Source organism: Vicia villosa, linkage group LG7, assembly GCF_029867415.1.
Source record: "Vicia villosa cultivar HV-30 ecotype Madison, WI linkage group LG7, Vvil1.0, whole genome shotgun sequence".
Taxonomy (NCBI): domain Eukaryota; kingdom Viridiplantae; phylum Streptophyta; class Magnoliopsida; order Fabales; family Fabaceae; genus Vicia; species Vicia villosa.
Genome location: NC_081186.1, coordinates 90,409,370 through 90,553,548, shown reverse-complemented (window position 1 = coordinate 90,553,548; position 144,179 = coordinate 90,409,370). Strand labels below are relative to the sequence as shown.

Below are 144,179 nucleotides of genomic sequence, written 5' to 3'. Positions count from 1 at the left end.
TATTTATAATTTTCTCTGTAATTGATGGTGTAATATTTATAATTTGGATTAATATGAATTTGACATTTTCAATCACCTATTTACACATTTTTAACTTTACAGTTCACTTTAAAAAAATTAGCTTTGCCGACTGGATAAAAATTATTAATCAATCTTTTTAATAAATATTATATTATTTAATTATTATATTTTAAATATTTTTTCTTAGAATACATTCTTATTTAGTAATTTTAATTAATATATTTTTTCCACGTCTCACTAGATAATTGGACGTCACAACTCACAAGTCCTCGGTCATATCAATCCGCTCAAATAATTTGGCTTGCGTGTTTATGCTTGATTAACCCATGTAAAATTTAGGGTTAAATGGTTTTCACCCCCCTGCAATAGTAGCGAGATTTGGTTTACCCCCTTTTAAAAAAAAATGGATTATCCCCCTATAATATTAAAATTGTAAGTCTTTTGCCCCCTAAGAGGGAAAATTACCCCCTGTAAAATATATTTTTTTGATTTTCCCCCCTGGTTTTTACACGTTTAGGAGGGTGCCCAAATATTACAGGGGGTAATCCAAAATTTTATTTTAAAAGAGGGTAAACCGAATCTCGCTACTATTGCAAGGGGGTAAAAGCGATTTAACCCTAAAATTTATAAAAACAATTGACATGGGACTCAAAAGACAAAGTTTTATAATATACAATAAATCACAATTTTTCTTTTTGTTTCATGGAAAGAGAAGAGAAAGTCACAATTTTTCTCTATTTATTTATTTATATAAATTAATATTTAAGATTATTTGTTGAAAATGAAAAAAAAATATATAAATAAAATAAAATAAAAGTATATATGTTATAGCTAAAATATATGTTAGAAAGAAAGACAAAATATATTTTGTTTGGAGACCTTCTTTGAAAAAAAGATTATAAAAAAAAACAATAAAAGAAAAGATAAACTACAAAGAGTAGAACAAAGTTTTTTTTTTTTAAAAAAACAGACTCAAACACACCACTTCGATTAATTGGGGCCAGTATCAACCACTGCACTGCACTTGATATATTGATATAGTTTTCAATATATGTTATTTATACAAATTTCACTTTTAATGTTTTAATAATTTGAAGCCCCATTTTATGACAAAATACAATACGTACTATATGAATGTCTGACTTGTCGAAGTTGAAGTGAAATGATTATAGTAACTTCAGTTGGAGATTTTTAAGATGTTTACTAAAGATACTACTGCTAGTACAAAGTCTAGCCCCCTTTTTTTTTCTGAGACTACATATTTTATCTTATACATCAGTCATAAATGGAGTTCAACATATTTACCTTTACTCCATTTTTTCTGAGACTACTTATTTTTACACTCACTAAAAAATAAAAATAAACTTAAGCTCTTGGAAGAAAAATAGCATTAAGATGAAAAGGACAATTTCTTCCATCGTCAAATTCAAAACTTTAAATTGGAATAATTTGCACTTTAATTATAAATTGATCATATTACTTATTGCCAAACTTAAAAACAATGGGTTGAGACTTTTTTTTATTATGTGAACATGAACTACTTTTTTTTTGAAAAGCAAATGGAATTAATAACAGGGCATAAACCAAGTACATCAGTTCAGAGTACTATCAGTTCAGAGACCATTCATACTATCATTAGTTGTTCCTTAATGACCAGCCACCAACATTTCCCATCAATTTTCCATCTCTGCCTTGCCAACTGTTGCACGCCACCCAGGCACCCACAAATAATCATTCTTTTCTTTTTCATTACCTCCTTTTTATCAAACACAAACAACACGTTAAATAATAACAAAAATAGAAAAAACTAAACAAAACTAAATAGTAGAAACAAATACAAAGTCTTCCACCACTAAATTAAAAAACTATACTTAAATCAAAGTTAATTACTATTCTACCCATTCCTTTATTACCACCTACCTTCATTACTCTTTGTTCTACTTCTAAATCTCTTTATATATCAATCTCCATCCCACTTTCTCAAACTACACTTTGACCTTCTCATTTTCTTCTCTTCTTTCTCTCATCTCCAAGAAAAAGTTCACAATGGATATTCAAAACAGTGTTCAACCTTCTTCCACAACGAAGAAGAAGTTGAACGATTTAATTGTTATCAATGTCTTGGTTGCTGGTTCATGTTTCCTCTGACTTGCTATAGCTGTTGTGGATCAGTGCAGTTTGAAGAAAATAACAAAATGCAATCTTACACCAGACGCTATGGAGAAACTCGTAATGTATGAAATTTTCTCATATACTTTTGTTTTGCTTTCTTCCCTCGTAGCTTACTCCCTTAAAACTAGGAGTCTCAATACACTTATCAAAGAGCCCCTATATAGATGTGCCGCCATGCTTCCCTTATCAATATTTATTGTGGCGCTGGTATTCATGATGCTTTCGTTTGTGGAGATTGCGGTGATCAAGTTGGGAAACTTCACTTGTGGAAAAAACTCTAAAATAACTTTTGGTGTTGTGTTCGCTGTTGGTAGCCTAGGAGGTATTATATATGCTTGTGATTTTGTTTATTATTTTTGGGTTTACACTTTGGTGTAATATGTATTTTTATTTATAATTTAACAATATTTGTAACATTTATAATTTTCTCTGTAATTGATGGTGTAATATTTATAATTTGGATTAATATGAAGAATTAATGGTCAAGATATGGAGTAAGTTATTATAACTTACTCTTGGAGTCAATATAACCCTCCTCATATATATATATATATATATATATATATATATATATATATATATATATATATATATATATATATGTTTGTGTGTGTCTGTGTATGTGTGTGTTTTATTTGTGTGTGCGTGCGTGTGCGTACGTGCACACACTTATTTTGGTGACTGAATACATTAAATGTTATGATATTTTCTTATAATAAGCAATTTAGTATCCACAAGACAGACAAAATAAACAAGAAAGGGGGTAAGAATAAACCTTACAAATGTTAGCAGTGAAAATACTTAAATCAAAGTTAATTACTATTCTACCCATTCCTTTATTACCACCTACCTTCATTACTCTTTGTTCTACTTCTAAATCTCTTTATATATCAATCTCCATCCCACTTTCTCAAACTACACTTTGCCCTTCTCATTTTCTTCTCTTCTTTCTCTCATCTCCAAGAAAAAGTTCACAATGGATATTCAAAACAGTGTTCAACCTTCTTCCACAACGAAGAAGAAGTTGAACGATTTAATTGTTATCAATGTCTTGGTTGTTGGTTCATGTTTCCTCTGACTTGCTATAGCTGTTGTGGATCAGTGCAGTTTGAAGAAAATAACAAAATGCAATCTTACACCAGACGCTATGGAGAAACTCGTAATGTATGAAATTTTCTCATATACTTTTGTTTTGCTTTCTACCCTCGTAGCTTACTCCCTTAAAACTAGGAGTCTCAATACACTTATCAAAGAGCCCCTATATAGATGTGCCGCCATGCTTCCCTTATCAATATTTATTGTGGCGCTGGTATTCATGATGCTTTCGTTTGTGGAGATTGCGGTGATCAAGTTGGGAAACTTCACTTGTGGAAAAAACTCTAAAATAACTTCTGGTGTTGTGTTCGTTGTTGGTAGCCTAAGAGGTATTATATATGCTTGTGATTTTGTTTATTATTTTTGGGTTTACACTTTGGTGTAATATGTATTTTTATTTATAATTTAACAATATTTGTAACATTTATAATTGGGAAAAGCTAACATGTGCCCTAAAGGCACAAGTTAATGAGATATTTATAAATTTTTTTTCTTGGAACGCGTGCATTCAATGTATCGAAATTTTAAATACGACTTTATTGCATTTAATTATATCTAATTTTTTTCTAATTATAGTATCCTTAACATGTGCCCTAAGGACACATGTTAACATGACCCTTTATAATTTTCTCTGTAATTGATGGTGTAAAATTTATAATTTAGTTTAATATGAATTTGACTTATTTATAATTTTCTCTGTAATTGATGGTGTAATATTTATAATTTGGATTAATATGAATTTGACATTTTCAATCACCTATTTACACATTTTTAACTTTACAGTTCACTTTAAAAAAATTAGCTTTGCCGACTGGATAAAAATTATTAATCAATCTTTTTAATAAATATTATATTATTTAATTATTATATTTTAAATATTTTTTCTTAGAATACATTCTTATTTAGTAATTTTAATTAATATATTTTTTCCACGTCTCACTAGATAATTGGACGTCACAACTCACAAGTCCTCGGTCATATCAATCCGCTCAAATAATTTGGCTTGCGTGTTTATGCTTGATTAACCCATGTAAAATTTAGGGTTAAATGGTTTTCACCCCCCTGCAATAGTAGCGAGATTTGGTTTACCCCCTTTTAAAAAAAAATGGATTACCCCCCTATAATATTAAAATTGTAAGTCTTTTGCCCCCTAAGAGGGAAAATTACCCCCTGTAAAATATATTTTTTTGATTTTCCCCCCTGGTTTTTACACGTTTAGGAGGGTGCCCAAATATTACAGGGGGTAATCCAAAATTTTATTTTAAAAGAGGGTAAACCGAATCTCGCTACTATTGCAAGGGGGTAAAAGCGATTTAACCCTAAAATTTATAAAAACAATTGACATGGGACTCAAAAGACAAAGTTTTATAATATACAATAAATCACAATTTTTCTTTTTGTTTCATGGAAAGAGAAGAGAAAGTCACAATTTTTCTCTATTTATTTATTTATATAAATTAATATTTAAGATTATTTGTTGAAAATGAAAAAAAAATATATAAATAAAATAAAATAAAAGTATATATGTTATAGCTAAAATATATGTTAGAAAGAAAGACAAAATATATGTTGTTTGGAGACCTTCTTTGAAAAAAAGATTATAAAAAAAAACAATAAAAGAAAAGATAAACTACAAAGAGTAGAACAAAGTTTTTTTTTTTTTAAAAAAACAGACTCAAACACACCACTTCGATTAATTGGGGCCAGTATCAACCACTGCACTGCACTTGATATATTGATATAGTTTTCAATATATGTTATTTATACAAATTTCACTTTTAATGTTTTAGTAATTTGAAGCCCCATTTTATGACAAAATACAATACGTACTATATGAATGTCTGACTTGTCGAAGTTGAAGTGAAATGATTATAGTAACTTCAGTTGGAGATTTTTAAGATGTTTACTAAAGATACTACTGCTAGTACAAAGTCTAGCCCCCTTTTTTTTTTCTGAGACTACATATTTTATCTTATACATCAGTCATAAATGGAGTTCAACATATTTACCTTTACTCCATTTTTTCTGAGACTACTTATTTTTACACTCACTAAAAAATAAAAATAAACTTAAGCTCTTGGAAGAAAAATAGCATTAAGATGAAAAGGACAATTTCTTCCATCGTCAAATTCAAAACTTTAAATTGGAATAATTTGCACTTTAATTATAAATTGATCATATTACTTATTGCCAAACTTAAAAACAATGGGTTGAGACTTTTTTTTATTATGTGAACATGAACTACTTTTTTTTTGAAAAGCAAATGGAATTAATAACAGGGCATAAACCAAGTACATCAGTTCAGAGTACTATCAGTTCAGAGACCATTCATACTATCATTAGTTGTTCCTTAATGACCAGCCACCAACATTTCCCATCAATTTTCCATCTCTGCCTTGCCAACTGTTGCACGCCACCCAGGCACCCACAAATAATCATTCTTTTCTTTTTCATTACCTCCTTTTTATCAAACACAAACAACACGTTAAATAATAACAAAAATAGAAAAAACTAAACAAAACTAAATAGTAGAAACAAATACAAAGTCTTCCACCACTAAATTAAAAAACTATACTTAAATCAAAGTTAATTACTATTCTACCCATTCCTTTATTACCACCTACCTTCATTACTCTTTGTTCTACTTCTAAATCTCTTTATATATCAATCTCCATCCCACTTTCTCAAACTACACTTTGCCCTTCTCATTTTCTTCTCTTCTTTCTCTCATCTCCAAGAAAAAGTTCACAATGGATATTCAAAACAGTGTTCAACCTTCTTCCACAACGAAGAAGAAGTTGAACGATTTAATTGTTATCAATGTCTTGGTTGTTGGTTCATGTTTCCTCTGACTTGCTATAGCTGTTGTGGATCAGTGCAGTTTGAAGAAAATAACAAAATGCAATCTTACACCAGACGCTATGGAGAAACTCGTAATGTATGAAATTTTCTCATATACTTTTGTTTTGCTTTCTACCCTCGTAGCTTACTCCCTTAAAACTAGGAGTCTCAATACACTTATCAAAGAGCCCCTATATAGATGTGCCGCCATGCTTCCCTTATCAATATTTATTGTGGCGCTGGTATTCATGATGCTTTCGTTTGTGGAGATTGCGGTGATCAAGTTGGGAAACTTCACTTGTGGAAAAAACTCTAAAATAACTTCTGGTGTTGTGTTCGTTGTTGGTAGCCTAAGAGGTATTATATATGCTTGTGATTTTGTTTATTATTTTTGGGTTTACACTTTGGTGTAATATGTATTTTTATTTATAATTTAACAATATTTGTAACATTTATAATTGGGAAAAGCTAACATGTGCCCTAAAGGCACAAGTTAATGAGATATTTATAAATTTTTTTTCTTGGAACGCGTGCATTCAATGTATCGAAATTTTAAATACGACTTTATTGCATTTAATTATATCTAATTTTTTTCTAATTATAGTATCCTTAACATGTGCCCTAAGGACACATGTTAACATGACCCTTTATAATTTTCTCTGTAATTGATGGTGTAAAATTTATAATTTAGTTTAATATGAATTTGACTTATTTATAATTTTCTCTGTAATTGATGGTGTAATATTTATAATTTGGATTAATATGAATTTGACATTTTCAATCACCTATTTACACATTTTTAACTTTACAGTTCACTTTAAAAAAATTAGCTTTGCCGACTGGATAAAAATTATTAATCAATCTTTTTAATAAATATTATATTATTTAATTATTATATTTTAAATATTTTTTCTTAGAATACATTCTTATTTAGTAATTTTAATTAATATATTTTTTCCACGTCTCACTAGATAATTGGACGTCACAACTCACAAGTCCTCGGTCATATCAATCCGCTCAAATAATTTGGCTTGCGTGTTTATGCTTGATTAACCCATGTAAAATTTAGGGTTAAATGGTTTTCACCCCCCTGCAATAGTAGCGAGATTTGGTTTACCCCCTTTTAAAAAAAAATGGATTACCCCCCTATAATATTAAAATTGTAAGTCTTTTGCCCCCTAAGAGGGAAAATTACCCCCTGTAAAATATATTTTTTTGATTTTCCCCCCTGGTTTTTACACGTTTAGGAGGGTGCCCAAATATTACAGGGGGTAATCCAAAATTTTATTTTAAAAGAGGGTAAACCGAATCTCGCTACTATTGCAAGGGGGTAAAAGCGATTTAACCCTAAAATTTATAAAAACAATTGACATGGGACTCAAAAGACAAAGTTTTATAATATACAATAAATCACAATTTTTCTTTTTGTTTCATGGAAAGAGAAGAGAAAGTCACAATTTTTCTCTATTTATTTATTTATATAAATTAATATTTAAGATTATTTGTTGAAAATGAAAAAAAAATATATAAATAAAATAAAATAAAAGTATATATGTTATAGCTAAAATATATGTTAGAAAGAAAGACAAAATATATGTTGTTTGGAGACCTTCTTTGAAAAAAAGATTATAAAAAAAAACAATAAAAGAAAAGATAAACTACAAAGAGTAGAACAAAGTTTTTTTTTTTTAAAAAAAACAGACTCAAACACACCACTTCGATTAATTGCGGCCAGTATCAACCACTGCACTGCACTTGATATATTGATATAGTTTTCAATATATGTTATTTATACAAATTTCACTTTTAATGTTTTAATAATTTGAAGCCCCATTTTATGACAAAATACAATACGTACTATATGAATGTCTGACTTGTCGAAGTTGAAGTGAAATGATTATAGTAACTTCAGTTGGAGATTTTTAAGATGTTTACTAAAGATACTACTGCTAGTACAAAGTCTAGCCCCCTTTTTTTTTTCTGAGACTACATATTTTATCTTATACATCAGTCATAAATGGAGTTCAACATATTTACCTTTACTCCATTTTTTCTGAGACTACTTATTTTTACACTCACTAAAAAATAAAAATAAACTTAAGCTCTTGGAAGAAAAATAGCATTAAGATGAAAAGGACAATTTCTTCCATCGTCAAATTCAAAACTTTAAATTGGAATAATTTGCACTTTAATTATAAATTGATCATATTACTTATTGCCAAACTTAAAAACAATGGGTTGAGACTTTTTTTTATTATGTGAGCATGAACTACTTTTTTTTTGAAAAGCAAATGGAATTAATAACAGGGCATAAACCAAGTACATCAGTTCAGAGTACTATCAGTTCAGAGACCATTCATACTATCATTAGTTGTTCCTTAATGACCAGCCACCAACATTTCCCATCAATTTTCCATCTCTGCCTTGCCAACTGTTGCACGCCACCCAGGCACCCACAAATAATCATTCTTTTCTTTTTCATTACCTCCTTTTTATCAAACACAAACAACACGTTAAATAATAACAAAAATAGAAAAAACTAAACAAAACTAAATAGTAGAAACAAATACAAAGTCTTCCACCACTAAATTAAAAAACTATACTTAAATCAAAGTTAATTACTATTCTACCCATTCCTTTATTACCACCTACCTTCATTACTCTTTGTTCTACTTCTAAATCTCTTTATATATCAATCTCCATCCCACTTTCTCAAACTACACTTTGCCCTTCTCATTTTCTTCTCTTCTTTCTCTCATCTCCAAGAAAAAGTTCACAATGGATATTCAAAACAGTGTTCAACCTTCTTCCACAACGAAGAAGAAGTTGAACGATTTAATTGTTATCAATGTCTTGGTTGCTGGTTCATGTTTCCTCTGACTTGCTATAGCTGTTGTGGATCAGTGCAGTTTGAAGAAAATAACAAAATGCAATCTTACACCAGACGCTATGGAGAAACTCGTAATGTATGAAATTTTCTCATATACTTTTGTTTTGCTTTCTTCCCTCGTAGCTTACTCCCTTAAAACTAGGAGTCTCAATACACTTATCAAAGAGCCCCTATATAGATGTGCCGCCATGCTTCCCTTATCAATATTTATTGTGGCGCTGGTATTCATGATGCTTTCGTTTGTGGAGATTGCGGTGATCAAGTTGGGAAACTTCACTTGTGGAAAAAACTCTAAAATAACTTTTGGTGTTGTGTTCGCTGTTGGTAGCCTAGGAGGTATTATATATGCTTGTGATTTTGTTTATTATTTTTGGGTTTACACTTTGGTGTAATATGTATTTTTATTTATAATTTAACAATATTTGTAACATTTATAATTTTCTCTGTAATTGATGGTGTAATATTTATAATTTGGATTAATATGAAGAATTAATGGTCAAGATATGGAGTAAGTTATTATAACTTACTCTTGGAGTCAATATAACCCTCCTCATATATATATATATATATATATATATATATATATATATATATATATATATATATGTTTGTGTGTGTCTGTGTATGTGTGTGTTTTATTTGTGTGTGCGTGCGTGTGCGTACGTGCACACACTTATTTTGGTGACTGAATACATTAAATGTTATGATATTTTCTTATAATAAGCAATTTAGTATCCACAAGACAGACAAAATAAACAAGAAAGGGGGTAAGAATAAACCTTACAAATGTTAGCAGTGAAAATAGACAACAAGATAATAATTAATTACACAGATCATTCTAACACAACGACAATCAATGCGAATATGAATGCAACAACTACTCCTCAAAGTATGTATGTAGTACCAGGTTTTTGAGATACGAGATATGTTAATGATTGTACCTGTCTTTGGTTCCTCACGATTTCTGTCCCTCTTTGAACATGAGACTGTCATGGTTCCTCTTTAAACCTGACCTCACTGGACTGAAATCCTACCTAATTTTCACCAAAATTGATATAAATGTATCATAGATATTGGTGGATTTCCAACAAAAATTGCATTAAATGCAAAAAAAAAAATCTATTTTGAAACGTTAAGTATATGTTTAAGCTATCTACTTTATATAATAACAAATAGATATATCTGCAGATGGAAAACAACAAATGCTATTTTGAAAATTGCATTAGAAACAAATTAAAAGCCAAGAAATACTTGAAGCTGACATGCAAAAATACTAAAATTATCTCGTGGCTATATTTGATCTCTTAACCTCTCTTCAATTAAAGTCACCATCTTTTCCCATCTTTTATTCTCTTCAAATCATCATACTCCGCCATATTTTTCTTCTTCACTTCTCCCCCGATCAATACACCATGGTCCTCTTTTTTCTCTTCCTTCTCACTCAAGTCAGTTCCTTAACGTTACCAGACAATAACTTTACTGATGTGGAAGATCACTTGCACCATTTCAACCGCTTCCAATTAAAATTTGTCAAAAATTATTCATTCGAAGCAGAACACCGCTTTAGATTCGGTGTCTTTAAGGAACCAAGAGCTTGATCCTTATGTTGTTCGCAGAGTGACAACGTTCTCCGATCTAACAGAAGACGAGCTCCATGGGCAGCTTCTCGGGACTAAAGAAAGTTTCAGCTTTCCACCTAACGCTCGAAACGCTTCAATCCTTCCTACTAACTATCTTCCAGAGAATTTCGATTGGCATGACAATGGAGCTGTCACTCCTGCTAAAGATCAGGTATCTCATATAATTAAATCATTTATTTATCGTAATCATTAAAATTGTATTGTTAATTTAATTTATTTATTTATTAAGGATACCATAGTGGTTCTTGCTGGGCTTTTGGTGCGACGGAAGTTTTGGAAGGAGCTCACTATCGAACAAATAAAAAGCTTCTGACACTTAGCGAGCAACAGCTTCTGAACTGTGATCTGGTTTGTATAATCATATACATTTTCTTCATCGCATAGCTTATATTTGTTTCCTTTTTACTGTGTTTTTTTTAAAATTACATGCTATATTAAATTTAATGTTTTGGATATATATATATATATATATATATATATATATATATATATATATATATATATATATATATATATATATATATATATATATATATATATATATATATATATATATATATATATATATATATATATATATATATATATATATATATAGGGCGACTCAAGTGAGAACACTGGGTTATAATGAGAAATGAGAACAATCACTAATAGTCCTTAGATTTTATTAAATGAAATTTGTGGTATACATTATATCTTACTTAAAATAAACAGGCGACTAAAGTTTACACACAATTATTTTTCTCAAATCTCAATATTAATTAGAGAATATCTTATGAATAAAATTAAATATTTCTTTCTCTAGGATATTTATATTTAGTATTTTTTTAAACATTATTTGACTTTGCAACTCTTTTCTTACCATCATCTTCTTGATCTCTCTTAGTTCTTGATGCCTCCGCGTGTTGATCACATTGCTCGGATCACGAATGGTGATCTTGACTTTGTTTATTATGTTCATCCAAGTGAAGGACCACACTCTGTCAACATCTCACCTTAACTCAATGGATCTAATTACATTTCTTGGTCAACATCAATGGAGCGTGCCTTAAGTGCCAAGAACAAGATCACATTCATCAATGGTTTTATTCGAGTTCCAAACATTTTTTATCTCAATCGTTCTGCATGGGAACGGTGTAATTGTCTTGTGCACTCATGGATTATGAACTCGGTGAATCCTCCTATTTTTCAAACCACCATGTTCTTGGAAAACACTCTTGATGTGAGGAATGATCTCAAGGAACGTTGTGCCAAAACCGATCGTGTTTGTGTATCCAATTCCCATCGTGTAAGCAAGGTTCTAAGTTTGTTCTTGATTACTTCACTGAGTTGCATGGATTATGGGAGGAACTCAATTCCCATCGACCTATCCCTAGTTGCACTTGTCCTCAACAATGCAGATGCGAAGCTATGAGGAATGCTCGTGAATTTCGTCTCGAAGATCAAATCATTCAATTCCTAACAGGTTTGAATGACAAGTTTTCTGTAATTAAAACTCAAGTTCTATTAATGGATCCTCTTCCTTCCATAAATAGAGTTTATTATATGGTGGTACAAGAAGAGAGTAACACTATCTCTTTGCAACCTAAAGCTAAAACTACACTAGTTCTTGATGAAGCTAACACACTGGTTAATGCATATGACTCGAGAAAATCTGTTAATCATGGCAAACAACCTAATTCCTATGGCAGTTCTTCTAACACCAAGAGAGATGGCAGAGTTTGTACCTTCTGCTATAGGACTGTTCACACCATTGAGGTTTGATATCGCAAGCATGGATTTCCTCCTAATTTTGCTAAGAAACAAGCTTTAGCTAATGCCTCGAATATTACAACTAGTGATGCACAATCTATAGTTCATAGTGGTGAGGAATCTTATGCAGTTAGTCATGGTGCTAGTATAACTCAGGAGCAACTTGCTCAACTGATTGGCTTATTACAACAGACAAATTTGTTGCCTCTTACTCAAACCAATACATCCAATACCAATCACATTTCCACTCGTCCTAACCTTAGCCTCAATAACACCTCAAGTAATACATGTATCTCTACAACTATCTGCTCTAGCCACATTAAATATGATATTTGGATCCTTGATTCTGGAGCTAATGACCATGTATGTTCTTCCCTACATTGGTTCAATTCTTACCATGAAATTCAACCTGTCAATGTGTGTTTGCCTAATGGTTCTGTAGTTGTTGCCAAACATGTAGGAACAATCAAGTTTTCCTCTCAATTATATGTCACAAATGTGTTATACACTCTTGCTTTTTCTTTAAATCTTCTATCTGTTTCTAAACTTTGTCAATCTTTAAATTGCTTATGTCAATTCTCTTACAATGAGTGTATTACATAGGATGTGAAAACCAGGAAGATGATTGGTTTGGATAAACAATTTGAAGGCTTGTACAGACTTATCAATGATGATAGTTGTCTTGTTGCAAAAGTCACATACTCACCACACATCCTTTGCAGTACCATTCCATCTCAATCCATTTTTCTTCTACTTCTATACACAATTGTAAAGTGATTCCTAAGCAAGCCATTTGGCATTTTCGATTTGATCATTTATCTCATGATAGATTGTCAAAAATGACTCAAATGTACTCTGAAATTTTGAATGATAATAAAGCAGTGTGTGATATTTGTCATTTTGCTAAACATAAGAGAAATCTTACATCATCAGTTTTTCCAAGGCTACTCAGCCATTTGAACTCATTCATTTTTACATATGGGGTCCTGTGTCCATTAGTTCCATCCATAATCATAGATACTTTTTGACTGTTATGGATGACTTTAGTAGGTTTGTTTGGATTATCTTACTTAAGTCTAAGGCAGAAGTATCCAATCTTGTCATACAATTCATTACTCTTATAGAGAATCAACATAACACTTGCCCTAAGTTTGTAAGGACTAATAATGGTCCAAAATTCCTTATCCCTGAGTTTTATGCATCCAAAGGCATAATACATCAAAGATCTTGTGTAGAGTCTCCTCAACAAAATGCTAGGGTTGAGAGAAAGCATCAGCATTTATTAAATGTAGGCAAGGCTTTGCTTTTCCAATCCAATCTTCCAAAGTCTTTTTGGTCATATGCTGTTAATTATGGAGCTTTCATTATTAATAGAGTTAACACTCCCCTACTTAATAACAAGCCTCCTTATCATTGTCTTCATAACTCCCCACCTGATATCACTTAAGTCAAAGTTTTTGGTTCTCTTTGTTATGCATCCACATTGTCCAATCAAAGAACCAAACTTGACCATCGAGCCAGAAAAGTTGTGTTCCTTGGTTATGCCGTTGGTTACAAAGGTTCTATTTTGCTTGACCTACAAACACATAGAATTTTCATATTTAGGAATGTCACTCATCATGATCATATCATACGTTATACTTGTAATTCTCAGCCTATTGTTGCACCCAAAAAATTTGCCCACATATTTATTCCTAACTGGATTAGACTTCTCGTTTCATATGCATCATCTTTCCACTAGGTCATCTAACACATCATGCATCATTAATCAATAAATCTGGCATGTGATCAGGGACCTTGGAAATTAGAGCTTCTGCTTCACTAAAGCTTGATTCCTTTGGTTCTTCTTCGAGTATCAGATTGTGGAGTTAAAGTCTTGAAATATGGGCAATGTGGACTTCTTTCTCATCAAGCTACAAGGGCTACTTTTCACCAGAATTCATCAAGAACAAGGATTAGGGTTTCATCATGAAGATATCCTAAACATATTTCTCTCCATATCGTCGGTCTCACATGAAGATTCCTCTTAGGCTGGGTTCATTTATTGGGTCTAGAGTTTACTTCCCTTTGTATGTGATGATCATATGATCTTTGGCTTGAAGCTTATGGGGCATTATATGGATTTTATTCTCAATGTGGATGAAGGTATTGTTTGATTGTTCTCAAGATTGGGACCATTATCATTAAGTCATCATAAGTAAAGGAATTAAAAATGTTCACACAAGTTGACTTTTGGTCAACATAGTCAACCTCAGAAGGTTGACTTTTGATTAACCAACTATTATTGTTTTACTAATTTTGTGGTGATTGGCTTATGATGTAGATCTCATTCAAAAGGGAAGGAAAAGAAGACTTTGAAATTCAAATTGTTGTAACAAAGAGGAAATTTCACTTTTGAGTTACAAGTCCAGGTATATAATATTTTGTCTCAAAATCAGTACAGGATCCACCCAAGCATAAGTTACAAATCACTACCAAGGATTACAAAAATGAAATTCCAAGAAAAATCAGCAGTTGACTTTGGTCAGCTGTTGACCACTGTCCCTGTTGACCAAACAATGATCAATTAACTTCTTGACTTCTAAGTCACCTATTCCTAAACTTCTCTCCCTGAGCTTGTTTTCCAAGACATATCCATTTCTTCTTGAGCACCTTCATGCTAAGTTGTTATTTATATGTTCCAAGCTAAATATCAGTTGTTACCTGCATCAGTACAAAGGCGACAAACAATCATTACCATCCATATCAACCAGTGTTAATGCATTTCCAGCTCACCACTATGCTACAATGTCAGATCAAACTAACCTGAATGATGGAACTTCAGTTTCTAGACAATATATTAAAGAATAAAAATGTTTGGTTCAGTTGCTCCTGGTATTAATAGTGGATTGAATATGGAGAACTTGCAGCAAGTGAATTCTGAGAAAAGAGATGTACTAATGAAAGACTTGTTGCTACCAGTCCAACACTTGCAAACTTGCATCATACCATCCCATTATCACAATTCAATACATCCACCATAATTCAAATCCAAACATTAAATCACCATTATTATACCAGTCACACAAATAATCCTTCGAGCCAAACCGCGACGAAGCCAACACCCATTCAAACAATTCAATGCACAATTTCAAACAGCCAAGCAAAATCAACATAACACGTGAAAATCAGCCCAAGAAATTAATAGTGTCAACATCAAGCTCCATTTGAACACTATAACAAGTTCAACCTGCTGCACATATAACAGGCCCTATACACCCTACCTGCAAGCATTCATAGGTTATGTTTCACCCCAAAATACACATGTATACATTGGCTACACATTGACTGCAAAAAGGTAAAGAGCCCTACACATGTTCATAAGCAAAAGATTCATGCCGACATCAGATATGCGACATATGCGAGAACAAAAATGATAAAGGGTTATTCAATCCATATGATCGGTAAAATAGCAAGTGTACTATTTTGCCTCTGTAGTAATAATAGGGAAATTCCCCGAATATCGATCTCAAGGACTGTGTAGTAATATCGAGTTCAAATTATAGATCAATTAAACAAAAACTAATATTGGGGTTTTGTTTGCAAATTGTCACTAAACAATAATTAAAATAAGCAGAAAAGTAAATTGGCTTTTTGACAAATATGAGTATTATGCTAGGGGTATAGTGTGTGATTGTTCCTGTAATAACCTTGGATTTAGATCTCTTCAACAAGTTCATAACCTTTAATTACCGCCCTTTAGATTAATTTCCCCTAAGTCCTTAGTGGGAAAACCTTTGAACATTCATCCTAACTCCTAAGTCCTTAGAGAATTATGATGAAATCAAGCCTTTATGTTATCAAGAGTTAACCGGTAACTATAGGGTATCCCTAGTCCTAGGTGATATCTACTATAGTTTAATCGTACAAAAACCTTAACAACCGCTGTCCAGCTAGTTGTTAACCGTAAATCAATCTTGTTGGTCCGACAAAGAAAGCATAAAAACCTTGTACAAATAAATTAAATAAGAAAACAAATCTATTGATGAACTCAGGAATTCAAAATCATTACATAGTCAAATCAGGGACACCCCCTAGCAATAGGGTTTAGTTACTCATATTGTTCAAAGAAAACAAATTACAAAATAGATACATTACAAGAATTGAGATGAAAGTTGATCTTCAATCGCTTCCGTTCATGAAGACCTTCTTCTCTCCCAAACCCTTGTTTTCTCCAATCTTCAATCGTGTCTTCTCCTAGCCAAAAAGTCCCCTCTCTCTTGCCCTAAAGTTGTTTTTATAATCAATCTTCCCTTCCGGTTGAAACCAAATGCCAAGAATACCCTTAATGATCCCATTTGAGTAAGGAAGCTTATAAACACATATTCAGCCCACGCTCATCAACACGGGTCGTGTTCCTGCACACGGGCGCCCGTGTTGATCCTCTGACTTTGGTTCAAACTCGCATTTCCAGCCACATTTCAACACGGGTGGCCGTGTTGATTAACACGGTCCGTGTGAGACCTTAACTTCATAATTTGGCTTTGTGTTCTTCATGAAAGTTGTAGCCCTTTTCGTTAGCGAAATTTTGCCACCGGAACCGCGTCAATTGGAGTTACGAAGCTCTAGTTATGATCAAAATACTACACACCTGTCACGATGAGAAACATGCTGAAAATTTCCAGATCTCACACTTGCTAACACGAGTCGTGTCAGCCCCGTGACTTTCATCTCTTTTGCATTTTCTTGGCCACGCTTCATCCTAACACGGCCAGTTTCAGGTGACACAGGTGATCGTGTCAGACCTCATGTAGCTTGACTTTTCACTTCCTTCGAAACTCCCCTTTTTGTACTTTTTGGCATTGATTTGTCTCGATTTATTCCTTTAAGCCTGCAAACAGTAAAATACACAACCAAATCATAAAATGACGAATAAAGAAATAAAACACTCAATAACATAACTTAAACGTACTTAAAAACAACGGTAAATATATGTGTGAAAACCACTGATCACCATAATAGAAGCCTCAAACGGAAATTGGAAACAGGGCATACAAAAAAATCAAACCAAATATAACATTCCTACAAAAGGATATAATCATAGCTCAAAACCTTTAATAGAGCCACACTTCTAACTGCCATCTAACTAACATTTAATCTAACTACTAACAGAAATCCTTCACTGTTTTTAGTGTACTAACTAACCTATCCAAACAAAATAAGCTTAGCATGGAAAAAGAAGCTCTTGTCCTGACGACGCCAGTATCCACTCAAGGCTATGGCACCAATTCTCAAACAACCATGAGCATCCCACTGCGGCTCTACATCACGTTCCATCCCTGAAACAAAATAAAAACGACTCAGTTAGCAAAGAAGTAATCAAAATCAGAGGTGATTAGAACAAGAGCAGCTTGCATCAGTCAACGAAAAGTAGCAGAGTAAAAATGCTAACAGAGGGAGAGGGCCGGAGAATGAGAATTCAAGAGTCGCAACATATATCCCTAATTTATTCTTTTTATTTCTTTTAATTCTTTTTTTTATTGAATGGAATAAACAAATCTGATGGTATTTGAATCCCTTGGGCCTGCACAACAGTTCCAAACGCTGCACCTCTAAGCCCAATCACACTCCCTCTTTTTTTGGTGCTGAATTGAAAACTATAACAAAAAAACAATGTTGGGCCATTTCCTTTGGGCCTGTGCACCCTTGTTTTTCCTGCACCACGAATTTCGCATTAACACCCCATGACTCACATCTACAATTGGTAGATTTTAGGTTTCTTTACTTAGCTTTTTTTTTACATTCTTTTAGGTAATAAGAGACATAAAAATCAATAATAAAATTTGTTAGTTTTAATAAGGTGATTTTAGGATTAATTTTAGCTTTAGATTTCTTTCATGTAAGAAAGGGAACTAATATAAAATACTTAGTTTTTATAGTTTTAATTCATAAAAAATAGTTTAGGCTTAGTAAAAATTGTCAATATGCTTGTGAATTTTTCTTTGTTAGTTTAGAATTTATTTCTTCATTTTTTTTGTGTGAATATTTTACATGCTTTATGAAATACCCAAAATATCCCTGGATGTTAAAGTTGACTTTGGTAAACTTAAATAACTTTTTCCATCCTTTCTACTTAGTCTTTTTCTTTAGGATATTAGATCTATATTGATTAGGTTTTAGACTTCCCTTTTTCATGAAGCAATAATCATTAGGTTAGTATGATAGGATATTCCCTCTTATTCATCTCTTTTTCTTTTTCAATCTTTAAAAAACCTAATAAATACCGACGAGGATCATGCTACTATTTCTTTTAGAGTGGGAAAGAAATGATTGGGGCGTAGGCCCTGGTGTATTTATTTTCTACTTAGTGGAAGAGAAATGATTGAGGTGTAGACCTTGGTCTATTTCTTAACTACTACTTAAGGAAATGATTGGGGTGTAGACCCTGATCTATTTCTCTAAATACTTAAACTTTTTGGTATGATTCAAGCCACAAATAAATTCCCTTTAAAAAATAACCAATCAAAAACATTCAAAATACTTAATAAAGGTTCAAATTCAAACAAAGTAAGGAAATGATGCGAAGCCTTGTAGTGGGTTTTGTTCATCATAGAATTACATTAAAAAACACAAACCCATGCTCTTTATCTTCTAAGAACAAGTCAAGTCCATTCCATATTTAGGCGTGTAAGTCTCCAAAGGTCGAGCATCATGGATTGTAACCTTAACCCCTCTTCACCTAAAAAACACAAAACAAATGGAAACTATTGAGCCGAACTACGGTAGCTCTGATTCTTGGTAAGGGAGACGTAGGCATTAGGTTGTGGGGCCTAAGCAAGCACAATTGTAAATAATTCCTTCTTTTCCCCATGTTTATTTTGCATTCATTCGCATTTAGGTTTAGACATAGATTATACCCTTTAGATAGAAACAAACATAGGTGGATACCGTCGAGTACGACGGACGTGAGGGGTGCTAGAACCTTCCCCTTACGTAACCGACTCTCATACCCTGTTTTCTAGTTGTAAGACCTTGTTCTTATTCTTTGCCATGTTTTCTGATATTCATTTCCCTCAATGGGATAAATATATTAGTGGCGACTCTGGTTCCATTTTTCGTGGTAGTGACACCTATCACAAAGGATTGGGAATATTTCAGTTTTATAACTACTCCATCCATACATGCATCTTCTCAGTCTTATGATTCTCTTACACTCATCCTTGATGATGAACTTATTCTTTCTTCTCATACACATGAATCTGTCCTTAACCCTCCTACACCTGACATTATCCTTACTTCTTCTACATCTAACCAACAACATTCTATAATTCATTCTCCTACATCTAACCAACAACATTCTACAATTCCTTCTCCTGATTCCTTGTCTTCTCACTCTGATTCTTTACCTGATCATAGTCCACACATAAATCTGCCCACACGTGTTTCTTCACGAGCAAGACATCCACCACTTCATTTCAAAGATTATGTATGCGATACCTTTAATGATTCACAAATCTAATCATCTTTAGGTACACTCTATTTTATTTTAAACTTTTTTCCATACTCAAATTTATCTCCTTTCCATTCTCGTTTCATATTTTCTATCTCCACTAACCAAGAACAAAAAACCTATAAAGAGGCATGTTTGAGCTTGATGCACTTGAAAAAACTGGAACCTGGCAAATTGTTGACCTTCCTCTCAATGTGAAACCGATTGGTTGTCGTTGGGTTTATAAAATTAAATATGGGTCTGATGGCAGCATTGAACGATTCAAGGAACGACTTGTTGCTAAAGGATATAATCAGATTGAATGTCTTAATTACACCGATACCTTCTCACCAGTTGCCAAACTTACAACCGTTCGACTTGTGTTGGCTTTGGCTTCCACACATAACTGGATTCTTCAACAATTAGATGTTAATAACGCTTTCTTGCATGGAGATCTGCATGAAGATGTCTATATGATCATTCCTCCTGGAATTAAGACAACAAATCCTAACCAAGTATGTAAGTTGATTAAATCCCTCTACGGTTTAAAACAGACGAGCCGACAATGGTTTGAGAAGTTAACTTCCATTCTTTCTCTCCATGGTAACACACAAGCACCATCGGGTCATTCAATATTTGTCAAGAATAAATTATCCTCATTTACAATACTTCTTGTTTATGTTAATGATGTAATCCTTGCTGGTGACTCTATGCACGATTTCCAATTCATGAAAGATGCCTTACATCAAGCCTTCAAGATAAAAGATCTTGGTATCCCCAAATACTTCCCGGGTTTAGAGGTTTCTCATTCCATCCAAGGCATCTCCATTTGTCAGTGTAAATACTGCCTTGATCTCCTTAATGACTCAGGATTCCTATGATCTAAGCCAACCAGCACACCTTCTGATGCATCTATCAAGTTGTGTCATGATACAAGTCCTCCTTATGATGATGTTTCATCCTATCGAAGGCTTATTGGGAGACTAATCTATCTTAACACTACCATGCCCGACATCACATTCATCACCCAACATCTAACTCAATTTCTTTCCAAACCTTCCATGACACATTACCAAGCTGTCTGTCGAGTGTTAAGGTATTTGAAGAATTGTCCTGGCCAAGGATTGTTCTTCTCACGCAATTTACCTCTTAAAGTTACTGGATTTTCTGATGCAGATTGGGCCACATGTACTTACACGCACAGATCTATTGCTGGCTCATGTTTTTACATTGGACACTCTCTCATCTCCTGGCGCAACAAGAAACAAAATATAGTCTCACGCTCCTCTTCTGAAGCAGAATATCGTGCTCTATCTACCGCAACATGTGAGCTTCAATGGCTTTTTTATTTGCTCAGAGATCTCCATGTAGAATGTAATAAGGTTCCGATTCTTTTTTGTGACAGTCAAAGTGCCCTTCACATTGCTGCCAATCTCGTCTTTCATTAGAGGACTAAACATCTCGATATTGACTGCCATATTGTCCGTGAGAAATTCTTGGCTGGTGTTATGAAGTTGCTTCCTGTATCTTCTTCCAATCAGCTTGCAGATTTTTTCACGAAGCCCCTTCTTCCAAAGCCTTTCCATTTCTTTATGACCAAGCTGAACCTACTGAATATCTATTCCAGTTCAGCTTGTGGGGGGCTAACAACTAATAACACTTCAGTTAGTTAGTTAGATGTTAAATAGTTAAGTTAGTCAGGGTTTCCTCTAGAAGCTTCTCTAACTAACTTTGTATATATACTTGACACTATCTCTTTCCATGAATAAGATGAGTGTTATTCTCTTAACTTCTTCTTCAATTTCTGTTGCATGATCTTTCTATCTTCTTCTTCATTTGACCTTAATCATCTTTGGTATTCATCAATGGTGTAATCGATAATACTGATTGTTCTTATTTCTCATTATAACCAAGTGTTCTCACTTGAGTCTCCCCATATATATATATATATATATATATATATATATATATATATATATATATATATATATATATATATATATATATATATATATATATATATATATATATATATATATATATATATATTCTTCACAATTATTTCTTCGATTCATAGTACTAGAATCCGTTATTTTTAAAATGGTCTCGATTGTATAAAGGTTTTTACGCCTTTGATCGGCACAGCTCCCGTAATATTAATTGCAATTCTCAATGTGTGAATTAATTATAATTTTTTAATATAATTTTTTTGATAATAGTATGAATATCGAGACATGTCAAAATCATTTTATCACGTCCGTTTTCTTCCGTAAAACCCAACTTGTTGAGATTTATACTTTCATCTACATAATAATCTTTAGTAAATTCATCCATAAAATAGGAATTATTACTTAATTTATTTTCTCAATTGTTTAGATTATTATTATTCTTTTGGATATCATTTAAAAAACTTTTAATTATTAAATATTTTTTTTAAATTGTATTTTTTATAAAAGAGTTGAATGTATTGTTAGAGTCTCCAATTTGGCATTATATTAATAGTTAATTATACTAATTGAATTTTGATAATTTTATAGATAATTGTAATGCTACTGTATTTTCTTGTTTTTAAATTTATTTGGGTTTCCTTGTATTTTCGTGTGTTGTTGATATATACACTTAACAATTAAAGGTTAAACAATTTGCAGTGTGATCAAGACATATTTAGAGTATGTGACACCGGGTGCATTGGTGGATTGACCATCAATGCAATTGAATATTTATTACATTCTGGAGCAGCAATGCGAGAAAAGGATTATCTTTACATGGAAAGAAATGTCTCATGTAAATTTGACAAAACCAAAATTGCAGCTTCTATTTCTAATTTTAGTATGATTTCCACCGATGAAAGCCAAATAGTTGTAAATCTAGTTAAAAATGGCCCTCTCTCAGATAATTAATTATTTTTGACAAAAATAATTTTAATATGTCGTATATATTTGTATGATCATCATTCATTATTTCTTATTTAGATTGAATGGAATTTTTCTAATTTATGTTTTGTTTCGTAAAGTTTCTATCAGTGCTGAAATGTTGCAAACATACACTAGCAGTATCTCTTGCCCAAACATATGCGATAAAGACGATTTAAATCTTGAAGTTCTCCTAATTGGTTTTGAGATATGCATGAATTCTTAAGAATTTATGGGGAGCGGATTGGGTTGAGGAAGGATTCTTCCAACTTTGTTGTGGTAAAAATATATGTGATTATGATACATCCCTTATCTCCTTCAATGTGATCAGCAGTTTCTTGTATCTATAAAAAGGCAATACTAAAAGAGTTATTATAAAGAAAATACGGAAGAGCCAAGCTAGTGAGATCTTAAATCTTCAAAAGCGCCGACGAAAAACAATTAGTATTTTAATAATAAAAAAAGTTTATGTTTGTTTAATAATAACAGTTGAAATATCTTTATCTACTACGAATTTCAATTGCTCAATCAAAAGCCACTATACTAACATTTTATCAAACAATGAGAATAATCACAATAAGTTAGAAGATGTGACACTGCTTTTTTTAGATTGTGATGTTCTTTATCCAAAAGTGTCAATAGAATTCCTACATACCACTAGCTGCTTCTATCCCACCATAGTTGCTCCTAACTTTTCCGGCATTCATAGGGACTGAAAATTAATTAACTAACCTTGAGAAGATTGAAGAAATTAAAATGCAGAATTCATGTATTGGAGTAGAAAATTGAAATCCATTGTGTACGATGCATTCTCGAGTGGGAAGGCCTCAACCTAGGCCTCTTTGAGATGTTGAAAAAAAATTGTAAAACAACCATCGTGACATGAACAATAAGGCCCCTAATGATAAAGATCCATTTAACAGAGTGACAGGTCTAGGCATGCTAACACTTTAACATTTGTTTGTGCAGACTATTTTGAAGTTCATTAAGAAGTGTTGGTGGTATTCTAGAGGTGGTATGTGATAAATTATGGTGTTGCAGTATTCTGCAGAGGAAAATTGAATTTAGTCACTTTTTGCACTATACTTCCACTGGTGAAAGATATGCTTTAAAACTGCACAAGACACTTTTCTTACTATACTTCCACTGGTGGAAGATATGCTTTAAAACTGCTATTTTATTGAATTCACCACCAACTGCTATATCTTTCTTAGCATTACAAAGCCTTTATATAGGCTTGAATCAAAACTGACATAGAATACAATAAGATGATAATTAAGATGAAGACTCTTGGTTCTCTCAATCTTAATGTTACAACTCTAACATAACTCTAAATAAAGACAATAATTAGAATTTGATGGTTGCAATTCTCTCATAATTCTTACTAAAGTCAGTGGTGGTTACAACACATTAATTTTAACATTCCCCCTTAATGTGTTGCTCTTTAACTCCCATTGCTTCTCTAAGTTGTTGAAATCTTCCTCTTGGTAGTGCTTTAGTAAAAATGTCTGCAAACTGCTCTTGTGAACTGTAGAAAACTATCTGCACATCGCCATCTTCGATCACACTTCGAATGAAGTGGTGCTTTATATTAATATGTCTTGTTCGACTGTGGAAAATAGGATTCTTCGCCATGGCTATTGCTGATTTATTGTCAGAGTGAAGCAACAGACTTTCTTCTTGCTTTTCTCTAATATCTTCAAGTATTCTTCTCAACCACAATGATTGTTGCGTAGGCAAACCAGCTGCCAAATATTCTGCTTCACCTGAAGATTGCGCTACAGTGTCTTGTTTCTTCGAACACCAAGAAATTACTCCTGATCCTAGGCTGAACACATAACCAGAAGTGCTTTTCATGTCATCAACACTTTCAGCCCAATCACTGTCACAGTAGCCTTTAATTTCGAGTTTAAAACTCTTTTCAAACTTGATTCCATGCTCCATGGTTCCCATGACATACCTTAGAACTCTTTTTGCTGCTCCAAGGTGCAAGTGACTCGGTTTACTTATGAACCTTGAGAGCAAACTAGCAGCAAACATTAAATCGAGTCGTGTAGCTGTTAGATAAAACAAACTTCCAACCAAACTTCTATACACGCTTGCATCTACTAATCTTCCAGCATCTTCCTTCTTTAATTTTTCATTCACCACTAAAGGAATATCAACAGGTTTGCAGTCATTCATGCCAAACTTTTTCAAAATATTTTCAACTTATCTCCTTTGACAAATAAAAACTCCATATTCATCTTGGTAAACCTCAATACCAAGAAAATGATGCAGCAAGCCAAGATCACTCATCTCATATTGTTTCATCATTTCTATTTTAAAATTTTCAACCATTTTCTTGTTGTTACCCGTATACACCAAATCATCAACATAAAGGGCAACAAGAAGGATATCATCTTTACCTTGATGCTTCACATACAAGGTATGCTCACTCTGACTTCTTTGAAGTCCTTGTTGAATAGTAGCTGTCAATTTCACTATACCATGCTCTAGGGGCTTGTTTCAACCCATAAAGAGTTTTCTTCAACTTGTAAACTTTTTCTTCTTGGCCTTTAGTTACAAAGCCTTGAGGTTGCTGCACATATACCTCTTCTTTTAATTCTCCATTCAGGAAAGCTGACTTCACATCGAGTTGGTACAAGTTCCACCCTTTCTGAGCTGCTAATGCAATAACTGTTCGTACAGTATCCAATCTTGCAACTGGGGCAAAAGTTTCACTATAGTCAATTCCAGGCTGTTGTGCATAGTCTTTTACTACCAATCTAGCCTTGGCTCTTTGAATTGACCCATCTGGATTATGCTTCAATTTGTACACCCACTTTACTCCAATAGCTTCTTTGTCATTTGGCTTTTCAACTAGCTGTCGTGTTTTGTTTTTCTCAATGGCATTTATCTCTTCTTGCATCGCATTCCTCCAAACATCTTCTTTGACTGCTTCATTAAAATTTTCTGGTTCCACAACACAATAGTTGCATCTTGCATAAATATCACTCAAATCCTTCAATTTTATTGGAGTTGAGCTGGGAGATGATGAACTTGAACTTGGTGAACTTGGAGAGAATGAGGAACTTGGTGTACATGGAGCTGGTTGCTCATTCTCAATTGTTGAATTTTGTTGTTGTAATATGATTGCAGGGACTGTTTTCTCCTTCATTTTGTCTTCTTCCAATTCCAAGAAGCATTCTCATCAAATACAACATCCCGGCTAATGATCATCTTGTTTGTCTTCAAGTTGTAAAGTCTATAGCCCTTTGACATGGAACTATAGCCAATAAAGACACATCTTTCACTTGTTTCTTCCAGCTTTGTCCTCTTTTGTTTTGGAATTTGAGCATAGCAAACACATCCAAAAAATTTAAGATGGTTCACCGACGGTGTTCTTCCACTCCAGGCTTCAAATGGAGTCTTTTTCCATACAACCTTTGTTAGACACATGTTCATCAAATACACAGCAGTGTTAACGGCCTCGGGCCAAAAGGTTTTAGGTAAACCTTTCTCAAGTAGCATAGATTTCGCCATCTCCATCACAGTTTGGTTCTTTCTTTCAGACACACCATTTTGCTGAGGTGTATAGCCAACATTGAGCTGTCTTTCAACACCTTCATCTTCACAAAATTTGTGAAATTCATTTGAGGTGTACTCCTTCCCTCGATCACTTCTCAGCATCTTTATAAATCTGCCACTTTGTTTTTCAACTAATGCTTTAAACTTCTTAAAGATTACAAACGCTTCAGATTTTTGTCTCATGAAATATACCCAAGTCATGCGGGTATAGTCGTCAATAAACAAGATAAAGTACTTGTTTTTGCCATGAGACAAAGTATTCATAGGGCCACACACATCTGTGTGTACAAGTTCCAACACTTGTTTGGCTCTCCATCCACCTTCCTTTGGAAATCGTTGTCGATGGTGTTTGCCAAGGACACATCCTTCACACACACCAGATTTTCCTTCGATTCTTGGCAGCCCATACACCATCTTCTTTTGATAGAGTAACTTGAGACTTTCGTAATTCAAATGCCCAAGTCTCCTGTGCCATAAACACGAGTCATTCTCTTCTCTGGCCATCATGCTTACATTTTTCTCATAGTTGAAAGATAGTGGAAAGCTCCTGTTGCTAGTCATCTTCACAACGACAACACTTCTTCTTTCTGAGTCAAAAATTCTGCACTTTCTATTCTCAAAGTTTAGAGAATAGCCGTGCTCCAGAAGTTGTCCAATGCTAAGCAAATTTTCGTCTAATTCTGGCACATAAAGCGTGTCATGTATGACTTTGCTTCCTTGCTTCGTGGTTACTCCAATTCTTCCTTTCCCTTTCACTTCTACATGTTCTCCATTGCCCAATTTAACTTTTGAGCCAAATGAAGAATCAATGTTTATAAATGCTTCCTTCTGTCCAGTCATATGGTTGCTACAGCCGCTGTCCAAATACCAAACATCTTTACCTTCTTCATGCATTGCTTTTTTACAAGAAAAAAACAAATTTCCTTCATCAGATTCTCCTTCTGCGTACGAACCATGTTGCTGATTTGCATGATGACAATCCTTTTGAAGGTGCCCTAATCTCTTGCAATTGTGACATTGCGGTTTTCCTTTGTTCCAACAGTTCTTCTCGTCATGAGTGCCACTACTAAAAATTTTGCACCATTTGTTTGATGCTTCATTCCATCTTCCGCCATTTGCGCCTCTTCCAGATCTTCCACGTTGGTTTCGACCTCTGCCTCTGCCTCTTCTAAATCTGTCACCTCTAGAAGACTCACCTTTAGTTTGTATTTGGGGCTTATTTTCACCATTGTTGGGCTGAATGTTGAGTTTAGATTGAAAGGCACTCTCAATTTATTTTTCAGAATGTCGTAACATCCTTTGCTCGTAGGATCTCAATGACCCCATCAACCCTTGAATAGTCAAGGTTGATAGATCCCTGGTTTCTTCTATCACACCCACCATTGGGTCAAATCTTGCTGTCAAACTAATCAGAATTTTGTCAACAATTCTGCGATCGTCTATCGTATCACCATGCGACTTCATCTGATTCACCAACTCGGAGATTCTGTTGAAGTATTCATTCAGGCTCTCGTTCTCCTTCATCCTTTCATTTTCATAATCTCTCTTAAGAGATTGAAGCTTCACTGTTCCCACCTTTGAGTCTCCTTCAAACTCTTGTTGTAGGATACTCCAGGCTTCTTTCGATGTTTTAGCTCTCATAATCCTTAGGAAAATGGATAGAGAGATTCCTCTTTGAATCATCCCGAGAACTCCAGCATATGTGATCTTTTTCTTCTTCAACTCTTCAAGTCGTTGGCTTGATTCTTCAGCCTTTTCTTTTGATTTTTCAGCCTCTGTTGGTGCCGGTTCTTCATACCCGTTTTTTACATACTCTAGAACATCCAAAGATGTGAATAGAGTCTCCATTTTAACAGCCCAAAAATAATAGTTCTCTCCTTCAAATAGAGGAACTTTGACATTGTTGTAAGTTGCAGAAGGGTTGTTTGTGGAAGCCATAACTTTTGTTGTTTTTGCTGCAGCTGCAAGGATCTGCAGCTCTGATACCACTCTATTGGTGGTATTCTAGAGGTGGTATGTGATAAATTATGGTGTTGCAGTATTCTGCAGAGGAAAATTGGATTTAGTCACTTTTTGCACTATACTTCCACTGGTGGAAGATATGCTTTAAAACTGCACAGGACATTTTTCTCACTATACTTTCACTGGTGGAAGATATGCTTTAAAACTGCTATTTTATTGAATTCACCACAAAATGCTATATCTTTCTTAGCATTACAAAGCCTTTATATAGGCTTGAATCAAAACTGACATAGAATACAATAAGATGATAATTAAGATGAGGACTCTTGGACCTTGGTTCTCTCAATCTTAATGTTACAACTCTAACATAACTCTAAATAAAGACAATAATTAGAATTTGATGGTTGCAATTCTCTCATAATTCTTACTAAAGTCAGCGGTGGTTACAATACATTAATTTTAACAAGAAGTAAACCAACTTCTAAAGCAATTCATTCAAATGCTAAAGCGCATATAAATGATTTAAAGCTACAAGAAAACTTGAGTAAAAATGTAAAATCTACTTTAAAGATAGTAGACCACTTACATTTCAAGTCTTTACAAGTTGATTAATTATGAATTTAAGCTCATTTCATAATTTCAAACTATCAACAATGAGCTTTCCTGCGTTTTTTGGTCTCTTCCCTGATTTTATTGAAGCTACTGCTGCAGCTCATGATGAAATTTTCATCTACAAAGGAGATTCGTATAATTAGCATGTGTGTGCGTTGATAATGCAAAATATTATTTAACAGTTAGAGGGTGGATAATAACAATTCAACTTGAACAAGTCCAGCATTAGCAAGCTATTTGCAAATTGTGGCCTATCAATAAACCATCAAAAGAATAAAACAGAAGAACTGTGATTAATTTTGAACTATTGAGAGCGATGAACGGTGATCAAATTGCATGAACGATGAACGAATTGCCATATAAGTTTGAAGAACAATTGTCGGCGAATGATCGAGGTTGAAACGGTTGATTGTAAAACGAGATTGAACAATCGAGGCGTTGATTGTAAAACGAGATTGAACGATCGAGGCTGAAATGGTTGATTGTAAAATGAGATTTAACGATGGAGAGTGAACGAACACGTTAAAATTTAGGGTTTCAAACCTAAATTTAGGGATTCTAATTAGAATGGAATTTTTTCCTAATTAAGATACGTTTTAGACAGTTTAACACTTCTAAACAACGACATCTTTTCTATTAGAAGCTTTTAGCTCATTATAGCAACTTCTGTTCATCCTTGATCTTGATTTCGTCTGCTAACGTCAAACATCTTGATCTTGTCTTCTAATGCTAACTTCTTAGGATCTTCTGATGCCAGATGGTCTTATACTAGTTGATAATCTTCTGAAAGCTTAGCCAGATTACCTATCTATTTAAGCCAGTAAACATTTACAAAGCTCCTGAATCAATGATGGGTTAATAGCAACAACATTTTATATCATGTTTAATATGTTTGGGATTTGAGCATGAGATTAGACATTATCAAAATCATTACTTTTTCTCCCCCTTTATCATTTCATAAAGGCTTTTAACAACAAGGAAAAAAATCCATTTGGAAGATAAAGATACAAACATTTTAAACATATTATCAGGATGTAATTAGCAACTTATGTTTTTAGCTAATCTTTCTATTTTAAAAGATAATTTTCTATTATTAATTCAAATGCTTTTTAACAATTAATACTACAAGAATTTAAACTTAGAAGTTCGTCTGAAGCTGGAGTTTTTATATGTGTTTTTGTGTTCTTTTCTTTTGTTGGTTGTTTTTGTTTCTTTATCGGCTAGATTTGTTGTATTTAGAAGCTAGATCATTTTCTTTATTTTTGGTTTTGTTCCCGGGGTTGATACTTCTTGTATCTTCCTTTGGATCTTTTGTTTTAGTTGTAGAACCTTCTGTTTTTCTCTTTTATCCATTATCTCACTTTCAGCTCTGGCAGTTGGGAGGAGTATAACGAGGAGGTTCTAGGATATGATGGTAGCATGGCGGGGGATGCGTGTAAAGGCAATGTTGATGTTGACACTATAGAAGTAGAAAAAGTGGAAAGCACAATTGTTCTGTTCGAACGTAAAAAGTTGTCCTCTAAAAATGATACTGAAAAAGTGAAGGCAATCGAGGACGTCGGGTTAGAAGTTATCCCAAGACTAGAAAATTTTCCTAAGTCAACTTGGTCAGGAAAAAAAATAAAAAGAAAAAACTAAAATCAATAGGTAATAAATGAAAGACCAAAAAGGCCATAAGAGAGTGCTCTTTAATTGAAGGTTTGGCCCAAGACCTTGTTCTGACTCATGCTCAATTGGAAAGACCAGAAAGGCCATAAGAGAGTGCGACTTCAGAAGTTTTGGGTGTCTGGTGGTGGCCCAATAGAGCGAATTACCCCAAAAAGAGATTTGAGAAGGATTTTTGAAGCCGTTTTGAATCAGCGTGATTAGGAATCTCATTGTGAATTAGGGTTCTCTCAATCTTCGTACTCTTGATCATGATCACAAAATGTGAATGCAGCAACAACAACTCCAAGAACGCTGTAAAAACATGTTGTAATTAGTAACTTAAAGACAACAACCGGTTAAATGCAGAAGACAACTTTATGGTGACTTTGAGAGAAGGAGTTCAGTGCATCAAAGAAATATCACATATAAATATATGTTGGTGACTTAAGGGGAAAACACATAATTTCCTTTCCCTTCTAAGAGATAGATCACATGAGAAGATTTAAAGGAAAGGGGTTTTACAATTTTGTTAACAAGCTCATAAGGTTCAAGGAGACCTTCCAGGTAATTGAATGACGTGCATATAAAAAATGGGTGGATGACAACGTGTAACTTTGAATGTATGCTCGTCAAGAAGGGATAAAGTCTCACATAGCGATAATGGGATGTTGATGATTTGATAAACTATGCTTAGTTGTGGGGGACCATTGCGACTATGACCTGTGATTTATGTGGTTGAAACAAAATATCTAAATGGCATGGGATATGTGATTATTTGATTGATCAGTCAAGAGATATGTGTTTATCTTGGTATTTTTTATTAGTATACAACTTTGAAGGTACGCCTTGATTGAACCCGTGATTATACATAAAACTTATGAAATAGTATTAGGATGTTAATGATGTTGTAATACTAATCTCGATACGAGGGGCTCTAAAAGGACGTCAATAATTCCGTAATACTAGACTTTATATGTGTAGAACTAGTAGGATGTTGACAGACCCATAATTATAGACACGAGTTCTGGTGTACGTGGGTGTAAGGGATACCATATAATTGTCTCTATAGTATAAGGATATAATTATTTATGTACATAGATCAGTGATGGGTTAAGCTACTGTGTTTCCCATATTTATTCTAGCTTGCCTAATTAAGTAGATCTATACTTTTTGACAGTTGAGGATGAATAAATATGTGAAGTATCATAAATCTTATCTTATGCTAGTTATGGATTACCTAACATTGAAAGAAACCGTAGAACTATGCTAGGTGTCGGGAGATTGTATAAACAGTGACTAGTGGTTATTTTATAGCACTACAAGATTTATTATATTTTAGTTCAAGGGATTGAGTGCCTCCGACATCCTTAAGAGCCCTTATCAACTTGATGATGCTCCATTTACTAGTGAATGAAATATTTAGTCAGTATTAATTCATGTGGATGAGTGTGAGATACCCTAATGGACATTTCAAGTAGACCTTGATTTGGGTAGAAGGGTAGTGAGAGATCAAATAGTTTAGATCGAGAATCTGATGAGATTAGTATCTCATTCCATAATATTGTAATATTTTTCATGTAAGTAGGTATTCTGATTGATATTGAAGACTCATTGGTGATGTATTTGTTATTCTGATTGTATTGTTGGAAATCTTTTGTTTAATTTGGTCCACTTTCGAATATTTGCTAGTACCAATAAATTAATAACATTTGTTATTATTTTAGACATATAGTTTGCAGGGATTACGTAGAATTGTCAAAATGGGCTAACCCATATAGGTCGTGATGTCAGACCCGAAAAATTATAGAGTTTGAGACTTAAAATTAGAGCCCATATTTTCAGAGCTTTTTTAGTCCAGTCCTAAAAAAATCCGTTAACTATTAGAGTTAACTCATATGGACAGTGGGTAACCCATTAGACCCATATAATTATAAATTTTTAAAATATATATTAATATTTATATTGTATTACTCCAAAATAACACATTGATTTTTATCACCTCACTAAATTTTATCTTTATTTTATTCAATCTTCCTCTTTTAACTACTACAATATTACATATTAACTAGATTTTTTGGACAAATTTATTTTTGTTCTTTTATAAGGACATTTTTTGGGGTTAAATTCTCATTTTTAAATGTTAAAATTGAGTCATATATAACTAACCAAATTAAATTAAAAGAAATATAACTCATGAAAATTATCTAGAAGAGATAGAATAAAATAAGATAAGAGTAGGTGATAAATTTATTAAAATGAAAACATAAAACAACAACAATTACTCCCACAAGTCTAAAATAAGTATCCAAAAAATAATTTGTATTAAAATAACTGTCACATTCAGTTTTCAATGCAATTTAATTATTAGTTTTCAATTGTACTACTTTCAAATTAATATTTTATATTTATTATTCTCTCATTTTTGTATTATTGAATAAAAATACTCTGTAAAGAAATAGAGAAAAAGAGTGATACACTGAGTGTAAAATAGTTTTACACTATCAACCAATCACAACCATAATTCTAATTAAAATACTCTTTTATTTTTAAAAAAATTTAATGACATGTAAAAACTTTTTTATTTGTTGACAGTGTAAAACTATTTGACACTGTCAGTACATATCCATTAAAACCAAAAAAAATAACAATACATCCATAACTGAATAAAAACAATTTCGTAAAATTACTTTTCTTCTTTTTATTATTTTATTTTTTTAAACAGTGTGAAAGTGTCATATGACATTTATTTAGGACACAAGTCACAAAGTATACAATAACCAAACCTATTAATGATAATTAAATATGACAATTATCACCACCAGGACCTCCAAATTGAAGAGAATATCCATACTCTTCTATGTCTTCTCCATAGAATTCAACCTTATAACAACTTGGAACATCACTGTGTACTTCTACATTTTCAGGTCCAGAAAATTCGCCAGAATCATGAACCCGTATCCCAATAAATCTAAAGTAACAACCATGCTTAAAGTTATCTTTATCAGGAAAGTATCCTGATCCCATTTGAGGATTAATAACATTTGGAGGAGTTATTGTTTTTCCACCCCATCCCGCTCCATCCGCGTAGTCGAAGTTGGAGAATAATTCTCCAGGAAAATATCCAATAATCGTCGTTGCAATTGCCAAAAACCAATTTTTACTTTCTGGATCCTGAATGAATATATATGACAATTTGTGAATATATTATTCATATCCTTAAATATTATAAATTTAAATTTTAATGTCAATTATACATAGCAAAATACTTTTAGGTTTAATCAAGTTTTTGGTTTTCGTCTATATATTTATTTTTTTCTTATAAATAATCTCTGAGTGTTAAATTTTTTTAGTATTCGTCGTTAACATTAAAAACGAATGCCAATTTTTTTTAACCTTTAGAGAATCAAAACTCGTAATTGCATTATTTGATAACATTATAACAAATAAAATAGTGTAAATATTTTAAATTAAAAGTTTAAGTAAAGAGATACCCGTGCAAGGCTAATTTCCATCTCATATGTTTCTCCATCATAGACAGATGTTCTAGGTATTTCTGAACCAAGATAATATAATGTGTTTGTTTGAACGAAACCTTGGCACAACATATTGTAGCATCCAGTATTCTTGAAACCATCAGACTGTAATAATTTAACACCAAGTCATGTTTTACATAGAGGAAAATAGTGAATTTCAATTAAAATGAAGCATTAATTAACATTCAAAGAAATATTAAAAAACAACCAGAATATGAAATGAAAAAAAAAAGAAGCTACTTTTACTTACAGTCCATGATGTGAACAAAAACGTTGAATCACTACCTTTGTATAATTCAGGAAATACCTGTCATCATATTTGTGATAAATTTTATATTATTTTTTAAATCATCAAATTTATTTAAATTAAAAAGTCACACACAACAATTTTTAAGTTAATAAAATAAATTAAACTCACATGCCATCCAACTAAGATTTTATTAAGATTGTTGTTCGCATTTTCAATATATAGATAGCCTGCACTATATTATCCCGCATGAACTCTTGGATTATAAATACTTGTAGTTCCAGTAATTCCATAGAAAGCAGGACGTTTTTGGATAGACACCTTGGCTTCCTACAAATTCAAGATATTCACAAATTAATTGAAATAAATATTTTTTTATTTATACAAAATAAAATAATAATTTAGAAATTCAACTGAATATATGAAAATACTTACATGACCGGGGGAGCTATCTTGATATATTAAAGAATTATTTAATAAAGATTTTCCTCGCGCGATATCATCTTTAGTTATTCTTTGAATAAGAACGGTTCCTTTAGGACATCTAACTTTCTCAAGCCAATTTATTGGTTTAGTAGAAGTAATCTTATCTGTTTCAAAACTTGGTTTTCTCTGCCATGAAAGAATAAAATATAATGAATATTGGAAGATTATACAAAAGTAATAAAAAAAAATTGAAAATGAACTAAATTAAAATAGTTTACCTGCAACTTGTGATTTTTTAGTAAAGGATGGTTAAAAGCTGGTTGTTTGTAAATATCCACACAATCAACAATGTGACCTGACTGAGTCTATACAATTTACCATACCAATGAAAACATTATTAAAAATGTGAATGCATTCCATTAACTAAGTCTAGAAATTAAAGATATCTGGATAAATATATACCATAAAACTTTTAACATGAGATTCATTAGCAAAGTTAACTTGTCTACCATCAATTGTATGGCCTATTATGCCTGTTACCAGACAAAGACAAAGAAGAAAGAATAATGTAACCATTGTTTTACCGTTCTCTGTATAAATGTATTGAATTGATAATGAACCAATGTTTGGTGTATATATAACGTATTTATACCTTCATTCTATGTCATTAATATTTGATAATAAAATAATTTATATACCATTAATATTTAATAATTTATATGTCATTAATGAAAAGTGAAATAATAAAATAATTTATATAAGGTAATATAGTTTATGTCATTAATATTTGATAATAAAATGAATTCATAATAAAAGATATATGTCATCTATATCTCGTTTATCAAGAAATAATATTTATCCTATTCAATATATATTAATAGATTAAATAGAAAAAAATTAGTTTTTTTATTTATCAATTTTTTAATTCTAGTTAATAAGGAAGAGACCTCTGTCATATCATCTAAGTATTTTTGGATTAAGTAATAATTTAATAGTTAAAATAATGTTATAATTAAACTTTGAGAAATAACATTAGAGTTTAAGCTTTATTTATAACATAAATATATATTTGCATATTTTGCATATTTTTTTGGAAGAATAAGAAATTATATATATTTCCAAAAACAGTTATGTACAAAGTGACCCAGAGGGTCCAACTCCAACTACTCAACTACCAACAAAAAACTCAAAGAAGAAACGGAGCTATTTTCTCCCTAAGACTCGGTTTCCTCCAAATCCTATGAACAATGGTATCTATGATCTCATTATGTATATTCCTATTCCGATCTCTATCATCGGCTCTATAAACAATGGCATTTCTATAGCTCCAACAAGCATACACAGTCTCTACAAACGCAGTCTTCAAAAGTCTAGTTTTCCAACTTTTCTTCTTGCATATTTTGCATATTATTATTATTATTATTATTATTATTATTATTAATAATATAATAACAAAACTTTTTTATTATTATATAATATAAATAAGAACTGATATAAGTATGTTACTATTATTATAAAAACGACATAATATTAAAAAGGGAAATTCAACCAAATAAAAAAACTTATTAGAGAGCAACAACACACAAATAGCAATCACACAATAAAAAAAATACATGAAATAACATAGAGAAAAAAATCTAGTCTTTAATAATGCCCTTTGGAATCAAATCGAGGATTCTCCTGAGAATACCTGCTTGCGAAGTTCGCATCTTTTATCAGGTTGGCGAGACACTCAACAGGCCAGGAACTTAGCTTCTCCTATAGATCAATCGGTTCCCGATCCTAAGTGGTGTAAGCCACCCACCGGTTGGCTAAAATGCAACATTGATGCATCTTTTTCTAGTAACAAGGTTGGTATAGGTGCCTGTATCAGAAATAATGATGAGGGTACTTTTATTACAGCTCAGACAAAATGGTTTTCTCCTATTACTGATGTTGATACCGGTGAAGCTCTTGGACTCTTAGCTGCAATTAATTGGGTTTTGGACCTTGGCTATGATAATGTGGTTTTTGAGTCGGACTCTAAAAGTGTAGTGGATAGTGTGACTATTCCTAAGCCAAACGACTCAGATTTTGGCGCCATTACTCGAGCTTGTTATCAGGTCCTGACTCACTCTACTAGGAACTTTCAGGTTAAGTTTATTAGAAGACAAGCTAATGAAGTTGCTCATGCTTTGGCTAAGGCGGCTCCATCTCTTGCTAGTTTTCACGTTTTTAACAATGTACCTACTTGTATTTACAATATTATTATTAATGAAATGGTTTAGTTTCTTGCTGTAAAAAAAAAAATTTAATAAAGAAAATCTTAGAATTAAAAAAATAATTGAGGTTAAATAAAATAGGAAAAATAATAAAATTATGATTAATGAATCTTCCCTCCCTTCTAAATCCTTCCCATTTGGAGTGGAGCAAAAAATAAGTATATGAGAAATTTTGCTCCCCTCCCTTCCCCTCCCCTCCATTTACTCTCAACCAAACGAACCCTGCTTTCATTTCACAATTCATTACTCTTATTTTGTCCAAAAGGTTTAACATGTATTTTTATATGATTAATGAATTTTTATTTAAAAGGTTAATATTAATTTTTTTTATGTAAAATTATTTATGTTTATTAATATGTGAAATTGTCCGAGTAATATATAAAAAAAGGAATATATAAATGAGAATAAAATATGACAATAAAAAATTTTTGGGACAAACAATTTATTCGTAAATTATTACATGTTATTATTACAATAAATATTTATTTATATAAGATATTTTTATGATAAAGAATAAAATAAAGTTAATTTATTTTATCTACCTAAACTATTTTTCTTAATAAAATATTTTCTACCAATTATGAAAGGAAATTGAAAACAACTTATAAATAATATTATAAATTATTTTAAATAAATTCACAAAAAAAATATTAATAAATTATTTTAAATAAATTCACCAAACATATATTGAAAAATTATTTTTATGAACTATTTTCAAAAACTTATAAATCAATTCAAATAAACTTTAATACTACTAAAATTGAAACATTGATAAATTACATCTTTAAATTTGAATGATCATGTCATTTTCATTTTGCATCTTAAATTATTTTTGAATTTATATTAAACAAAATTAATGGTGTACTGTGGAGAGAGGAATAAGTTTCAGTTTTGCATGTGAGGTTTTTGATTTGGAGTGTGAAAACAGTTTTATCCGAGTTAAAAAGATGAGGAACAAGTGATGTGAAGATTGCATCAATATAGAAAGTGTAAATTCTGCATGTAAAAAAGTTTTGTATCATAGAAATGAAAATCTTTTCTGAAGAAACTTCATAATTTTTAAGCTCTGCAAGTAGGAGTGTAAGACCTAGTAATAAAAAGTGCCTAAATATAAAATATGAGTACTTGAAAATCAAATCAATTTTCTACTAATGGGATTCTGCAGCATGAAGATTTTCTGCAGCATGAAGATTTTTCATTTAATTACAACGGATTTCATTTTTCATTTACGAGAGTTTAAAGATGTGGATGAAAAATTTGAGCATGTTAGGCAATGAAATGATTATCCAAAAGTTTATTACTCTTATTTTGTCCAAGAGTTTTAACCTGAACTTTTTCTTGACACAATGAACTTTTTTTAAAAAAAGTTGATAATAATCTCTTTTTTATATAAAATTAATTGCATTTAATAATATGTGAAATTGTCAGATATAAAAAAATGAAGATTTAAATAAGAATAACACGTGACAAAAAATCATTTTGAAAAAGAAAAGTTATTCTAAATTATGACACATGTCTTTATTACAATAAACATTTACTTATATAAGTTAGTTTTAGAATAAAAAATAAAATAAAGCTTAATTGTTTTATCTAAATGAATTATTTTTATAATAAATGAAATATGTATATATATATATATATATATATATATATATATATATATATATATATATATATATATATATATATATATATATATATATATTGTACAAGTTATAAATTATTTTAAAAATATGATGAAAATAAATTTAAAACAACTTATAAATAATACTATAAATTATTTTAAATAAGTTCACAAAATATATTAATAAATTATTTTAAATAGGTTCAAAAAATATATATTATTAAATTATTTTTATAAACTATTTTTAAAACTTACAAATCAATTCAAATAAATTTTAATAAATTCACAAAATATATATTACTAAAATTAGAACATTCATAAGTTACATTCTTTATATTTGAATGATCAAGTCATTTTCGTATTAGTTATTAGTTGCACCTTAAATTATATTTGAATTTACATTAAACAAAATTAATGGTGTACTGTGGAGAGTGGAAGAAGTTCCAGTTTTGCATTGTTTGGAAGAAGTTCGCACTTGAAAAACCTTTTCTGAACAAGAATCATAATTTGTAAGTGGGTAGTTTTGGGGTTGATTATTATAGATAGACATAATGATATACTAAAATAAAGATTAGTTAATACTACTATTGAATAATTAAGAACTTCGCAATACATTACTATAAGAAGAAACCCTAGCCAAGATCCCAAAGAGAGGAACACAAGAACATCCCAATATTCAACTGCAAGAAGACATTTACTATTACTACAAGACTAACAAACACCAAACTTAGATCTATAAATTAAAGTAGTACACACAAGAAGAACACAAAAAATCAAAAAAGGAAGCATGGTGTAAACTGCAACAAGAGAAATGAATGTATAGTGACGACCCCAAATCATTTCGAACCTCGTCAGATAAAGCTTCACAGCAACAAGCACGATAGCAGCATATCCAGAAGCAGATCCGACGCCGGATACAATTAAACCGACGCGGAGAGCAGCTCGGACAATGCGAGCTCCAATGGAACCCTCAGTCAAACTGCGTGAGAAATAGATTGCTCTTTTGATTAAGAGTGTGATGCTAATGGAGAAACCGAAGAAATTTGCCAAGTCGACATGAAAAAGAAAGAGCTTGGCCGGGAAGTCTTCGTTTGGGAGGCAGAAACAAATCCAGACTCCGAATGCGAGGGGACAGATTGCGCTTGATATGAAGTCTAGGATGATCATCTCAACAGGTGTGAGTGGAGATAGTTGTGCCATTTTCTGATTTCAGTATCAAAGCTTTAGCAACAACAAGATAGATAAAGCTATAGCATTAGCATTTATTTATAGAACCCAAGACAAGTGAGAAGTAGCATAGCATTTATTGTTTTAAACTGATTTACTTTTGTACTAAAAAAACAAGAAAGTAAAATTGTCTTAAGTAAAAAGTAAAAGTATAATATAACTTGTTGAAAGTTGAAAACAACTCATAAAGTGTTCATTAGTATGTGTAGCTAATTTAAATGTTAGTGATGTTTTTTTTAACTGATTTCACTAGAACAAAAGAAAATTGGAACAAAAGGATAGGGGACATAAACGAAGACCCTATCATGAGAAAACAAACTTATAGAAAGGCATCCCTAACTTATTCTTAACAAAATCAACTCTCAAACAACTAGGATTAAACAAGTAGGAATGAAAGAAAAAAAAAGTAGAATTAGTAATATTCAGTCTAAGGTTAGCTAAGGTGTCAGCACAACTATTTTCTTCCCAGTAAATATGGGAAACTACAAAATTACAATTAGCAGCTACTAATACAAATCAGTCATCTATTTCTAATGTACCAAAGGAGATTTAAAAGCTTTGACCACCGTCGTAGAGTCACTTTCCAACTAAATATTGCTCTAATTCTTCTCATAAGCGAACTCAATTGTCATCATGGCACCCGAAAGTTCGGTCAAGAGAGAATTAGCAACACCTAAAAAAGCAGCAAATGCACCCAAAAAATTATCGTCATAATTTCTCACAATGCCTCCACAAGCAGACAAACCAGAAGGAGAGATAGAGGTACCATCACAATTAATCTTGATCTAGTTTTTAGGAGGGGGTTTCCATATCACCTCCAAAATATTAAATAGATTCAAAGGGCTTTAAATTTGACAATTTTTTTAGACTTTAGCGACTAATTAATACCGATTATATAAATGTTAACTATTTTAAATTACAATTTAAATTTTAATTAAGTTATTTTCTTCTAAATTCATTTATCAAAGAAGTAATAAATCACGTGATAGAATTTAATATTTATTTTTATTTTGTTAGTGTTGTCAAATAATAAAATGTAAAAGAATTTACTTTTATTACTATTAAATTTTAATATATATGTCTTCATTTAAATTCAACTAATCCTAATCTTACTTTTATTATTAAGCTAACATTTTATTTTAAAAAGCAATTGTAGTATAATTTAATCAAATGCACCAACCGTCAAAGCACAAAGTTTTCATAAATATATAGATTTTGAATAATTTTTTTATTTAAATAAGAGTATGATGGAGAATGATAGCAAAGGAGTAAAAAGGTCTTGAGAAAAAGTATGGATGGGGTGAATTATTATAAATTTTCTATCCAAGTAGTAGTGAGTAAACCTTAGGATTTCTAAATGGAGAATATTATAGGTCATTGAAAATCATAAATGAGAAATCAATTTTCTACCGCAGGAAGATTTTTCATGTAATGACAAGGGATTCATTTTTCATTTGTCATCACTTATGAGAGTTTAAAGATGTGGGTGGAAAATTTGAGTATGTTAGGCCATGGTCCCCACTCTATTATTGCAAACTACAAACAACATGCCATGAAATAATTGTCGAAAAAAATCTTGAATAATTGTTATAAAGTAGTAAAGTACTATATTTCCAGTGAATTGCATATTATTAAAGTTAAAAATATACAATATTAAATTTTGGTAGTGGTACTTTCTTTGGTGCCACATTCTCTTTTTCAAAGACTCGGAGTCAAAATACCAATTCAATATCATAGTAGATTAAAATGATTAAAATGTCATTCTCAACAAATCTGATGCGTATTTTTATGATTGTTAAAAAAAAAAATCTTACAACACATTTTTTAATATATATTTTAAACATGTTCTTTTTAGTTGATTAAATTGTACACTCCTATAAAATTACGTTAGTCTAATTTAAATTTGTTAGAACTCATGTAAGTTTTAATCTGTCAATGAGAATCCATTAGAAAATTAGAGTAAGGCTAGCATTAACATTAGTTCTAGTCTGAAAACAGAGAACATGCAATATTTTAAATTTTATTCCAAATTTATTTATCAAAGAAATAATAAACCACGTAATAGAATTTAATATTTATTTTTATGTTGTGAATGTTGTAAAAAATAATAAAATGTAAAAGAACTTAATTTTATTATTATTATTATTAAATTTTAATATATAGGACTTCATTTAAATTAAAGTAATCCTAATCTTACTTTTATTATTAAGCTAACATTTTATTTAAAAGTAACTGTAATATAATTTTATCAAATGCACAAACCGTCACAGCACAAATTAATGAGGTGAATTGATAGCAAAGGAGTAAAAAGGTGTTGAGAAAAAGTGTGGATGAGGTGAATTGTTAGAAATTTCTATCCAAGTAGGAGTGTAGGACCTAGCAATAAAAAGTGCCTAAATGGAGAATATAAGTCATTGAAAATCATAAATAAAGAATCAACACTGTTGGGATTCTGCAGCATCAAGATTTTTCACTTATGAGAATTTAAAGAGCCTATGGTCCCCCACTCTATAGTCAAAGAAAACCTGTTTCAAAGTACTTTCTTTGGTGCCACATTCTTTTCATTAGAAGATTCAAAGTCAAAGAAGATCTCGCTCCAAATCGTTTCCTTCTAAAAATACCAATTCAAAATCAAAATGGAATAAGATGACATTTTAATTGTATTTGCATGGTTATCTTGTCGTAACTATAATTAATGTTGTAGTTGAAAAGTATATATATATATATATATATATATATATATATATATATATATATATATATATATATATATATATATATATATATATATATATATATATATATATATATATATTGATAATCAATTGGATTTCTAGGGTACAATAAGAGATCTTTGCTCCTGTCATACAAATTACAATAACAATTAAATTTTAAATCAATAATGTTCCAGCTTCAAGAAATAAATAATATTGTTTCTCGTAATTAAAATACACCAACAAATTAGTAGTGATGGAATATCAATATACATGATTATAGTTGATAAAAAGAATTGAAAAAATATATTGATAATTAAGACATATTTGAAGTTAAATTTCCTTAAAAGCCAATTAATTGGAGTTAATGTGCAACAGACCTGGTTAGAGGATGCGGCGTTAGTGTTAGAACAAGATTTGATGATAACAACACATATATTTTATATTTGAACAATTTTATTTCTAATGTTTTCGTGAGTGTGCAAATCAGAAGCTCTTTGTGATTTAAGATTGTTATCTAAAGAATCATCAGATATGCTGGCACGTCAGAAAGACTACTCTCGTCCACTCCTAAAGAAACATCGGTAGTTCTAAAGAATATTAAGTGTTAATCAGAAAGAAGATCTCTTGTGTACTTCTGAACAAGTTGCTGCTTCAGAAGTCTCAAGTATCTCAAGATCAAAAAACAAACCCTACATCAGATACAAAGATCATACGTCAAGATATGTTCGTCAGAAGAGCTGTTGCTTTCAACTCTGATGAAATAGTCAAGATCAGCTGATACTAGATATGAAATACGGATTAGTGGTCATGACTCAAAGTTCAGATATTAAAACTTGTCTTCAAAAAAGTTGTTGCGTTATATATCTAAAAACATTGTTCTATTCTGAAAGACACTAACACTATTGCACGTAAAGTTATATGAATTCTTTCTCACCTCTCAAATCAGCTATCTTAATTTTTGAAAAGCTATGGCTATTAATTCTGAAAGACAAAGTTATGTTCCTATTGTCTCTGATGTTTTCATGCTATCTTAACAAAATAGTTTCTGAACTACTCATAACATAAATCATCAGTAGGACAAAGATAAGAAGTTGATTCTTCCAAGCTTATTACTTTAGATCAGAAGTACATCATTGGAAGATAAGATCAAGAAACTTTCTCAAGAAGCTTCCAGTACAACGGTACGCTTGAACAACTTCATTATTCCCAAGAAGTTCATAATATTCAAAAGTTGTCTACCATGTTAAAGCTGCAAACTACATGAAAAGGAAGTAACGTATTGTACTATCCAACATTTACACTTGATATTATCCGTTGAAAAGTAACTGTTGGCTTTTAGAAAGAATTCTTCTATCCTCGCAATGTCTCTTTCAATGAAGACTATAAAATAAGTTCAAGACTACTGAAGAAATGTAGTTGGTTGCTACTACAATAGTCAAAGTCAAAGCTCAAGTATTCAACGCAAGCGAAAGCTAATACAAAAAGCTTAAGCTAAACAAAAAGAGAATGGAAAAATATTAAAAGAGGATAAATCATGAAGAGTAAGAAGATTACTACAAGATGCTACCTAAATACTCATCAAATACATTTTTGTAGAATCATGTAAAAGTAAGGAGTTGTTGCTCATATCTTGTTTAACACTTTTGTGTTATCTTTGTACTTAAACATTTGTGTAATCAGCTTAATAGAAGCAATCATGTAAATATGAACATTATGTTTCAACTTTTCGTTAATAACAATATATAATGTTCAATCTATTTGTATGACTATCTATTATGTGATGTTCGACGTTTTAATTCTATGAAATGTTGGTTTTGGTGTGATGGTTATTTGTACATTCTGTTAGGGATTCTGATAACATCTTATTTCAGAGATGTATCTTTGAACTAAAATTAACAAAGAAAAAGCTATTTCAAATACGCATCTCTGAATTAAACTAAACGTAAATGAGAAATAGTGCATTCGGAGATGTATCTTCGAACTTTAGAGACATTTTTTACTTTTCATTATGTTTTGCTTCTCCTGAATGTTAGACTTCGTCCTTTACATGATCGTTGCGGCAGACCCAAAATATTACTCAATCTCAATCTATTCACTTCCATTTTTCTCGGTTTTAAATTATTTAGCCTTTTAAAAAAATAGATACAATATTATAATATATCATAATTTATAATATTTATTAAGAGTAATTTATTTAATAAAATCTATGTTATTATTAAAATTAAAAAAATATTTACTATCTTAAAAGTATGCAAAATAAAGAACAAACATTTAGAATTTAAATGTAAGAATATCACAATTTTTTAACTTATAAAAAGAAGTTAAATACTCATGTAAATTAAAGAATATACTTCTTAAATAAAAACAAAATTAATTACTTCTTAAATAAAAACAAAATTAAATTCCCCTAAAAACACCAATCGTCTTCCTCTCTAGAACAACAAAGCTGCTTGTTAAATTGGTCCTTCAAAGTGATTACATGACAGTGCAACAGGGATAGAAATCATATCTCCATGCATACATTAACCAGAATTACAAATATTCTTAAACCAAATTTGCAACAGAAAAATAACAAACAAAACGATAACCAAATATAATAGCTCCTAAACTACCAAAAGCGAACACAACTCCGGAAACCATTTTGGAGGCGTTTCCACAGGAGAAGTTTCCCAATTCGATCACGGCGATCTCCATAAAAGTAAGCATCACAAATACAACTCCAACCACAAATGCAGATAAGCAAATCATGGCGGTAAATCTATACCAGCGCATTGAGACAGGTGTATTGAGTGTGTTCGTCTTAAGAGTAAGAGCTAGAAGTGTAGAAAACAAAGGAAAAACAAATGAGAATATTCCATACATAACCAGGTTCTCCATATCTGTTTTTGTAGGGTTGCACTTTGTTTCTTTCTTTAAGCTGCGTTGATCCTCCAAAACAGCCAAGATTATTCCGACGAAACACACACCGGAGAGCACGGTGTTGATAGTAACTAAATCCCTCAGTTTTTTCTGGGTTAGGGAAGAAGGTTGAACATCAGTAAGATCCATTGTTAACCTTATGACAAGAACATAAAAAAAAAAAGTACATATCAATTAAACAAACACTCATAATTATTTTAAAAATTAAAAAACAAAAAAAAAAGTGAAGTAAAGAAATAAGCTTACCGTTCAGTTGGTTGCTGAAAGAATGGAAGAGAAGTGAAGTGAAGTTGGTTGTGAGTGGTATAGAAGGAAGTGAGTAGAAAGAATGGAAGAGAAGAGAAAAGGAGAAGGAAATTTATAGTGATACACTAGTACAATATTTCAACACCCAACCAACCAAGCCTGCTCTTATTAATCTACCCAACTCGTATCGCATGATAAATTTTCTATAAATAGGAACTGGAAAAAGAGTATCAATAATGACTATAGTTCTCCTATTTTTACCATGCTAAATCATAGAGTTACAGGCAATAATGAAAAAGATATTTAATGGTTATACTAGTACATTGTTTTTTTAAGGATTTATTCAACTTTGCAGACACCTAAGTATCTCTTGAAAATATCTTCATACGATGAGGACTCAAATGAAAGTAATTAAAAATAAATTTAAATTTATTTACTTAAGTTTATTTAATAACATAAATATACTTTTGACACTCTATCTTTAACTTATATAAATGATTTACTAATTTATTTTAAGTTATTTAGAGTTTTATAAATATTAACATCTACGTTAATTATACAAAATAGTTTGGATTTAGTATAATTATTATAAGTATAATTATATGATGTGACTGTGACGAGCAACAAATTAGCGCGTGTCTTCATGATGAAATAAAGTCGCGTGGCACGTCAACACTAGCATACAACAATTCACCTTTATAAGCTATTTATAGTTTATGTTTATAACCACAAGCTATGTGGTTTTAATTTCTTTTTGTTATTGGTTTTAATTTTATTTTTTTTATAAAAAGCAAAATTAATTTTTTTTCATTCATAATCAATAACTCAATATAAGGAGGAACTTTGGCGCCTTCGCTAAGGAGTTAGCAACTATAATTGTTTGGCGTTTGACAAACTTTATTTTAAAGTTGGAAAAATTTTGTATTAACAACTGAATATCTCTTATTATAGTATAGAACTCCAAAATTTCTACGATAACATAGTGAAAAGTTTGCACCACTCAAAGGGAATCACTTTCGAAAATAAGCTGATCAATATTTAACGAAATAACACCTTGGATAGCTTCTTTGAGGGCTAAAGCTTCCGCTTCAAGAACAAAAAAGGTTACGTAAATTCCACGTCGCTCGAGCGGTAATGAAATTAAATTACCGAGTTCATCTCTAATACACCAACCTCTATTTGTCATACTTCTATTATTATTGTTATTGAAACCCGCATCCAAGTTACACTTACACCAGCCACACAGGAAGGCGGATTCCAACTTAGAAGCTGATGATTATCAGTGTTACTATCTTGAACCTGTTGCGCCGAAAACGATTCGCGCCAATTATGATAAGCAATTCAACCAACACGGAAGCCATCTTCATGCTCATTATTCCAAATAAGATCATGCCTACTTTTCCACATTGCCTAAATTGTAACGGCAACTTGACCCGCCGTATTCTTATCTTCCTTACTACAAATATTAAGAATGAGCGACTTTACATCAAAAAAAGAAAAAGCTCTATAATCAATAATATTGCTCAAATCTACTGCTCCCCAACAAACATAAGTATTTGGACAACCAATGAAGATATGCCAGTCATCCTCATTATTAATATCACAGAAAGGGAAAACTCCCGTACACTGAATATGGTGTTGCTGAAGGCGCGTACGGGTAGGCAAACATCCTCGACAGATCCTCCACAAAAGGTGTTTCAGTCTGACCGGTGCTTTGATATTCCAAATACTATTCCAATTATCATTATTGTTCCGAATAGAATGATGGTTCTCAACATCCCTCCACGCCCTATAACCTGGGTACACACTATAATTACCACTTTGCTCCTCCTTCCATACCAATCTATCCTCGTAACCTCCTCCACTAATGAGACTTTTAGGATATCCACCACTATTGCATAATAAAAAATATCACGTAAAATTCTCAAGTCTCATTGTTTAACATTATTAAGCATGCGATTTCTAACCGTAATATTGTTTTTCACAACGCACAAGTAGGAGAAATAGTCTTTCACATCACCAACCGGCATGAGACAAACAGGATTAATAAAGTTACCCTCTTGGGATAATTTCCTTATTCCCAACGAATCTTTGTCGCAATGCACCCAGAAAAAAAAAAGCAAAGTTCTGAGACTTTTCCAAAATAGAAAACGAAATATACTAGGAGAATGATTTAATGTTTAAATTAATTAATGAATTATTTGAATAAAATAATTGTGTAGTATATTAGGGTTTTAACATCTTTTTAATTCGCTTGAATAAAATTTACATGTGAATTTTTTTAATTAGAATATTTTAATTTGTTCTCAATTTTATTTCAACATACAAAAAAAATATTAATTTTAAGCAATTTTTGATCACACAATGATTTTTAAGCCGGCCCTGTGTGAGAGCAACAGGCTCTACAGCACACAAGGGCCCAAATTTGAAAGGGCCCATCAATTTTTAAAAGTCTAATTTTTTTATATGAATATTAATAAATATAAAATTGTTATTAAAAAATTTAATAAATAAAAAAATATTATAACAAAAAGTTAAATATAAAATTATATTTTTATATGTCATTTTTAATTATTATATTTGTATTTTTTAAAAAAAATTATGCCCATTTTTAAAATTAGAACGGAATCTCCTGTTTAATTCGACTGGTCCTGATTAAAACTAACTTTATGTTATAAACAAACAAATTCCCTTCCAATGTATGCATCAACAAATTTTCGCTTACTAATTTTTTAAATATTAAAAAATTAAAGTGTGAAAAAAAATATAGTAAATTTAACGTAATTATACTTATTTTTATGTCGATGATATTAAAAAATATAACTAATTTAAAAAAAATTCAATCTCAAATATTTTCCTTGTGAAATATTTTTATAATAAACTTAAATTAATATATCATAATTATTAAAAAATTGTATAAATATATAAAAACGTTAATTGTAAAAATATGATATTTTTATTTAATTTTATTTTTATGTTGATGTAATTTAAGACAATATTAATTTTAACTAATTTCTCATTCACAAATATTCTATTGTGTATGATTTAATAATAAACTAGAATTAGTTGATATTGATTATTTACTAATTAGTTTATAATAATAAACTCAAAATTTTCTAACAAATTTGTGATAAAAATTATACACCTTTTATAAATGATATGTTTTAACAAAGTAGTATTTTGTTTAGTTAATTAATATTTTAATAAATTAATAGAAAATAAGTATACACCGCTTAAAACAATATAGAGGAGCTACTATATGTCATGGCGAAACTATGTGTAGGAAGTAAAAATATCGCCTAAATAGTACTCGGATTAGAACAGAAATGGACGACGTGGAAAAGGAAAAAGAGAATGTGTGGGATCTGTCGTGAAGTAAGCCATATCTGAAGTAAATGTCCAAATGTAGCAGGTCCGTCTAATAGGCCATAATATTTACTTCAACTAGCTTTATGAATGTAATATAATGTCTTTTTAATTGAGTTTTCATTTCAATTAAATAACAACCCAAATAAAACATAACTAAAATAATATATAACATAACTAAAACAACATTCAAGGATAACGAAATAAAGACAGACACAAATAAAACAACCACACAGGAAACAAATAAAACATAATTAAGAGATTACAACCATCAACACAATATCATCTGGTCTTAACATCATCGTAAGGACACCAGCATCATTTTTCACGGGTCTCCTAGAACAAGTTACTACATTTGGATCTGACACCATGACTTGCCTGTCAATTCTCCTTATCGTTTCACCGCCGAGAATGTTTTAGTCTAGTCAGCCGATCAAGTGCCTTTGTAGATGCTCGAATGTTTGCATGTTCCAGAGTTTGATCATCAACGAAGGCTTTGTTGCTGAAAAATAATGTTGCATCTCTCTTCATAAATGAAAATGTTGGAAAGGTGTCTGAAGACATCTTCAAGAGTTACAATAAGCCTTTGATTGTAACTGGTGTGAGTACAAATGAGCAATCCAATCTTATTTATAGGCAACAAAAAAATAATAAAATATATGCGCTCGGCCATCTATTGGCCGAACCTACACATGCACGCGTCTTTTTCATGCACTCGTCCAATCTATGCCTTATTCGTATATTTGTTTCAACGGATCGGCCAATAGATGCACCTACCATGTTATGTTGTATTAAATTAATTTATTTAATAAAATATCTTATTAATTTATTGAAAAACAATTATTACATTTATTTTTTTATTATTAAATTAAATTAATTATTAAATATTTTATTTTATTTATTTAATAGTTAAAAAATAATTATTAATATTACAACATAAAAAAAATTATTTCATAATTCAACATGAAAAAAACGAAGAAAAAAAAAACCTAATTCAGGGTCGATCAACTCCAAACCAAATTTCAACTGGGCAATTTTTTTTTACCTTTTCGACCAACCCATGAACCACTACATTAAAAGGTGGTATATTGAAAAGAAAAAAATTCCAACTTATAGCATTGCGGTATTTTAGTTTCATGTGTGTGGCATTTGGATAAAAAAAAGAATATTTTTCTTCAAATTTGGATGAGTTTAAATCCATATACTCCACTTTGTCCAACAAAGACAATTAATAAATGTAAGGTAAATGAATAGGTATATCACGTGGCAAAGGAGTATAAATACGTACTCCCTCCGACTTTATTTATTAATAAAGATTTTTTTTTAAGTCCACTCAATAATGAATGTATTTGGTCTATTATGTAGACCAGATATATTCATTACTTAACGAATCTAAAAAAGAATCTTTACTTATAAATAAGGCCGGAGGGAGTATGTAACTGGAGAAAGTAGCATAAGATATTATTCATATAAATTACTTATATCATTAGGGGTTGTAATCGATTTTGATACTGAAGGGTTTGAATTGACGGTGGACGGAATTAATTCTAACAGAATTGAGTTAAGTAGAATTGATTTTAGCAGAGTTTAGTTTAGCATAATTAATTTATATTTTGATACATTTATGTAAAAGTCAGTTGAATAATAAATTACAGTGTAAAAAACATCTAGAATCAATTCTGAAGGCAGAAGCTACATTAACTTAAAGTATAATCAATTATGAAGACACAATCAATTCTATTTTTGCCTAACCAAATATCTTAAAATCTTCCGGAATCAATTCTACACCTCTAAAATTATTTTTGACCTTTTTAAAAGTCAAACCAAACATACACAGCTTTTAGTATTTTTATAAAATAAAATCGAACTAAATTAATCGGTTTGATTTTGTTCAATTAATAGGTTTATAACTTTTTATCTAAAAAAATGTAGACTTAAAGATTGAAAAGAATAAAATACTCTTATTTTATTTTATTTAATATAAACATCAATAATGTAGCATTAATTACTCTATGTTTTTTTTTATTTAACTTCAAATTTTATCATTGCTATTTAAGTGTCTAAAAAAAACTCTAATTTCTTGCTTTTTAGATTTTCTGCTGCTTGAATCACCTTTATCTCAAATTAAACTTGAAACACTCAATCACCTCACACCGTTGGATCAAACTATATTTTAAACTAGCGGGAGACCCGTGCTATCGCACGGGGCCGGTTCGTTTTTTTTTTTTACGTGGTTAACATAAATCTTATGAAGTTTCTCCGTATATACTTAGACAAACGGCATATTAATTGGATCAACGTGTTTAATATATTTAAACATGTAGTATGCTATTGGTTCCATCCTTCCACTGATCCTCCTCAATTTCCATATACTAATAATTTCCCATAATATATCTTTTATTGACTATTTTTAACAAATTAATGTAATGTGATTTATATCAATATTGACTCGAGCTTTTTAATAAGATTCATTTAAAAACAAAAATATAGTAAGCTTAGAAAGTAAATCGATGTCATATTATTACATTTCCAGACTCCACCAAAACATTAAGTGCGTAAGGTTTAAATGTTACAAGTTTCGCACCCTTTTATTACACAAAAACCATAATATCCTCCTCCCGAAGACACTAGTAATACAACCCTGCTAAGCTTATGGTGTTTCAAGTAAATTTTCAACTTCTGCAATGGTGTTTCGAGCATCATCAATTTCAGGGCCTTCCTTTTCCTCTGTCTCTTTCAACAACTCGGCCTGAAAGCAGACAAAAGAAATACTTAAATAAAATTGGATTAAGCATTAGGAATGAAAACCAAAGCTTTTCTTTTGCATGCTGAAAATAATTGGCTGCAAAACATGAGAACAAAATGCTGCAAAACATGAGAACAAAATCCCCCGCATCACACATGCAAGAATTGGTTCATTAATATGAGAGCAAAATGCCGCAAAAGATAACTATACCAAATACTACAAAATGTTTAACATCCTACAAAAGAATAAACCATTTTGTTTCGGCAGTGGGATAATGCTTTCTGTCAACATGGCCGCATTAGGATTAGTTAGGCCAAACAGTGTTATTGGGGGGCTAGGTGAGACTTGAGAGAGCAAAATGAATAGGTGCAGTAAGAGAAGTTATAAATTATATGGTTATCTTTTATTTCAATAAGACAATCAGCATTAAGAACCCATAAAGAGCTGGAGGAAATGAAGCAGATGGCTACTATCAATGACTATATTGGAGAGTTTGAGCTCTTCTACTTGGAGTGTAGTTGAGTGCCAGAAGTTCATTTCCAGGCAATTTCACTAGTGAATATGTCTGAATATTTGGAGTTGTATTCCTACATTCAAACCTAAATCTCAAGACAAAGCAATGTCACGTGTGATAGAGCAGCTTGGGACATGGAAGAATAAGCTAATGGGCTCATATCACTGGAAACACGGGATTTGGATTATATGGTTAAGGTAAAATAATTGCCTAGGGGAGACCAATTAGACAATTGCCAGTGCTCAGTTGGCAAGTTTGTTAGGTCATACAACATATGTAGTGGGAGGAGGAGTGAAGGGTAAGAATTTAGTAGCTTGTTTGTTATTGGGCAGAGAAATGGCTTCTCTTGGGAGTTTTTGCTTTGAGTTTACAGGTTGGTTTCGCCACTGCAATAGTTTGTTTTCAATCAGCAATACAACTTTCTAGTTCTCTAGAATTGGGTTCCAAACACCATGGCAGCAGGTGAGTATAGCCCAATAACCCAAACCCAACTTGACCCAAAGATTCCTATTAGACTCTCAAAATGCAACAAAGTGGAACATAGAAAGTTGCATAAATCAAATTGAGAAAATGTAGCATAGATGTAGGGAAGGCAACCACTTTGTCCCAGAACATAAATACTGAAAAACTAATTTTGTCCCAAACATCAGGTTCTAAATCATGTTTTATATTAGCTATTCATATCATGATTATTTCTTGATTTAGGATTGATTCTATGTATCATATAAATAGGGATCCGTATCAAGGTTTCGTATTTAAGCTGTTATCACTTATAAGTAATATTTTTCTCATCTTTTACCCAAAATCATTATCAAATTCACTCAGCGATCATCATTAACTAACTCATAATTGGTCCAATTACCATATGAATAATTAGTAAGAGAAATCATACGAACTATTAGTGAGGGATATTATTGCAATAGGAGCATGATTAGATGCCAAAGCATCAAATGCTGAATATGACAACGTGGTTAACAGTGTCCACAAATAGCAGAAAACTAAAATATAGAATAATCACATAAACAAGAAATATATGTACCAATGTTCCTTTCAAGCCTTCCAAAGCAGCCTCAAGACGCTTCCGGGAGTCAGGAATCATCATCCTAGACTCAGCCAGCACATTTTCCTGTCCAATAGAAGTCAACACAATATATATAAATATGTTATAGAGGGGAAAGGAAACGACAGACAGTTGCCAAACACCCCAAACGTTAAAAAAATGCGACTGGAATGGCACGTCAAATCAAAATTAAATTATGAAGGAAGCTTCTTTGCAAATAGGAATTGGACAAAATTTGAGAAAAATACCATCTATTTTTTACCAAAATTATAAGTTAATTTAAAACAGGCAATAGTCTATTCTAAATATATTAAGTCTATGCATGAAGTGAGCAAAATATTTTGGCTTGCCTGTTGTTTGATATCATAAGGGTCAGCTCCCTTGTCCTTCATATCAGCTGTTTTGGCAGATTCTCTGAGAACTTCCTTTTCATAAGAACCCAGCTCCTTCACAAGTCGTTTGCATGTACTCGTCTTAATCTTCAGACTTCTCACTGTAGCCATTGAATCCCTAAATGAAGAGATAAACTTCAATAAAATATATCACAATGCAGAGCATGATGCTTTCCAAATCTACCGCTGAAGAAAAACAACGTATCACTGCTATATAAAATCTTACATTTTCTTTAACTGTAGTTTCATTATTGCCGAGGAGCCATAAATTAGCATAATCAACATTCAGTATTTTTCTCCAAATGATTAACACATACAAGTTATCATCTTAACCACATAGAATAGATAATGCAGCATAACATTACTTATGAATCAAGAACTTAAATCAAAGAAACAATAAATGAAGTTTTCATATGACAAAACCTCACAAACACAAATATTTTCCTTCAGGCATTTGATCAAAAATCTGGTACGCACATTTGAAAATTAAACAGATAAACATAAACAGCTACACCTAAAAATCGCACAAATCTTTTTAAAAAGAAATTGAATTTTGAAACTTACAAGATAGTGAGAACAAGAATGTTGAAATTGGTGCGACTACAACGGTGAACGGTGTAGTTGATGATACTCAACAAATGAGAGTAATGATTCTATTTCCGAAATCTGAAGCTACTAATAGATCTCACTTTAGGTACCCGATTTTATCGGGTTTTAAACTCGGGTCGGGTTTTCCCACTTTTTTGTACTAGTATTCATTTTTAACTATATATATATAATATATAATAATAATTACTGATATTCAATCATTGATAAAGATATTTATAAAATTAGTATATTCCTCTATTTATTATTTTTTTATTTTTAAAAGTCAGAGTTTAGCTCAATCATTGATAAAGATATTTATAAAATTAGTATATTCTTCTATTTATTATTTTATTATTTTTTAAAGTCAGAGTTTAGCTCTGTATAGACAACACATGAATTATTTGTATCCAGTAGAATTCGACTTGAGATCTTGAGAGGACTCTCGTTTAAAATATTTATTCTTTTTTTTAATAGGAATAACTTTCGCATAATTTCATTTAAAAATACATTCTGCATAATTGAAAATTGCCAAAGAAAAATGTGTTTCCACTTTTTTTTATTACCATTGCTTTACATTCTGCATTTACATTCTACATTATATTCAATATCAAAACGTGGCACAAATTCCATCCCACATTCAGCATTTGGTTTATAAAATGCCACGAATGTACTTTCATAGACAAACAAAAACACACACACATATATAGTATCAAAACGTGGCACAAATTCCATCCCACATTCAACATTTGGTTTATAAAATGCCACGAATGTACTTTCATAAACAAAAAAAACATGTTTTAAATACCACCACCTCCTTTGTTCGGTATAATTCGGAACTTGCATCTATCCCTTTAACACACATCAGCCTTCGTATCTTTCACGAACAATCAGTATTGTACTATATAGCAATGTCCTTATTAAATATTAGAATCAAAATATTAAAATCAAACCCACTTTTCAATTTTCATGAACAAACCCTAGTTTTATCAAATATCAGAATAAAAATCAAAAACTAAAGAACATACCCAAACGGCAGTGGGGATCTTCGGCTATTCGTGTAGTCGTCAACGGTGGAACAACAGAAGACGGCGACGGTGGAAGTTTCAGCGTCACTCTCCTTACTGCTATTTTCTAAATTTGTTGTGTTGTGGCTTGCAAACGTGAGGATGAGAGGAAAGGAACAGACATTTTGTTTTGTTTTTTTTAATCGAAAAACTCAAAACGGCATCGTTTTGAGTAAAAAAAATTAAAAAAAAAATCTGCTAAACAACCGCCGGTTTGCTTGAACCGCCGGTTCCGCCCGATTTCCTCGGTTTTTTTCCGGTTCGAAGACAAGAGCGATCGAGTGATCAGACCAGACCGGATGCTGGTCTGATTCCCAGGCCAATCGGTCCGACCGGCCGGTTCAGTCCGGTTCCCGATCCGACCGGTCCGACCGGCCGGTTCAGTCCGGTTTTTAAAATATCTACAATATAAGAAAGTTAGATGCTCTGGAAAATACCTATTTGCCCCTCTGCTTTATTAGAGAGCCACGTGGCTAGCTCCATTGCATTTCTTTGATTTTCTTGCTTTTGTGCTATCTCTCTTCAACGTCTTATTCTAAGCTTTTTTGGAAAAAAAACAATATCTTTTGTCATTGTTATTATCTTTCTTGAAAACGCAACTATGCTTAGACCTACACTCAACATGTCTAATCATTTTGTGAGCTAAAATCTGAAACAACTCTCTTTCTCTGAAACAACTTTCTTCCTCTTCCACCTTCCTCCCTTCTTCTCCCTCTAATATTTCTTCGCCTTCAACCTTCCTTCCTCCTCATTACGGTGCCGCCAAGCCCATTTTGAATATCTTCGTCTTCCACCTACCTCTGTCATCCTTCTTCTACTTTCTTCGTCTTCCACCTTCCTCACTCCTCAATACGTTGTTGTCTTCCGTTTTGAACGCACCTGCTATATATGGCTCGACCAATGGAGAAAGTTATGGACACAACGACACTAAGGATCTGTTGGTTAGGGTTTTTTTTTGGTTGATTTGATGATTGTGATTTTGATTTAGTTTTTGTTGTTTCAGGTTTAATGGTGTTGCGAAAAGGGAGAGATTCCCGGCGGTTAGGTAAGAAAAACTTCACTGTTTAATTTTAGATCTAGGTCTAATTGTTTTAAACTGTTTGGAGATTTTCTTTGGGAATGATTCGTTTTAGTATTGTGGCATATTCGGGTTTAAACAGGTTGCATGCAAAGTGTTCGATGAAAGTTCCAAACCAATCAGTTTCTTTTCTTTTCTATTTCAGATGCTCCAATTGAAGTTTTATTTTTGTTTTCTGGTTATTTTCAGGTGTTGAAGATGTTGGTCTAATTATTTTCAGTTATTTTTTTGTTACATTTGGAAATTATGCAATGCAGAATTTTGTCTTTAATGGAAGAAGTCACATCTAAATTGAACATGGAAAAATTTAAAAAGGAACAACGGGTTCTCCATACAAGTTCAAGTTCCTCAGAAACTGTATTTCATAAGAACGTTACTCTAGAAAAAAATTAAAGGTTCTGTTAAGGTTTGTATTCTTTATACCACTTCAATATAGTTGTCTGCATTGATGCCAAGTAGAATATGAGCAAGTTAAGTCCTAATGGTTAATTATTCATTTTACTCATATAGTATACTCTTTTGCGGGCTATTCAAATAGCTTTACAGAAGTTAGATGAAGGATGTAGTATTGAGGAAGCAAAAGCTATTTGTGAGTCAGAAATTTTGTCTATGCTTTTTATTTGGCAGGTTGAAACAAGTTATCATAAGTTATTTTTCATAGTTCTTTAGACATAGAGGTGTAATATACAGGGCCGGCCCTGGGCCAGGGCAAGCAGGCCCACAGCCCAGGGCCTCAAAAATAGAGGGGCCTCAAAGTTTTGGATTTGGGCTTAAAGAATTATAATAATAAAGTAATTATATATTTATTAATTCGAAATACTTGTATATGATGTTGTTGTAGTGCAGCGGAAATCTCACATGTGTCTGTCTATACCAAATGACCGTGGTTCGATACTTGACACTAGATTTTAGGCTTCTTTTAATAAATTTTGCCAACGGAATGCTTTTAATAAGTTATTTTATTTTTGCTAACTGAATGCTTTTAATAAGTTATTTTATTAAAATGGCAAAACTGCTTAGATCAAGTATGAAATCTGTGCATTATACCATTATAAACACAATCATTGCCAACTGAATCAAATAAAATATTTGTTGTTCATTGTTTCTGTTTTATATATATAATACTAGTTTCATTAATTAGTACTAACAAAATTAAAAATATATAAACTACTTAATTTTCTGTTATATATATAAACAAAACTATTTATATGATTAAGTTATTTATTATTAAGTTCTTAAAAGGAGAAATATTATATAATTATTAGTTGGTTGAACTTGTTCTATAAAAAATATATTATTAAATTTTATTTTAGAATAATAAATTTAATTTTTTTTTAAATATAAGTGTTATTTTTAAAATTAATTTCTATATAGTACTAACAATAACTAAAAAACTTATCTATGTAACTTTCAATTTTAATATTTTAAAAAAGCGAAAGCAGTAGATAGACTTAATTTAAATTGTTTATATATTTTTTATGAAAAGATATATTACCATATTTATTTTATAATATATTATTATATTATTAAAAATTTAGTAATATTAATATTATTTATAATAAAACATTTTAATTATTCAATTTTTTTGTTGGGGTCTATTTTATTTTTTGTCCTGGGCCTCTAGAAAGTCAGGACCGACCCTGGTAATATACAAACATTCATGTCATGATCTATATAACTCACTTGCAGAAGCAGCCAAGGTCTACCTTGCACATTTTCTTCATGGAATGCGATATACATGTATGATAGTTTTCATCATGTGTAACTTTTTGTTTTGTTAATATAGTGAAAGTAATAATATATTGTATATCTTCACGATTTTACTCCAACTCAGTCTGTTTTAGCGACAACAACTTACAAATTAGCATTGGTTTAAAGTTATGGTTGTCTCTTTTTTGTTGTTATCTCATTTGTAGAGTGTTTTTTAATATAATGAAAGTAACTTGTCTGTGTGAGAAAGTTAGAGACTTTTCAAGGCTACTGGTTTTTAAAATGACATTTGATAAAAAGCTAATAGTCTTCTATAATATATGCAAGTTTATTTTGATATGATAAAAAGCCTTCGGACAGAGTTTAATGACTTGTTTGCATGTTTGCAGAAGGTTTAATTTATGCTGTAGAAGTTGGACTTGAATTCTTTTATGAAGAATGTGATTATGATAAATATTATGGATTTATGGATGCTTCTTTTCACATTGGTACTCCCAGACTTTAATAGACTGTGTTGTTAGTATCTTGTCTCTTGCAAAGCCTTGCTTTTGAGAAAATCAGAATTATTGTCAAAGTAGTTTTTCTATTTTTGCTCTTAAAATTATTGTCATGTTGTAGTTTCATTTTGTAATTTCATGTTGCTGTTATTAATATTTTGGATGTTCCTTTTAAAAAATAATAATATAATAACTAATATATTAAACATTATATTAAGTTTCAATTTATATTACATTATTAAAACTTATAATTAATAGTTGTTTAAAATTTCCAGTTTTTAATAAAAAATATTTAAAATGATTGGAGAAAATATATATTAGAATAACCTACAAATCTATCATATAAGAAAATTTGATGTTCTACCAATTACTTTTTTGCCCTTTTTACAAATACTCAACACTAACACTATCCACGTGGATAGCCTCTTCTTGCTTTACTCAAACTAAACTTCCTTCTATCACATCTATCATATAAGAAAATTTGATGTTCTACCAATTACTTTTTTGCCCTTTTTACAAATACTCAACACTAACATTATCCACGTGGATAGCCTCTTCTTGCTTTACTCAAACTAAACTTCCTTCTATCACATTTCTTTCTCAACTTTTCATCTATCTCATTTCCACCTTATGTTGTCACTCTTTTTTGTCTTTCTCCTACTTTTCTCTCTTTCTTCCAACTTCTCTCTCTTTCTTCCAACTTCTTCCTTCTCTCTCTCTCTCTCTCTCTCTCTCTCTCTCTCTCTCTACTTCATCTCTCTTTATTGTCTAATATCATCTCTTGAATTTTGGATGTACAGGTTAATACAAGCACAAATAATGGAGAAGAAGAACAACCTTCTTGGACTCTATTATAACTTTTTTTACCTTTGAATGGAGGTAACCATCTCTACTTTGAATCTCTTCTGTTATGTTTATGAATATTTAATTTAGCAATTTTGATTTTGTAAAAATCTGCTTTCACTTGCTACAACACCATCTTTCTTTTCTCTTTCTTCATCACTCCATCTCTGTTTCTTTGAACAAAGTCTTAGCCGTCAAATTTTTGAAACCCTGAACTGGTTTTCCACTTCAAGATGACTAGACCATTTGAGTTCGTGAAGGATTTAAATGATACTAAAGAACTGTGAAGTATAGTTGTAAGAATCCATTACAAATGGAGTGTTGTTTCTAAGAATAAGGAATATTTTGAGAAGATAGTGGTTAAATAAGTAAGCATTTTTACAACATTTTGTCACTGATGATTTTTGTTTTAACATTTTCAGTTTATTTACCATATTTAGTTTTTATATTAACATTTTCCTTGATGATTACAGGTCTTAGGTTTTAGAAATTTTAGTTTAATGTTTTTTGTGCTAAATATGGTTGTTAATATGTTATTTCTACTATTCTTCAGAGTAGTGTTATTTTTCCGGTTTTATATTTGGCACAGTGAAACAAACTTTACACTTGATATTACTTCATTAAGTTCTATTTTTTAAATTCAAATATAAAAATGTAATTATTGAAAACTTATTTGTGGATTTATAGTTCTGTTTATTTATTTGTGTCCATAAGCCATTACATTTGACTCTAAAAACTACCATCTTTTTATTGTTAAAATATATTCAAAAAAATTCTAACAGTTTTAAATGTGATTTAAAAATGAAATTTTTCTAACCGTTGACGATTTGCATTTATGTGATTTAATTTTTTTTGTCATAATCAATACTACTATAAGTCCTTTCACTGTTATGGAAAGGAAAAATGAGATATAAACAAACCAAAAATATATATCAATTTTAAATTTCAAAATCATTTTTTTCCACCTCATTTACTCTATTTTTTTATTTCAATAAATTTCATATCTCTCTTTTTATGAGAATTTATGAATCCTCTTCTTATACTTTTTGGTTTTTTTAATCAATTTTAAGTTATTGAGTTTCCTTTTATATTATAGATTTTCTCCGATTGTTTCTTTTGCTATTCTATATGTCAATTTTTAGACTTACTTTTCAATGTGCAAAGTATTGTCATCTCCATTTTTCAAGGTAAATATAATGATGAAATATACTCTTTTTATTATTGTAGTAGTCATCACACATGCAAATATGCCATTACTTATTACATGTTTCAAGACTGCTATTTTACAGAGTGGCTGCTAAATGTCGCATCACTGCTTTTTGAGTAGAGCACTATTTTCTATGAACTTTTTAATAACTTCTTATAATATTAAATTATATAAAGGTAATACTTACTAGATTTATTTTAAGATATGCTTTTATACTAATAGAAATTATGATATTTTGTATTAATTTATGGTAGCTAATAAATTTTAATTAATTTAATTACCATTTAATTTCTTATTATTCACTATCATAATAGTCATTTTAATGATTTTGGTAGTAAACAATTTTAATGCTTTTTTTTGTGATAACATAGACTTAGCCAACAAAAGTAAATGATTTTATTTGGTTCAAAACACATTTCAATGCAAGAAACTGTAATAATTTGAAAAATAAATATTGAAAATATATTACTTTATTACTACACCAATAAACATAAATAATTGATGTTAAGTTTTTAACAAATCTTAAAAATGATATCCTACCTGAACATTAGTCTCACCATTTTATGTGAGTCAAAATAGAGTTATTTTTTTAATGTTTGACATTTATTTTTATTATTAAATTATTTTATGTTTATTATTATTAATACTGAGATTTTTTATGGTATTTATCAAGTAGAGGTGGAGTCAATGTTATAATATTTGTAATAATTGTCATTCAATGTTCAATATTGTTACAGACTGCTTATTATTATATAATTTATTAATAATTATCAAATTAATGTATATCAAGACAAACATTTCTCAATTTTTTTCTAAACTGCCACTTAAATATAAACAAATGTTTATACTATGTACTGAATAAAAAAAATAATGTGCTTAATATAAATTTTTTAGGGTAAAATTAAAACAAAAATAAGTGATTCTAAAATATAATTTTTTGAAGGTTTACTTTTCATCTTATGTTGGTTGTGAATTATACTAATATAATCAATGTCGAATTCCGTCTTCGACAATTAACTCAATGCCACCCTTTAAGGTAACAGCACCTTCATTAGGGCTTCAAGCCCACTTCCTATGAAATCAGGTAAGTGTTTCATTCATTTTTACAATGCTGCAAAATTGAATATCAAGGTTTATGGTGTTTAATTATTTTTGACATTATGAATTATTTTTAAACAGATTTTAGATTTTTCAATCAACTTAAGATTGGTGAAAGAAAAGATTAAGATAATACTACTGTAAGAGAACTCAGCAGAGAGTGGCCTGGAAGTGCATATGATATGTTGTCCCAAATCTGCAACCACTTTTGTGGTGAATTGTGTGAAATGTCTTTCTGATGCTGGTAACTTCATAAACGTTTACAAATTTTATCACATATACCTTATAGGCTTTGATACAATTGAATATTAAAAGCTTACAAGTTGATACACATGTTTTGGAAACTTATGCTGACATTTTGTCGATTTTTCCTACTCTTCACTTTCATGTTTTCCCTACTGGATTTTGAATTTTGCTACTAATCATTTTTAATTTAAATTTAAGTTACTCCTTTTGCTGGCTGTTTAATTTATTAATATACGCATTAAGGTGAGTCAAAAATGTATTGTCATGGCAACTAATGTACGCATGACCCGTGAACTAAGTTAGCCTGAGTTGCTTTGTATATTGTCATGGTTTTTTTAACTGTTTGAGTCATGATGTGTCTATTTTTTAACATTGCTTTGTGAACATTCATTGAATTGCCTTGCATTTGGAGCTGAATATTTGGATTTGTTCCATTGTGTGTTTTTTAAGCTTTTAACCACATTACATGACTTTTCCAACTTGACACACTTACCCTGCATAATCTTTGAATTTCATTGATGTGTATTGAAACTTGGTGATTACATGAACAACATGTCTGACCAACACTTTTCTTTGCACCTTGATATTTTGGTTTCAATCTTAGCCCATAGTGTAGACTCATGAAGTTACTTGGATAAGTTTGATATTGGTGCTTGGCTTATTTTTTTAGGAGAGTTTTGTACGCATGATGATGAGGTATTGATCTGGTTGCAATTTGCATTTGTCCTATATAGGTTGGAGATGGTTGTATGCTGATGTGGGACTTGATCTTGCTTTTGGCATATGAAAATGACATGGATGTGTGGCTGTTGCCTGTTTGTAGGTTGTGAACATTCTTAGTGGTGCATTGAAATTATGAAGGCAACCCAATTATGAATCTAGAATTGGATTTAATATCAACTTGAAATTTAAATTATAAATCTAGAACTAGCTCATGTCTATCAAACAGACTTGTGAAGTGAGGTTGTGAAAAGCAGTTTAGAAATCAACCAAGTTACTATCGCAATGTAGGATCAACTTTGCAGCAATAAGGACATTTGCATGACCTTATATACTGTTAAAATTTGTCAAACAAATCCGGGTAAGCTAGTGAGATTACGTTGGGGTGTTCTACTCTGCCACTGATATACTGTTAAACCATGTTCATGTTGTTTTGATCTAATTTTTTTCTTTTTTAGTTCAGGAGATTTAGAGGTAACTATGTACAAATGTGGAAAGTCCATTAAGGAGAGATAGAGGTAGCTATGCAGGTATGTCAAGTAGTGCAATTTTGTTTTGAGCTGCGATACTTTTTTATTGACGAAGATGATCAATCGATGTTTTTTTCATTACTTTATATCATATTTCAATACTTTATATCGTCTAAGAAGCATCAAGATATCAAATACGGTGGCGTTTTCAACGTCTCCGGAGAATTAGCATCACAACCCATCAAACTAAGAGACGCATCTCTCATGCAGGCAACCGAGAATCAAACCTTAGGACAAACCCAGAAAGGAAATCCCGCCTCTGTCATGCAATCAACAGCCGCAGTAAACACAGCTGTCGATCTTCTCAACTACGACGACATCTCAGACATTTCCAGAAACCAAGGTGTGAGCATCTCCGAAACTGAAGTTCGTGGAAACCGTGTGATCACTGAGTCGGTTGGGTCACAAGTTGTATGACAGTTTGTTGAACCTGATGTGCCAATGAACGGTCTTGGTTTCTTGGATTGTGACTATATTCCTACTGGTACATCATGTACTTGAATTGTGGTTTAATCAATTATTTGTTACTAAAAAAAGGCATTACCTGCCTATTCTAGATAAAATCTTGGAATTATTTGAATTGTGGTTTAATCAATTATTAGATAAAATGAAGTGATAAATAATAACTTCTAATATTATTGATAATAATAACTTGATAAGTTGATACTGACTTGATGTAAAAGACTAAACATTAATCCCTATTTGCAGAGGTACAAGACTTATCCTAAATAAATAGAGATAAATCATGACAATAACTATAAAATTTGAAAATTAATCTTAGAAGATACTCTAACATTAAAAACTGACCATGGAAGATATACCAACATGTTCTAAAATATTATTATGAGATGTTATCTCATATAAATTACTAACAATAATCATGCAAATAAAAAGCTATATAGTTTCATTTAGGTTAGGAGAGCAAGCCATTCCATTCTCTTCCGGCGATCAATTTATTCCAACTGAAAAATGAAATGGCACTAATCACAAAGGCATTGAGAATGAGATATGGAAAAGCATGAGATCTAGATCAATCAATTGTTGCTTTACTTGCATGATTTACAGGACCAAATTTCTCATTGAAAAAGCACATTCACAATAAAAATGATCTTGACTGTGTTAGATAAAGTTTAAGATATCTAACTTAGACTCTCATTTCATCAAATCCACTTTAAAATACAAATTCAACAATATCTCTTACATTTTAATGAAAACAAATACATAAAGAATAAACTTGACATTTACTAAACTTATAAGTTTTTACAGCCGAACAAATCCAATAAGCTAATTGATTTTAGGTTAAATATGTTTTTAATTCTTATAAAATTACTAAAAACTACTTTTAGTCCCTATAAAAAAAAGTCTATTTTTGGTTTCTATAAAATTACTTTTGCACTCACTTTTAGTCCCTCTACAGGAACTAAAAGTGAGTACAAAAGTAATTTTATAGGGACGAAAAGTCGACTTTTTTTATAGAGACTAAAAACTAAATTTGAGATATTTATAGGAACCAAAAATTTATTTAACCGTTAATTTTACAAAACAATAGTAAATGGCACATATAAGATCACTTCGAGTTTACTTAAGTATTTTTTAAAAATATGTGGAGAACTATTTTGCTAAAACAATTTGATGAATAGTTGAATTATATATTATTGATGTAAAGTTTGGTAAAACAATTTTATGAAAAGTTAAAATATATATTTATATATTAAGAAAATATTGAAACCAATTTATTATTTCTTTTAAGAATAATAAATTGTTTTTGGGTGGCAATTTTCCTTTTTATTTTATTTTATTTTTTTAAAATTATTTTATTACGTTGAAAAGAAAAGTGTGCGTAACACACCAATACTCGTGTGAACACGCGTGTAATACACAAACACCCGTGCGCCCACACGGGTAACAATAAAATATAAAAAATTAAAATATATATTATTGATATAAAACTATTTAGATAATACAATTATGTTTATTTTTACATACTTTTTTTTTTTAAAATTAATTATTTATTTTGGTTTAATAATTTTGTTTTTTATTATCAAAAGCGTGTGTACCATACCAGTACTCTGCACGGGTAAATGTCAGTACTTTGTAAACGCACGGGTAACCAGTTTTGAGAAATACATTTTATTTTTATCTACTTTTCACAATTATTTATTTTCTAAATTGGTGTTTAAACTTTTTTATTAACAAAACTTTGATTTAATTAACTTATAAATTTATCTTTGACTACTTTTTTATTTTTTCTTTTTAATAATTTAACTGTTTTCCATTTTATTTGAATTTCAAAATCAAACTGGTGATAATTCCACGGTCTACACCAGTACATGTTCGAACACACGGGTAACACATCAATACCGTAGTAATCAGGTTAAATTTCATGTGAACGCACGGGTACCAGACATTAGTCTTTTATTAATATCTTTTATTTTTCTCAATTCAAATGCGCAAAAACGACGGGTACCCGTGCGAACGCACGGGTACTAGACATTTTTCTAAACATTCAATTATTATTTTTTCACGCATTTTTCTAAACATTCAATTATTACTTTTTCACGCGTACCGGACATTTTTCTATATATTCAATTATTATTTTTTCAATGTTACCGGACATTTTTCTAAACATTCAATTATCATTTTTTTCACGGGTACCAGACATTTTTTTATACATTCAATTATTATTTTTTCACGGGTACCAGACATTTTTCTAAACATTCAATTATTACTTTTCACGGGTACCAGACATTTTTCTAAACATTCCATTATTATTTCTTCACGGGTACCGAAAATTTTTCTATGGATTCAATTATTATTTTTTCACAGGTATCAGACATTTTTCTATACATTCAATTATTATTTTTTTGCGGCTACCAGACATTTTTCTATACATTCAATTATTATTTTTCACAGATACCAGTCATTTTTCTATTAAAAAATATACATCTGAAACAAATGCGCGTCCCATACCAGAACCCGTGCAAACGCACGGGTTTGTTACTAATTTGGTATAGACTATGAAGAATGCTTGAGATTTAAAACAATTTGAATTGCAACTCGTTTTATAAGCAAATTTTACTTTTTAATTTCATGGAATAATTAATGTTTTTACACATTGAATTTATCATACAAAATTTGATTTGGGCTGCCATCATTATAAACTTTGATTTGGGCTGCCATCATTATAAACGAATAATTAATAAAAGGGTTAATAGTAATTCACCCACTGTAATGTTAGCGAATTTTGCTTTTCCCCTCTCCCTACCTTTTGGCAACGGTTTCAAAAAAATTGTTGCCAAAACCTGCCTTTGGCAACGGTGGAGGATAAATCGAAACGCGCTTATATTACAGAGAGTAAACTACTATTAACCCCTAATAAAACTATATATTTGTTCTTAAGTTATTCAGGGTTTGGAATTCCAACTGAAATTGCAGCTAATTCAAACAAGTGTATTTCTACTAGCAAGCAAATTAATTAATCAAGCTCAATCATTCATTACAGATAGTCCTCTCGAGTTGCAACGATTCGCCAAGAAAATCCATGATAGAGAACAACCGAGATGCTAAATCGGAACAAAATAGCATATGTCGACGACACATTTTCTTGGACACCGATGTCTACTCAACCTCAAGTTCTTCAAAAAGAAATACCAATAAAAACTGCAAAAAACCTAAATAAAAGCGAAGAAGGGTGCATATCTTATCTACACGGTGCAAGAGGTCATGATACTGAGATGTTTTATCGGGATGTAGGATAAGCTCCCTTGCTGCGCTTTTTTAGATACTCTGAGAAAGAGGAGAAAGCTTCTTTCACTTCATTTGGAAGGGGGAATTGAAGGGGGAGTACCGGGGGAAGTCGTGCTTCATATTGCACCCTTGTTTTCCAGGACATAGGAAGTGCAAGTGCTGCTTGCCTTTTGTTTAGCCCTTCCGCGATAAAAGAAAATGCTCCAAAAGTGAGGCAGCTCTGCAAAAGAGCTTGTGGTGCACCTGAAAAATACTAGAGGGTAAGTCGTAATAACAAAACAAGTTCAAAAATGAAAATCACAAATGTGTTTACGCAAACAATGGAATGAACTTCAATAGTATCATCAATGATTAGAAAACAATCAGACGCAACAAAGTTTTATTTCTTTTTCCTTTTGCCTAATGGTGGTGGATTCTACAGAGGAATACAACTCAAAAATAGTCTCATGACACTCACCCACCAATAAGGGACGACGTTACATTTATTTAACGTATATGCGATATGATGATCATGTTTTTAAAGATGTATTAAGAATGAAATTTACAGATGTATATGTCAATGATAAACCTTATTCCTTATACCCTTTTTTCTTTTCAATCCAAGAAAGGGAAAATTCGTCCATTTATTTAAACGTTAAAAAAATACCAGGAAAGCTTAGAGCAAGTCCAGTGCAACATCCAGCTACTCCAGCGTTAATGGCTGCAGATGCAAAAGTATAGACATTATTAGTGAAAAAAACAACATTAAAGCAAAAGTGTTTTCATAGTTATATATTTCATTTCATACCATCATCCTTTCCTCGAAGTCTTTTCAAGAGGCAAGCAACCAGACTATGAACTCCAGACAAAACTGCAAATGTCTAATGAAGCAAAGAAAAAAAACTACTATGAACTCCAAACATATACATTGACCAAGTTGACAACAAGCAACCAACAAAAAAGTACACAGAGATTTTCAAACCTTTGCATAAGATCCCGCGTCTACAAAGGATGCTTTAAAACCTTTCTTGTTAAACAATCCAGCACCTGAAAGACACCCGTCACAAGCATCCTTAAGCATACAAATCAGAAAAACATCAACTTAATTAGGTCCCAAAGTCAAACTTCTTATAGATACACACTGAATATAACAATAGTCAGAAAGTAAGAGAAATCAATTGAAAAAGCTATAACTCATTAAATTTAAGCGAACACCGGTAACTTTGTAACCAAATCCATTGTCTGACGATAAATGATACAAAGCAAAACAGAATGACACTTTATCATTTCTCAGCATTGGTTTCACACCCCAATGCATACAACACTTTATCATTTCTCTTTGGTCCGTAGACAGAATGATAAACAAAACACACCCTGAAAACTCACACACAAAGGAGAGATCCAAGGCTTGAACCAAATTAACCATAGAAAATATCTAGGGTAACTAACAATCATGGTTTTAACTTGCAATCCGCAACAACAACTTGAAATCACCCGTCCTTCCATATTATGAACCGCACCAGACAACTGCGCACAGGCAACAACACTGTATTTTAAACTCGTGAATCAAAATTCACGCTGCAATGGCCACGTCGCAGCAATCAGGGTTTTAAAAAATGGTCGGCAGCCATGCCAAAACAGTTTTGGCGAGTGCCAATACCGATACTGTTATCACCATTTTCATATTTAGGAACAAATTATGGTTAATTCTCACCTCGACGACCACAATCAGTATCACGACATATATACCAACCGAAATCGCGAAAGCTGCAACACAACCGCGACGGTTTTTTAAAACCCTGGCAGCAATGACCGCAACCACAATTTAAAACCATGGTAAAAATCTAGGCATTGCAACTACGCTTTACTGAAACAATTTACCATTTCTAGTGGACTCAAAATCTAGTGTCAAAACCAATGTTAATTTCAAACATTTAAACATACTTATTTCACAAAAACCATTTCTGCATTCAAGCACGATTTCTAAAATTGAAAATGATTACCAAAACATCGAAAATACATATCAGTGCTGAAACGAAATATTCCAAAAAATCAAAACCTAAGAAGAAGCAGTTTCACTTCTGCAACTGCAACAACACTACTTCAACAAAAACAAAACCAGCATTTCAACCATTGAAAATGAAAATGAAAGTGAATTACACACAATTCACAAACACGCACTATAAAACACAAACACTAAACCCTCGATTAAATCACCAAATAAAAAATCCAAATCAAAAGAATCATAATTAAGTACGTAATTAGTGAAAGCTACTAATAGAAGAGACGAAAAGAGAAGAGAAAGACCGAATCCAAAAACGGAACCCATTAAAGCGCCTTGGAAGGAATTCTCGGCGAAACGGGATAGACAAACGGCAGTAGGACCGGGAATGATGGCGTTGGAAGAATCCGGAACGGAGTCGGAAGCATCCGGAACGTGAGGCGGTGTGGTACCGTCGGAATCCGCCGTCGCCATAGTTGTTTGCTGTAACTGTTGTTGGGTTCAATTCTCGTTTCTGATGTGTTGTCGTTATGTATGCGTTATCTCTTTCAGTTTCAAAAGTTTACTAACGACGTCGTTTTGATCCCTCGTGAATCAAATATAATCTAAGTTAAAGAAATGTTAATTATTATCTATTAGTATTTCATTATTTTTATATCATAGTATATCATGTAAACTACATAACTATTCTGACATGTTTTACTAGAACATCATTACGAGTTGTTTAATTCTTGTTATATTTAATTTGATTTTGTGAGATTTTGTTGGATATATATCACTTATTTATGCAGGTCAAGAAGATTTAATATGGAATTAATGATTTTATCTCTAACAGTATATAAGTTTATAAAATTGAATGTTGAGATAATTCAGGAAACTTAATATTTTGTTCCAAGATTTAAGGAGATTTTTCTGCATAACTGGTGCAGCTCACAGCTTCTGGATCAAGTAATATCTAGGTGAAGATTTTGAAGCCCATTGACTATTGAGTAGTATTTAAAGAGAAATCTAAACCTAATGTAATCAAGTATTTCGCAATTGTAAAATTAGGGGAAGTTTAGAGTCTTAAGTTTTTATAGTCTCTTGTGTTTTTGTAAGTCACACATGCATCTTTTGATACAATGAGGTAGATTGATTGTTACATGATTGTTTGTCAAGTTATTGTTCTCACTCTTCAAACTTTTAAGCATAGAGTTGAGTATTGTTTATTGTTCTTAATTGAAGCTTTTAAGCAAAACTAAGTATTGTTTATTGGAAGTGTAATCTTTATTTTGGTTATTGTCACAGGTTGTGACTATTTTTATCACTTAGGTGATTGGTTGTAGGAAGTGAGAGGGAGTCTCATATCTAGAAGGTTTCTATGTAGAAGCTGCACAATGTAGTGATTAGGTGATAAGTTGTAAATTGAGACTGTTTAGACTTTGAACTAATACTATCATAGTGAATTTTCTTCCTGACTTGATAGCCCCTAGAGTAGGTGATGTCGCACCGAACTGGGTTAATAATTATCTATGTCATTTATCATTCTGCAATTTATTTTTGCATAAGTTACAGTTTTGATAAATTGGTTCTCTTTGTCAACATATGTTATAACATCTATCTTGACATTATGTTTTGATGTTGGAACATCAGTATTAACATATTTTATTTTAAAGCGACAAAATTTTATAGATGGTCAACATTTATAAAATGATTGAAGTGAGTCGATCCAATTACTTCATAGATTGCTAAAAATGAGTTTGATTCAGTTTCTAATAGGCCATGTAGCTCAATGAACCGGTCAATTTCTTATTTTAATATTAGCTTTAAATTTATTTAAAAAAATGTAATAAATAAAAACAACATAACATAAGTAAGTAGAGAATAATTATAAATATAATGAAGTTATATTTAAAATATTCATCAAATCAACATTCATAATGAAGTTATATTTAAACTACATAATTAATTAGAGTTTGTTAAAAGATGTATTCCCTTTTTTTATTCACTTTTATAACTTTTGTTTTCTTAATTTCATAATATCTTTTCGAATCTTATAAATCCATAACGTATTTTAAAATCTTAAAAGAGTCCATGTCATAAATAAGAATTTTGATTGTAAAAATCTATTTAAAAAAAATCATAAAAGTCAATATATTTCTACATAGTTTTTTAAAATCTTAAAGATTTTATCTTGTCAAAATAGTTTTTAAAATTCTAAATCCAACGCACCTTTAATTTTTATGAACATCAGAGAATAGATGTATAAGAATGTTTATGATATTCTAAATCATTGTATCTAGAATTATCTCCAAATGTCAATGGTTATTCAAAAATTTCTTTTATCTTTTTATGAAAGTTTCCTATTGTCAATACGGTATCATAAGATAACTATATCATGTGAAATTTATTCATTTTCTTTGTTCATTTTCTCATCCATCTTCATCATAAAAGATTTTCAAATTGAAACGTCAATACAAAAAATGTCAACCCTTTCTTCGTTGTACATTTCGATAACTTTGGCCTTGTTTTGGTCGCTAACTTCTTCATGCCCCGTTGAGAAAGAAATAAGTGTGAGTAGTGTTAAGAAATAAGTGTGAATTTTAAGAGTTACATTGTCAAAAAAAGTGGAATCAATAAAGTATCGGAGGTATGTCATGTTTACGTAGGTTGCACTTTTGTCCACAAAGAGGAATGTGCAAACCAAGAACATGAGCCAACACCGCAAGGCGTAAGCTCGATGATACTCAACAAAAACACCATCACCTTCCTCCTCGGACTTCGTTGTCGCCGCCAAATGGTTCTCATAAAGCTCTTTCAAGCAGGAGAACAGGATATGCGCCCCACTCGTTGCTCTGCACTCATAATCGGCCAGATATGGATCCATACCCATATAATCCACCATCCACTCGATGGCTTCCACCCACTTATCTGGGAAAAGGTCCAATAACCTCCCTCTGATCGGCAGGTGGAGCAGACAGGTCACATTGTGGAGGGTGATCGTCAACTCCCCAACAGGAAAGTGGAAAGACGACGTCTCCTTGTGCCACCTTTCGGCAAATTCCCCCTGCATGTCGTGGCTTATGGTACTATATCTGGTCATAAATAACCTTCCAAGTCCTGATCCAGCTACGACATCATTAAACCACTGAGTCTGTGGTTTAAACAAATCAAATATTTTCTACGAGCAAAAAAACAACAATGTTAGTTAAACCGTTTGAATTCATATCAAGTATTTGTAATTAAAACAGTTAAATTAGAAAGTGCAATAAAAAATAATCTCGTCGTTCCAAATATGTCGAGTGACATGGTCATGATAGTATATTAAGACGGACGTGTCTGAAGGCCCTCTCGGATAGTCGTCATCTTGTGCGTCTATAGAATCGTCCTAGGCATCATCGCCGTGCTCAGGATGAACCTCAGGTACCTCCTCCTCCTCACGTACCTCCTCATCCTCCTCTCGAATAACCTCACGAGAGGAAGACGCTCTTTGACAGCCGACTCCTCTGTGTAGATGAGGATCCTGCAGGCGCCTCATCCATTTGGACTGGGACTCAAACTCGACCCCATTCCCAAGTCATTGTTTGTTGTGCTGCTTTCTCGCGCCGAGATGAGGTTGTCTGTGTCTGCCTCCCTATCTAAGTTGATCACTCGGTACTTGGTTGTCAGTCATTTTCCTGAAAAAATGCCACTGATAAGAGTATGATGAAAACAAAATTAAAAATTAAAAAAAACAACTCAGAGTAAATTTTGGAAGTGCATATTCGAAACTAGTTAGAGGTGATTTCGGATATGCACTTCCGAAATTACCTGCGAGCAACCATTTTTGACAAATTCTATTTCTTACCCTAACTCATACAAAATCCAATTTTTGAGGTATAAACATTATCATTGAGCATCAATAACTTCAACCTACAACATTATCCTAATTTTTAACAGCCTTAATAACATTGAGATAGAGTTGAGAGTTGTGGAACCTTACAAATTTTTGAAGCTTTGAGTAGCACTTAAATAGAGCTTTGAGCCTTGAATGGAGCTTGAGTGGAAGTTGTGGAGTAGTAATGCCTTGACAGGAACTTGATAGGAATGAGTTTGAAGTAATAATTTTGAGTTTTGAAGAGACTGTAAATAGTGGTGGTGGTTGTTTGCGTTTTGTGCAAAACCCCAAAATACTTCGGAGATACATATTTGAAATCACTCTTATTTAAAAAAAAATATATATTTCCGCAGATGCATATCTGAAATCACTCTTATTTTACATAAAAGGTGTCTTCAAATATGCATGTCTGAAGTATAAGAGTATTTTGAAGTTTTCACTGCGGATCTGTAATGTATATGGATGCATAAAAAAATTGTCTTAATTTAATTCATTTTATTGTTTAGGGCCTTGTGGCCATTTAAGAGGGTAAGTACTACTTTTACTTTACCATAGTTGAAGATCGTAACATATTGGAAATTCTAAATACACCCTTTATCTTTCTTACACACTTCATGCAAAATGTTTAAAATATCACTTGAATTCGAAAATACAGATCTAAAATTATTAATCTACTTAATATAAATGTAAGGAAGTCATGATGGCAACCCTAGCCACATGTCTTCTTGAAAATAATCCTAGCCACATGTCATTTTGAAAACAATCCTAGCAACATGTCATTTTGAAAACAATCCTAGCCACATGTCATCTTGGTAAGTATTCTAATTACAAACTCTATATAAAAATAAATAATAATAATATAATAATATTAAACCACCACTATTATTAATAATATAATATTTAGTTAATAATAATAATAGTAATCTACTTCTACTTAATATAAAATAATAAAAATAATAGTAATATTAATAATATAATATTCAATTGCCACTATTAAAAATATCCAAATAAAAGTCATTATTAAAAAAATCTTTCAAACTTATAAAATCTTGAAATCTAGCCTATATTTCAAGTTTAAAAAATATAAAAGTAAATTTTAAATATAGATAATCAATTTTTACGATAAAATAGATAATCTTAAATTAGTTCATGCTAAATTCTAATTTTATTTTTTTATTTTTCTTCTTTTATTTTTCATTTATTTAAAAAAAATTATGTTTAAAAAATAACTTACTTCTCAAAATAAAGATGAAATAAAAGTATCGTTTTAAAAAAATGTGTTATCTAAATGAGTTACACAAATTTTTATTATAATACAAAATTAATAAAAAAAATTTACAATATTTAAGTATAAAAATTATCAGTTATAATAATTATTGAGTTTGATTGTACTAAAATTTTAATAATCATTATGAAAATAAAAGAAAATTTTGTAAATCATTATTTATTCTCATATTGATTATAATTACTTTAGATATATACTAAATTTATTTAAATTAAAATATTTTATATTATTTTTCAATTTAACTTTAACCACTCATTTTCTAAATAAAATTAAACCTTTAACTCATCAATTATATTAATAAAAATGTTTATATATTAAAATTATCCGTTACAATATTTATGAAGTGTCATTATACAAAATTTTTAATAAATCATTATGATAATCAAAATTAATTAAAAATAAAAATCCTATCAAATATTATTTTTCCCTTACTTTGGAATATTAATTTTTATATAGAAATAAAATATATTCTACAAATATTCACTATTTGTAACATTAAAAAATTATTATAGTTACAAAATTATTTTTTAAATATAATCATTTAAGACAAATATCAATGTTATATGAATAATAATTTTTATTCTTTATTGCACCAGCTTTTAAATATTTTTTTTTCATATTTTTCATTCTTTTTTTTTTCATCTATTTTACAAATTTCTATGTTTAAAAAATAAATTACTCACTTACAATAATATTAATTAATGATAAATTATAATATTTTTCATTCTTTATCACTCACTTACAATAATATTAATTAATGATAAATTATAATTAGTTAAACGGTAAGTTACAGTTTTTAATCTCAATTAAAATAATATTAATGAATAATAAGTTTTAATTAGTAAAATTTGGAGTAATAAGATTTAATTAGTAAAATTTGGAGTTACAGTTTTTAATAAGATTTATTTTGTTTTTAGTAACCATTATTGTATGTTATATATATGAATACGTATTTGGTGAATGAATTTGACATATTTATACTATATATATTGGCTAAGTCTTCATCATTCTCTTCCAACAATTGATACTTTCGATTATTTTTCTTATTCTCACTAAGTTTTAACTATGATTTGTTTTATATTGTAGGTGACTCCACTTACTTTATTATAACAATTATCTATATTTTAACTCTACTTTATTTTGTATTTTTTATTGTAGATCTTTATCCTTTTATTCAAACAAAGTTCACAAGGTACCTAATTTTTTATTTTGTATCTATATTTTTATTTTATTTTTTGTTATTTTTGAACATATATATGCTAATTGTTCTTTGATTTATGTGACAGGTTTAAGACTCAACTTTACTCTGTTATATTAGTTATGTAAATACTTTAGTTATATTATTTTGCAATAACTTTCTTGAGAATAAATATATTATTATGCTATTTATTTCTGCATTTTTCTCTTCTTTACATTGATTAATTTGAATGTAACAATTTTTTAGTGAATGAAAAGAAGAAAGAAAATTTATATTGTTGCTACATATTTATTTTTACTATTTGAAAATTATGTGAAAAATGAAAACCCATGTAAATATATGTCTTTAACCAAAATATTTTAGAGAAATATATGTTTGATTTAATTTATTTACTTAATTTTTTACGATCTTCAAAGGACTTCAAAAATAATATATGCATACAAAATGTGTCTCATTTGTCAATATATTTTATTGTGTAATAAATGAGAATGATAATAATGATATATTTTGATATAGTTATGATACATGTTATACTAAGTGTATTACAGAGTGTTTCCAAAAAAAAAGTGTATTATAGAAAAATATTAATATAGTAATTATATTATTATTATTATTATTAAATTATTATAATAATTATTATTAATATCATAATAACTATTAACTATATCTCTATATATTCTTTTAAAATGCATAATTATTTATGCAAAATAAAATTGCAAAATAAATTGTAGTTGTAAGTTATAATCGATTTAGTTGTCACTTACTAAACTCTGAATATTACTTTCAAAATTATGTAATGATAAAGTATTTGATTTATCATTATATACCTATATAAATAATATGTATTATGAATAATTACTTTATTTTTTTTAACGAATGAGAAATATGAGGACTAATCTACATTTTTTTTATCATAAAAGTATACTTAAGAATCAAAATATCACTATTTAATAAAAAAACTAAGAAAACTTCACTAAAAAATTAATGACTGAAATTAATAAGTTTTAAAATCATTAATGCCTATAAAATTTAAAAAAACTCTTTAAGGTTTTATTTTAATTAACAAAATTATTTTTCTTTAATTTTAATATTAAAGTGAAAATAATTAATTTATTAAGATGGTTAACCTATAATAAATAATAGCATTAATAAACAATCCATTACCCAAGTAAGAACATCTCTCTTCCACTATAATAAACAAACAAAAAAATTACAAAAATATGGATGAAATTACTTGATTAATATAGGAACACCAAATAAAAATCAATATGATAAGATATAATATGATTTATTTTTAAAAAATATGTATAGAATATACTATTTAAAACTTTTTTTGGACATGACATTGAATAAAAAAATCTTAGGTTTTATAAGTTATAGAATAATACTAAAAGAATAACTGAAATTTAGATTGATATACTCTTATATGTATTATGAATTTAATGATTAATCATAAATATTTATCTACAAATAATTTAATATAACACTTTTTATAATATTGCATTATTCACGTAAATATGTGAAAATTTTCAAATTTATAGAACATAATTGAAATATATATATATATATATATATATATATATATATATATAAATTATATATATATATATATATATATATATATAAATTATTAGAAATTCTCATATATTTTAAATTTTTTTTATATTTAATATAATTTAAAAATACGTTTAACTATATGATACAATTTATATATATAAATTATTAAGATCAAAATTCTAATCAAACCCGTGCAACGCACGGGCCATAGAACTAGTTTACACTAATTCTCATCACAAATTGAAAAATATATCTCTGAATTTATATTTTAATAATCAATTTTTTGAATACTTCTTAAGAAAATAAAAAAGTATATTAATGAACTAAAATTTAATTAATTATGATGAGAGAGAATGCTTCTTAAATATGCCTACCTATAATGCTTTTTAAGTAATATGAATTAATTAAAAACCTTATTGAAAACCAGATTTTTAAATAGATTTTCAGGTCATACCAGACTTTTAAAAAGGTCATGTCACGTCGGAAAAAAAATTTATAGTAGGTCATAGGCCAGACTCAAGCCATGTAATTTTATCGTATGTCAGACTCAAGCCTTCTAAAGCCTAACCTAACCTAACCTAACCTAACCTAGCCTATTTTCAACTGTTAAATTTTTATAAATAGTGGATCAACCTCTTAAATTATAGGATTGAGGAGGAAAATTAATTTGACTTTTTTTAATAAGGGAGAAAGATTATAATTAATATTATAACTATTTATAATTTGTTATGCATGCATATACTTTAGGGTTTAAGGATCCAACCTCTTAAATTTGTAGGAATGAGGAGGGAATTTAATATTTGACTATTTTAAATAGTAGTTAATAAAGTAGAAAAATCGATAATTAAGAGCATCTTCAATGGTGGTATTTTCTTTTGAGTTCTCCACCTAGACATGCCACATCATAGTACCATTGCATTGCAATGCAACTATGAAAAAATTGTGGTACCCAATCAAATTAGTTTATGAGGTAAAGTTGTGGGCCCAATAATAACTTTTTAGAATTATACAATTAAAATAAAAATTATAAAAATTATTTTAAGATGATGTGGCTAATGGGACCCATAAAGAACCCAAAAATGGGTTACACCATTGGAGATGCTCTAATAGTACTATAGTTATTTATAATTTATTATGCATATGCCTATAATTTAAGGTTTTGGAGTCCAACCTCTTAAATTGTAGGAATAAGAAGGAAATTTTAATATTTGACTTTTAAAAAAAGTAGTTAGTAAATTGAAAAATACATAATTAATATTATAACTATTTATAATTTGTTATGCATGTGTAATATGATCAATTGGATGTTTTTTTTATTAATCCTTGATGATATTTACTTTAATCTCCCTGATATTATTCACTTTAACAAAATTTCAATTTAATTGACAACGTTTATCACATTCCTATCTTTAGAAATAACTTAAGTAAACCTGATAAAACCTTCAAGGACAATTTGATCAAGATTTTTTATATCATTTTAAAACATCATTAATATCTCATTTCCAAAAGAAATATAAACATCATATAGAGGACCCAATGTGATTAAGATATAACAATCATTCAATGACAACCACTATCCTGGTGCCAAGACAAGCAGACTTTAAGAATTCAGGTTCCAAATACCAATTTGTTCCATACTGACTAAAAGATACAAGAATTTAAACAAAAACAAAGAATGTAAAAATGGTTTACAAATGAATACTTTTTGATCCAAGCAGGATCAGATTCAAACTCATCGATTTCTAATCAAATCAGCAGTAGTCAAATTGTTAATAATGCTCTTGATAGATTGCTCCAAATTCAGCTCTCCATGCTTGATCATCGTCCTTATTGTTATTTGCCACATCAGAATCCTCTCTATATAGCTGTTTCAGTGCAGAGTCTGGTAATTTGCTCTCTGCAATGTACTGCTTCATTGTAATCAGCTCCATCTTGTGTTTTCTTTTGAGTTTATCCATTTGCTTCTTTAGCTTTTCATTATCTTGCTGCACTTTTGTAAAATTATCCTGCACAAGAAATATAAAAATTACTTCCCCTTAAATTGATGCTTTCAGCACAAGATATTGATATTGCATCTAATGAATTCAGAATTAAAAGAAAATTATGATTGGATTTTACCTCTGCAACAGAAGCTGCATGTTCAGCTTCTCTGAGTCTGACAAGTAGTTCTCCAGCCGCATGAACAGCTTCTGCAGTGTCTCTAAGTTGAATCTTGAGACTTGTGTTCTCCTTTTTCAAAAATTTTGCTTCTCTTTCCCTCTCCACCCTCAACGCAGAAAGCTCGGCTGCAAGAGCTTTAGCAAAGCGGGCATGACCCCTTTTACCAGCCTTTGCTGCCACCTTCTTCACCTCGGCTATACCATGCATTATAGCATTGTGTTTTGCAACCAAATCGTTATACTTTTCTTGGAGGTCAACATAGTGTTCTACCATTCTAGCATGTCCAAGAACCGATCTTTTCAGTGCATCATCTAACTCTTCAGTGCACATCTTCTCTAGCCTCAATTCCTGCTCCACCCTCTCTGCGCGCTGCCGGTTAGCCTCGAGATCAACTCTTAGTTCATCAGTAAGACAAATCCACTCACTTTCCATTTCTGTCCATTTCTCTCTTTCTTTCTCTAGCTCCTCCCCACCATTAGAAGAAAATACACCACTTTTTCGCAATTGAATGGATCTTGATATTAATGAAGACCTTAGTTTGTCGGTGGACATTTTAACTGGTGCTTCGCTGTATAACTGCAGCTTGCTTCTCAGATTCTGAATTTCCTTGAGAAGTTCTTCCTTCTCAGTAGCATCAAAAGAGATACTTCTTTGAGGTAATTCTTCCCGGACTTCTTTAATTTCACATTTTTCTTCTAAATGACTACTGTCTGAAGAAGTGGCCCTCAGAAGCTGCAAAAAAAACATAAAAATAAATGACAAGGGTCAGTTCCAATGCTTTAAAGTTTAAACGGCTTTAGCTTTATATTGTAACTGACAAGCAAGAATGGACCTTGTATTCATCTTTCAATGAGCTATTGTCCTCTTCTGCTTGTTCAGTCTGCTTGCTCTTTTCTTGACCATACACAACAATGGAGTTTAGCTCTTTTTCTCCTTTAAGTTTCTCCACCTGAACAAATTCAATTAAATATTTAGCAATATAAAATCAAAACCACAAACATACTATTAATGTACAGAGTAAAGAATCCTTATACCAATTGATTTAGTTCATCAATTCTAGCTGCTTGCTCCTTGCAAACATTCTCGAGCTCCTTTTCTCTCGTGATTTCTTTCTCCATTATACTCTCCAGACCCTTTAGAAGAAGAGAAAAAAATATAGTCATAAGTTTATCACAAGACTATTGAAGAACATTCCAGAAATTAAGCCAAGACATACTTTTGGAGCCTTATTTGTCTGTCCATCCAGATTTCCTGTTTCAGCTGTATCATTGCATGACTTTAAGCTACCTTGAACCTCATTGGAATCCTGATCGAATATAATTTTGCGGCAATAACCACAAAGCAATGTAGCAGTTCTTTCATCAATAGAATATTTCCTCTGTTGCGTTGTTTGTTCAGAAGAATCGCCAGAGCTTAAGTGCCCAAAAGAGAAGGAATTTGAGGATTTGTTTAATGATGAGTTCCTCTGATGACTATCAATTATTTGTAATCCCCTCTTAAGACTTGCTGCCAGGGACTCAGTAGGACCTGGAAAAACCTTGCTTGATCTTAGTGAGGATCGCACAAGTTCATCCTTTGTAAATGACTTCGCCGGCAAATCCTGATTGGAACTTGAATTTTCCTCTGCCAGTTTGTTTGAACTTCCAAGACAGCTAGATGAAAAGGCCACACTCTTCTTCTGTATATTCCTGATTTTTGGAGACTCAGAAAGTTGTGGTTCCTCAAGAAGCATTGGAGACTGATAAGATGAGCTGACGGAGATACTATCTCTGAATGAAGATCTGATGGCCCTTGAGGAGCAGTTGGCTGATGCGTACAAGGTGCCATCTGATGCCACACTGTCCTTAGGACAAAGCTTGCTAAATGATTCTCCTAAACATTCTTCCCCCTTTTCAACTTCATCACCACAGGACATATCTGCATCACAATTTTCCTCAACAGAATAATACTGGACACAATCTTCACTGACAGATATGTCTATAGGGTTCCCTTCACATGAACTATAAAACTCATCAATCTGCTCGCGTAATTGCCTTATGTCCTCCTCATTCACATTCACCTCTTCATCAATATCATTATCAATGTTAGGTAGGAGTAGAGAGCGATTTAAGCTAACCCTCAAATGATTAAGGCTATCCCGTACATTCTGTACATGCAAGTAACCATTTTTATTCCCGTCTGAGCTACGAACATCAGTCTTTGCTCTAATAAGTTCCTCCTGTACCAAATTAACACAAATTACAACTTTCAGATCTGCGTCAGTCATTTATAAATTATTTTCATTGAAGTTCTGGAGACGGACGATACCTTTAACTGTCGGATTTGATCACTCAAATCATTAACATCATCCTCCTTTATTTCATTGATAACAGGCTCATTTTGAATGGATCTTACTCGCTGTCCAAATCTGAGTGTGCGTAGTGTTTCACCATTATTCCTACAATAAAATCAACAAGTGAGATCTTTACCGCTAGAAACAAAATATATACATTGTTTATGTTATTAGGCGTACAACAAATAAGCAATGTTCTTTGATTGAAAATTGAAATACATACTTGTTATCTGGGTAGACGGAACATATTACTGAGAGTTTGGCATTTCCTCCCAGGGATTCATGTAATAAGCGTGTTAAACAGGAGTTTTTGTTTGGAACTTCAGCTTTTCCTGAGCTAGTTTCTTTAGTCAAAGCATCTACTACGTGCCTACGCCAATGAAATGAAACAGTGGATACAAAGAAAGAAGTAAAATCAGACCAAGATATTATTTAACAACATAGATTAACTTAACTAGAGAATATATGTAGTCTAGCAATGAATGGCATCCTTACCCAAGCTGAGATAAAGATTTCTTTACGTTTTTGGTTTCCCTTAGACATTGTCTACCTGCGCCATCAACTTTGTTCCTGTCCTGTCCAGCAAGATCAATAAGGCTAATTCTGCTACTTTTTGAACTACTGAAACCATTTGTCGAAGCTCCCTGCAGCATCAATCAATAAAAATCAGACATGGCAATTAAGTAATAGAGAAAATTAACAACAAAAGTATCCAAAGCGAATCATGTTCAACAGAGTTATATTGGAAATACATACCTTACACCAAGACTCAATCACAATAGTGAAAATGATATGAGATCTAGAGCTCTTAGAATTCAAGGTTGTTGCTCCAACTTTTCTGTTAGAGAGGCCCTGTAGTGGCATACAAAAGTCAAATCAACTTGACTGGTTAAGAATTTGCATATTCAAGAATCAAGAATATTTGCTTTTAAGATTCCATACCTTAATCAGAATTTGTGTCACATCATCATAGCTAGTGACATATTCCTCACTCAGATTCTCCAAGGACAGCGCATTTTTGGAGTCATCCTTCACCTGTGATAATTTGGATGGACCAAGCCATTATAAGAATTAAACAATGAAAATTCAATTGGAAGTAAATAATGTTTTAATGACAAAACTGTACTACAAAAGATAACCATATTGCTTACCTCAAGGTTCCGCTGGGTAGGATCAAGTAAATCCCCAATTTCTTCATTGTATATCTGTTTCAAAGAACAACAAAAAAATACCATTATCGGAAACGAACAACCCCCAAAATCGCCACAAGCCCGGAATGGTAGAAATCTCACATATAATTACCTCAAGAAAACAACACCGACACTGAAAATTGAACTGTTTCCCCTCAGACATGCGCTGTTCCTAACATAGTTAGTCCAAAAACAGTCAAAACTCAAAAACAGAAAGCAAAATTCAAAGCATTAGTAGTTTAAGCATGAGGTAAAAAAACACCTTTTCAAGCTCAGAAAACAACATTTGAAATATCCTAGGCACAATTCCTTTGTGACTTTGAGGTGAGTGCTCCTCAAACATAGCACTCGGAGGACCCCACATTGTATAAGTCTTTCCACTTCCCGACTGGCAAAGAGTTAAAAATGAATAAACCTCATTAGTCCATCAAAAACACCAAACATGTTTTCCCTACCAAAAAGTCGAAATAATACATCAAACATCAAATAATACCTGGCCATATGACAGAATTGAAGTGTTGTAACCAGCTAACGCATTTCTAACCAAAGGAGCACCAACTGACTGAAAAATATCTTCCTGAACAAAACAAACAGCAACTTAACATAAATCACACTTATCTAAATCTTCCTTCTCTTAAGAACAACTATGAACATGAATCTACAATATTGAATCAAAGAACTCTAAATTACTATCTGTTCGAGTTTCTAATTAGAAAAAGAGTGCCTCAACCCTATGATAGAAAATTCAAATATTCTAAAAAAAAATCACAAATAGCACACAGTGAAGTAAACTAGTACAACTATCTTCCTTCTCTATTGAATTATGAACATGGATCTACAATATTGAATCAACAAACTCTAAATTACTAGCTGTTCGAGTTTCGAATTAGGAAACAAGTACCCCAATCCTATAATAGAAAATTCAAAAATTCATAAAAATCATAAACAGCACACAGTGAAGTAAACTAGTACAGTATTTCACCTGGTTTGTGTTTGAGTCAAAAACCGAATCAAATTTAAATTGTCTATCTCCAACACACAAAGTATCAGAAGAAACCCTCTTAACCGTTTCATCTCCAATTCCAATGTTACTGGTAGGTCTAATTCGCACTACAACCTGTTTCAAAAATAGAAAGAAAGACAAAAATAGCTCTGAGTTTCGAAAATTAAGCTGAAAAAACGAAAGAATTGAAAAAGTTAGTAGTTTACCTTCACCGATGGATCGGATTCAAGCGGAGTTGAAATTGAGGTTTTAGAGATCGATTGTTTGGCTGGGAGAGGCAATGTTTGGTGATTGTTGATCTGAATAATGTTAGGATCTGTAGGAGGAGTGTTCTCAGCATCTGAATTTGGGGATTTAGGGTTTGAAGTGGATTTTGATATTCTCTTGGAAGAGAATGATCTGGGAAGAAGGTTTCTGAGAGATGTGGAAGACATGGTTGTGAAGAAGAAGAAAATAATCTAGAGAGAGAAAGCTAGAGAGAGAGTTAGGGTTCAAATTGAAATAGTGAGAGAGAAGATTGCAGAGGTTTTTGAAGTTAAGAAAGTGAAGAAGTTTAAGAGACGATGATGATAAGAGAGAAAGCTTGAATTCAAACGAAGATGACCGTTGCAAAAGAATACAGAAAGTAATAAATGAAATGACTAAACTAACCCCATTTTCTATTGTAATGTTCTATCATGCCTTTCATTTATTTCTTACTCGGCAACATAAATTGTTGTTAGGAATTAGGATGTTAACGTGTCTATGTCCGCATTAGTTACTAGTGTGTATACCCGTACCTACACGGGATAAAATTTCTTATGTTAAAAATATGATAACCTTATGTGTTATCATCTTGTATTTCTACACAGCAAATTAAACTTGATTTAAGTTCTTTGGTTGATTACTCAACGACGTGTATTGCGCTAGTATTGCTCTTATCTCATAATCCATATATTTCTACACAAAATCATCATTTTCTTTTCAGTTTCTACAATGTTTTGATATAATAACAGTAGAATGTGTATGATTAAAGTGCAAAAGAATGATATTTATATTCACAATTAATTATAGAAAGTGTTCTGGACTGGGCCGACGCCTGACCTAATTGGACTAAGGCCTAAATCTTTCTCAGCCCATGGGGGATCCCTCCTCGACAAATGCATACCCAGCAGACGGGCGTAAGCACATGGCCTCCAGCCAGTCGAAACAACTAGCCTTCGGCGGGGCAAGATTGGACCTGGGCAATGCCACCTACCTGTTCCTGAGCGGATGCCTCTTACGAGCATCACTGCATATCTCTACCGCCGAGGACCCTCCTTCTCGTATGGTTTCTTCCCCAACCTTCCGGACAAAGCGCGGTCCACGCGTCCCTAAAAGACCGCCTCTCCCCTTAAACTTCGGAGTGGTTGACCCATGAGGGTGACCACGTGTTGGTCTCCACTACACACGTAGGATCCTCGTAGTTTTTAAATTGGGCTTGGGTATCCAGTCCAGTAGCGAGATCTTGGCCCAGCGCTGGAAAAGAAAAAGACTACCAATGGGCCCAAGAGAAGGGGCCCCTCACCTCCTCACAAAGAGCTTACTCCTCCTCGCAAAAAGCGCAACCCATTCCCTAAAAATAGGACAACCGTGAAAAAGTCCAGGTCAAGACACTCTCCACGACGTCACCAACGCCGCTACGACTACACTCCTTCTCCTTCACTAGTTGAGAGTGACTAGTAGAGACAGGACCCCTTTTCACTAGAAATCATAGGGGCCAAGATCCCTAAAGGGATGGAAAATCCACTCGCGATGGATTTGTACAACGTTACAACCGACCCAGAAAATCGTATCTTCTGTGTCGAAACAATGCTCGACTACCATTCTGTTAGTGTAGCCATCATATGTCGTATCTTCCCCACCACTTTAAGAGGTGGTGCGATGACTTGGTACAAGAGATTTCCAAGAAATTCCATTCACTCCTAGGCAGACTTCAAAGAAAAATTCTCCTACCATTTCAGTGCTTCTCGTCGGTACCCTAAGACTGAAGCCTCCCTAGAAGCAATTGTTCAAGAGGCAAACGAATATCTCTCAGCTTACCTCGACCAATTCAATTGAGAAGCGTCAGGTGCCCACAACTGAAGAAATGAAGATGTATCTGCTCAACCGCGACCTTGTGCCCGGCAACGACTTCCACAAGGCCATCGGGATTGAAAAGCCCCAGTCAATGGATGCACTCCTTTTCAAGGCGCAAGCCTACATCGTGTATGAGGAGGAAAAAGTCGCATCCACACGGGAGCCTAGGGACTCCAGCATCCCAAGAAGCTCGAGGTTCGACGACCCACTTCCTCGGAGAGGAGGAGAAAAAAGAAAGGAAGATAGGTCTCGAGAAGCTAAAGATCATAGGGGACCCTTTGGCCGTTTCACAGAGCACACGCCATAGAACGCTTCCCGCGAGCGTATCTTGGCCAAATGCAAGGGTACCGAATTCAAAGATTCCAGAGTTTGTTTTCCCAACCGGGTACCACCCGACCAGACGCAGATAAGTCCAAATGGTGCAAGTACCAAAAGAGCTACGAGCACCTGACCGAGGATTATGTCCACCTAAAGGATTCAATCGAAGCAATGATCAAAGAAGGATGCCTTTCAAAGTGCGCAAAGAAAGGAAACACTCCTCGATGGGAAACATGGATACCGGACAAATCAGATGATGACAGATCCCCTGATCCTCGACCTGTCCAAGTCGCGTTCTACAATTCAAGGCCCAGAGACTTTCTACCTCCTCGAAATCTGACACTGGCCTACAGGCGGTGGGAAAACTTCCCTGCAGTAATGATTATCTCAAACGGGGCCATTCCGACCAACTCTCCATTGGCTCGGTGAAAAGAAAATTCAACGAACTCATCGACAATTGTGTTGACCTCGAGCCTACACTCAGGAAATTCAAGGGGAGATAAAATCATTCCGATCACCTTCTACCTCGAAGAGTTTCCCGAAGGATCCCCCAACGCCAACATTCCTCTTATCATTCAAGCAAAAATGGCAAACTTCGACGTCCACCGGAACCAAATTTTGCTAGTATGAATGGATTTAATGCCTTGGGGTTACTTGATTGAGCCTCCTATGCATCTAGGCATTGAACCATGTTAGTCTCTTGGAACGTTAGGCAGCTAAATAACAGTGATAATTTGAGAGAGATTAGCTCCCATCTCTCTAACCTTAACCCTGATATTTGTATCCTTCTTGAAACTCGAGTTAAAAGCTCTAGGGTTAGCTTAGCAAGGAATAAGTTGAAGCAGCATGATAGGTATCTTGATAACTACTCTCATCATCCTAATGGCAGAATTTGGGTGAGTTGGAGGTCTTGCAACATTGAGATTTGTCTGGACAGAGGTACTGACCAATTTCTACATTGCAGAGTCAATGATGCTCATGGCAGGCTCAAATTTAGGATGACAGTTGTGTATGCCATGAATACTCTTGACAAGAGGAGAAATCTCTGGTCTAATATTGAGACTCTGGCTAGCCATTATAGTGAACCCTGGTTCGTGTAGTTGGGGATTTCAACAATGTCATTAGAAGAAAAGATCGTATTGGTGGGAGAATGGTGGATGATTATGAATTCCATGACCTGCAAAGTATGATGGATATATGCAACTTTGCTAAAATGGAGAATCAAGGTTACTACAACACTTGGCATAATAAGCATGAGAAGGATCCTATATACTTTAGAATAGACAGAATTCTAGGGAACTCAACCTGGTTTCTGAATTTGGAGTTACAGTTGACACACTTACCTCCTAGTGTTTCTGATTATGTGATTCTACATCTCTCTAGTTAGAATCATCACATGCCTAATAGGAGCAATTTTAAGTTCATTAACTGTACCACTGAGCTGGAAGAATTTTAGGAGGTGGTTGCTACAAATTGGTCTGAGCCTATAAGTGGCAGTCCCCCTTTTATCTTGTGGGAGAAACTAAAGAGACTAAGACGTGCCATCAGGAAATTGAGCAAGCCCCTCACTGATGTTCAGAGAAACATCTTGTCTGCTAAAGAGGGTCTGGATCAAATTCAACATAATCTTTCTAGGGACCTTATGAATCCATATCTCATTCATAAGGTCAAAGAGAAAACTATGGAGATTATAAGATGGCAGGAGAGTGAGGAAAAAGTCTTGCAGCACAAAGCTAAGGTCGAGTGGATTAAGCCAGGTGATGGTAATAATCATTACTTTCATGCTTCTCTAAAAGCAAAGACTAACTCCAAGAGACTGAAGAAGGTTTGCATGGAGGATGGCACTAAAGTTACTGACAAACAGGGGATTGAGGACATGGTTCTAAATTTTATGGTGAGCTTATGGGAAAGGATGGTAGAGTCGTGAACCAGATCAATCTCCAAGTCATGAGGTAGGGTAATGTCTGAATTATGAGCAGAGGCAGGAAATAATCAAACTTATCAGTGAAAAATAAATCTATGATGCCTTACATGACATGGGATATTTCAAGAGCTCTAGCCTTGATGGGTATAGTCCTGAATTCTTCAAGAGTTGTTGGAAAATTATGAAAGAGGATCTGATATGTACTATTAGATACTGGTTCAGGACTAATACAATGTTCAAGGGGTTCAACAACAATCTTGTAACCCTTACCCCAAAGTTCCCTGAAGCTAAGAAACTTAAAGACTATAGGCCTATTTCCCGCTGCTCTATAGTCTACAAGATCTACTCTAAGATTCTTACATCTAGAATTACCAAAGTAATATGAGATATTGGTAGCAACAATCAAGCTGCCTTCATAGCTGGTCAGCAAATCCATAAGCATATTTTTCTAGCTTATGAGCTCATAAAATGTTACAATAGGAAGCATGGAACTCCCAGGAGTATGATACAATTAGACCTTCAAAAAGCATATGACATGCTCAACTAGAAGGCTATGAGTACTATATTGACTGAGATTGGGTTCTCAGAGCAGTTTGTGAAGTGGGGTGATGAATGGTGTTACTTCTGTGTCTTACAGATTCAACATAAATGGAGAGCATTATAGACTAATGAAAGCAGAAAGGGGGATCAGATAGGGAGACTCCATTTCTCCTTTCCAATTTGTGATTGTTATGGATTATATGAGTAGATTGTTGCTCAAGATGCAGAAAAATCCTGATTTTAATCACCATGCTAAGTGTGAGAAATTAAGTCTCACTCATTTAACTTTTGCATATGACATTCTCTTATTTTCTAGAGGAGATGTTGGATCTGTGGACTGTTAATGTCGACCTTGCAGGAGTTCTCCAACTCTACTGGATTGGTAGTGAACCCAGCCAAATGCTTTGTCTACATGGGTGATGTGGATGATAGCACAAGAGAGCAAATTTTGCACACTATTGGATTTAGAGTGGGTCAGTTGCCCTTCAGATACTTAGGTCTTCCTCTCTCAAGCAAGAAGTTGTCTATCAATTACTATCTTCCTCTTATTGACAAAATTCTTAGTAGAATTCACAACTGGAGCTCTAAGTTACTGAGCCTTTCTGGGAGGGTTCAACTTGTGAAGGCTGTGAGTTTTGTTATAACCAATTATTGGCTTAAATGCTTCCTTATCCCCAAGAATGTTATTAAAAGAATTAACTCTGCTTGTAGAACCTTTGTGTGGATAAGTGGTAGTGCTCCAAGTAGAAAGAGACCTATTTATTGGAAGGATGTGTGTAAGCCAAAAGTCAAAGGTGGTTTGAACATCCTTGATTTTGATTGTTGAAACAAAGTCACGATGCTCAAGCTTCATTAGGACTTAAGGAAGAAAACAGATAGCCTCTGGGTGTTATGGATGCATACTTATTATATCAAAGGGCAGAACATAATGAGTATGGATGGTAGCAAGAATACCACCTGGATTATTAAGGGTATTATGAAGGCCATACTTAGCATTGATGATTCCTACAGCAGCTAGCAGCAGGCCTTGATGATTGACAAAGTCAAGATGGGAAAAGTGTATAAAGATCTCATGAAAGATTATGCTAATGTTAACTGGTATGTGTTATTTGCAGGGAACATAGCAAGGCCTGGAGCCTTGTTTTGCTTATGACTTGCTTGCCACAGACGGCTGACAACAAAAGAGAGATTAGAGAAGATTGGGATCATTAATGACACCAAGTGTTGTTGGTGCAGTAAGATGGAGACAATAAACCATCTATTTTATAGCTGCAGTATCATGAGGAATATATGGTCAGAAATCTTGTAGTGGATCAATCTAGGGCACTCTCCATTAATGTGGAATCAGGAACTTTGCTGGCTCACTAAATGCTGCAAGGGAAAGGGAACTAAAGTTGGGATTATGAAGATGTCAGATGCTGAGTCTTTATGTCATTATTGGACTTTTTGGATTGAGATGTGTTTCGGCAATCCCCAAAGTATAGGTAGGATTGTGAATAATATAAAAACACAATTATACATAGAGGTTGGAATTATAGGAAGTATAGTGACCACATAGCTATATTGTTGATGTAATTGCTTTGGTTAGTTGGTTGGATCCTTGTGATCACCTTATTATACTTAACTGTTTTTTGAATTATAATAAAAAAATTATTGATTAAAAAAAATAGTGAGATATGCACCTCTACGTCAACGTGGATGTTGAACGAGGAAGACAAACAAAAGAAACCTCGATGGTTTAATGTAGAACGACATACATAAGCATATGAAGAGTTTAGCTAGAATGACCATTATGAATGATTGTAGAATCTGAATTGAAACAAATGCAAATTCCATCCAGGCTCAAGTTGTATATCTATAGAAGCCCAATTAGTTAATCTTATCTCTCTTACAATAAAACCATTAGAAATTCAAACATGAGATTGTGAATTTCAAATTTTAACCTCTAATACTTACATTCAACCTATCAATATTGACTTTAAAAATTTATGCTATAATTTACGAACACTAGCATGCATGTATTTATTAAATGTCAATCATCAATAAGACCCCAAAGTCTTATTGTAAGGAGATTTAATTTTGTTAAAAAGTTATTCTCAAATCAATAATTAAAACACCTTTCACATTCCATTTAAAGACAAATTTATATTACGTAAATAGTTATTATGTTGATTTCGTGTCTACAATACCAAACATTTTTAATATCGAAAATTGATCACTAAATGATAAAATTTTAGCCGTCAACGATGTTAAAGCTAAATATTACTTTATCAACTAGTATTATTTTGGCAGAGAGATCTTCTAAATTATGTTATATAAAAATTGTATGTTCCATTTCAATTTTTCAACAAAATTGTAAAATAAGAGCATTTAAGTTATATTGTTGTTATTACTACAACACATCTAAAAGAAAAATTTATTTATTATGATTATTATCAACATGCACCTGGTCCTCCAAATAAGAATATACATGCTTCTGGTTCATCTCGATAACCTAAATATTTAGCACCATAACATCTGCCATTGTTGTAAGTTTTCACCTTACCATATTGAGGGCCGATATTTTGTCTTATATCATTCAGATATTGAATATGTCTAACATAAGCCGTATGTATGACATTTCCATCTGGGAAATGTCCGGATCCCATTGGAGGATCAGGAGCACTTACACCTGCTGAACTTATTGTTAAGCCACCCCATCCCACTTCGTTAGCTTTGTACAAGTTAGAAAATAATTGTCCTGGAAAGTATCCAATTGCTTTATTTTCTATACTCAACCACCAATTTTGCGTTCTATCGTCCTGAGATCGCAAATATCCATAACATTTTGTCAATATATAAGTCACATATTTAATTTGAGCCATATAATTATATTTTACGTAAAGATATTACCTTGGAAATTGAAACTGACAAATCAACGATATATGGGTTTCCATATGTTGATGTTTTCTCTATACGTGAACCGAGATAATATGAACGGTCTGTTTGAACGAATCCAGGACACATTGTATTGTAGCATCCAGATTTAAAATTATTTGACTGCAATATTTTACATGTCATGTTTTAAAGAAATAACACTTTTTTCAACTAATATGAAATATAAAATTAAAATTAAGAAAAATATTATAAACATTGATAAAATTAATTGTTTATTAAGAACAAATTTTATCAACCTATTAAAGTATGTTAAGATCAAAACATTAAAATTTTACTTACCGTCCATAGTGAAAAAAGATGTGTTCCACCATTATTGTATAAGCGTGGGGATACCTGGTATTATATATGAAATAATAAGATAATATTTTTATATGTAGTCAAATACATTTAAATTATTATAAGAATTTATGTCAAACACCGAGTGACTCATCAACAATTGAATAATGATCACTTATAAATAAATAAATAAGTTTTAGTAAAGAGTGTATTATAATCTTTTAAAAAACTAAAGAGTGCAAATAACCATAAAATTGAAATACTAAAAATTTGTTTTATAACCATTGGAAAAACTAAAGAATTCTAAGAGTGTATTATTATCTTTGTAAATATAAACTAAAAAATTTCAATTTTTCATAGAAATAAAACAATAATAATAATAATAATAATAATAAATATTTTTCAAGTTATAAAAATTTATCAATTAGTTAGCTGAAGGTAATACTTTAAAACTATCTTATATAAAAAATTTATTTTAAGATATATAATAGAGAGATTATAAAACAATATATTCATGCATGTTTTAAAAATAAAAAATTAATAAATTAATAATAGGATATATTTATACTCACGTTCCATCCCACCACGATTTTATTAGCACCACCTCCCACGCCGTTTTGAACATACACAGCACTTCCACTTGTTTGTCCCATAGAAACTTTAGGATTATAAACACTAGTAATTCCGCTAGCTCCATAATAATCTTCACCTCTAAGATATGCTTGAGAAGACTACAAATTTAATATATTCACATATTAATTTAATTTAAATTAGTTGGTTTCCATAGAATATAGATAAATAAATTAAGAAAAATCCATTTGTATAAGAAAAAAAACTTACATAACTACGAACTCTATTTTGATCTAAAATATGATCGTCGAATAATTGTTTGCCTTGAATGAGATTTTCTTTAGTTATTCTTCGAATAGGAACAGTTCCTCGTGGACATTCAACTTTTTCGAGAATAGAAATGGGCTTGATTTGAGAAATCTTCACACTTGTTTCAAAACTTGGTTTTTTCTACGAAAGAGAAAAAAAAACAAAAACTAATAGAATTAAAATAAAATGAGAGAGAAAAAAATCATAATTAAACAATTTACCTGCAACGTATGATTCTTTAATAATGGATGATCAAAAGCCGGTTGTTTGTTAATATGAATACAATCAACTATATGTCCTGATTTTGTCTATAAAAACCACCAAAATCAAAGAAAAGCAAAATTATTATACATATAATATATGGATCAAATTTCAATGCCAAAAATAAATAGAAATACATATGCGTGTAAATACATGAATACTCTTGACAGGAGTTTTATTGATGATATTTAATTGTCTTTCTAGTTCAAAGTCCTCTTTGAACATGGTATGATCATCAATTATATGACCAATACTGCTAGTCACCAAACACAGAATGAAAAACAATTCATTCATCATTTTTATGTTATCTTGATATCTTATTGTTGAGATGATGAATTATAGTTTGTTAATGGTCTATTTATACTACTTCATATATTAAAGCACGAAGTCAAATTACATAACACTCCTTACTTCTCTCATGGAAATTTTATCTTTTTCCTTTTAAATCTTTGGTTTTTTATTCTTAAAACCAATATATTATTAATTAATTTTGACTGAATTACTTTTCACCCATAAAAAACATTCATTTAATTAATTTTATATTTAGAAAATGAATTAAGGATGATTGGATCTATTCTTAAGACTAAATATTGGCATGCGTAAAAAAAAACTAAATATTAGCATACAAGAGTTTATTTAGTCAAATTGATTATCTTAAATGTTTTATTATATTTTTTATTGAATTTAATACAATTTTGACATTGTAGAAGTTTTTAAACTTAACTTAATACATTTTTTATTTTGTAGAAGTTTTTTTTGGATTTAATTTAATATATTGGTTTTTTTTCTTTACAATATGCTCTTGGGAAAAATAACGCTTCCGTTTAGTTTTTTTTTTTGTATTTAGTTGTTTTGCTTCCGTTTCTTTTTTTTTATTTAGTTGTTTTGTTAAGGTTATTTACCTACAGTAATAATCCATTTTTGTTAACAGTATCTAATCAAATTATGTTACTTAAGAATTAAAAATCAATAAATTTAATAATTAATTATACACATGTGAAAGACCATTTTTTTTTTGAACGCAAACAACTCAATGTGATTCATTTAATAAAATTTGTTCAATACAAAGAGGAATCAAACTCAAAACACTACGTCTAGCCCAAGAATTAGCCGCCCTCGCAAGGGAATGAGCAACCATATTCGCTTGACGTTTTACAAACTTGACCTCAAAATTAGGAAAAGACTGAAGAAGAGTAGAAATAGACTTGATAATAATGCTGAATTCGGAGACACCCTTATTGCATGTATACAAAGCTTGTGTAACTCGCTGGCAATCACTCTAAAAAATAACCGAAGTCAGGTTCATTGAGATAGCTCCAAGGATAGCTTCTTTAAGGGCTAAAGCCTCTGCTTCAATGACACTAAGTGTCCCTGGGTCCCAATTAGTACCCGCATTAATGAAAGTGGGTATTGTATTAGTATGATTTACATTATCAATTTAGTAATAAAACATCATCTCTCTTAATTATGACTTAGTGATTTTTTTTATAATTATTTTCATACTTAAAACTCATTTTTTTCTCTCTAACGTGACAGTTTTGACATTTTGCCATTATAATAATTTATTTTCTTCATTTTCTAACAAAAGTAGTTAAGTTAATGTATAGAATTTATTTTAATAAAAATAGTCTCCTTAAGAAATTACTAAATTATCAAACTTGATTTTTTAAAAATAAAAATAAATATTTTTCTTACTGTATTTCAAAAACATATACTAACTTAATTTTTTTTATAACAGTACATGTTTCAAAAGAAAACAATGGTTAAAATACACTATACAAGAATTTTTATTATAAAATTGTTTTTGTCAAGAAAAATTGATATTAAAATACACCTCAAATAAAAGAGTATGTGTATAGTAACGCTGGTCTGATCACATGGGATAACGGTTCAAAGTATATCTACCTAACATTCTGGTTAGACTTTGCGTTGTCTTTACTAAGGTTAAGTTAAAATCGAAAGATACCTAACTGTGTTAACACTTTTTTGCTTTCTATATTCTGGAATTTGACTTGTCATTATTAGAATAAGTGGGGGATTGTTGTAAATTATTAATAAATAATTAATAATATGATAGTTTTTCCAAAATGAAAAGAGAAGTGGATTTGAAAAATGGCAACACTTCATGAAGTGTTGTAGAATCCATGTTATGGGCCAAAAGTCATAACTCTTGGAAAAGAAATTGTTTCACCAAGGGTCGCTACCTTGTGAAACAACATTAGCATGGCCTATAAAAGCATAATTCTGGATTCATAATTATCATCACAAAATCCTAAATTCCTCTAAGAAATTCCAGAGCTCTCTTCGCTGCATTCGAGTTTTTGTCGGTCTTGCGCAAACTCGATAAAGCTGAATTATCCTAGGTATTCCTGCATCAAAACTCTAAGACATTCGAGAGTGCTTAAAATACTATATGGAAATTGATTCCATTCACGATTCCAGCCTCGGTCATTCGATTAAACCTGATATTTTTCTAACACCTAATTCGTAGAATCACGTGTTTCTCACCATCTTATACCTAATGATTTCATTTACATTATAAAAAGCATTATCTAGGTCATAGCAAAGGTTGTATTGGTAACGATCAGTGTCTTTCCATAAAGTCTGCCAGTCCAACTATTATTTAATTTAATCTAAATTTGCCTCTAATCAAAAGCTAACCTTAGATAATATCCTACAAGTGCCCTTAATCACAAGAAGCCTCATGTCTGTTTCCCAATAAAGCACATATGCTTCAAAATCCATGTCGAATCATATCCGATACATTCTGAAACGAATGCAATATGCTTCCGATACGACTCAAACATGTGACCTTTCAATTTTTTTGCACATTTTATTTTTTAATTTTTAATGGTCATGATTTATTTCCATATTTAATTCTTTCCTAATCTTATCACTTTTTAAAGATGGTTTTAATTTCAATAATCTTTTATATCAATTTTCAAAATTTTTTTATCAATATACCACACTATTGAAAATAATACACTAAAATATCACACTTTGAAAAAAATATTCTAAAATATCAATTTTGTTCTTCATAGGTTCATCCATTCAATGGTTGAACTAATACTAATTTTTTTTTCTTTCGTAAGGTCGTCCATGCATTGGACTAAGGCTTGAAAAATTTCTAAAATTTAAGAAAATTTTGTTAACTCGATTAAACAAGATACCTGACTTAATAAGTGAAATTCCCGCTTAACAAGTTTTATGCAATTTGTGAATATTTCCAAGCATTCATCCAATGCATGGACGACCACGACCCTATTAAAAAATAAGTTTTGGTTCAACCAATGAATGGACAAACCTATGAAAAAAATTGGCATTTTAGAGGGCCGATCCAATAGATTTTGAAGCCTGAGGCAAATTTTATAATAATTTTTAATTAATAATATTATAAATATAATATTATTGTTTAAAAGTTAACTTTTTTTAGTTTTTTAAGATGAAATTGTTTATTAACGTTTCATATTTTATTTTTAACCGGCAATAAAATTAATTCATTTAATATTTCTTGTAGAACTTTTTATTTTAATTTTAATGTTTAAAAAGTTTTTTTTATAGACACAATAAACAATAAACATATTTTTTAAATAATTAAGTCTTTTTATATAATTAAGAATGAATAATTAGTGAAAATTTTAGAATTTGCGCTGCTCTTAAAAAAATATATTGATTGATGTATCGTTTAGTATGTGTTATTTTTCTTAAAATTTGTAAATGTATTTGTCATTATATTTTAGTGATCCATGTTAAAAATAACTTTATTTTCAATATTAATAAACTTGATATTTTAATAGTAATAAATAAAAATTACTTTGTTCAAATAAATGTTTAAATAGTTATTCAAAATTATTTTTGATTTTTTTTTTATAATTTTGTTGGCAGTAATTTGATCCAATTATTATTGTTTAAAGATTATACTTTTGTATAAAATTAAAGAATGCGTGGGAAGTGTTTGTCAATTTTCCTGGCTTTGGTTCATACTTCCTGTATTCACGAAACAGGTGGTTCATTGGCAGTCCCTTTCTTCATTTGCAGTTTCTGTATTGTGACGGTTACCCGATGGCAGCGCCTAACCTGGAAGCCCTTTCGATCCAAGATGAAGGCGAAGTTGATGGGTTTTGTTTTGATGTGGAGGGTGAAGGGGGCAATGGGGGAGATTTACAATTCTGTTTGGACGGAAGGTTTTTGAGTGATAGACCGATCCACGTGAAATCAATGAAGGCTCGTATAGCGGATATATGGAGGCCTGTTAAAAATGTTATGATCAAAGAAGCTACGGAGGGACGTTTTCTATTCCAGTTTAGTCACAAACTGGATATGGAGGCTACACAGAAAGGAGGTCCCTGGTCTTATGATAATCATCTATTGATTCTGGAGAAAGTGCATGTTGGGGTCCAAATCGAGAATATTCCGCTGACTCATGTAGATTTTTGGGTGCAAGTCCACAATCTCCCAGCAGGTTTAATGATAGAGAAGGTGGGTATGGCTATGGAAAATTTCGTAGGCTCGTTTGTGGAATATGACAAGAATAATAATTCTAGCTTCTGGAGACAATATATGCGTTTGCGGGTGAAGATTGACGTCCGTTTACCTCTAAAAAAGAATACTAGAGTTAAGAACAAGGGAGGTGATTGGTCTGTTGTTAGCTTCAAGTATGAGAGACTCAGTTCTTTTTGTTTTTTTTGTGGTATTCTGGGCCATACGGAACAGAGATGTGCAGTTCGTTTTGATATGGAGGAAGATAATAGAGTTCGGGGGTGGTCGGCGGATTTGCGTGCTGATAATAGGAAGATGTATGGAAACTCTTCAAGATGGTTGAGGGAGGAGGAAGGAGGTAGTGGTAATCTGGTAAATTATTTTGGTGGAGGTTCGGTGCGTGAAGCTACAGCTGGGGAGGAAAGTAGTGGGGACAGCAGAGAGACAAGGGGGGGGGGACAACATGTCGGCCACAATCATTGTAGCACCGTTACTATTCATAATGATGAATTAATGGAAAATAACGGCCCAACATTTACATTGAATCAGGCACAATTATTGACCAATCATTCCTTGCCCCCACCTACATCCGACAACCTTAAATTAGCCACCCAATCAAAAAATGCAACGATCTCCCCTTTCAGTAATAAACAGCACACCGTTTCCCAGCCAGTCAACTCTCCATTAATTGCTTTAACCTCCACATTACCTGGCCTACCCGATCATATATAATTGTGGGGGTCCACCAAATTTTCACAATAGCCAATCAAAACAAACTCTCATGTCTAACCCTTTCCTGTTTCATGCAACTACCAAACAAAATTTAGACATCGTGGCCTCCACAAAAAACCTAAATCTTAAATCATTTCCTGTTATCCAATCTTCGCCCTTAGCCTTAAGTGCACCCAATCCGCATGTGATTCAACATACAGTTCCTATCATACCTACAAACTCTCTCTAGCCTAAACCAATTAAATTTAAAACTAAACCTCTCAGCGCCAAAAACACAGCTTCTAAAATGCCAAAACCTAGGATAATCCGTGCTAATCCATATCTCAATATTGGCAGCCTGTCTGCGGATGCTGGAAATGATTCTCAGCTGAGTAATGGTGCCACTATCAGTGATATAACTCCTAATGAGGAACAAGTCGAGAAGAAGAGGAGAAGGGAACGTGAGATAGTGAAGAAGGAGGTATCTGTTAAGGAGCAGAATCATTTTTTAACGGCAAGTCCTGGCATCCAGGACTGCTGGGACCAATGAAGATCCTCAGTTGGAATTGCCGGGGTTTGAGTCACCCGAGAGCAATTCCAAATATCCGTTCGTTGGCTCACCGACATCAACCTGATATTCTCTTTTTGTCTGAAACTTTAGTCAATTCTCGGAAGATGGAGAGTGTCCGCGTGTCGCTAAAATTTGATGCTTGTCTTACTGTGGATGTGTTAGGAAGGAGTGGGGGGATTGCAGTGTTGTGGAAGAATAGAAGCAAGTGTACGGTTCTAAATTTTTAGAAATTTCATCAATATCCTTGTGCATGACGATATGAAAGGGGTATGGAGGCTTTCTTGTTATTACGGTTATCCGGATGGTAGTAGAAGAAGGCAAGCGTGGGATATGATTCGTGAATTGAACAATATGTCGAGTTTGCCATGGTGTGTCATTGGAGACTTTAGTGACCTGCTTTCTCAGCATGATAAACATGGCTTACATTCTCACCCCGATTGGTTGTGCGCGGGTTTTCAACAAGCTGTTGGTGACTGTGATCTTACCAATATACCGCTTGAAGGATATCCGTTTACATGGGTTAAGAGTAGAGGTGCTCCTCACATGATTGAAGAAAGACTTGATAGATCCCTTGCTAACTCTGACTAGATCCATTTGTTCCCTAATGCTAAGCTGCTTAACTTGATAGCTACACATTCTGACCATAGCCCTATATTGTTGTGTTCTGATCCAGCCCTGAATTCTTGTAAGAGGAAAAGATTCAAGTTTGAGAACTGGTGGTTGAAAGAAGCAGGGGTGGAGGAAGTGGTAAATGAGGCTGGACCGGTGGTGACGGTGATGTGTATCATCATTTACCGGAGCGGATAGCTAGTTGTGCTATGGGGCTGGAACGGTGGCATCAGGGCCGTATTCGGTCTATCAATGCTAAGAGGGATAGTTTGCGGGAGAAATTGGAAACCGTTTGCAATAGCTCGTCTTCGGTGGCGGTTGAGCAATATATAGCAGCACATAATGAGTATAATAAGGTGCGGATTAGAGAGGACATCTATTGGCGGCAGAAAGCGAAGGTCCACTGGTTGTGTGATGGTGATTTGAACACTAAATTTTTCCATCGGTCCGCTACGGTGCGTCGGAATTTCCAGTAGATTCAAATGCTCCATGATGAAGGGAATAATGAGATTAGAAGTCATAAGGGTTTATGTGGGATAGCTAAGGATTATTTTGACAGATTGTTTGAGGAGAAAATAGGGAATTATGCACCTATTCTTGATTTGGTTCAGCCGGTTATATCAGATGCTGATAATAACTACCTTACAACGCCTATTTTGAAAGATGAGCTTTTTACGGCATTGTCACAGATGCATCCTGACAAGGCTCCAGGGCCGGATGGTTTTAACCCTGGGTTCTATCAAAAGTTTTGGTCCATTTGTGGTGATGATATTTTTAATGAGGCTAAGATTTGGTTGGACACGGCCTTTCTTCCTGAAAGTCTTACTCGTACCAATATTTGCTTGATTCCATAATGTGGAAATCCTAATAACATGAAGGATTTGCGTCCGATATCGTTATGCAATGTGGCGTATAAAATTGTTTCGAAGTTGTTGGCTAACCAATTGAAGAGATTTCTTAATAAGATTATTGGCGAAGAACAATCCGCTTTTGTGGAAGGCAGATCTATCCTCGATAATGCTATAATTGCATTTGAGATTATTCACACTCTAAAGCGTAGGACGTTGGGTAATAATGCTCAATTAGCCTTGAAGATTGATATTAGCAAAGCGTATGACAAGGTGGACTGGGGGTTTCTAAGGGGGGTGTTACAAAGGTTGGGTTTTGCGGAGACTTGGATAAGTGGATGATGATGTGTCTCTCGTCGGTGAATTATTATGTTCTTGTGAATACGGATAGTGTTGGACCAAATCAGCCAGGACGAGGATTGAGGCAGGGGGATCCTCTTTCCCTGTATCTCTTTATCCTTATTACTGAAGAACTTTCGACTCTTATTAGAGGAGCAGTGGCACGAGGAGACATTCATGGTGTTCAAATTTGTAGGGGGGCACCTAGTGTGTCTCACCTACTTTTTGCTGACGATTGTTTTTTATTTTGCAGGGCAAATTTGTCTGAAGTTAATAACTTAATGCAGATTCTTAACCTGTATGCTGAAGCTTCCGGGCATGAGATTAATCTGACGAAGTCGGAGGTGTTTTTCAGCAGAAATCTTAGTAACCCAGCTCAAGCTGACCTTGCTCATCTTATGGGAGTGAGGCATGTGTTAGGTACAGGAACTTACTTGGACCTCCCTTCTCTTATAGGGCGGTGTAAGAAAGAGATTTTTGGTTATGTGAAGGATCGGATTTGGAGGAAGATCAATTCCTGGAGGAGTAGACCTCTGTCTAGGGCGGGTAAGGAGGTTATGATAAAATCGGTTCTTTTGTCCATTCCATCATATGTGATGAGTCTTTTTATTCTACCAGATGGAATTGTGGATGATATTGAAAAAATGCTGAATTCTTTCTGGTGGGGAGGTAGTTCAAATAATAGGGTTATTGGGTGGATGTCTTGGGATAAGTTGACGGGAGCAAAGAATGAAGGAGGACTCGGATTCAGGGATCTCTGGGCTTTTAACATGGCCATGGTGGCAAAAAGGGGCTGGCATCTCTTGTCAAATCCGAGTTCGTTAGTGGCAAGATGTTATAAAGCAAGGTATTTTTCTAGTATGTCTTTTTTTATGCTAAGTTGGGGTTTAATCTTAGTTTGGTGTGGCGTAGTATTTGGCAGGCTAGGAAAGTGTTGGATCTTGGGTGTAGGTGGAGTATTGGCGATGGTACGAAAATTCCGGTGATGTTTGCGCCTTGGCTAAGAGGTAAAACAGAAGGGTGTGTTTTTGGCCCGCAAAAACAAGGTGTGTATGATATTACTGTTCATGATCTCTTGTCACCAAATGGTAAGTTTTGGAATGTTTCTGTTATAAGAGATTTATTTGACCATGTGGTGGCGGAGATTATTTTGCAAGTGCCGTTGTTTGCGGAGGTGTGTGAAGATAAGTGGAAGTGGAATTTAGAGCAGAATGGTTGTTATAGTGTGCGGTCGGGCTATAAGTTGTGGATGAGAGAACAAGGGGGGCAAGATCTAATCGTGTGGAAGGGGATTGATGTAGTCTTTGGAAAGTTAAAGCTCCTCCAAGAGTTAAGCATTTATTGTGGAGAATTTGTTGGGATTGCCTTCCAACTCGGGCTAGGCTTCATCAACATCATGTTCCTTGTCCGGTTTCGTGCCCGTTTTGTGAGCACCCTTTGGAAGATACCTGTCATGTTTTGTTTGGTTGTGAGATAACTAACCGATGTTGGGGAGTAGCCGGTCTCTCGAATATTGTTGCACCTCATTTATCTAATTTTACTAATGATTCTTTTTTGGTTCTCGATGTGTGTAGCCGGGAGGATAGTAGGACGGCATGGAGAGTTGTTGTTATGATTGAAGTATTGTGGAAGAATAGGAATAATCAGATATGGAATAATGAGAGTGAGGAATACTCTAAACTTGGGTTACATGCTTTTGCTAGTTGGCAGGAATGGTATTCGGTTCAAGAGGAGGTTTCTCGGTTTCACAATGAGGTGGATAGTTTGACTTGGATTCCACCAATGGGGGAGACAGTTAAATGTAATGTGGATGCCGGTTTTAATATTACTCGTGGGACTTCGAATCGGGGCTGGTGTGTTAGAAATAATGTGGGCTCTTTTGTGATAGCCGGTACTGCGTGGGATTTCGGCCTCTTTCCAATCCTTGAGATGGAAGCCTTGACTCTTAAGGAGGCCATGCTAATGGCTATTGATTTGAGCTTCGTACATGTTATCTTCGAGAGTGATTCTCAAAGCGTGACTCAAGCTATTCAATCCAACAATAATGTTATTTCTGAATTTAGTTTCATTATCTCTTCTATTCAATTTTTGTTGATCTCTTTTCCTAACTTTGAGGTAAAGTTTATAAAACGCCAAGCGAATTCGGTTGCTCATACGTTAACAAAAGCGACCGATTCTTGGATTAGGCGTAGTTTATTTTACACAATTCCTCCTTGTATTAAACTTTTATTATTGAATGACTTAAGTTTTCCTTTGTAAAAAAAAATGCGTGGAAAGTTTATATAAATTGTTGACCATTAACAAGTTTATAATTTATATAAATTAATGGGTGGAAGTTTTATATATTCATTAAAGCAACGTTAACATATTTGATAGAGAAGAAAAGAACTAGCACAACAGATGCAAAACTAATGTATAACGTACAGCGAATTTGAAGAGTTAGCATATAACATATTTAATTATATTTACTACCACTTAATTTATTGAATATGTAAACAAAACAATAATATTAGCAATGATAATTCATTGATATTGATAGCAATAAAAGTTATTATTGAATATATTTGATAGGTAAGAGGAAATTAAATGGAGAGGCGTACCCCCTAGGACCTTTTTTTCTTCTTTCAAAGTATGACATTTGAGTGTAAGATTATTATATCAGAATTATGACATATTTTCAAAGTATGTCATATTCTATCAATATGCCACACTTTTAAAAATTTCTTTATTTTTAATAATCTTCCATATTGATAAAATAATCCATTTTCAAAGTGATAATGATGCAGCCCATGCACTACAGCTGTACTAGTTTTGAGAAATGCTAGCTTTACATTGCATGTTGACAGTATTTATATACGGTTTTGCTTTCTGTATCATATTTAATAATTATATTTTATTTTTTCTGACACAAATAAATGCATAATCATGTTGTTGTTTAAATGGTGTAACACTAGGTGTAAGTTTTGTGGTGTACAAATAGCCAGTCTCACTATTTTTAGCCTAATGTGATACACCCAACAAATCAATGCATTGATTTTCAGTTTTGACTTTCCCACTCTCCACATCTTCTCAACTATGAGTTTCAAGTTTCACTCATTTCGTTATTTTCAAGTTTCAAGTTTCAAGTTTTGCCAGTCACCATCTTCCTCCTCTGTAAGTATGCATTTGAGTTAACGTTCATTTTCTTTAATTATCATTATTTTAAAACTTTCACGGTTACTGTTAGGTTATCAAATGCCTATCATTGAATCCGAGCCCCCTGTTCTCTCGGTCGAAATTGAGCCTCCTTCGATGAGACTCAATGATACTCTCCATGAAAAACCAGAATTAGGCCCCAAGCCACCTTCTTTGTGGGTGTTCAGTTTGGTCGGAGTCGTGGCCCTTTTCATCATTGGAGCCATATGTTTGGGGATATGGTGGCAGTCCTCTCACCAGCCAGCAGTGGTGCCATTAACAGTTGCTGGTGACGAGCAAGAAGACGAGCACGAGCAGGAGAATGTGGCAGAGCCGTAGGCATAATAGTATATGATAGGAGGTGCAATTAAATATTTTAATTAGTATTACAATTATATTAGTTGTTATTTTATTTTGAATGGTGTTGAATTGGGCTTTTATTAGTATTTTGGCCTTTAAGTTTATTATAATGTAGTGTTATAGAGACATTTGGGATAATCAATGAAAAGAAGGGAATCTTCATTTGTATACTTTGATGGAACTTATTGGTGTTGTTGGACATATTATACATTGGAATTTTCTGATTGTTATGTTCTTTACTAAGGGTGCTCCTTCTTTGGCCGTTGGTTGTACTATGGTTCTTAACCCGGCTGGACAAACATCTCTCTCTGCGTTGTTTTATGCTCATCTCGCTAATGAGGCTGGAATTCCGAATGGAGTACTCAATGTAGTACCTGGATTTGGCGCAACTGCAGGAGTTGTTATCACCTCACATATGGACATTGATGCAGTAAGTTTTACTGGTTCAGCCGAAATGAGTCGTCGCGTAAAAGCCGGTATCGCTTGAGTTAGGAGGCAAGTCACCTGTCATAGTTTTTGATGATGCTGATGTTGCAGGCGGCTGCGTTGAGCAATTTGAAGCCGGTATCACTTGAGTTAGGAGGCAAGTCACCTGTCATAGTTTTTGATGATGCTGATGTTGATAAAGTTGTTGATCTTGCTCTATTTGGAATACTTCATAATAAGGGTGAAGTGTGCATTGCATTTTCAAGAGTTTTTGTTCAAGAAGGAATTTATGATGAGTTTGAGAAGAAAGTGGTGGAAAAGGTGAAACACTGGGTAGTTGGTGACCCTTTTGATCCTGAAGTTCAACAAGGACCCCAAACTAGTAAAGTGCAATTTGATAAAATTCTTTCTTATATTGAGCATCGAAAGAATGAAGGAGCCACACTATTAGCTGGGGTTCGGAAAGTGGGAAACAAAGGATACTACATTGAACCTACTATTTTTACCAATGTTAAGGATGCTATGCTAATAGCACAAGATGAAATTTTTGGACCTGTAATGACACTTTCTAAGTTCAAGACCATTGATGAAGCAATTAAGAAGACCAACAATACTGAATATGGTTTAGCAACAGGGATTGTGACTCAAAACTTGGACATTGCCAATACTGTGACAAGGTCAATTCGAGCAGGCATCATTTGGATCAATTGCTACTTTGCCTTTGATAATGACTGCACTTTTGGAGGGTATAAGATGAATGGATTTGGAAGAGATTATGGATTGGAAGCACTTTCAAATTTTTTAACAGTTAGGTAGCTGTCAATGAAAAGAAGTGAATCTTTATTTTTAACAGTTTAGTTTTATCTTTCTCATAGTTTTACAACTTTTCTCTAGTTTTATTAAGGTTTAGAATTTGCTCAGACTGTGAAAATTGTTAGGATTTAATTTTATAATGCTATTTATTTGGGTTCAGTTAATAAGTTCCTAGTTTCTAGGTCCCACTAAGTAGAATGCAATTTGTTTCAATTGTAACTGTTACCACGTTTTTAGACGTGAGTTGAACAGTTCACTTATTACTTCTATTATAAATATATAAAAACTAAAGTACTTGGTAATTACATAATAAGCCATCTGATTAAATGCCTAATCTAATCTAATTATAAGGGTAAAATTGACTATTTAAAAGTTACTTGATTTATATTGACTTGACATTTAATAGGGCTGACGTGGCATAGCCAGGTTTATTGTTGCTTTTTATTATTTTTTTAATTCTATAATAATTAATTTAACCTAATCATTCTCAGCATTTATAATACACCTATTTATAATTGGGAAATAAAAAGCCAGTAGTTTTTGTAGTCAAACGATATTCCTCTCCACCTACCCTTTTCAAGATTCACGATATTTCCCCCTTTCCAAGAATTACGATTTTCCACTCCACCCATCCTTCCAAGATTCGTTGAATTGATATTTCACTACTACCTTTTCATTTTTTTGTCCACCTATAAATTTAAGGTGCCAAAATAGTGTACCACAACTTCTCTTCTTCCATTCCAATCTTCCGTGTAAGTTTTGTATTTGTCATTTTTATCTAAAATCTATTTTCGCCCAATTGAATCTGTGAAGGACATCAACGAGTCAAAGGATTTGTATTTGGTCTGTGGCAAGTATTTCAAACAAATAATCAATGGATGATTTTGTTTGATTCAAATGCATGATTTTGATTTTTCTACTTCTGCTCTATTTTTTATAATCAATGGATTATTTTAATTTTTTATAATGGATGATTTTGATTGATTCAAATGTCTGTTTTTATAATGGATGATTTTGTTGTATTTCTTTTTTGCAACTTCAAGGGATTGTTCCAAACTTTTTTATAATATGATTGATTTTGTGGTATTTCATTTTTGCAGCTTTCGAAGTTCAGTCAGAATTTGCAGCTGAAAGCTCTTACATTATACAAAATTTCAAAGTTTCACATTTAATTAAATTGATATGATTCAAGGGATTGTATTTGTTATGCCAACATATTCCTAATTGTATACAATGCACTCTTAACATCAAACTATATGGTAAGCAGTATCATACAACCAATATTACTAATTAATTAAATAAAGAAAATCAGAAGGTAATAATTGAATGAAAGTAGAAAAATAATTAAGCTGAAAATTAATATGGGTTAAATATGTATCAATCCAACCATTTCAAACTCACAATATCTCATCCTCAAAACTTTAATTGTTTTTCCTTTTATTTGTTGTTTATGATATGATAATTTGATTCAATTGTTTATTATGTCTCTTTTTCTTTTATTTGTTGTTCATGATATGATAATTTGATTCAATTGTTTATTATGTCTCTTTTTGTTTATTTTGTTTTGAATTTGTTGCTGTTAAATGTTATGAACTTATTTAATTTGAGTTATGCAAGGAAAATTGGTGTACAATGGAGAGGTTTAATTGATGAAGAATAATTTAAGATGCTGCATAAGTATTTCATTTGATACCTACAACAGATGCCAACAGATGCATCTGAATGTGTTTTGTTATTTTAAGTAAGATGAATTAAAGGATAACTTTAAAGTAAAATGCATGGATGAAAGGCAACATTAGCCTAATATTTACACTTATCAACTATTATTTTAATTCTTTAAACTTAAGAAAGAAATAGTGATGTAATGTACTAACTTCAAAATTCTTTAGTAATTTCTATGGGGTACTATAGAATTTTAAATGATGATATAATGTTGTAGTTATTTTTTAGTTGTAAAAATATTTTAAATCATGATATAATGTTGTAGTTATTTTTTAGTTGTAAAAATGTCATTATTATTTTGATATATATATTTAAATTATAAAAACAAGTCCCTTATATGAAGATACTTTTGTATGATATAAAACAATGTTGAGAATACTTTTGTATGATATAAAACAACATTGAGAAAAAACTTTAAGATAGCTTTAGCACTGTCAAAACAGTGTTTACATTGTGTTTTTTCTTTCCATTTTTAAGAAATGTTTCAAATTTTTAAGAAATTTTTTAAATTATTAACAAAAAATAATTTGACTGAGAATTAATGCAGCTTCAATGGTAAATTGAATTAAATATATAATTAAAGTTAATTAATGAGATTTAATTGTGTTGAATTGTATTATAATATTTCATTTAATTATCTTTCAGTTTAATGCTAAATGGTTATTTTGATTTTTTTCTTAAATAAAATTTATTTTCTATTTATTACCATTTTTATTGTAATTTAGTATCATCATATATTTTAAACCTTTAAAAGTAGAAAATTTTGGTCTAAAAATATTTTATTATGAAAATTTTAGTCTCAAAATATTTTATTTCTCAATTATTTGTAACTTTTTTTTGGTTGAAATTATTTGTAATTTTTTTTATTAATTGATAAAGTCACTTATTGATATAATTAAAAGTCAATTTTAATGTAATATTGAAATTTGCCTTTTCATTTACGTTGTTAAATAGACTTTGCATTTATCAACCCATTTTCTTTTCATTTAGGTTATTAAATAGACTTTGCATTTATCAACTCATTTAAAAATTTAATTTTTTATGTGAGTCAATTTTATCTCTCTTAAAAGTGCATAAATTTTATCTCTTTTAAAAGTGCATTTTGAACGATGAAATTTAAATTTAAATTTAAAATAATTGAGATATAGTCTTTCAATGTTCAAATAAATAGGGGTATATTTTATGTATTCAATAAAATAAATTACATCTTATAACTTGATTACAGAATTAATGACTATTATTATAAAATTAAACAATATTTATTTATTATTATTATTATTATTTTTATTTATGTATATAGTCAAACAATTTTTAAAAGTTAAAAATTAAACAAATTTCATTAATGTTTTTATTATCCTCAAACATATAAAAGTGTTAGATTATATATAACTGATATTTTACTTATTCTTTTATAAATAAAATAAAAAGTTAAATTTGTTATTTAACTTGGTCGCAACAAGAATAAGGATAAAAATAAGAATGAAATCATGGTATAAATTTAAAATATTAATTAATTAATTTACTTATCAAATTCGATTTCATTTTATTTTTAAAATTTTATTTGTTACTAAAGTTTTATTTTTGTTAATTTTATTTTTTAATTTTTTTATAGTGTCTTAAAGTTTTATGTTACTAAATTAATTTGTTATGAAAAATATAAATTTATCATTCTTTTTACATTTCTGCAATTATATATTATTATTTTATTTAATTAGTACACATATCATAAAGTTTTATCACCGCATTGTCTCTTTATAAAAACCTAAAAAATAATATACATTAATTATAATAATTTAAACTATTATAATAATATACATAACGTAGAAACTTTTAATCATTTGAAGGAAACTGCCCTACATTTTAGGTTTGGAAAAATGACCTCATATCTCAAATATGATTCATTTTAGGTTTGAAAGAATGATCTAATATCTCAAATAGGATTCATTTTAGGTTTGGAAAAATGACATAATATCTCAAATAGGTTTAATAAATCTTAGGACAAAAACATTTTTCTTTCCTATATAAAATTTAATAATTAATTTATTTTATTTGTTAATTTTTTTCATACCAATAATTTAGATTTTCAATTTAAAATATTTTTACTATAAAAGTGATTTAAAAGTTGTCTTTTTAACTTAATATAGTCATTTTTAAATAAATTTTATTTAGAAAATGAGTTTCCTATTTTATAATTATTTAGATCCTTATTTGAGATAAAATATATTTTGAAATTATTTAGATTTTTATAGAAAAGTTAATAAAAAAACAAAATCAATTGAGATTTTGTAATTTTTGTAAACTTATGAAATAACTAAAACTTATCGGAATCTTTTCAAATTAACTTCATAATTTTAATCATTATTAAAATATGTTAAATGGTAGTCATGAAAATTTAATGATAAATGGTAATCATAAAAAATAATGATAAAAGATAAAAATTTATTAATATAGTGAATTTTATAAATTGAATAAGATATAATTATTTTTATAAACGTGAATAAGTTACAAATAATTTTATGAATGTAATAGGTTTAACTATTTATACAATTATTTGTATAAATGAGAATAAAAAGAAGATATGAAATTTTCATAATTATTATTATTTTAGAATTAATTTGAAAAAACATTTTAAATTTTAGATCCTTATATTTATTACACTATCCAATGGAGACTACTTAATGTGATTATTTTAAATATATGGGCATAAATATATATTATTTACCAAAGGATTTATACTTTTTTTTATAATTTTACATATTCATATCTAATTACTCTATTAACATATTGATATTTTTACTATTTGTTTAATTTTTAAATATTTCATTTTTGCTTTTTCATTTTTTGACGGGGGTACTGTCATACATTTTAGATTTGTAAAATTTGTAAATTTGAAATTTGACGGGGAACTGTCATATATTTTTAGGTTTGGAAAAATAAAATAATATCTAAAATAGGTTTAATAAATTTTTAGAATTAACTTATTTGAATTCAACTGAGGTTTGTTAACTCATCTGAATTCACGGGTAGATGTGAACATATCTATGAGATACAAACTATTGCATAAATATTTAATATATATAAAAGAACTTTGTAAGTCAAAATTAAATACATGTAATATGAAATCTCGACCAGACCCGTGCGACAGCACGGGTTTCCTACTAGTATTTCTGTAAGACTATATATGCCACCTCAATGTCATTCAATAAAATCAGTTTTCTATTCCACAAAACTCTAACAAAAATGTTTCAACAGAAACAAAACTTGAAATTGAAGGTAAATCATGTCATAAATAATGAATAAAAATAATAAAATAATGCATAAGAAGAAAAATGAAGAAAAAGTCATATGCATCAATACCCCACCTCCAACTGCAAAATGCACATCAATCTATTTTCATTCGTCAACTTTTCTATCCTTTCCCACACCCCATTCCTTGTTTGTCATAAAGACTCATAAAAAATAAAAAGTAGAAACTGGAATTGTGTGCAAGAGCTGGTTCACACAGTTTGATTCAATAGACGATTTTGACCGTTAGATTTAATATACAAGTAACTGAAATTCAAGACAAAATATCATATTTGAGACCACACGATCAAATTTGATAGAAAATCCTAATTAAAAATAGACTTTAACTTTAAAATTTACAAGTAACTGAAATTCAAGACAAAATATCAAATTCTTCCTTTTGAAGATGATGATGGGTCATTTTAGGATATGGATCCTCTGCTGTTCACCATCTCCTATCTCCTCTTCAGCACTAATCCTAATCACTGGATATGTATTTTGTTTCTCTCATACTAACCCTATTGGAACCACTTTTATTATCTCATACTAAGCGACTAATATATATATATATATATATATATATATATATATATATATATATATATATATATATATATATATATATATATATATATATATATATATATATATATATATATTGATCTCCAAGACCCCAAATTAGTAAATTACATATAACACAAGGACTCATTCACACTTCACACAAGTTCCAAACACCCAAAAACTTGGAATTAGAAACAAACCCAATACTATATTTCACTCTGCAAGCTAACTGAACTTTCCTTAACACAGGTAAAACCATAATAACTTTATATCTATCTTTGTTTTTATTCAAATTTTGTTTCCTTTTTCCATTTTTGGTTCTCTACCTTATATTTATTTTGGCTTAAAATTGAGTTTTCTATATACTTTTTTGGTATTGCTGTGTTGACTGTTGAGTGATTTAGTGAGGACTTAGTTTTGTTTTGAGATATCAAAATCAATTCTACACATCCATAATAATTTTTAAGTGTTTCAACTGGGAACCAAACATACAATTATTTGTGAAAATAAGTTGAAACCAACTTATAGATATATTCAAGTAAGCTCATTCAAACTTACCCTTAATCTAACCATAATCATTAGTATCTTTACTTTAAAGTTTTTTCTTAACATAGGGTGTGTTGATATTCTTGAATTTTACTTTTTAACTTTTTTGTGATTTTCTAGGTTCTTATAATGGAATCTCCACAATCTGTTGTGTCACCATTGAAGATCTCTGTCATGGAAGATGCTGAGAAGTACAAATCTGATGTTTTGACAAAAACCTCAAGTCCTTTATCTAAGGACATTGAAGTCAACAGAAAAGAAGCTCTTGCAATGTCTAATCACGACGACGAATTCGTTGGAGTAGTTGATGTTTACATTCATCAGGCTAGAGACATTCATAACATCTGCATATACCACAAACAAGATGTTTATGCTAAGATTTGTTTAACTAGCGATCCGGAGAATTCCGTCTCTACCAAAATCATCAACGGAGGAGGAAGGAACCCCGTGTTTAACGATAATCTTCGTCTGAGCGTTAGGACGGTCGAGTCTTCTCTCAAATGTGAGATATGGATGCTTAGCAGGGTGACGAATTATCTCGAAGATCAGTTACTTGGTTTTGCTTTGGTGCCTTTGTGTGAAATTTTGATGAAAGACGGGAAATTAGAGAAAGAGTTCTCTCTTTCTTCGACCGATCTATTCCATTCGCCCGCAGGTTTTGTGCGATTATCTCTCTCGTACGCTGGCGTTTCACCTGATGTTATGGTGGTTTCTTCGAGGCCTAATGTTGAACTGGACAAAAACAGAACTGAGAATGACTTAGAAATACGCGAGTCATTCGTGAGAGATTTAGATAAAATCGAGTTCCCGGATCCAAAAATTGCAAGTGAATACCATTTAATGGTTTCAGAATACTTTGGCGCCGATACTTTGGCCACTTCTGATACTGAAAGTCTCGGTTCCGAAAGAGGTGTTCAATTTGTAGAAAGCTTATCAGCATCTAGTTTTGAATCTAATCAACCAGCTAAGGCTGAATCGAATGGAGTTTTCTCTCTTTCACCGTCTGCAAGCTCAAACGAGCGAGAGAAATGCGTTGATGTCAAAGACGGTGAGCGTGATTCGTCAAACACGTTGCTGAATGAGTCATTTCAGAAACCTGTTGCGAGTGTGAATATCGAGCCAGAACCAAAGATGGTGCAGCAGGATATAGTAGACATGTACATGAAAAGTATGCAGCAATTTACCGAGTCACTAGCGAAAATGAAACTTCCTATGGACTTTGAAAATGGACCAACTAGTTCAGGAAACTCGAGCTCCCAACGGAATCTACAATCATCGAAGAGTAGTAACTCGCGCGTATTTTACGGTAGCAGAGCTTTCTTCTAAGTTTTTTTTTTTGGTTACTTAGTTTTTAGATCAGTAATGAAATGTAATAATGTAGTATGATATGATCATGATCTAATGTGGTCCATATCTTAATTTTTTATGTTGTCATGGACATGGTCCTATCTTAACTACTATATGAACTTTTGTTCTGTTTTAACAATCTTGTGTTTATTTTTGTTTTGTATGTTAATAATTGAGAAATCAGATTTCATCTACCAAAAAAGTTCTTGTTGTTTATGATATGATTCTAAGTGATAAAGTGGTCCAAAATTCAGATGGAGAGTGTCCATGTTGGTTGCACCATTCATTTTTTAGTCTATGCTTTTTATCATAGCTCACTTACTATAGAGTATTCTATTAAAATGATGATTCTATATGATACTCCCTCATCATTGAGAACTATTAAATTGATGATTCTATATGATACTCCCTCACCAATTGTAAGTTGATTCTATACAGTACACATTTCAATTTTTTTAATTTTCTACTCCAACACAAACAAAATATTCAATTCTCTTTTTTTAACAAGTATCAAATATCAATTCGTTATTATTGTTTTTTAGACGGGTAATTTTCGAATTAGTTTTATTATAAATTAAAGATAAGAGTGACAAAATAAATGACACTCATCTATCTAATATATTATTTTTGACGGATTAAGTAAAAAAATTTGAACTCATACATTAAAGTAGGATCATTCATCTTACTTAATAACACTCTTACTTAATATCACTCACAATTGCAATATTACTATTGGTATCACTTTAATTAAAAGTAAATTTTGATTCTCTAAATCTTTTATTTAAAAAAATTGAATTCAATTTTTTTGATATAGTTTAATATTTATATTGGAGTTTTATTTTTATTCTCAACATTTTAATAACAATTAAAAATGTTTTTATTACAAGTTATTCCTTAGCCTTTTTAATTTCTTTTTTATTAATATGAATAATATGATATTTGTGTTTATGGAGATGTAGATGACTTCAAAGAAACAAGAGATTAAATTTATATAAAAAAGTTAATAGTAACAATAATAATATTAAGCTTTGACAAAATATTATATTAAAAAAATCATCAGAAAAAATGATTCAACAGAAAAGTATACAAAAGTATTACCTAATATTTATTAGTTTATTCTTATTTAGAATCGTGAGTTACAACATTGAAGGCACTTAATGGACGATCATTGACCTCTACCTGAGTATGGATAAGGATGTCCTAGTTTCTTTTGGAAGCTATTTGAAATCAAACGTGATAATTACTTTTCGAGAACCTTCAACTTAGGGTTATTGAACTATTAACCATAGGTGTTTCTTCCAAGGACACTCATTTTATTTGGAATGCTCTAGAATGACTGTGACTTTTGGATTCCCTAAAAATATATATGCAAATAAGTTTTATTGTTTATGATCAACATCCTATGTTCAAAAGCTCGATATATTTTAAATAAATGGTGTAAAATTCTCAAAAGATCGTATTTTTATTGAGTTATGGTGAGAAAAATGTGGATTGTAATGGTGAGAAGTGAGGTCTCAAATATAAAAGAAACTTAAATTATGATTTATATATAATATAAAAGATTTTCATAAATAAAGAAACTTAAATTATGATCTATATATATTTTCATAAATAAATAGTAAAAAAAAATATAAAGACTACTTTCTTTACAAAATAATAGTATAATAAATTAAAAATATCTAATTAAATTTTATAATTTATTAAAGAATTCGAATATCCATCAGCATTAAACTCATATAAGAATTTTAAAATAAAATATGTATGTTCAATGCATTGAATACACACAATATTTTTTAGAAACATTAATTATTATTTTAATTTTTAATGTAATAAATATAACTTTTTTTAAAATTATTTTTTTAATCTCTTTAAAATTATTTTTTTAATCTCTTAAAAGATGTCTAACTTACTTTTTTTTTTTAATCTTTCAACAAATATTTCGGAAACACTCGTTAATATTTTCTTATTTTATATGTATGTAGCTATTAAACTATATGTCTCGTCATATAGACGGTTTTTTATCAGAGAAATTCTTTGGCCACCTCCCTATCTTCTAGTCCACCTCTGGTGAAAACCCCATTATACCCCTGACTTCGGAAATGAACTTCCGAAATGCATGAAAAAGGTGTTTTCGGAAGTTCATCTCCGAAAGCGCCTTTTTTTTTGAAAAAATGTCTTATTTCGGAAGTTCATTTCCGAAACTACAATTTCGGAAATGAACTTCCGAAATAAAACGCGTTCTGCAGATTAAGCAGAACTCTTCCCCTCCCCCAAATCATTTACCCTAATCATCATCAAACACTTCCATAGGCGAAATTTCTGCAGAAGCAAGTGTGAAGTAGCCAAACTCTTCTTCCAAACTCAACCAAACTCATCATTAAACACTAATTGGTAAGTTTATCATTGTTTTTTCAAGTTTTAGATCTATTTGATTAAACTATATTAGGGTGTTTAGAATCTGAAAAAATGACATTAAGATAGCTTAGTACTGATATTAGGATGTTTAGTAGGCAAAAAAATGGATTTGGTTTAGGTTTTTGGGTCTGCCATTGGAGGTTGCAGAGAAGCTCTGCGTGGGGGTGTTTCGGAAGTTCATTTCCGAAAACACCTCCATCCCAGTTTTCGGAAATGAACTTCCGAACTGTACCAGAAGTTCATTTTTTTTTGTTTTTTCATTTGTCTCGCATATTAATCGATTTCGATTGTTTACAGGATCATGTCAGACCAGCCAACACGCATCAGACAGGGGAGAGAGTCCCAGACTGCGTCGGCTAGACGCGAGCGGGCGGCGGCGCAGCTGGCGTCGACCCAGGGACGGGGGCAGGGACGGGGACGCCGTGTCCGCGTTCCATAAGACTTGGTGGAGAGTTCATCTGCTTCAGGCTCTAGGAGTAGGCTGGCTCGGGTATCTTCTTCCCGCCAGCGAGAGGAGGAGGATGAGGATGAGGAGGAGGAGGAGGTCATACCGGATGTTGACCCTCCAGTCGGGGAGGAGGAGGAGCAGGAGGAGCAGGAGGTGGATAGCTTTCCGGGAGGGCCTTTTGACACTTCCCTGCTGATTCACTACCAGGATCACGTCGCTCGGCGGATCTGGGAGGGAGAGGTATTTTTTTTTAACTTAGCCGTTTATTTGTCACCATTTTTTATAATTTTACCGTTTATTTCTCGCTTATTTGTTTTTTTTTAACAGGAGAGAGAGCCATTGAAAATGGTGAACCACTCCAGGAAGATTTTTGGTCTGTTTAAACCAGCAGCTCAGTGGTTTAACGACCACGTGTGAGGTTCAGGGCTTAGCGGGCTCTGCATGACCGGGTACACCACCATCAGCACCGGCATGCAGGGGGCATTTGTGGAGCGCTGGCACAAGGAGACGTCATCTTTCCACCTGCCGGTTAGGGAGATGACGATCACCTTGCACGACGTGCAGTGTCTTCTCCACCTGCCGATTAGGGGGCCGCTGTTGGACCACTCCCGGATCCAGAGGGTCCAGGCCATCGAGTGGATGACGCTCTATCTGGGTATGGAGGAGGAGGTTGCTCACTTTGAGTGCGCCACGACATCTGGGCCTCATATCCGGTTCACCACACTGAAGACTTATTTTGAGCACCATCTGGACGCGGCTGCCGAGGCCGAGGCTGCGGGTGACGAGCTGTTCACACAGTATCACCGCGGCTGCGCTCTTCGGTGCTGGTACATGCATGTGGTAGGCGCTGCATGCTTTGTGGACAAGAGCGCCAGGTATGTCGATGTGACCTACCTCCGCTATTTCATGGACCTGGATACCGTTCACCAGTGGAACTGGGGGACAGCTACTCTGGCATATCTCTACCAGAAGCTGAATGAGGCCTCCAACTGGAGGACGAGGCAGCTGGTCGGATCCTGCACTCTGCTTACGGTACGTTTGATTTTAACACATTCTCGTATTTATTTATTTATTTATGTTTCGTATTTATTTTTAATACATTATCGTATTTGTGTTTCAGAGCTGGATCATCTCCTACTTCTCCCGCATCCACGGCTTCCACATCGATCCTGCGTATGTTGACGCCATGCCCAGGGCCGCCAGATACGCCCTCCAGAGGGGGAACGATGCGGTGGGACCATACCGCCTGTACCTGGACCGCACGATGCACGACGACGTCACCTGGAGGCCGTTCGCCGACTATGCTCAGGTTGTCCCCTTCGACGGGGTTGCTCTATATTCAGGCTGGTTGGCATGCGGGACCGACATCATGGTCCGGTATCTCCCGGAGCGGTGCATGCGGCAGTTTGGGTTCGTGCAGATCATACCCAGGTCACCCTTCGAGGCTGCTCCTGACACAGTGACCAGAGTGCAGCTCACTGCCATATGGGAGGAGTGGCAGCATCATGTGGTACCGGAGGAGTACCGTCGCATGCGGGTCACCCAGGACTGGCACAGTGTGGAGGGGTACGTCACATGGTTCTACCGGGTGTCCCATCCTCTCTTGAGACCCGACGTTCCCGGCGCTCCTAGGCCAGCACACGAGGAGATCCTGGAGAACCGGCAGGCGGAGGATGACCACGCCATTGATCTCCTTCCGATCTGCCAGCGGATAGAGATGCTTGGGCGGGACGCGTTGGATCGAGGTGTCATTCATCAGGGCGGACCAGAGGCAGTCGCCGTGATGGAGATCATCGTCACTGATGCGGGCCGTGCGGCGGGGTACAGGCGGCAGAGGAGGGCCCAGGGTGAGCGGGTTAGGCACACCCAGTAGTGGTGGGGTTTATTCATTTTTTGATTTTGGATTGTATATTTAGCACACTATTTTTATTTATTTCGGTTTGTATATAATATTTTCATATTAGTATTTTTTTTTTATTTATCATATTAGTGTTTTCAGTCTATCTATTGTTTATTTTATTTGCCGGTAACGTTTAATTAAAATGCGGTTGCGTTTAAGAAAAAACATAAAAAAAACACAGTTTCTGCATAATTCGGAAATGAACTTCCGAATTCACCCCCCATGAGGTGTTTTCGGATGTTCATCTCCGAACGCACCCCCCATGAGGTGTTTTCGGAGATGAACTTCCGAATCAAGGAAATTTTTTTTAAAAAAAAGCGCTTCGGAAGTTCATTTCCGAAGCAGGGGTAGTTTGGGAATTTCGCTGGGGGTGACCCCCCATAGGGAGGTGGGTAAAGAAATTTTCTTTTATCATCCCTATTTCAAAGCATAACTTATTAGTTAAAGAAAAACAAAAGAGTAATAAAAATCTATTAGATAAAAACTAATTAACCACATTAAAACTTATATGCATTCCTATTTCATATTCAAAGGTTGTGAATTCTAAAATTGTCTTACTCTAACATAAAATATAACTTTTGTAGTTGCCAAATAACATACATAAAGAATAAACTAAAATTGGATAGTCATTACGAACTTAAGATTTTTTTTATATATTAAAAAATGGAAAGAAAATAAGCTATTATGATTTTGCTGGTAAATTATAATTGAAATGCTTTGCTCCCTATTAATAGTTACATGATTTAAATTCTAAATTATTATGTATGAGGTAGTAGTTTCTTCACACTTTTCTTTCTTTCAAAGTAGTTGCATATCTTTTGTTTACATTGTGTTTATATGCAATCATTTTCTTTAGTTGATCACTTAAGTATAAAAATAAAATAAACCACTAACATATAATGATACTAAACTCATATATTTTGTGTTCGTTTGTACTATGTTGTTTAATAATTCTGGTTTGGGTAGTACTGTGAATCATATCTAATCTTGTCTTTTACCGATTGGTCATCTTTATAATTATAGGCATTTTTTTTAAATTAAAGAATATATTAAAATAGAAAAGGAAAACAAAATACACAAGGGGGCCAAACCAATACCCCTTTTAAGAGCAAAGCCTAATCCTAGGTGTACCCTCCTTGTTCAAGAGGTAATCTTTAGCTATAGTAGAGTGCACATACAGGAACCAAGAATAACAACGTAAAGAAAAACTTATGTTCGCCAGAGTATCGTCACAACAATTGGCCTCCCTATAAGCATGGGATACCATGAAGTCCATAGTGCGACTATACGCAACACAATTGAGCCAACGAGATCTGATACTCCACAGAACTAGAGAAGAGTTACTAAAAGCTTCCACAACGAATGTACAGTCCGTTTCCAACCAAATTTTCTTCCAGCCTAAGGTAATGACTTTCTCCATAACAATAATTGCCGCCAAAATCTCAGCCATAACCGCATTTCCATTACCCAAAAAATCACTAAAACTCCCAATATGACAAGCATTCTCATCCCTAAATATCCCTCCACATGCCATCAAAGATGGAGTTCCAATAGCAAGCCCGTCAATATTGACTTTTATCCAACCTTGCGGCGGAGGAAGCCAAAGGACCTCCTTAGAAGATAAAGGACGACTCGGGTGCAGGCTAACATCAAAACCCTTGAGAATTGTGAAGTTCTGAATGGGGTTATTAGAACACTACAAAGAATTATCCCCCACCAATTTAGCTCTTGCCAAAATTATGCTAATACAAGATTTCCAGTTCAACCTTTTATCTTCAAACCGGCCAAGGTTTCTAGCCCTCCAAACCTGGTAAAAACAGTTACAAATGCAAGAAAGAGTAACATCCAAGGCTTGAGGAGAATGTTGAGTTTTAAGCAAATCAATACAATCTTGAATGTTGCCAATGCTACCAGTAAAATGCAGCTTCTGGCAGAGCCAATTCCATATATTCTTGGCAAATGAACAATGGAAGAACAGATGAGGTGTTGTCTCAACATTCATCTTGCAAAGAGTGCACATGGATGTATGGTAGAAACCTCTTACTAACATATTCTCATCTGTGGGCAGTCTGCAATGTAAAATTCTCCAAACCAACATGAATTGAGTAGGTGGAACACATTTGTTCCAAGGGAAAACTTTATTGATCCGGGGCAAGACAGGAGAGGAAATTTGTTTCTGCAGAAACCTGTAGGCAATCTTTAAGCTTAACTCCCCCGAATTAGAGCTTCTCCAGATCCTAGAATCATCAACATCTCCCTCTGGCAAAACAATAACAGTAATTATGGTCATCAATTTATTTCATGCGGACAGAGGTTTTAAATCCTCATTCAATTATGGCAAAACATGTGAACCTGCCATGTCCCGTCATCATTTATTTCATGTGGACCGAGGTTTTAAATCCTTATTCAATTTTTTTTCTAACTTTTGCAAAATGGACTAAACAAAAACAGAAATGCCTATTTACCTTCCCGATTAAAATAAGTTGAATTTCTGACTGTAGTCTTAAATGAGAATTATAATTATAAGCAACAAATCAACATACATAAAATATATTCCTAACCTATAACAAACATTTCATCAAATCACCTGATTAATAAGGTTTGTACATAGGAATCACCTTAATATTTATGCTAAAACAATACTACATATCTCATTAAAAATCACAAACATCAATAATTTGATCCGGGAGAATCCCATGTATCAGGTATGATTTGATGAAGTGAACAACATTCTTGATTAGATCCACTAGAACAACATTTTGAAGTAGAAAATTCCAACTCTTGTTTTTCATGTGCATTCATAACCCCCTCTATTATGTCCAAAACCTCTCCAACATTTGGCCTATTTTCTTGTAAACCGGACACACACTTAAGAGCAATATTCAACAATGAAAATGCACCTTGTTGATCATTCTCTCTAACTTCTTTATCAAAAACTTCTCCTGTCCATTCCTCTCTCACCATTGATCTTACCCATCGAACAAGATCGATTCTACTAGCTTCTGTGCTTTGTCCGGTTAGTAATTCTAGTAGGATCACCCCGAAGCTATAGACGTCGCCTTTTTCGGTTAAACTTCTTTCGGGGGCTATGTGTCCATGAGAGGAAAAGAGAGTAGCTCCTCGGTTTGGTTCGAAGAATTTTGATAAACCGTGTTCACTTATTAGTGCTTCGTTTTTTTCATTAAGAAGAATATTTGATAGCTTGATGTTTCCATGAGGAATATTGATCTGTCCTTCTTCCAATTTCTTGTATATGAAGGCCAAACCCCTCCCAATTCCACGTGCTATTTCGAGACGAAGTTTCCATGGAAAAACTTTTCTCTTCGCTATATAATCTACATAATTACAATATCACTTTGTTAACTGTTAATTGAGAGGAAATTTTAATAGTATTATGTAAATAATCCGAGATCAAAATGAATTTAGATTTTTTATAATTAGCTGTCACGCATTTATGATAATTGATAAACTCGAACTATTAGATAAACGACTCACATTTTAAATTTGATTTGCTCAAATTGAAATGTACGTTATTTCATCTTCTCTAAAGCGTTCTTATTCACTTATTAGAGTGAATACATGAAAATTTTTACTATAATAAATTTAAGTCTGGTAGATTTATACATGCATATTATATGAGTCATTAAACATTGTGACATCGATAATGTAAAAAGTATAATATATTGACACACACACACACACATATATATATATATATATATATATATATATATATATATATATATATATATATATATATATATATATATATATATATATATATATATATATATATATATATATATATATATATATATATATATGGGAGCATATCAAGTGAGAGTATTTTAAAATGAGAGAAATAAATATCAACCGTTGGATTGTGCAAGAGAGAAGGTTAATGCATTAATGTGGCTATTACATTCTCTCTCTTGATAAATCCAATGGTTAGTATTTATTCCTCTCATCTCTAATTATAAAATGCTCTCACTTGATATACTCTCATATATATATATATATATATATATATATATATATATATATATATATATATATATATATATATATATATATATATATATATATATATATATATATATATATATATATATATATATATATATATATATATATATATATATATATATATATATATATATATATATATATATATATATATATATATATATAGTATTTTTAGGGCAACACACATATTTCTAAAGGTGTTAATGCATAAGTGTTCATATGTGTTTGTGTATGAGTGCGCTTAAATATATGACATGTTTGTGATGAGTGTGTGGAATATTGCAACTAAAAAAACATACAACCTTAACTTACCATTTAAAAGGTTGAGCAAACTTCCATTGCTTTGATATTTGTAAATGATAAGTTTTTCTTCACTTGTACAACGGTAACCAACAAGAGGGAGAATATTTTGATGCTTCACTTCACTTATCTTCTTCAAGATTTCACAAAACTCATCACAAGAAACTTGCAAATTCTTCATTCTTTTCACCCCATATTCAACATTATTCTCAAGTTTCACCTTAAAAAGACTACTCCAAAAATTCTCACTTCTCAAATCAGCTTTAGCTCTTAACAAATCCTCCAAACTAAACCTTTCATGATCTTCAACAAAGAACACAAGTTCTGAATTACTATTAACACCCCCTTTTAACCTCACCTCATTTGTCACCTTTTTCATAGGAGAATCTATATGCTTCTTCTTCACCTCACTCTCTCCCATTAATTTAGATGATTTCTTTACCATAAAGTATAGTGATGATAAAAGCAATCCAATTCCCAAAACTAACCCTACCAAAATCTCAATATGGGAATACCATGCTTTCTTTCCATGTTCAGATTTATCATTAGAATTTAAAGAACTTGGTGTTGGCTCTATTCTTTCTACCACATCACTCTCACTCTCTAGCTTACTAAATTGCACCATATAATTACTAGAAAAATTATTGTTAGTCAAATCCAAATTCTTAAGATATTTCAATCTTTTCAAAGCCTTTGGTAACCTACCACTTAGTTTATTATTGGTTACATTTAAATAAACCAACCTTCTACAAAGCAAAATTGAGTTTGAGATATTCCCTTTGAGATTATTATTAGCTAAACTAACAACTCTAAGGTTTTGGAGTTTGCATAGTGAATCCACGTCAAATATGCCACTAAGGTTCATGTTGTCAAGGTTTATCTCTATAATATTTGTAGCATTTGAGTTGCATGTTACACCCTTGAACTTGTTGTTAAAACATGGATTGGATATCTTGGTAATGTTGAAAACATTATCGGAATCAAGAGCTTTAAGGAAAGTGAAGAAAGAATGAGACTCTAATGATGATGATAGTAACTCACCTCTTGAATAGAACATGATTATGAAGAAAGATACTAAGAACATTGTGAAATCTCTTGTGTTCTTCATTTTTTGTGTGGATGTATGTTGAATGAATCATGGGTCTATATTGACACTATGGATAAGGACATGTCTAGTCATTATAGGATTCTACGTACAATGTTTTGTCGTTATTATGTAACACTTGTTATTATCGTTGCTTTGTTATGTCTTTAGATAAAATAAAACATTTCGTGTTTGAAACATAAGGAAGGATCATTGTCATCCTTTTGCGGCCAAAATAAATATTCCTCATACTATTATATGATTTACAACCAATTACCTTATCTAATAGGTGAAGATTTTGAATTCACATTTGTTTCATTCATCTAATCTTTCATTTTTCATTTCCCGGGTATATGCATAGAATAAACTAATTTGTTTTCTTCTATTACTTCAAATTATAAAAATATACAAATAATAGAATTGAATTTTTATTTGATTAAGCTCTGCTTCACTCAATTTTATATGTTTCATTTTGCTCTATTTCGTTCTACTCCATCAATTCAAACATATTTCTAAAGCATTAAAACTACTTAGAAATTATATGAATATAAGAGGCTTAGTATAATTTACGGTTTTAACGTTAACTTCAAAAAATATACATTTGCTACTTTAACTTAAAAAGTATTATATTGATCTTTAAACTCTTTAAAATATATCTTATTAATAATTTTTGTTAAATTAACGATCGAAAATTTTTAAAATTTGTTAACATATATAGGTAGCATATAATATATAGTCGTTATGATTCCGAGAAATTAGGAAGGTCCCACCCGTATAGCATAGATGAGTTTCTCTTTTCTGTATATAAATGACTTGTGATACTATACCTATAACTCAATTGATTAAGAAATAAAATGTTTTCATATTTGGATTTATGAGAATTTAATATGGTATGAGAGCCTGGTTCCTCTTCCAATAGAGTTTGCACGCATTGTGGACGCAGCGGAGACATGCTTCATGAAACATGGTTATACACCGGGTTATATATATAGCTACAAGAGCTCCAAACCTTCGATCAATAATACAACAAAGTGTACTCCCCTTGAAGACTCTTCTAAAACTACTCAAGACTCTCCAATCACATTGGCAGCTTTGCAAGACCAATATCATCAAATCCTAATAATCCTTCAACAACAAGCATCCTTCTCTTCTCCTGCTGTCTCAGACGCCTCTCTCCTTAATATCAACTCTATCTCCACTTCTCTGGATGGTAAGCTACATGTATAATGGGTAATTGATACATGTGCAACACATCACATAACCCCTAACATCATTAACTTCTCCTTTTACTCTTATGTTACGCCTATAAACATGAAACTTCCTAATGACTTTATTGTCTCAACCAACATCGCAGGAACTATTTTTCTCTCCAACTCTTTAACTCTCACTATATTGTCTACTATATTCCTACATTTAGTGTTAATTTAATTTCCGCAACTAAACTTATTGACTCTTCTCTATGCCATCTCACTTTCAGTAACACTAAATGCCTTATTTTGCAGCAACATTCCCATAAAGTGATTTGTTCAACTAATAGGCATAGAGACCTATATGTTCTACAAACCCATGCCATCTCTTCCCCTTTACCCCCACCCCTTTTACTTGTAATTATATTCTGGTCATGTTACTCCTAATATATGGCATAAATGTTTAGGGCACCCTTCTAATTCTGTACACCAAACTATGTCTTCACTTTTTCCTGCAATTACTTACAACATTAATAAAGATATGCCTTGTCATTTTTGTCACCTTTCTAAGCACAAAAGTTTGCCTTATCCTGATAGTATTAGTACCATTTCTAAAGCTTTTGAACTCTTACACGCTAACATTTAGGACCCTTATTCAACCCCTTCTGTCACCAATACAATATTTTTTCTCACCCTTATGGATGCCTTCACTCGATTCACTTGGGACATCTTCATGACCCAGAAGAGTGAAACTCGCAAACATTTGCTTAACTTTATTTCCTATATTAATACACAATTTTCTTCAAAATTTAAATGTATTCGCACAAACAACGGGCCTGAATTTTTGATGACTGACTTTTATCACTCTCAAGGAATCTCACACCATCGATCATGTGTTGAATTCCCTCAACAAAATGGCATTGTTGAACGAAAACATCAACACACCTTTAATGTTGCATGATCCTTGTTCTTTCAAGCTAACCTACCTAAAAGTTTTTGGCATTTATCTATAGCTCACGTTGTTCACATAATTAATTGTTTATCGTCTCCTCTTATGCATAATAACACTCCATATTTCTTACTTTTCAATACCAATCCTTCTTATGAAAATTTAAAATGCTTTAGATGTCTAGCTTATGCTTCTACTATTAAAAAAATCGTATTAAGTTTGACCCTAGATCAACAAAATGTGTTTTTTTAGGATATCAAGAAGGTACAAAAGGATATCTCTTATTTAATTTTTCTACTAACAATTTTTTTGTTTCCAGAAACATATCCTTTTATGAATCACAATTTCCCTTTGCTACTACTCCTGATCATAATCCCCTCCCACCTTTACCTACTATACATTATGACTCCACCGACCTAGAACCCCTGTCTTATGACAACACTCACTCTTCTCCTACTTTGCCTAACTCTCCATTACCCAATACATCTCAACCCTCCTTTACTCCTCCACTCAACCCTACCACTTAACTTTCTCTCCCCCTTCCTCCTCGATAACCTACTGTCTCAACACTCATACCTCATACACCTAACCTTAGACGTTCCATTAGGAACACAAAACCTCATTCTTATCTCAACAATTATCACTGTAACCTTCTCCAATTAAATTCACCAAATTCCCTTAATCCTCTCATACCTCCTTTCCCGCTTTCCTTCATCATATCTTATGATAACTGCGACAACAAATATATAATTTTTTTCTTTCCATTTCTTCTACACCTGAACCTACAAGCTAGCAAACATGACTGTCGGATACAAGCCATGCAATCTAAACTTAAATCCCTTCAGCAAACCAACACCTGTACCATTGTTGATCTCGCCCTAATAAAACACCAATAGGTTGTAAACAGGTCTATAAAATTAATTATCTTGCTGACGGTTCTATTGACAGGTACAAAACTAGGCTTGTTGCCAAAGGATACACGCAACTTGAAGATGTCGATTATTTTTGACACTTTCTCACCCGTTGCTAAATTAACAATAGTTCGGACTCTCCTTGCCTTAGCCTCAATCAAGAATTGGCATATAGAACAACTAGATGTCAATAATGCATTCCTTCATGGGGATCTCAAAGAGGAAGTCTACATGAAAGTTCCCAACGGTTTCACTCTATCTCCTCCTTCTTCCCCCACAAATGTTTGTAAGCTTTATAAAAGTCTTTATGGACTTAAACAGGCTAGTCGACAATGGTATTCAAAATTGTTTGAATTTTTAATTTCAATTGGTTAGATCCATTCTCATGCTGATTACTCTTTATTTATTAAATCTTATATTGATAGTTTCACACCTTTGTTAGTTTATGTAGATGATTTAGTCTTAGCGGGTAATAACCTTATAGAAATCCAAAATGTTAAATCTCTTATTCATAGCCAGTTTTGTCTCAAATACCTTGGACCTCTTCGATACTTTCTTTGCCTTGAAGTGACACGATCATCATCTAGTATTTTAGTTAATCAACATCACTATGTTCTTGATTTACTAAGTAAAATAGATATTGTTGCTACTAAACCATCTCCTAGTCCTTATAATATTTCATTAAAGTTTCACCGCAACACATCTCCTCCCTATCACGACTCTACATAATATCGTAGACTCATAGGTCAGCTAATTTATTTAACAACCACTAGACCCGACATCTCATTTGTCGTACAACAACTCAGCCACTGTTTTATTTTGCATCTTCTGACTTACTTATTTCCGGTTTTGCAGATAGCGACTGGGCTGCTTGCCCTTCGACACGACGCTCTGTCACAGGCTTTGCTGTTTTTCTTGGCAACTCATTGATTTTGTGGAAATCGAAGAAACAAAACACAATCTCTCACTCCAACTCTGAAGGAGAATAATGCGCACTAGCCAGCCTCACTTGATAAATTTTAAATTTTAAATTTTAAATTAAAAAAATGTAATATTACTGCAAATTATGAGAATATTTTATCACCACTGATATCCAATGCAAATTCTGAGAACTATTTATTTGTTGAGAAATAATTTAATGTAAGTGTAATTGTAATTGTTAACCCATATACATTTCAATTAATCAAATTTAACCTATAAAATGTTCATGAATACTATTTTTTAAAATCAAATTGAGATGTTTATAGTAGGTCTAGTCCAACCCAAGTTTTATATGAACTAGTATAATCTCTCACCTAGATGAATTCAAATCAATATTGAAAACCGACCAACCATGATTGACACAATATTAAAGCCAATGTCTAATTTGCCTATTGCTTCAAGGAGAAAAAAAAAATGTGGCACAATCAATGGGTATCCACCATAATTAATTTCCCAACAAAATTAGCACTTTACTTTCACACTTCTCTTTATCATTAAGTTAGCCTTAGCTTTACTCCAATAGCCATTTATCCCATTTTAAAATATGAACAACTCATCACTATGGTCATTGAAATCTTCATCTATTGGCTGGCCTCCAAACAAATAGGACTATGTTACTCAACTTGCATTCAAACTTATGACTTCCCTCATTTCTTTGACTTCAAATCAAATGATAAATTAAACCTTTTTCACACTTACATTGCTTCAAATTGCCTCAAAATCTCATTTTAATAATTGAAGGTGACAATGAGATAGAGATATCAGATATCACATACTACCAAAGACTCTTTTGATTTCAAAATTCATTTCTTGTGATTTAGCTTTTCATGAGAAGATTAAAAGCTTTGTTTGGTTTGGTAAAACTTTTTTAAAAATGCTTTTTTAAAATGATATTCAAAGGAACATTACATTTTGCTTTTCAATTCAAATTTTGGTACCTATTAGTATAGCTTGATTGCTGATTTTGTTTGATATATGGTTTGATGCATGCATCTCGACCTTTATTAACTCGGTCCGAAATCGGGCATTGTAAAAGATAAGAATCAAAACATTTATTATAGAATCATCATTCAATATATATGCTTAACAATATTTGTTGAAAATCTCCTATGTACAAAATGACAACATCCCCAATTAAGCCCTCCCTAATATTCAGCCTTAGCAGAAGGGAAAAAATCAAATCAAATCAAATCATTCCATATAAGCCCAAATCATACCATATAGCCCTTCCCCAAATTGCAAATTAACATATAAACTAAAAAAGGTAAATAAACCAAACTAAAAAAACTAAGATAAGAACTGTTTTTCTTTAGTATGAATCAACATAAGCAGCATTTTCGTCGTCATCGTCATCATCAACAAGTTCGTCAAAGAAAGGATCTTTGAGAAGCTCATCAGCAGAAGGCCTAACCCTTGGTTGAGCAAGACACTTCTCAATGAAGTCCCTTACCTCTGAATCTTTGACCTTGTTTAAGGCAGCAGGTCTAATACCAGAACACACTTTCTTGTATATCTTGGCAACATTGTCGCACTCGCTATAAGGAATCTCCAATGTCACCATTTCTAACAAACACATGCCAAATGAGTATATATCCACCAGTTCTGTGTAATCTTCGTCGTATAACTCCGGTGCCATAAACTCTGGTGTTCCGAGAATTGTGTGTGCAATGTGATTTGTCCCCACAATCGCAGCCAAACCCAAGTCACCAATCTTAACCTGAAAATAGTCACAAATCTATAAGTATAAGAATCAAAAAATCAATGCTGTAAATATGACAGAAAGAAAAACAGAATTAGAATAGTGAGTTACCTGGCCAACATTCCCATTAACAAACACATTACTGCAATTGAGATCTCTATGAATGATGCAAGGCTCATGAGTGTGCAAATAATTCAACCCTTTCAAAATCTGCCTCGACCATTTCTTCAACGCCTTCATCGAAACATGCCTATGTTTCTTCCTATACTCTCTCAAATTCCCACTAGTACAAACCTCAGTGATGAAATTGAGCGTGCCGTGTTCATCGTCGGTCCAAACACTATAAAGCTCAATGATGTTTTCGTTTGTTAAGTTTTTCAATAACCTCACTTCACCATAGAGCCTCTTTACCATATCAGGCTCTTCACAGAAGTTTCTCAGTTTCACTTGGTTCCATGCTACCTCAATTCCTTCTTCTTGATCAAATCCTCGATACACTTTCTTCACCGCACCGCATCCTAGTAGTTCAGTGTATCTACCGTATCGACCGGTTGGATCAGTTTCCGCAAATACCTCGGAGTCTTTGTCGGATGAATCAGGGTTTGCACTCGGCATCTGTTACCACAATGATATAGTTATTAGCAATTTTTTACAAACAAATACTCATATATTAGTTCTTATAAACTATGAAGAACAGCCTGAGACACATATAGACATCTAACAAGACACACATTCAGACACACATACAGACACCAGACAAGACACACATACAGACACCAGACAAGACGGATACGTCTTTTCGGAGGTGTCCGTGTTATAAACATATTTTTTTATCTGAAGGTAGAAATCACCAAAAATAAAATAAAAAAGTCAAAAAAATCAAAATCAAATCAAATACTAGTCAATTAAAAAAATTTAATAACAAGTATATTAGTAATTGTTAAAAATATATTACATCTAAATGTAGAAAGAAATCACCAAAAATTAAAAATAAGTCAAATAAAAAATCAAAATCAAATCAAATATCATCAATGTGGAAATTCTAAGAAAACGATTTCAGCAAGTTATTCAATTCTGAGGAACAAAAAGGGAAAATTCTATATATATTTTCTTCTAGATGGAAATTTAACAATGGAAAAATGAATAAAATAAACTCATGAAAAAAAAAACTGTTGCATGTAGTAATAATAATAACATCTAAAATCAAACAGTAACTCATGATGAAATGAATCAAATGATACAATTGAAGGTACAAAGTGTATGAAACTGAATAATTAAGTGATTATGTAAATAAGTGATTAAGTAACATTCAAAAGCAAAAGGACTTAAAATTTGATGAATTCATTAATCATGTGAGTATTTGAAATTTGAAACAATTAACAAAGAGATTATGATAGAACATGATGAAAAAAATGGAGCAAGATTAAGATGATTACCATGAAGAAAACCGAATTGAATGAACGAGAAAAAGCTGAAAATGAAAATCTGGAACTTTCGGCGGTAAAGAGAAGCTAAGAAAGCTGTTTGCTTAGAGAGAGAGAGAGAGAGAGAGAGAGAGAGAGAGAGAGAGAGAGAGAGAGATTGGTGAATGAATGTGTTGGTATTTATATAGAAATCAAGAGGAGCCAGATTTGAAGTAATTTAAGTTTTACAAAAATATCTCAACGGTTTTCTTATCTTTTTTTCCTTTTTGTTTTTTTAATATTATTTTCTCAAATTGGTATTATTTTATAAAGGAATTATTTTTCTTAAATAAGATTTGACTAGAAATAAAATGATATAGACTACTTGTTTACTTTCACTAAAATATTGTTTGCTTTTTGAAGGCTTTGTTTTAACTCTTTAAGAATTTTTATTTATTCATAGATAAAAATAATTTGATACAATATTTTTTTTAAATAAAAAACAAAATTAGTATTTTTTTTATATTTGGGTAATGTTAAAATTTATATGCTATCTAAACAAATTACAAATTTAATATATTTAAATATAAATAATTATTAATGTCATCTTAAATTTTCAGATTCTTAGTTATGGTAAAATAAATATAGATCTTATCATTTCAATTTAATAGTGACAAATATTAGTGACAAACATTATTTTTAATTATAGTTTAATCGTGTTAAATTTAAGATTTTGTGAGATAGTCTATTTTACAATTCTTAAAAATGACATTAATAATAGTGATTCAAATTAGTTTTTTAATTAAAAAATTTATTATTATTATTATTAATAATTTTATAATTATAATTGTTTGATATTATTAAAATGGGGGAATACAAATTTGTTATTTATTTTAAGTTTAAATTAGTATTTCTTGAAACTTGATTTTTTTTAAACGGAAAAATACATCTTTTAGATTTTTGATTCATTTTTATTAAAATATTTTTTGACTAATTTTTTTGTTAAAGTTAATATTTCTTAAAATTTTATGTTTGAATGGTTTTTTAGTCATATGATTTATGGTGTAAAAAAATAATAATAGTAATTCATCACAATTGTTAATAATAAAATTTAAATATTTATAAAGATTTAATCTTTGAAATGTACTCTTAATATTACAAAAATTATATGGGGACAACTTCTCTACCATCTCAAAAAGTTGGATAGAGTACCTTCAACCAATCAAAAGATCCCATTTAATTTTAACATATTTAATTAATTATAAAATTATACAATTATTTGATATTTCTAAGACATTTTACGTTGGAGGTAACTTTACCCAACTTTTTTAAGTCAGGTAGATAAGAATTCACCAAATTATAATAGTAATTTATCACAATTGTTATTTATTGAAAATACTTTAATATAAATATTTTGCTTTTCCTAAAATAGATTTTTAAAAAAGTAGTTTTTTTCAATAAAAACAAATTACCTTTATTGTGGAAAAAAAACAAATTTGGTCAGTAAGTATGTACTTTAGAAATTGGTTTGTGCCACGCATTGTTGAACATTGGTTGTTGCAAGCAATTGAGTTTGATGCATACACGTTTAGTCATATAATAATAATAATAATAATATCATGTTTTTATTTTTTTTTATTTTCTTTATTTCTTGGAATTGGTATACATTAAAAAGTCAAATAATACAAAAATAAATTAAAGAAATTATTATTTTCAGGAGGGTTTGTTGGGTCAATCGTGTGTAGCCATTTATGGAAGCGCGTGATTAACACACGCTAACATGGGAGAAGGGACAAAATTTGATGTCAAAGAAGCTTCAACCTTTTTAAAAATGAGAGAGATGCTTCAACCTTTATTCCAGATAGTAGGGAAGAAAGTGCATACTTCATGGGACCAAGCAATAAAAAGAAAAATATTATTGGGAAAAGAAAAGGGTGGTGAATAAAATTGATTTTGTTGCTTGAGAATCACTTTTTATTGTTGTTGTTGACAGGATAGAATCAAGTGGAAAAGTTGTTACCTTTTTTATTGTGGGGTGTTTTTTAAAATTTATTGAGGAGTTAAAAGGTAACTTATTTGGAAAATTTTAGTTTTTTTCTCTAATTTAAAAGATTTTGATGTTAATAACCCAAGAGATATTCTTATCCAAAAAATACCTTTATGGAAAACTTAAAAGACTATGATGAAATACATTAAAGTGGTTTAGCAATCAAGATATCAATAAAACAATAAAATCTTAAAAATATCGTGACACATAAAAAATTTATAATTAAATAAAATAGAGTTTAATATTATCAAGATAAATAATTAGGTTATAAGGTTGCACCATCGATATCAAAATGGGTTGTGGGTGATATTTGATCACTATCTTACAACTGGATTTCAAACATCGACTCATTAAGTTGCACCATTGATAGTACAATGACTTAGATTCATATCTCTAAATTAGGAATGGAATATTATGAGGCGAGTGTACACATTGCTCCTGCTACATCCATTAAAAAATCGATTAAAATTGGTGTTAGAACTTTATAGACTATGCGTGAATAATATTTCAGAATTTGTGTTGTGTTAAACCTAAACAAATTGATTGTTGGCCACATAAAATTTTATGGGAAGGGGTTGAAAATTGAATATGAAGGCTTCCGTTTATTGTGCAAAAAATGTGACATCTATGATCACATGCCTCTTAATTGTTCTAAGAAAGTGCGATAACATGTTGTTGCAGGGGGAGGCATTACAACCATCATCAATGACTGAACCAAATCTAGTTGAGGGAGAAAACAGTTAAAATACAGCATATGTAACAACTTCTAGCGATGATTTGCTGAGCAAAATTGGTTCTTCTAAGTATGGAGATTGGATAGATATTTCTGAAGGAAAAAATCAACTAATTCTAACAATAAATTGGAAATAATATTAAAAGAGAAAATATATTGGGATCCTCCAAATTATATGAAATAAAGGTAACAAACTTTATCTCATTAATCTCGCTAATAACAATATTAGAAGAGAAATATTTTTGGCGAGAGAGAGGGGGAGGGAGAATTCAGATTAAAAATAAAAATAAATGGGGTATACGTGATTTTAAAAATGCACGAAACGTGATTAGTAAGTCTCTTTAAGTGATCTCTAAAACAGGTATAACCAAAAGTCACAGTGATAACATGGTTTGGGGTCTTGTTTCTTGACTTATTAACAAGACATCTTAGTCTTTCAGTGATGTTATATCTTACGAAATAAGCATATAATGAAACACAAGAATGAACAGTGGCAATCAAATAATAATAACATACATGGCCAAGGGATTATGTAACAGTAGAAAATTGATAACAAAACATGGTTGGATGGTTATCAAAATCATTTATCCAATTAAAATATGCCACCTCATTTTCTTCACTTTCATGCATCTCTTTCTTTATAAATTTTAGCATTTTTTTTAGTCTTTTTTCTTATTTCCGATGCTAAGATTAGGGCTATTGAAAACCAAAATATACTTACCAGTATTACAGAAAATGGGAATTTGTATAACCTCCAACAACCTCAACCTCCAAATTTTGTGTCTGGATCAGTTGTTGTAAATCCATAAGATATTCCTAAGCAAGATATTGTTGGCATGGAGATTTCAAAAATGCATGAGCTCATGGAGGTCGATAATGATCCTCACGAACCTCCTTAATTTCATATCACATGGTCCCACTATGTTTCAATGTTTATCAATGAATGTTCTAATTTGAAATTGTAGAGGTGATTTAGGCATGTTTCGAGTGTGGAAACTTAACCTTACATTTTTATATAATTGATGTTGGAGGTTTTGGATGGATGTGGATGTAGATCAGTGGGTTATGGTTTGAAATTTTATCTAATAAACAAAAGGTGAAGTTGGTCAAGTTTTAAGAAATAGTAATATGGTATTAGTTTATTGGAAGGATTTATAGGTTACATTATATATTTCTTGTATAATAACTAATTAAGTTTATTTGCACGTAGTTCAGAGTCGAATGTCTCAATTTAATTTATTTACTTTTTCATAATTTTGAAGTCTTCTTTTTATTGTTGATATTTATTTATTTATTTATTTATTTATTTATTTATTTATTTATTTTAACATACTTTTGTTAGTTGCTTTCTAAAACACCCTTTCTATTTAGAATAACACATTGTCTAATTCTACTTATAATTTAAATCTCAATGCCTCAATCCAATGCAATGTTTTACATTATCATAATTTTGAAGTCTTTTTCTTTTTATTGTTGATATTTACATTTTGTTTTGGTAATTGACTTTTGTTAGTTGCTTTCTAGACACCCTTTCTAAGAATAACACATTATACTTAAAATATCTTTTTAATATATTTATTTTAGTTTTCTCCAAAAAAAATCATGGAAAAGAATCCCACTAGCGTACAATTACAACCCACAAAATAGTGAATCGGTCATATATGTCCCAAACTAAAAATAGAATATCCCTATAAAATATGGCATTTTTAAAAAAAGAAAATCACATTATTCTTACTTGAGGAAACCATGAGGCCCATCATATGGAACAAAAAAAGTATTAATATGTCTACATACATGTGACATCTTCCATCTTCACAAGAAGCACACACAATTTCTAGTAAGATATATCTTTTCTCATCAACAAGAGCAAGAAAAACTAATTAAACGTTAAGATATATAGTTGTAAAGTAAGTAACTAGTTAATTAGTTTTCTTTTCAAGATATTCGATCTAGCTATAAAATGCGTATAAAAGGAAAAATGTATAGAGACAGCAATGATTTTCACATGATTTTAGCATCATAATATGCTTTGTATATAGTTGCAAAAGCCAGGATGTTGTTATCACATCACATGTTCCTTTGTGTATCCATAAATCCATGCCAAAAGGCAACTAAATAATAGGGAAACCAAACTAAATTGTTCTTCAATACTACTATAGCATAGAGTGTAGGAGTTTCATGTCCAAAAAAATGAAGAAGAAAATAGTGGGGGTTGAGAAAGTGTTATATGATGGAGTACAACTACACTCTACATTAGCAATATTACAAATTGTTTATTGATTTATTAATTGAATTTTAAATTATTAAAAAAATTCATATAAAATATCATAGCAACATAATTGAAAATATTTTTTTTAATGATATAAATTTTTATTTTAATTAAAATCAAGATTATACAAAAATAATAGGTCAAACAAATAAACAGCGTCCTTACTTCTTTTCGATGAACATACGATAACAATATTTTTTTTTCGTTTAATTTGATACATACTTAATAATGAAAGATAAAATTTATATTATAAAATTACTCTCTTAAAAAATTATATTTATAAAATAACTTTTTAAATTTAACAAATAATTAAAAAACATTAAAAAAATATAAAAATAATAAAGCATATTTATATAACTTTTTTAAAAATTTATTAACATTACTGATAAACCAATTTCAATTTAAAAAAAACATAAATAAACAAAAATTTGTATTGTATTAGTTAGAAATGTCATATAAAATACATTTATTATTAACTTTTTTGAGATTTAATATAATAAATGTATTTTTAAATATTTTTATTTTAATAACTTAATTATTAATTATTTTTTGTTTAATGTTAAAAAACATTGTTTAATGTTAAATTTTTTTGTTTATTTATATTATATATTATTTTGTATATTTATAAAAAATCATTAATTTATATATTAATCTTTTTTTACTAAATTCTAATGCAACTTAAATTTATAATAAAAAATGAAATAAATTAAATATTAGAATTAACTTATTATATGACTGGGTATAATAATTATGACTGGGTATAATAATTTAATTGACATGGGTAAAAATATATGGTCTATTATTCAATGTTTGACGGTAATATTTATTTATATAAATGAGTTGTTGATAGTTATAAATTAATAACTTCAAAAATAATTAATTTATGATATTATATTGTGGTATTAAAAAGGCAATATATGATAATAATAATAATAATAATAATAATAATAATAATAATAATAATAATAATAATAATAATAATAATAATAATAATAATAAAAAATAATAATAAAAGATAGAAAATTTATAAATACTTCCACTTTGGCATCACAATGTGAACAAAGGTGTAACAACTTGTGCTAGTTGGGCCTTATCTTAACCACTATAAGGTCCATGATAGCTTGTACAATTTTTCAGGTAAGCGGAATCTCCTTGTGGCTTTCTCACATGTTTTTTTTTAAGGCAGATAATAATTATATTTTCTCATTGTATTTTTCACTATTCAAAACTTGTAAAAAAATATTAAAAGACCTTTTTATTCATTAAAAAATTATCTAATTTTAACATTTGAAGATGTTTTTCTTGATAGTTTAAGAGGATAAAATTGAAAGAAATGACATTTGAAGTTGAGAGATATAGATGAGGAGGTGACAACTAATAAGTGTATTTCTCTTCAAGTGAATAGAAGGAATAATAGTGTGGCCCATATATTAGCCAGGAAGGCCCATCATTATTCTAATTAGGTTTGCATGTGCTCTTTGAGCCTAAAATTAATAGAGTTTAAACCTAAAACTCATGTAGTGAAGGATGTAAATAAATACTTTTTCCCACCTTTTGTCTTCATAACCTCAATGTGTTTTACTTATTTTCTTGGACAATTTCTCTTCTTTTTCTTTCAATCTTTCTAATAAACATCTTATTACTTGCACTATTTAATTTACTAAACATCATTTTTTTTCAATAATTTTTTATTTGTTGCCAAATACTAAACAAATATTTAGTCTTTTTTTGGAAAGTTTTTATTGTACTTTAGATATATCTAACTTTAGGTCAAGATTTTTTAATAAGATTAAATAAGACTTTAACTCCGATGAAAATATTTTGTTTGTCTTTAATCACTCTAAAATTTTATTATAAATGACCGTCTCTTAAACGTTAGAGCCGGTGGTACATGTTGCACTGTATAGAGTGACAAAAAATAAAAGATGATACAACTACATAGACAAATGACTTATTTATGTAAATATATCTGTTTTATGTTTTTTTTTTTTTCCGCATCTTTATCTTTAACATGAAAATAAGAACATGCAGAATAAAAAATAAGATTGTAGAAATTTTTTGATTTCAATCTGGAGATTAAGAATTTTGATTTTACATTCAAACTGCATGCGAACCAAAGTTAGAGAAGACAAATCAGAGCATACAATCCTATAAAGGAGTGTTTTAAAAACTGAACCGGACCGGAAAACCGGTGATTTAATTGTTTTTTTTTAACTTTTTTTTAAAAAAAATTTTAAACTTAATTTTAACAGCTCATTTAAAAAAAAAATTTAAAACTTTTTTTTAATATATTTAGTAGTGTATTACTTAAATAGCATTCTCACATAGTTTTTTCGCTAGTGACAAATTAAAAACTTTATTGTCTATTTGTTTGCTAATAAATTTTCATAAATAGCATAAATATGTTGAATTTTATTTGATTTTCTTTTTAGAAAGATCCTATTTTGAATTAAATTTGGTACACATTGGAGTTATTTTGTTATAAACTATTCAATTAGATTATATTGTAATTAGACTTTGTTTAGATTATGTTGTAATTAGACTTTGTCTGCAATTAGACTTTGTAATTTTTTACTATTTTTTTATGTGTGATACATTTGTTTAAAATTTGAATTTAAGTTATGAAATTGTGAATTTATGATATGATATTTTTAAAAAATTTAAAAACTATTTTTTAAAGACTGAATCATTCAGTTCGGTCTGTTTTATACCTATATAATGACAGGTCTATTCAACCGAGTTATCCGGTTTGGTCGTATGGTTCGACCAGTGACCCAGTGGTTCGACCGATAAACCAGTAACTTAATACCCTCACCGATTCGATGACCGATTCAGTTTTTAAAACACTGCTATAAACCATAATGACAAAATGAAGAATAATTCAGGACATGCATAACAAACATTTATATTTCTTTTAAGTCCATTAAAATCAACAAATTCAAAATTTAGTGGTCGTGATTCATTGTTTTCATTTCTCATAATAACCAAGTGTTCTCACTTTAGTCGTCCCCATATATATATATATATATATATATATATATATATATATATATATATATATATATATATATATACACATACATATATATATATATATATATATATATATATATATATATATATATATATATATATATATATATATATATATGTATATGTATATATATATATATATATATATATATATATATATATATGTATATGTATATATATATATGTATATATATATACATATATATATATATATATATATATATATATATATATATATATATATATATACATATATACATATATATATATACATATATACATATATATATATACATATATATATATATATATATACATATATATATATATATATATATATATATATATATATATATATATATATATATATGGAGCAATATATATATATACACATACATATATATATATATATATATATATATATATATATATATATATATATATATATATATATATATGTATATGTATATATATATATGTATATATATATATATGTATATATATATACATATATATATATATATATACATATATATATATATATATATATATATATATATATATATATATATATATATACATATATATATATATATACATATATATATATATATACATATATATATATATATATACATATATATATATATATATATACATATATATATATATATATATATATGGAGCAAGTTGTTGGAGTTGAAAGTTACGTTCAACGATGGCGAATGGATTATAGGAGGAGATTTCAACGCTATTAAAGTGCGGGAGGAAAGGAAAGGTAGAGGTGTGGTTGCTAATATAAGTGAAGTTCGCGAATTTGAGGAGTTTATTGAGAAAAGCATGTTGGTGGATGTTCCTTGTAAAGGTAAAAAATTTACTTGGTATAGCGGAGACGGTAAATCAATGAGTAGAATAGATTGATTTCTTGCGTCGGAAAAGTTATTGAACGATTGGGGGGTGATTGGCCAATTGGTGGGAGAGAGAGACATTTCCGACCATTGTCCCATTTGGTTGGAAGTGGATAACAAAGATTGGGGGTCTAAACCATTTAAGTTCAACAATGAATGGTTTTCTCATGACGCTTTTATATCTTTTGTGGAGGATGTGTGGAAAAGTATCAAAGTGGAAGGTAGAGGGGATTGTGTTTTGAAACAAAAATTGCATATTCTTAAAGGGCGGTTAAAGTGGTGGAATAAGGAGGTTTTTGGAAGGATCGACTTAGAAATTCATGAAGAGGTTAGAAACATTAATTATGAGGATGAATTGTTGGAGTTAGAAGGCGATGATTCTATTCCGGATTCTTTGTTTAGACTGAAGGAAGCTACTAGCCGGTTTTGGATGAAATTGAGAATTAAGGATGACATGTTAGTGCAAAAAGCTAACTTGAAATGGTTAAAAGAAGGAGATTCTAATAGCGGTTACTTTCACAAAGTCATGAAGGAGAAAAGAAGACATAATCACTTAGGGCCCATTAATACATTGGAAGGGAGGTTGGAAAAGGTAAAGGATATTAAAGATTACGTTGCTAATCATTTCTCAAAAAAAATTGATGTGGAGGAAGAGATGGAGTTGACTTTAGATGGTATAGTTTTTGATCGCATTAGTGAGGTTGATAAATTGTGGATTGAAAGACCGTTTCAAGAAGATGAGATTTTAGAAGTGTTAAAGAGTTGTGGAGGTTCCAAAAGCCCGGGACCGGATGGATTTTCTTTTCTTTTTATTAAAAGATGTTGGTCTTTTATAAAAGAAGATTTCTTGAATTTCTTTGCTCACTTCTACGAAGGAAAAGAATTATCAAAGGCGGTAACTTCTTCTTTTTTAGCGTTGATTCCGAAGTCCGCTAATCCCCTCTCTTTGGATGATTACCGGCCGATATGTTTGGTGGGTTGTATGTATAAATTCATGGCTAAAATGTTGGCGGGGCGATTGAAGTCGGTGTTGCATTCCATCATTTCGCCGTGTCAAAGCGCTTTCGTTCCGGGTAGGCAATTGCTCGACGGAGTTTTGGTGGCTAACGAAGTGGTGGATTTTGCCAAAAAAGGAGGTAAATCTTGTCTCCTTTTTAAAGTTGATTTTGAGAAAGCTTATGACAAGGTTTCTTGGAACTTTTTGAGACTTTTACTATCAAAATTGGGCTTTGGTGGAAAATGGAGGAAATGGATGGATTTATTGATTTTTAAGAGTGATATGTCGGTGTTGGTTAACGGAAGTCCTACTAGGGAATTTTTGGTGAAGAGGGGGTTAAGACAAGGTGATCGACTTTCGCCCTTTCTTTTTGTCATTGTGACGGAGGCTCTTACGAGGTTGGTTAGGAAATCCATCGAGGTCGGAGAGTATGAGAACTTCTTGTTTAATCGGACGTGTAGTGTGGATATTCTTCAATTTGCGGATGACACTTTGTTAGTGGGTGAGGGTTCTTGGAAACATGTGAAGGCGTTAAAGATTGTTTTGAGAGCTTTTGAGTTGGTTTCGGGTCTCGGAATTAATTTTCACAAAAGCAAATTGATTGGGATCAATGTTTCTTCGAACTTTTTAGAAGCGGTTTCTTTGTACCTTTCTTGCAAGATTGAAAATAGTAATTTCTATTTTCTTGGCATCGATCCCTATCGGTTTCAATCCGAGGAAAGTAAGCTCTTGGTTTCCGCTTTTAGAAAAGATGAAAACTCGTTTGATGGGTTGGAAAAACCGTTTTTTGAATCTAAGCGGTAGAATAACTCTTTTGAAGTCTATTTTGAGTTCTCTAGCTATCTTTACCATGTCTTTCTACAAGATGCCGGTTAAAGTGGTTAGTGAATTTTCGAAGTTGCAAAGTCATTTCTTATGGGGTGGGGCGACCGAGAAACGAAGAATTCATTGGGTGAGTTGGAAGGGTGTAACATTGCCTTATTTAAACGGTGGTTTAAATATCAAGGATTTAAACAATTTTAATTTAGCCCTTTTAAATAAGTGGAGATGGAGAATAGCTAATGGGGGAAGGTTTTTGTGGATTGAGGTTTTGAAGGCGCGTTATGGAGATATTAATATGCATCTTTTTGGAGGTGGGATTCATCCTAAAATTTCATCTTCTTCCTCTTGGTGGCGTGACATGGTAAAGGTTGGTAATTCATCCTCTTTCCATAAAGACCCTTTTCTTGAAAATTGTTGTTTTATAGTTGGTAATGGCTTTAGCACTCCGTTTTGGGAAGTTTGTTGGTTGAATGAGGTATGTTTGTCGGAGGCGTTTCCGGAGCTTTATGATATTTCTTTGTTGAAAAATGTTTCCGTAGCGGTGATGGGAGGGTGGAGAGATGAGATTTGGATTTGGGGGGATTTAGGCATTCCGTTGGTAGAAGCGGGTGAGGCGGGTTTATTATCCAAGTTGGAGTCGCTAAGGAATTTTTTGGCTTCTTTTGTGGGGTGTAATTCGGAAAATGATTCCGTGAGGTGGAATATTGAAAAGGATAATCTTTTTACGGTATCATCTTGCTATGGTCGGTACGCTTTTCGGCGAATTCCTTTTGGTCCCTTAAATAAAAATGATGAGGTGTTGGAAAAGATTTGGAAGATGGAGATTCCATTTAAAATTAAAGCGTTTGCATGGAGGCTTTTTGTGAATAGGCTACCAACCAAAGACCTTTTGAAAGTTAGAGGTATCGCTTTTTCTACTTCTAATTTAAATTGTGTCTTTTGTGGGTCACATTTGGAGGATAGAGACCATATTTTCTTCAAATGTTATGTAATTAAACTTGTTTGGAAAGATATTGGTGAGTGGGTGGACTTTTCGGGTTGGAAGGAGGAGGATTGCATTCCGCTTTTTATGGAGTGGTATGCAATGAGCCGGTCGAAAAGAGTTAAAGAAGGTAAATTGGGGGTGTTTTGGTTGGCCACTTGTTGGATTATTTGGTTGACAAGGAATGGCTTTTGCTTTAAAAACGATGGGTGGAATATAAATGACATAGTGTGGAAAATCAAGTTTTTGATGTGGAGGTGGTCATCTTTTGGTGATATTACATATTCCAAGTGTAATTTCTACGATTTTTGTAAAGACCCGTTGTCTTTTTTTATCGTGATTGGTTTTGGTTTGTAATATCACTTTTTTGTCGGCTCCGTGCCGTTCTTGTGTATCAAGGTTGGAGAACCCTTAGTTCTCCCATTAATATATTTCTTGCTTACACAAAAATATATATATATATGGGGACGACTAAAGTGAGAACACTTGGTTATTATGAAAACAATGAATCACGACCACTAAATTTTGATTTTGTTGATTTTAATGGACTTGATTGGTTTCTCTTTCTATGTTGATTTAAAATAAATACTAAGGATCATAGAAAGAGAAATCAATCTAGTCCATTAAAATCAACAAAATCAAAATTTAATGGTCGTGATTCATTGTTCTCATTTCTCATAATAACTAAGTGTTTTCACTTATATATATATATATATATATATATATATATATATATATATATATATATGGGACATATCAAATAAAAACTTTGGTTATTATGAGAACTGAGAATTTTTAATAACAACCGTATGATTTAAAATCAATGCTCAAATATGCATTTATGTGATATGTATTTAAATCAGAATCTGTCTATTAATTATCATCTTATAAAAATTGAGTGAAATCTGAGACATTGATTTTAAATCGTACGGTTATTATTAAAAGTTCTCAGTTCTCATAATCACCAAAATTCTCATTTGATACGTCTCATATATATATATATATATATATATATATATATATATATATATATATATATATATATATATATATATATATATATATATATATATATATATATTACACGAGTCAAATTAGTCCTTCACAATAAAATAGACCCAATTTAATTCCTTATAAAATTTAACCGGATCATATAAGTCCTTATGTTAATATTTTTTCAAACCGGTTTTTTCCTAGTTTTAAATCGTGACTGAATTGCCACGTTAAATTTTATTTTATTTTCATTTTTTTTAATTTTTATTTTTAATTTCATTTTTAAACAATTATAAATTAATAATATAAAAGGCCAAAATTATTTCTTATATGGAGTTGAACTCAGACCCATGTGGTTAATCTTAAACAATTTTAAATTTTAAATATAAAATATAAAATTTGTATCAATATGGTCTCGAACCTAAGTCTCTTCAGATTAAATGGAAATTGATTTGTCTATTTGTAAATGATAGTCACTTTACTAACAATAGAAATTGATTTGTCTGGTTGTTATTGATAGTCACTTTGCTAACCGTAGAAATTGATTTGTCTAATTGTAAATGATAGTCACTTTACTAACAATAGAAATTGATTTGTCTTGTTGTAAATAATAGTCACTTTACTAACAATAGAAACTGATTTTTTTAGTTGTAAATGATAATCACTTTACTAACGATAGAAGTTGATTTGTCTAGTTGTAAAATGAAGATCATTTAACTTGAAGGGACTTGGATTTGAGACCTCATAGATAAAAATTTATGTATAAAATTTGTTAATATTAGTAGAAATCATGAAAATTACTTATTTAAAAATTACTTTATAAGAAATAATTTTGACTTTTTTGATATTATTCATTGATAACTGCTTAAAAATGAAATTAAAATTAAAAATTAATTTAGTATTTAAAAAATAAAAAATATAAAAATTCAACGTGTCAGTCCAGTCATGACTTAAAAGTATGAAAAGAACTGATTTAGAAGTAGGAAAAAACCGATTTGAAAAAAAATATTAGCAAAAGGACTAATATGATCCGGTTAAATTTTGTAAGTGATTAAGTTGAGTCATTTTTTTTTGTGAGGGACTAATTTGACTCGTGTAATATTTGTGAGGGATCAAAATGGGTCTTCACTTTATATAAAATCTATTTTAGTAATGATTGAATGGGAAGTCAAAAAAATAAAAGAGAATGAATAATTTACCAATGCAATGGAGAAGAGATTCAAATAAGTACAATGTCGTGGAGGAAGCCAGGAAGGTTTCAAAGTAATGGATAAAAGTTATGTGATGACTTAAAAATGAGATGAAATTGCTTTTTAATC

At 31.5% G+C, this 144,179-nt stretch overlaps 12 protein-coding genes and 1 long non-coding RNA gene across 27 annotated transcripts; 5 read left to right on the top strand and 8 right to left on the bottom strand.

Moving 5' to 3' along the window:
• Positions 1-33,378: 33,378 nt before the first annotated feature.
• Positions 33,379-35,364, bottom strand: LOC131619660 (protein neprosin-like). The gene is made up of 8 exons (XM_058890735.1): positions 35,251-35,364; positions 35,067-35,153; positions 34,798-34,974; positions 34,635-34,692; positions 34,534-34,592; positions 34,366-34,422; positions 34,074-34,220; positions 33,379-33,753 (listed from the first exon to the last, which is right to left on the bottom strand). The coding sequence occupies exons 1-8, from the start codon at positions 35,362-35,364 to the stop codon at positions 33,379-33,381; spliced, it is 1,074 nt and encodes a 357-aa protein (XP_058746718.1).
• A 664-nt stretch (positions 35,365-36,028) lies between these two features.
• LOC131619659 (uncharacterized) lies at positions 36,029-37,055 on the top strand. The gene is made up of 2 exons (XM_058890734.1): positions 36,029-36,131; positions 36,508-37,055. Exons 1-2 carry the CDS (start codon positions 36,029-36,031, stop codon positions 37,053-37,055), a joined length of 651 nt encoding a protein of 216 aa, XP_058746717.1.
• A 7,974-nt stretch (positions 37,056-45,029) lies between these two features.
• On the bottom strand, positions 45,030-45,898 carry LOC131617799 (uncharacterized). Its single transcript, XM_058889054.1, has 2 exons — positions 45,783-45,898; positions 45,030-45,672 (listed from the first exon to the last, which is right to left on the bottom strand). The coding sequence occupies exon 2, from the start codon at positions 45,663-45,665 to the stop codon at positions 45,162-45,164; it is 504 nt and encodes a 167-aa protein (XP_058745037.1). The 5' UTR covers positions 45,666-45,672; positions 45,783-45,898; the 3' UTR covers positions 45,030-45,161.
• Positions 45,899-51,619: 5,721 nt separating this feature from the next.
• On the bottom strand, positions 51,620-54,581 carry LOC131615760 (tubulin-folding cofactor A-like). 2 transcript variants are annotated; one of them, XM_058886915.1, is made up of 4 exons: positions 54,425-54,581; positions 53,819-53,978; positions 53,448-53,534; positions 51,620-51,897 (listed from the first exon to the last, which is right to left on the bottom strand). In XM_058886915.1, exons 2-4 carry the CDS (start codon positions 53,969-53,971, stop codon positions 51,799-51,801), a joined length of 339 nt encoding a protein of 112 aa, XP_058742898.1. In that variant the 5' UTR covers positions 53,972-53,978; positions 54,425-54,581; the 3' UTR covers positions 51,620-51,798. The 2 variants fall into 2 exon arrangements, with proteins under 2 accessions (XP_058742898.1, XP_058742899.1); XM_058886916.1 differs by lacking the exon at positions 54,425-54,581 and having other exon boundaries at positions 53,819-53,994.
• Positions 54,582-55,254: 673 nt separating this feature from the next.
• On the top strand, positions 55,255-64,021 carry LOC131615759 (uncharacterized). 14 transcript variants are annotated; one of them, XR_009287926.1, is made up of 9 exons: positions 55,255-56,557; positions 56,780-56,996; positions 57,101-57,179; positions 58,280-58,330; positions 58,690-58,788; positions 59,598-62,189; positions 62,926-63,272; positions 63,370-63,441; positions 63,652-64,021. It is a non-coding gene; the product is annotated as an uncharacterized LOC131615759 (long non-coding RNA). The 14 variants fall into 14 exon arrangements; XR_009287930.1 differs by lacking the exons at positions 57,101-57,179; positions 58,280-58,330 and having other exon boundaries at positions 55,257-56,557; positions 59,598-59,676; positions 61,884-61,931; positions 62,027-62,189; XR_009287925.1 differs by lacking the exons at positions 57,101-57,179; positions 58,280-58,330 and having other exon boundaries at positions 59,598-61,931; positions 62,027-62,189.
• Positions 64,022-66,894: 2,873 nt separating this feature from the next.
• Positions 66,895-69,748, bottom strand: LOC131615757 (mitochondrial import inner membrane translocase subunit TIM22-3-like). Its single transcript, XM_058886913.1, has 5 exons — positions 69,475-69,748; positions 68,150-68,214; positions 67,976-68,048; positions 67,835-67,888; positions 66,895-67,431 (listed from the first exon to the last, which is right to left on the bottom strand). Exons 1-5 carry the CDS (start codon positions 69,641-69,643, stop codon positions 67,181-67,183), a joined length of 612 nt encoding a protein of 203 aa, XP_058742896.1. The 5' UTR covers positions 69,644-69,748; the 3' UTR covers positions 66,895-67,180.
• An 8,955-nt stretch (positions 69,749-78,703) lies between these two features.
• On the bottom strand, positions 78,704-84,322 carry LOC131615756 (kinesin-like protein KIN-12F). The gene is made up of 16 exons (XM_058886912.1): positions 83,957-84,322; positions 83,730-83,864; positions 83,241-83,324; positions 83,010-83,135; positions 82,860-82,919; positions 82,709-82,762; positions 82,500-82,592; positions 82,314-82,409; positions 82,053-82,201; positions 81,781-81,927; positions 81,533-81,662; positions 80,442-81,443; positions 80,260-80,358; positions 80,058-80,174; positions 79,184-79,957; positions 78,704-79,071 (listed from the first exon to the last, which is right to left on the bottom strand). The coding sequence occupies exons 1-16, from the start codon at positions 84,182-84,184 to the stop codon at positions 78,835-78,837; spliced, it is 3,531 nt and encodes a 1,176-aa protein (XP_058742895.1). The 5' UTR covers positions 84,185-84,322; the 3' UTR covers positions 78,704-78,834.
• Positions 84,323-86,854: 2,532 nt separating this feature from the next.
• LOC131619658 (uncharacterized) lies at positions 86,855-89,455 on the top strand. The gene is made up of 5 exons (XM_058890733.1): positions 86,855-87,104; positions 87,266-87,528; positions 87,622-88,059; positions 88,217-88,465; positions 88,988-89,455. The coding sequence occupies exons 1-5, from the start codon at positions 86,855-86,857 to the stop codon at positions 89,453-89,455; spliced, it is 1,668 nt and encodes a 555-aa protein (XP_058746716.1).
• Positions 89,456-91,064: 1,609 nt separating this feature from the next.
• Positions 91,065-93,279, bottom strand: LOC131619657 (protein neprosin-like). The gene is made up of 7 exons (XM_058890732.1): positions 93,136-93,279; positions 92,943-93,029; positions 92,683-92,862; positions 92,415-92,573; positions 91,846-91,899; positions 91,522-91,668; positions 91,065-91,430 (listed from the first exon to the last, which is right to left on the bottom strand). Exons 1-7 carry the CDS (start codon positions 93,277-93,279, stop codon positions 91,065-91,067), a joined length of 1,137 nt encoding a protein of 378 aa, XP_058746715.1.
• Positions 93,280-103,505: 10,226 nt separating this feature from the next.
• Positions 103,506-105,459, top strand: LOC131617798 (aldehyde dehydrogenase family 2 member C4-like). Its single transcript, XM_058889053.1, has 2 exons — positions 103,506-103,692; positions 103,766-105,459. Exon 2 carries the CDS (start codon positions 104,593-104,595, stop codon positions 105,313-105,315), a length of 723 nt encoding a protein of 240 aa, XP_058745036.1. The 5' UTR covers positions 103,506-103,692; positions 103,766-104,592; the 3' UTR covers positions 105,316-105,459.
• A 5,515-nt stretch (positions 105,460-110,974) lies between these two features.
• LOC131617797 (uncharacterized) lies at positions 110,975-112,945 on the top strand. The gene is made up of 2 exons (XM_058889052.1): positions 110,975-111,129; positions 111,547-112,945. Exon 2 carries the CDS (start codon positions 111,556-111,558, stop codon positions 112,750-112,752), a length of 1,197 nt encoding a protein of 398 aa, XP_058745035.1. The 5' UTR covers positions 110,975-111,129; positions 111,547-111,555; the 3' UTR covers positions 112,753-112,945.
• A 7,261-nt stretch (positions 112,946-120,206) lies between these two features.
• On the bottom strand, positions 120,207-126,736 carry LOC131617796 (probable inactive receptor kinase At2g26730). The gene is made up of 4 exons (XM_058889051.1): positions 126,719-126,736; positions 122,965-123,016; positions 121,875-122,906; positions 120,207-120,871 (listed from the first exon to the last, which is right to left on the bottom strand). The coding sequence occupies exons 1-4, from the start codon at positions 126,734-126,736 to the stop codon at positions 120,207-120,209; spliced, it is 1,767 nt and encodes a 588-aa protein (XP_058745034.1).
• A 1,238-nt stretch (positions 126,737-127,974) lies between these two features.
• Positions 127,975-130,229, bottom strand: LOC131617795 (probable serine/threonine-protein kinase WNK11). The gene is made up of 3 exons (XM_058889050.1): positions 130,110-130,229; positions 128,785-129,288; positions 127,975-128,691 (listed from the first exon to the last, which is right to left on the bottom strand). The coding sequence occupies exons 1-3, from the start codon at positions 130,110-130,112 to the stop codon at positions 128,284-128,286; spliced, it is 915 nt and encodes a 304-aa protein (XP_058745033.1). The 5' UTR covers positions 130,113-130,229; the 3' UTR covers positions 127,975-128,283.
• Between the last annotated feature and the right edge of the window lie 13,950 nt (positions 130,230-144,179).

What these genes read in the sequence shown, in the direction of transcription:
- LOC131617797 (XM_058889052.1), top strand. Translation starts at nt 111,556, where the DNA reads ATGGAATCTCCACAATCTGTTGTGTCACCATTGAAGATCTCTGTCATG.
- LOC131617798 (XM_058889053.1), top strand. Translation starts at nt 104,593, where the DNA reads ATGATGCTGATGTTGCAGGCGGCTGCGTTGAGCAATTTGAAGCCGGTA.
- LOC131617796 (XM_058889051.1), bottom strand. An exon ending in CATCCACACAAAAAATGAAG is followed by an intron (nt 122,907 to 122,964) that starts AACACAAGAGAT and finishes TGTTCTATTCAA; the next exon opens with GAGGTGAGTTACTATCATCA. An exon ending in TTTGCTCAACCTTTTAAATG is followed by an intron (nt 120,872 to 121,874) that starts GTAAGTTAAGGT and finishes GTAATTATGTAG; the next exon opens with ATTATATAGCGAAGAGAAAA.
- LOC131617799 (XM_058889054.1), bottom strand. Translation starts at nt 45,665, where the DNA reads ATGGATCTTACTGATGTTCAACCTTCTTCCCTAACCCAGAAAAAACTG.
- LOC131619660 (XM_058890735.1), bottom strand. Translation starts at nt 35,364, where the DNA reads ATGGTTACATTATTCTTTCTTCTTTGTCTTTGTCTGGTAACAGGCATA. An exon ending in CTCATGTTAAAAGTTTTATG is followed by an intron (nt 35,154 to 35,250) that starts GTATATATTTAT and finishes TAAATTGTATAG; the next exon opens with ACTCAGTCAGGTCACATTGT. An exon ending in TAAAAAATCACAAGTTGCAG is followed by an intron (nt 34,975 to 35,066) that starts GTAAACTATTTT and finishes CTTTCATGGCAG; the next exon opens with AGAAAACCAAGTTTTGAAAC.
- LOC131617795 (XM_058889050.1), bottom strand. An exon ending in TTAATGGGAATGTTGGCCAG is followed by an intron (nt 128,692 to 128,784) that starts GTAACTCACTAT and finishes GACTATTTTCAG; the next exon opens with GTTAAGATTGGTGACTTGGG.
- LOC131619659 (XM_058890734.1), top strand. Translation starts at nt 36,029, where the DNA reads ATGAACAATGGTATCTATGATCTCATTATGTATATTCCTATTCCGATC. An exon ending in AGCTCCAACAAGCATACACA is followed by an intron (nt 36,132 to 36,507) that starts GTCTCTACAAAC and finishes ATCTTTTATCAG; the next exon opens with GTTGGCGAGACACTCAACAG.
- LOC131619658 (XM_058890733.1), top strand. Translation starts at nt 86,855, where the DNA reads ATGTTAGTCTCTTGGAACGTTAGGCAGCTAAATAACAGTGATAATTTG. An exon ending in TGAGATTTGTCTGGACAGAG is followed by an intron (nt 87,105 to 87,265) that starts GTACTGACCAAT and finishes TGGTTCGTGTAG; the next exon opens with TTGGGGATTTCAACAATGTC. An exon ending in CTCCTAGTGTTTCTGATTAT is followed by an intron (nt 87,529 to 87,621) that starts GTGATTCTACAT and finishes GAAGAATTTTAG; the next exon opens with GAGGTGGTTGCTACAAATTG.
- LOC131615757 (XM_058886913.1), bottom strand. Translation starts at nt 69,643, where the DNA reads ATGGCGACGGCGGATTCCGACGGTACCACACCGCCTCACGTTCCGGAT. An exon ending in ACGCGGGATCTTATGCAAAG is followed by an intron (nt 68,049 to 68,149) that starts GTTTGAAAATCT and finishes TTGCTTCATTAG; the next exon opens with ACATTTGCAGTTTTGTCTGG. An exon ending in ACTTCGAGGAAAGGATGATG is followed by an intron (nt 67,889 to 67,975) that starts GTATGAAATGAA and finishes TTGCATCTGCAG; the next exon opens with CCATTAACGCTGGAGTAGCT.
- LOC131615756 (XM_058886912.1), bottom strand. Translation starts at nt 84,184, where the DNA reads ATGTCTTCCACATCTCTCAGAAACCTTCTTCCCAGATCATTCTCTTCC. An exon ending in GTCGGTGTTGTTTTCTTGAG is followed by an intron (nt 82,763 to 82,859) that starts GTAATTATATGT and finishes TCTTTGAAACAG; the next exon opens with ATATACAATGAAGAAATTGG. An exon ending in TGATTGAGTCTTGGTGTAAG is followed by an intron (nt 82,202 to 82,313) that starts GTATGTATTTCC and finishes TTGATGCTGCAG; the next exon opens with GGAGCTTCGACAAATGGTTT.
- LOC131619657 (XM_058890732.1), bottom strand. Translation starts at nt 93,279, where the DNA reads ATGATGAATGAATTGTTTTTCATTCTGTGTTTGGTGACTAGCAGTATT. An exon ending in AAATCGTGGTGGGATGGAAC is followed by an intron (nt 91,900 to 92,414) that starts GTGAGTATAAAT and finishes ATATAATACCAG; the next exon opens with GTATCCCCACGCTTATACAA. An exon ending in ATCTTTTTTCACTATGGACG is followed by an intron (nt 91,669 to 91,845) that starts GTAAGTAAAATT and finishes AAAATATTGCAG; the next exon opens with TCAAATAATTTTAAATCTGG.
- LOC131615760 (XM_058886915.1), bottom strand. Translation starts at nt 53,971, where the DNA reads ATGGCTACAGTGAGAAGTCTGAAGATTAAGACGAGTACATGCAAACGA. An exon ending in CTTATGATATCAAACAACAG is followed by an intron (nt 53,535 to 53,818) that starts GCAAGCCAAAAT and finishes TCTATTGGACAG; the next exon opens with GAAAATGTGCTGGCTGAGTC. An exon ending in AAGGCTTGAAAGGAACATTG is followed by an intron (nt 51,898 to 53,447) that starts GTACATATATTT and finishes GTCTGCTTTCAG; the next exon opens with GCCGAGTTGTTGAAAGAGAC.